General features: G+C 41.1%; 5 protein-coding genes across 6 annotated transcripts in view; all 5 read right to left on the bottom strand.

Annotated features, from left to right (window-relative positions):
* Positions 1 to 40,722: 40,722 nt before the first annotated feature.
* LOC145436328 (uncharacterized) lies at positions 40,723 to 57,590 on the bottom strand. Of its 2 annotated transcripts, none has more exons than XM_080313682.1 (3): positions 57,261 to 57,590; positions 45,889 to 54,107; positions 40,723 to 42,728 (listed from the first exon to the last, which is right to left on the bottom strand). In XM_080313682.1, exon 3 carries the CDS (start codon positions 42,700 to 42,702, stop codon positions 41,518 to 41,520), a length of 1,185 nt encoding a protein of 394 aa, XP_080169808.1. In that variant the 5' UTR covers positions 42,703 to 42,728; positions 45,889 to 54,107; positions 57,261 to 57,590; the 3' UTR covers positions 40,723 to 41,517. The 2 variants fall into 2 exon arrangements, with proteins under 2 accessions (XP_080169808.1, XP_080169807.1); XM_080313681.1 differs by having other exon boundaries at positions 40,723 to 42,760; positions 57,261 to 57,589.
* Positions 57,591 to 63,966: 6,376 nt separating this feature from the next.
* On the bottom strand, positions 63,967 to 68,372 carry LOC145435324 (uncharacterized). The gene is made up of 3 exons (XM_080312618.1): positions 68,182 to 68,372; positions 65,779 to 65,951; positions 63,967 to 64,579 (listed from the first exon to the last, which is right to left on the bottom strand). The coding sequence occupies exons 1-3, from the start codon at positions 68,290 to 68,292 to the stop codon at positions 64,165 to 64,167; spliced, it is 699 nt and encodes a 232-aa protein (XP_080168744.1). The 5' UTR covers positions 68,293 to 68,372; the 3' UTR covers positions 63,967 to 64,164.
* Positions 68,373 to 70,704: 2,332 nt separating this feature from the next.
* On the bottom strand, positions 70,705 to 84,599 carry LOC145435049 (uncharacterized). The gene is made up of 4 exons (XM_080312331.1): positions 84,527 to 84,599; positions 74,937 to 75,096; positions 72,534 to 72,706; positions 70,705 to 71,334 (listed from the first exon to the last, which is right to left on the bottom strand). Exons 1-4 carry the CDS (start codon positions 84,550 to 84,552, stop codon positions 70,920 to 70,922), a joined length of 774 nt encoding a protein of 257 aa, XP_080168457.1. The 5' UTR covers positions 84,553 to 84,599; the 3' UTR covers positions 70,705 to 70,919.
* Positions 84,600 to 119,517: 34,918 nt separating this feature from the next.
* On the bottom strand, positions 119,518 to 124,856 carry LOC145436327 (uncharacterized). Its single transcript, XM_080313680.1, has 3 exons — positions 123,392 to 124,856; positions 121,306 to 121,478; positions 119,518 to 120,418 (listed from the first exon to the last, which is right to left on the bottom strand). The coding sequence occupies exons 2-3, from the start codon at positions 121,341 to 121,343 to the stop codon at positions 120,004 to 120,006; spliced, it is 453 nt and encodes a 150-aa protein (XP_080169806.1). The 5' UTR covers positions 121,344 to 121,478; positions 123,392 to 124,856; the 3' UTR covers positions 119,518 to 120,003.
* A 19,172-nt stretch (positions 124,857 to 144,028) lies between these two features.
* Positions 144,029 to 144,179, bottom strand: part of LOC145436534 (uncharacterized) — a 992-nt gene continuing 841 nt past the window's right edge. Inside the window, exon 2 of the mRNA XM_080313897.1 lies at positions 144,029 to 144,179. This exon is cut by the window's right edge and continues 456 nt beyond it. Coding sequence (XP_080170023.1) covers positions 144,029 to 144,179 — 151 coding nt within the window.

Genomic DNA, 144,179 nt, shown 5'->3' with positions numbered 1-144,179 from the left:
ATGAAACCGAAATGATTGACGCATGTTGGTCGCAACTTTCGATATCGATATGTCCTTGCGCCGAAAAGCCAAGTCCTCGCAAACTCAGTCCAGCGATGTACAGCAGGACCACAATATAGTCAAGTGACAATACTATTTATTGACCTATCAACTTCAAAAAAATTTCGCGCTTCGCGCGGATAGTGGCCCGCACAAAAGTTCGTCAATCGAATGTGGCCCTTTCGTCGAAAAGGTTGGCCAGCCCTGATCTAGGACATCATTTTATGTGCGATCTTTTTTGACAAAAAAGTGCTGTCTTTTTTGCTTTCAACGGCATGAAAAAATTTACAGTGTACCGCCCAGAAGTAGCGGTGAAAACGTGAACCCGGCTGGGGGTCTGGGGGGCTTTGCCCCCCAGAAATTTAGTTTATCGCCCAACGGGGGTCCAAGACCAACGTTTCGGGGGGCCTTACGAAGTGCTGTTTCGGCCCTGGCGAAATGTGTGAGTCTGAATACTTTTAGAGAAATCTCTAATTTGTGATGCAGACAGGCTCAACACCACTTAATTATTCGATTCATCTTCTACTCAATATGTCAATATGGTTCGCGGATATGACAAGAGTATGAGACCATCCCAAATACGCTTCGCACAAGATTCGATCTCTCCTGACTTTCAATAGCATGGGAGTATTCAGGTCACTATCGACGACTCAAAACACGGCGCGCTCTCACCGGACAGCATTCATCCGATAAAAGTCGCACGAAAAAAGGGAAATCCTACCGTTTAGACAACCGAAGGCCGTATGTCTTTCGCGTCTGCGAGTAAGACGGCTACATTTCAGACATACCGGTTTGGGTCCGACCGATTAGGGATCTGAAGCCCGGAAAGTTTACAACGACCAATAATGGAATCGAAGTTCGTGTGCGGAGAGGTGGGACGCTTCCGCTCTACACAGAAGAATGGTTGAAAGCCGTGGATTTCAACGGGAACTTGGATTTGCAACCGAGTAAAAGCACAACCCATGAAAATTTGCGTGAAAATAAGATTCATCCCTTAGATCAGTGGTTCCCAAACTTTTTCGGAGTGAGGGCCAAATTTAGAATTTCAGAGTACGGTCGGGGCCGCACTAATACTGCGGCTATGAAACGGACCCAAACAGTCATCATGGCTATTTCGGAGTAGTTTTATTGCCCAGGCGAGATTTCAAAACTGTACACTGTTTACCGCTACTTATCTGCTGCATTAGGTGTCCGTTGAGTGAATCAGCTTTTCTCGCCCAAACGCGCGAGAAATTTCTGTATTTTCATGACTGAATCGGTCAATATGATCGGGAATTGCATGTAGGCTATTGCTATCAATTTTCATCATGTCTCTGTTCACGTAATTTGATTTACCGGTAGAGCTGAGTGAGGTGTGTCTGAAAAGGTACAGGCCTCCTCAATAGTAGCCTAATTAAACATCTCCGGGGGTATACGTTGGCACGGGGTACCCGTTGTCAGGAACGTAACAGCATTTCGTCAGGACCAAGGGCTCGCATAGGGTGATAAACTGACCCCGCATCACGTTGTTCGCTTTTGCCACGAAATTAAAGTTGTACTGTTTAGTGAGACAGCGCGACGCGCGAATATTTCGATAATTCATGATAAAATCGGTGAATAAGATCGGGAATTGCATGGTTGTCCTCTTTGCCCACGTAATCAGATTTACCGGTAGAGCTGAGTGAGAGGAGTCTTGGAGACAGCAGACCCCGTAAAATTAAACTTCTTCCGGCGGGCGGACCCCTAGGTATGACGTTTTTACATGATGCTATTTCGTGACCTCCTGTCTGCTATATCAAAGAATTGCCCAAACCTACTAAACTGAAAGATCACACGATTTCAGATTGGTATTTCTTCACTGGCATATAATTTTCTTTCCTGCGGGATGGTTTGTTTTGTTTGTTTTGTTTTATTACGTCATTGGCGCTTATCGCACATATGGTTATTTGCGCCCAGTACATGAATTGAATTAACACAATGTCTTTTTGCGGTCTTGCTTCGTCTTTTCTGGTCATAGGCTGCCATCTTTCCAGAGTTCGGCTCTCTCTTCTTCTGGGCTTTTCAAGGCGCTGTATAGTCAGCGAGATCGGCGATGAGGAGCCCAGATAAACCTCCGACACATAGAAACATGGCAGAGCCGTGACTCGAACCACCAACCATTGGTGTCGTGACAGCAGTGTTTAACCAACTGCGCCACTCGCTTCCCCTCCTGCGGGATGGTATTTGTCTTGTTAGGTTCAGATTGCCAAGACAAGAACATTTGGCGCCAGTGACTTAGGCGCCTATATGGACAATTAAACCTATATGTATTTTGTATATATAACGAAGTTTTTGGTCAGCATAAAAGTAGTCCTTTACGGCCAATGGCTTTCTCGCTGCCGATCGTTCTGACACACTTCTTGGAGTCACATGTTACATGGCATAAAACTTTATATGTCTTGGTGCGTTGTGGTGCGGTCATGGCCAACGCTGATATGCCCATTTCTATAAATCTTGCGTATTTTTTCTTTGGGAAGAGTACCCAATAATCAAGATATGTGGCAAATTGAAATCGCGCAGTGCACGAAAAATTTTTGAAAAAGTTGCATAAATTTTCAAAAAATACTCTATAATTTATGCTAATTCACGAAATAATTTTGGGCCCCCTTCGAGCTCGGCCCCCCTAAATTGGGGGGTTTGGGGTGCGGCAGTTTCGGCCCTGACTATAGGACTACCAAATATGCTGCTTTTAGCCGGCTAAGCAGTATGCATCTCGGCGTATTCAACCGTGAGTCACGTGTTGCACATCTAGTTAAAAAAGGGTTACCATACGTCCTCTTAAAGATGATTTGTCCTCTTTTTTTATTTTTTTTAAAGTGTCCTCGGAGGACGCCCAAATCTCTTCTCTTTAGAGATTTTGTTTTCTTTTTTTAGGATTTCAGTTACATAGAGGGCCAAATTCGACTGATATACATTAAGTCAGCACTGTAGGAACGCTAGGGCGGCTATTTCGGGAACTAGACCGGAAAGTTGACCTTTTTTTCAGTCAACCACCTGTTGATGTGAAAGAAAAACTGTATTTTCCGGGAGTTGAGCCTCATCTTTTTCTTTTTTAGTCAAGCGAACACGAAGTGGGAAAAATTTACCATTTTTTCAGGATTTTCCTCCGGTTTTGAAAGTTATCAATACCTATTTATATCTATAGCTACTGCTCGTTCAACTGGAAACTTCGGGCACATTGCACACATTGAAACAGCAGTGACGTAACGTTAACAGTCTATACTCACAACTTTCCTGCAATTCTATAATTAAAAACTACAGAGGCCAAGCCAAGCAATAGTATTTTATAAATATAAATTTTATTTTTTGTTATAAATCGATTTCTTTATATATTTTTGGGGCCGCAAGAAGGCTATCTGGGGGCCGCGCTTGGGAATCACTGCCTTAGATCATGACTTGCAAAACAGTCCCAACAGCGCGTCTCTTGCAAGCACACCAATCGCTGTCTACACACAGAACGTTTTTACGGTTAGTAACGCAACCGAAATGGTTCGAGGGAGGCCAGAGCAATCGGAGAACCGTAGTGTCGCAGACGAGTCACTACCCACGCAGGTTCTTCGAAGTGCCAAGTACAACAGCACGGAAAATAACAGCCGTGCCAGCTCGTCGCGTTCCAGTCGAATCCACGTTGCAGCGTACTGCGCCTCATGGGCGGTTAATCAGAGTTACGGCGGAGGGCGCAGGTTGAGCGCACGCAGTAATCGACAGTCCAGTGTTAATTCCGCCAAATGGGAGCGAAGAGTGAGGCCACAATCACTCTGTCACGACGAAGTAGATGGTACAGCTAACGTAAGTGGTTAATATCAGCTGGGTTTCAGTAGTATCCGCACTGTCATGACTTTATGTAATAATAATATCACCTCTAACCGCATAATCTTAAATCATATTCTGGGTTACACCACCTCGTCGGGCTGTCACCTGTCTATGATTCATTGTAAATCAGGCGTCTTCTTGAGTGGTGAGATAGCGTACTGATATGATCCACAGCTTATAGGTTGCGGATTCGAATCCGACCAAGGTCGACTCCAGAATCCCAGTTCAAGTGTTGAAAGTTTTTCTGGGCTCCTCCTCGCCACCTGATCCGCGTTAGCGGTGTCTGAAAAAAGGCTGGCGGTTAGCCGTGTCACAAGTCGGCAGATATGGAATCATATTGAACAATATCGGTATGATGAAAATTACCATTGTCATCTAAAAACACCACGAATACTACAAGCAACAACAACGCGTCTTCTTTATTGAAGTACGGATTTTTTGATGATACCGATTTCCAGCAATAAAGTAACTTACCAAATTCTTGATCTCTAATACGACCAAAAAGCCACGGTAAATGCACATATAAGCCAAATACAATCACACCCAAATTTAAACAATATGACCCTATCTATGATCCAGCAGTTCCCAACCTTTCTACTTTTCGAACCACACTTCTCATTTTCTTTGAGCCTTCATTTCCCATAACTTGAAATTCTTCTATCTAACCCTTAAAATTCCTCCCTTCAATAATATTTGGATAGACGTTGTCTAGTATCAGAATTTTCTATTGATGCAAGTTCAGACGCCCAGGATTTATAGGCACGACCCGTGTAAAGTAAACCAATGATTGTGGCCGTTTTATCAAACTTAAATAAGTTCATCAGGGTGATATGCCGGATATCACGAACATGCTATTGACTTATTTGATATCACCCAATATTCCTGGGACTTCTGATAGTAGACATGAACAATAGCCTTTTATTGCAACATAAAACTTCTTGTTTACCGATATCTAGCTCAATTCTGCGGAAGCTTTATTGCACGTAATTCTGCTCGTGCTAAATGTGTTTGTAACCCCAATATCAGTTGTCCAGAATTCAAAATGAGTTTTTGTGATCAACACACCATTAAATTAGAGACGCATACTGTCCATATCAGTGAACTGGTAATGCAATTGTGGTGTTATGCCTTCATATATAGGCAGGCCGTGTTATTTTTGGCATTTTTCAAATTTTTATTTTTGGCAGTTTTGGCATCCGGCTCCTGCTTGTTTTTGGCATTTTCAAATTTTTATTTTTGGCAGTTTTGGCATCCGGCTCCTGAAATGCCAAAAATAAGCAATTTTTGGCATATGCCAAAAATAAAACGGCCTGCCAAATAGTGTATTTCGTTCATGGTGTTGTGTTAACAGGACCGCGTTACAAGCGAGAAGAGCGTTTGTGAAAGGCAGGTTTCTTAATCTGGGTCCAGCCCACCCATTAGGGGTGAAAGCATGGTGTCATAAATGGTGTGGGCACAGCGAGATTGCACGGCTGACTGCATTTGGTTTACGTCATACTTTCCATTTGTCCAAAGGCAATTTTACGACCATTTTTGACCGGCTTGTCGTGCGCTAAATTTGATAAAAGGGATATCAATGAGAAGCTGCCGCAGTACAGATTATTATATTCTGCTCACGGAACTGGAACCCCCAACATCAACCACGATTTTTGCATTGTGATCGAGTTGAACATTGTGACGCAACAAACTGTCTGGCTATTTCTGAGCTGAATAGTCTCGTTTTGCCAGACAGACTTGTTGCGTCAATGTTCTTAAACAAGCTAACCTTCCCAGGACTCTTCCATGCGAGTTTGTAATATTAAAGCCACCTGAAGTGAATATATCAGTAGACTGAAGGAAAAATGATAGTCGGGCTACTAAATAGAATGTGTTGAGAGACAACACAGGAAACTCCTGGAAAAGGATCGGGAAGACAATTCTTTCCGCGACGAGATCGATTGCACTCGCGAAGTGATCTCTTTTCATGATGCATGGAAGCCGGTTCGGCCCTCCAAAGATTTTGAAGCTCTGAAAACCTTTTGCGGATGACTGGCAACATTCTCTCCCTCAACGGCTACTGTTGAAGCCGATATTTCCCAGATTCTCTGGGCGAGAAATGAATTTAGGAGAAACTTAGCTGACCTGAGTTTGGAAGCACTGTTACAGTGCAAACGATTTAAGTCAGTGGTTCTTAACCTTGCCTCCAGCGCCCCCCAAGGGGCGCTGGCGGTTTTGAAGGGGGGGCGGAAACGCTCAGGGGGCGCTGGGCTCAGGGGGGCGGTATGGGGGGCGCTCGAGAAAAATGGCTTCGCAGTAGATGATGATGTGGTAGGACATATCCGTAATGAGTATTCAGAGCAAATTGACGCAGAAAACTTCGTTATATATAGCCTACAAAAGACATATAGGTTTAATTGTCCATGGGCGCCTAAATGACTGGCACCGAATGTTCCTGTCTTGGCAATCTGAACCCCAGAAGACGAATTCCATCTGGCGCGGAAAAATTGTACGTCAGTTCAGAAATACCAATTTGAAATCGTGTGCGTCTTTTAGTTTAGCTAATGGGCGACAGGGATATCCAAAACTAGATATTCCTGTTGGGCGATTCTATATTTTTTGATATAGCAGACAGGGGGTCACGAAATAACATCATGCAGCGAAGTCATACCAACGGGTTCGCCCGCCCGAATATGTTTAATTATTAGTTACGGGCCCTACAGTTTCCAAGACACCTCACAATGTTCGCTCTACGTTTTGATGAGTCTACGCACACTCAACAACTCACTGCGCAGACCCTTGGACAACAGTGTGTAACGACTACAAAACAATGTCATAACTTCGGATTTGTTGTGCGCAACGTAGATTTTCTGTGCGCAGAGACCGTGTCAGCACTGCGCACGTGCGCAGCTTAGAGGGAACATCGCACATCAATCATCTGGTAACTCGCTCATCTGGTAACGTGAGCAGTGAGGACAAGAAATTGATAGCAATATATATGCAATTCCCGATCTTACTGACCGATTTTATCATGAATTATCGAAAGTTTTCGCGCTTCGCACTGGCTCGCTAAACAGCTTAGCTGATTTCGTGGCAAAAGCGAACAACGTGATGGGGGTGGTCGGTTTATCACCCTATGGGAGCCCAAGACCCGAGTTTTTTCGGGGGGCCTGACGAAGTGCCGTTTCGTTCCTGCCAACGGGTATACGGCCGAAGATGTATAATTATTATTGAGGGGTCCTACCTTTTCAATCACACATCACTCAGCTCTACCGGTACATTTGTTTACGTGAGCAGAGAGAGAGAGCATAATAATTGATATCAATATACAAGCAATTCCCGATCATATTGACCAATTCAATCATTAATTATTGAAACTTTTCGCGATTCGCGCGTCTAGATGAGAATAGCTGGTTCAGTTAATGAGCACCCAATGTAGATGACTAATATCAGCAAATAGCGGATAGCCGAAGGAGGGTCTGGGGGCGACGCCCCTGGAAGTTTGGATTATCACCCGATGGGGGGCCCAAGACCAACGTTTTTACTGGGGGGGCTGACAAAGTGCTCTTACGTCCCTGATAACGAATTAATTGTACCTACGGGCACGCCCGAATATGTTTAATTATTAATTACGTGCCCTTTATTTTCCCATACAACAGCTCACTCAGCGCTACTGGTAAATCTGATTTCGTGGGCTGAGAGGATAAAAAGTTTATAGCGACTTATATATGGAACTACCACCTATTCATTCATGCATTATAGAAAAATTTGGTACCTATGGCGACCAGGCCACACAAACTTTGCTGACCATCGAAATCACGCTACGGGGTTCTTGGGGGCGAAGCCCTCAGAAGTTGGGCTTATCACGCTATGGGTTCGCAAGGCAATCATTTGTAGGGGGTTGACGAAGTGCTGTTACGGTCATCCCTCTTACTCATTGTCCTGATTACATTCCTTACAATATGAGGTTGGGGGGCGCTGGAGCACGATAATTTTTGAAAGGGGGCGCTGAAGGAAAAAAGGTTAAGAACCACTGATTTCAGTCTATTCAACAGCTGTAACAATCAGCTGTTGAGCGTGTTTGTCAGGCTTTTCTTACTTTTTTTTTTGCTTATTGGCACAGATTCCGATGAATACTGCACATTTTTTGGTATCGTTTGATATTATTAACCTATGAAATCGTTAGGTTTTTTCTTCTTCCTATTGTTTGTTGGCACTGATTATAAGTGGATGTTGCACATTTTGTGGTGTCTTTTGACAAACTAGCCCAAATAAAGCGTTTTTGTGACTAATTCGAGGCTGAAACTATCTATTTAGAGGACGATGCCAAAACTGCCAAAAATAAAAATCGAAAAATGCCAAAAATAGGTTATTTTTGGCAGTTTTGGCATATGCCAAAAATAACACAGCCTGTATAAAGGCCCTATGTATATTAGAGATGTACGGATCATGTTTTTTAGGGATCCTGTTCCAATCCTGTTTTAGAATATCAAGATCCTGATCCTATCCTGATCCTGCTTCAATCGCATATTTCATTATCCGAGTCCAAAAAAAAATCCTGTTTACGAAAATTGCTTCATGATCCATGTTACTATGAGTAGCGGTAAATATTATATTACCATAGGCCTATGAGATATCTGAAAAAATAACATCAACAGAAGTTGAGGGCAGGATTAACTTCAAATTAATAGTTTACATGACTACAAACGATGAACAGTTGATAACTGAAATTGTACACAAGAACTGCAGCATGGTAATCGTTAAGATACATAGTACATACATACTGAACAAATCATGACACAATCCGCCTGATCTCACTTAAAAATATCCTCACCCGCACTTTTCAATACAACTAAAGCATCTAAACTATCAGCTGAGAGTAATGATCTTTTTTGTCAATAGTATTCCCACGCAAACTGAACGCCCTTTCACTGGATGCACCTGATGCAGGAATACTGATTACCCCAACAGCAACTCTACTGAGATTTGGATATCTGGCAATTGTGCTTGAATTTGTCCAATACTTCAGTATGCCGATGCCATCCCCAATCTTTGAGTCACTCAATGGACTCTTAATATAGTCTTCGAGCTCATCAGTTGAACTTGGAGATGATACTTCCTGCCAATGGAGAAATTCGTCATCAAAGCTGTGTAGTTTTTTCCTGAAAGATGGCTGTTCATACGCATGGTCTTCATCAACAGTATTCGATGAGCTGCCTGATGCACAAGCTTGATCATGATCATAATCGATAGCAGTGTTGGGATGACTCGAGTCATGACTTGACTCGAGTCAGACTCGAGTCACCTTTTTCGTATGACTTGACTTGACTCGAGTCACTTTGCTAAAATGACTTGACTTGACTTGACTCGGCGTATCAAAAATGTGGATTGACTCGTGACTCGGAGCAAAATTCACGAGTCAATTTCAAGTCATCAAGTAATCGATGTCGATAAAAGTCACTGTAGGCTATCTCACGTGTGTCGAATTGTTCACGAAACGCTGCTGTAACCCGCGAGAGCGACCAATCATTCAATGATCGTGCGTTTTACTGAGCCTCCATTGTTTTCTCACTCTCACAAATATATTGACTGCAAACGAAGTCGAAGCTTACAGCTTACTTTGTCGTAAACTAGTATAGTAAAGTAATTCGATAGAAAAATGTATATTTCACTTCTCTGTTCTTACCTTAACCTACCTCTTGTGTTATTGAAATTGAATTCGAATAAGGTTTACATATAGTCCCCACCAATTGGCGCAGGCTCGTAAATAGATAATTTATTGCATCCTATCAATTCCTTTCTCTATTCTCTATTTTGGAAGGTGACTATAAACTGAGGGTATGCAATTACTTACGTAGTTTAGTAGTTCTACGTAGCCTATATGTGAGCGATACAGCGCCTTCTTGCGTGTATATTTAACTGTATATTCGTTCATCGGTAAAAAAAACAATGACCACTCAACCTGTATTTCAGACAGCTAGCAAAATGCAATGACGTAATCATGCTTATATACTTGGAAAAGGCAACTTGACTTGAATTGTGACTTGACTCGTGACGTGACTTGACTTGACTTGACTTGACTTGACTCGACTTGACTCGAGTCACCTCCAAAAATCGAATGACTTGACTTGACTCGAGTCACCTTCGAAAATCGATTGACTTGACTTGACTCGAGTCAAAATGCGCAATGACTCGAAATGACTCGTGACTCGAAGGTAGTGACTTGATCCCAACACTGATCGATAGACGATTCTAGTTCCTTTAGGAAGCTCCGCGCCAAACTGTGTATCTGATCCTGCTTAGAAGCTGAAAAGGGTATCAGCGACTTGTAAATGGGATTAAGAAAGAGCAAATGTATATCACAGATCTCAAATTTTGCTTCAAGACATCGTAGCCCACGTTCTTTTAGAAACTTCAAAATTTGGCTGTCAGTGATTGAAGGAGCCATTGACACTTGAAGAGCATGGAAGCATTGGTATACTCGGTGTATGGTGGGGTTACAGTCACCCATCCAGACGCTTTGTCGCATCATAGAATGGTTGTAAACAGACAATTAGTGTCCCCAACAACACCCAATCAATTGACAACAGCTTGGATTCATAAGGTGAACCCTGCAGCACAGTGGTTAAATCATTCTGAGCACCACTGAATGATTGTAACATAGTGAATGTAGAATTCCATCTGGTTTCAACACTTTGTTTCAGGCTGCTAGGTAGACTGTTGTTCAACCCAGTACGCTTGATGTAACCAGTTATTGATTTTACTGATGATACTAGCTCTCGAATGCGATTTACATGACTCATTTCAGGACTCTCTGGTGTTACGACATCGACAGTCTTGCTCAAAGAATGCAATTGCAATGTGTGACTCAATACAGTTGCAAACATGTGGCTCCTGGCACCAGGGCTTTGGAGCCGGAGCCGGAGCTCGGAGCCGGAGCCCCGGAGCCGTCCATTTTCGCCGGAGCCGGAGCTCTACATAAAATTCTGCCGGAGCCGGAGCCGGAGCTGGAGCCCGTTATTTGAGGAGTAGCTCCGGCTCCGACCTATTTCATAAGATGCTATTATATATGCAACAACCACATCTGCTGATTTATCATAATTGAACAGCAGGCCTGAATTTTAATGCTGTGCACAGCAATGGCATAGAGTAAAGTGCGTTCTAGTGCAACTATAATGTTGTCGACGATTGACAAGTATTCAGTATGACGTCACAAGCCGGCAAGGCGGCACCTATATGTCTTCGTTGCTACATCGGATGTTATTGACGGCTGACAGACTCCAGATTACTATAGATAACTAACCTATGGGTAGATCAGTAATCTATATAGACCAGCAATGGCCAACCTTTTCGGCTAAAGGGGCATACATGCAATTGACGAACGAAAGCGCGGTCCACTAGCCACACCAAGCGGGTAAAATTTTCTAAGTAAACAAGGTCAATAATATTATTACTTGAGTATTGCGGGTCTATTGTATAGGCTACCTCCGGCTAGGCTCAGTTTGCAAGGACACGACTATTCGGCGTCTGGCAACATCGATATCGAAGGTCTCCGATAATATGCGACAATCATTTTGTGCCTTCATTTCACCGTCGACGATCTCTTTCGGCGAGCGCAAACGCGAAAAGACTTTCTCCCGTAATTGCGAATACAGTTAGACTCAATCGGGTAAATTAGGCGTTTTTTCGTTTTCAGTAGGGGGTAGGCTACCAAACAAGAAATCGTGTGACAATTAAACACGCGAAGAGTGAAGAATAATTTCGCTACTATTTTAGTTTATTGTAATGTACGACGATTTAGTGAAAATGTGACTGGACCCTGGATCTGCCAATGCGTCGGAACTGATATTTTAGTCATCAACATCCCAAGTGTCGCAGTCAGAATTTTAATTTTTGGTTGGCATTGCAAGTTCACAATCTGAGCAATTCATTTTCGATAATATAATAGGAAATTAGCTCGCGGGTCACGCAAAACCTTCTCGCTGACCACATTTGGCCCACGGGTTGGCCACCCCTGATATAGACAGGCCCATGCGATAATTTCAGAGCCGGAGCTGGAGCCGGAGCAGTGGTAATAGTGCGGCTCCGGAGCTGGAGCCGGAGCAGTTTCAATTTACGGCTGCTCCAAAGCCCTGCCTGGCACGCACACGGTATACGATTGAAATCAGCCAACGCAACCTTTATATTGCTGCCATTGTCCGACACGAAAAATATCTTTGAGATGACACTATGCAGTGGAAGAGACAACAGGTGGCATGTGTTAATTATGCTTCGCTTGATATTCTCACCACTCTTTTTGCATTCGAATTCATACTCTGTCAAAGTTCTACTTTTCAGTTTACCATCTGTCACATAATGGACCGTGAGAGACGCAAACTGACGGCATTTGATGTCAGTCCACATATCTGTAGTTATTCCAATAAAACCATTTCTGCAAATTGCATTCCTCACTTCTGACACCACTCGTTTCCTAACTTCGCCAGCCGTTTGAACTACTTTCCTCTTTAGAGTATTCCTATCAGGAATAACAGTTTTGGCATCAGCTCTACCGTGCTTTGCTCCCACTTCAATTAATGCATCTGTCAACATCATAAAACCTTTCCCCTCAACTGCTTTTAGAGGTCGGATGTCCATAGCAATAAATGCTACTGCCGCATCAGTGACCTTTTCTTTGACAGCTTTGGGGACATCAAGCTTTTTTAAATATCCTGTCAATTTTGTGCTAGCTCGCTTGGAATTTCCACTGCATGCCAGCAAATGGTTGCGGAGATGTGTCGTCCCAGTACCGGAGCTGTCTCCAAACATCACTTTTCGTTTTTGTGACGGTATTTTCGTCAGCTGCAACAACGTCATTGCTAGCTATCAATTCTAAAATCTCTGAGATTCTGAATTAGATAATAACCCCAAATGATATCAAGATCTGACATCTGACGAAAGAGCAACCCAAGACAATTCTGCCGTAACGACTTGAAATTTCCTAATCGGAAAATATATGATAATAATCGACTTTTACATGTAAGAAATATACTTTATAAACTCCGAGAATATAAGTTATACCTCTGAATCAAATATACTTGACATGATTCTGATCAGGTTTTCGTCAAAATAAAAATCCTGTCCTGATCCGGATCCGGCAAAACAGGGAAATTTGGAATCCGGATCCAGTCCTGTTGCCAAAAAATCACCCGGATTCCTGACCTGTTGGAATCCAAAATCCTGATCCTGTACATCTCTAATGTATATCCTGTAAGTATTTATTTTGCAAGTGCGTATGTTCCGGATCTCTATTTTGATTTCATAATATTCAATCTGCCCATCTCTAGTAGATATCGCCACTACATTGATCGACATATTTGATGCAATGTGTCTAGAATTGCTTGGATAGGCTACTGCCTGGGTCTAAATTAGGCAAGATAAGCTCAAACATGAGGCTTCGAGTAAGCTTGGCAATTGATTTACCGAGAAATTTGAATGAATAGGACTAAATGGACAAATTCAGAGTGCAATGATGAACACACCGACTAGTCTGTTGAACAAAACTTTCGCTTCAGTTCACAGCCGTAAAATGGTTTTTTAATTACATGTGTCAATTGCAATGCAGTCACCCTCGGATAATGGCGATGGTCAAAAAACCCGAAAAAAAGGTTTAATTGGTAGAATGTTGAGAATGTTCTGCTGCGGAAAATAAGGCTTAGTCACTGTTCAAGTGTTTTGCCGATTATATCTTCGCTTGACCGAAGTAGGCTTCTTCAGTTCGTTCAACGGCCTAGTCACTAACGTCAAGAAATAAGATACTTGGTACGATGGTTGTAATTGATTTGAACAAGATATCTCGCCATGCTAGATTTCTTATTCCTTATAATCCTTAGACAAACATTTGCACAGAGGCAAATCTTCATTTATATTTATTTGAAGAGCTTCTTGGAGGTACAGAACTTCACTATACAATTGATTAGTATATTCATATTGAAATGAACCCGAATATTTTCGACTGACACTCGTCAGGGGTAATCGTCAGCAACTAGTAGAGAATTGGAAAGAACATTGTATAACAACAATCGTATCACAAAATATGAGGTCACCAGCATGAAATTTCGAATGAGAGAGCGTTCAATGCACTATTCCCAGGTGGTACACGAACTCCTTCTGTTGATAGAGTTTCGGCTGGTTTATTTTGATAAAAGTCGACTCCAAGGCACACAAATGGAAGTGTGAACCTAATATTTTGTGATACGATTGTTGATGTTCAATGTTCTTTCCAATTCTCTCCTAGTTGCTGAAGATTACCCCTGACGAGTGTCAGCCGAAAATATTCGGGTTCATTCCAATATGAATATACTATTCAATTTATATTTATATATTCACGTGTAAGTTTGGACATTCCCGGACTTTTAGGCTTAATTCCAGTACGTGTCAGGGGGAATTTGAACGTATGGTAATGCCATTATGTACATATAAATCAGAGGTCGCCAACTCAAAACGGGTCGCGGGCCACTTTTCAATTTTCGTAGCAGCCGCGGGCCGCATGAATTCAAAATCGATATAAAATAAGCAACCACGTTTTAAAACTCTACGTCAGTGATACCGAGCATAGGCGCTGGGCATAGTGACAATAAAAGAAGTAATATTTTATTAAAGGAATACAAATACGATAAAAAATCATTATCATCAATTTCATTTTATTTCGAACTTTGAGCTGTGCACGATACCTAGAAACGCTTTTCAGCTACCAAGGGATCGATCTTAGGGCTAGCGAGATGCGTTACTAGCTGGAAGACCATCTCCTCGTAAAGATTTGATCTTGTTGGCAAGCCCGAAGCCAGTGGTTCTCAAACTCTTTTAGACACGCTTTCCGTTATCATACTGAAAAATTTCACGCCCCCTTATCGTCATATCACAAAATGCAACAAGAATGCTAGTAATCCCAACGGATAGTTTGACGGCATGAAAGGCTATGACTTTTGATGAGAGAATTCTATTATATGATATCCACTAACTACATGAATTTGGGGAAATCGTGCCAAGTGCAAAAAAAAATTCAGTTGACCGCAGCTCCATGCCCCTGTAAGACGCTTTCACGCCCCCAGAAGAGGGGCGCGGCCCAAATTCGAGAACCACTGCCGTAGGCCGATTTCTATGCGTCTCTGTCTTGGCCGTGTTTGTGCCATTGCGCATCAAGGCAATATGCCCATTGGCCATTCATATCAGTTGATCCTCCCTCGACAGAATACTGTTGCCATCGCCAAAGCCGTTTAAGCTAGTGGAGAATAGTGATGTTGAGCACAGGAGAACAGCTTATTTTGAAGCATCAACAACGATATGTGGAAACTGTAGTCAATTTCAGTATTTCAAACTGGTTTTCTTGGCTTTCTTTCGAAATCTCAAATGAAGTCGCAGGCCGCGAAATATGACCTCGCGGGCCGCGTGTTGGTGACCCCTGATATATATGTATATGTAGTGAATATGTACTTGTGCTAAATATACATAGGAGCTCCATAGACGCATTTCACGCTCCGGACGATATAAAGCAGTGGTTCCCAAACGGTGGGGAATTCCCCACTGGTGGGGAATTCAATGGTTTCTGGTGGGGAATAGACACATTTGTTCAAAATTATATAGAGGTCAGTCTACATATTCACAGAGACGCATGCGCAATTACCGTTACCAGTTAAATGCTCTGGAATACATGTATCGAAAATTATATTGCGTGTTGTTCACAAAACCTCATTTTTAACTCTGGATGGCCAATGATGGCGTCACAAACGCGTCCGGAACGACTAGTTTGACGTGCTTTCGCAAAATTTTGAGCGTTACTGGTATCGGTTAACAATACGTTTTATGTTGCAATTATTCGCGATTGCCTTGCGTGCTGGCATGGCTGTGTGTCTTGTGTAGTTAAACCAGCAAATAGCTGCTCTGTGATGACAAAAGTGCTGGGTAGTGGGGAACAGGACCGTAACTGCCGCACCCCAACCCCCCCCCCCCCCCGCGATTTGTTATTGCCGAATATCTGATTATTGGGTACATTTCCCCACGAAAATACGTATAATTTATAGAAATGGTGACTTTGCCGTCGGCCATTACTGCACCACGACGCACCAAGGCATATGAAGTTATACGCCATGTAACATGCAACTCCGAGAAGTGTGCCAAAACGATCAGCAGCGAGAAGACCGAGGCCGAGATGGAATGCCCTTGTGGTTACCCAAAACTTCGATGTATATGCAATATGCATATATGTTTTAATTGGCTAAATTGCTGACGCCGAATGTTCCTGTCCTGGCGATCTGAACCCCACACGACAAATGCCATCCCGCAGGGAAAAATTTACCAGTAAAGCGATACCAATTTGAAATCGTGTGTGCCTTTTAGTTTTGGCGATTTCCATATCTTTTGACATAGCATATATAGGAGATCACGAAATAGCACAATGTAACGAAGTCAATGTACCAAACCAACGGGTCTGCCAAAAGATATTCAATTGTTATTTAGGGTCCTACCTTTTCCAACACACCTCACTCAACTCTACCGGCAAATCTGATTACGTGAGCAGGGCGGGGATAAAAAAATTGAGAGCAAAATAAATGCAATTCCCGATCATATTGGCTGATTCAAACACGAATTATATAAATTTTTCGCGCTTCGCGCGTTCCGTCGAAATATGGTGACGCACTAAACAGTAGACCTCATGTAGCTGATAAGTTGCAGGAAAAAGCGTACAGGCTCAGCGGGACTGAGGTGGTTCTGGGGGCCCACGACGAACGTTTTTTTGGTGGGGATGACAAAGTGCTGTTACGGTCCTGGTGGGGAATGAAGGCTCGGAATAAATCTGAAGTGGGGAATGAAGACAAAAAGGTTGGGAACCACTGATATAAAGCGACCTATTTCGCGTAATCGCTACCGTGTCGTATTCTTCATAGAAAAGTGTTTGATTATTCCTAAGCAGTATTCATAGAATGTGCACTAGGCTATGCCAGAATCACGACTGCTTTTATTCCGTAGTTCTAAGCGAATCTGAGTTTGAGATATGGAGCTCCCTTGCTTATTCGAATCGATTTACGAATAAAATGATATCTCCGGCGATATTAAGGTGTATTACTGTATGTAGAATAGTTATGGAGAGTCTTTGTCGTAGGCGCGTGGGATCTGGATAGAAATTTGGCGTCACAAATCCAATGCCACGTAACAAACACAGCTGACAAAGTTGGCAAAGTTCCAGATCAGATAATGTTCGCTTGATATAACTTGTAAATCCATCCACTACTGGCCAGGTTTTTTTTTTGGTTCACCCATGTCAGACTGACGATTTCCCCTCATGAAGTTAATGAACGCATGCCCCCAAACTACTTTCTAACGTCAAAAAAAAATGAGAATTTGCCTAGAAAACTGTCAAATTGAAGTGAAAGTAACATCCCTATGGAGATATATCTCTCGCAGGGGTGAAGTCGACTATGTGTTCTTGTACTATTCTAAGGAGATTCGAAAGCGTTGTTCACGTAAACTGAACTCATGACATCCATGTGAAGTGTCTCCACGAGGACAAGGGTATTTGACTCCATTTCGCCTTTTGGAATGAGAGTGAAGGCAAAATTTGGTATCGGAGAGTGCTGATGGCCAGGTCTTCACCCGTTGTTTTTAAACCACTGCAACGCGTCATGCGGTTTGAACTACAGTGGCAGCTGCGTTGTTTTGAGCAGCAGTCAAGGGTGCGTCGTTGCAATATAGTCAGGCCGTGTTATTTTTGGCATATGCCAAAACTGCCAAAAATAACTTATTTTTGGCATTTTTCGATTTTTATTTTTGGCAGTTTTGGCATCGTCCTCTAGATAGATAGTTTCAGCCTCGAATTAGTCACAAAAACGCTTTATTTGGGCTAGTTTGTCAAAAGACACCACAAAATGTGCTGCATCCACGTATAATCAGTGCGAACAAACAATAAGAAGAAGAAAAAACCTAACGATTTCATAGGGTGATAATATCGAACGAAACCACAAAATGTGCAGTATCCATCGGACTCGGTGCCAATAAGCAAAAAAAAAAAAGAAAAACCTAACAAACACGCTCAACAGCTTATTGTTACAGGTGTTGAATAGACTTAAATCGTTCGCACTGTAACAGTGCTTCCAAACTCAGGTTAGCTAAGTTTCTCCTAAATTCATTTCTCGCCCAGCGAATCTTGGAAATATCGGCTTCAACAGTATAGCCATTGAAGGAAAGAATGTTGCCAGTCATCCACAAAAGGTTTTCAGAGCTTCAAAATCTTTGGAGGGCCGAACCGGCTTCCACGCATCATGAAAAGCGATCACTTCGCCAGTGCCATCGATCTCATCGCGAAAAGAATTTTTTTCCCGATCCTTTTCCAGGAGTTTCCTGTGTTGTCTCTCAACACTTTCTAATTAGTAGCCCGACTATCATTTCTCCTTCAGTCTACCGATATATTTTCGGAGGACTTTCGTCACTTCAGGTGGCTTTAATATTACCAACTCGCATGGAAGAGTCCTGGGAAGGTTAGCGTGTTTAAGAACATTGACGCAACAAGACTGTCAGGCAAAACGAGAGTATGCAGCTCAGAAATAGCCAGACAATTTGTTGCGTCACAATGTTCAACTCGATCACAATGCAAAAATCGTTGTTGATTTTGGGGGTTCCAGCTCCATGAGCAGAACATAATTTATATTTTAATAATCAGTACTGCGGCAGCTTCTCATTGATACCCGTTTTGTCAAATTTAGTGCTCGACAAGCCGGTCAAAAATGGTCGTAAAATTGCTTTTGGACAAATGGAAAGTATGACGTAAACCAAATGCAGTCAGCCGTTCAATCACGCTGTGCCCACACCATTTAGGACACCATGCTTTCACCCCTAATGGGTGGGCTGGACTCAGATTAAGAAACCTGCCTTTCACAAACGCTCTTCTCGCTTGTAACGCGGTCCAGTTAACACAACACCATAAACGAAATACACTATTTGGCAGGCCGTGTTATTTTTGGCATATGCCAAAAATTGCTTATTTTTGGCATTTTCAAATTTTTATTTTTGGCAGTTTTGGCATCTGGCTCCTGAAATGCCAAAAATAACACGGCCTGAATATAGTCCATGTGCCATCATAGTCGGATCCATTCTCACGTAAGCGCCGTTATTGAACTGTTGAACATTTTGAGGCATGATCGGCTGGTTATTCAAGCTCTGGGCGCATGTCGGCTGCAAATGGTACATCCCGGAGGACGGATACGGTGTATGTGTTCTGAGATTATTCGCGGGCGATGGTTCTGGTGGCTTTTGCGCCACTACAGCAGTGTGCGGCGTGTATAATTACGATAATCATTGACGCGAAATTGAGTAAAACTATAATGACATGTATTGCAATCAACCCGGACGAATAAAAGGTCAAGGTGGCCGCAAACCCAGATAGAACGCAGGGAGTGAGTGAGACGCATGCGGTGATAATGGCTAAAGCAGCGGTACCCAAAGTGGGCGCCCGGGGGCGTTAGCGAGCGTGAAGGGGGCGCTGGCCATGAACTGGGCGATAGGGGGCGCTGGTTATAAAATTCGGCTGTAGGGGGGGTGCTGAGTGCACATATTGGCGGTATATACGTTTAGAAGGCAACCACTGCGTAGATTTGAAACGATTGATAAATAAAGCAGCTGAATACGCAATAAAAATGCAAAATCGATCCAGTCAGGGCAATTTAGGGTCATCCGTCTATTTAATCAGCTGTACTGAAAAGTCCATTGGTACGTGACAATGTTAATCCTGTCATCAATGGACTAATTTAGCAGTCGGCGAAATTCCTAGAAAGCGTGGTTCATTGTGTGCAGTGAGAACTACGAAGTATTTGAGCAGTTATTTCTCACTGCAAGGTGTGATGGCTTTTTTCAGAGAAAATATCTTGCGTGATTTTAATCTCTGTTTCAAACGATCGTGGATTTTCCACAGTGCTGCGACCGTGGCATTCGAGACACGGCGTTCTGGTTGCGAGAAGTGATATCGCTTCTACTTGACTGGCATATTTTCCAAAATTTATGAGTAGAATATATCCGTTCTTAGTAATGATGAAACTTGATAAAGGTACAAATGGCACTCTCCGGATTCAATGATAAGCCTGTGATATTGTGATCCGTGGCTGTGGCACTTTATTCGTTGTCCAGGGACGAGGTGGATCAAAAAAGTTTGGGAAACACTGGGCTGAAGTCATATTCGCAATATACATACTTCTCGAGTGATACGCTTTCACAAATACAGCCAAATTACCCCAGGTTGAGAACCACTGTCGTAGATATGACGTATAGATACGACAGCGTTTTTTTCAACAGCACGCGGACTGTAGATCCGTCGGCTAAAAGAACACCCTGATACAGTTACCTTCCTGCTTTAACCTATTTAGGCATACGAGATTAGTAGGGAGATTTTTTGACATGTCAAAAAAAGTCAAAATTGTAGCGTTAAATCAAAAAATGTCAAAATTGTATATTTTTCACTGTATATTTTTCACTGTCGGTGAATTTATCATTTAACATTTCACAGCATGTAGCTCATTTTACAGGTCTACCGTTGTAAACGGCCCATTGTCTGCTCACTGTAAATCATAAACATTCAAATGAAACAAATAAGTTCACATAGTGCTATGCTCAACGTACCGCAATATCCCAACTGAAGAAAGACTGCGTGTGCATTGCATGGTTCTTATATCAAGAAGCACATATTGAAATATTGTGAAGTAGACACCATTGCCAAAAAGAATCAACACGGTTTGTCACCAGCAGTGTACGTACAACTTCAGTGTTGTCAGCCAACAATTGCTGCTGTTGAACGTTCGCTCTACATTTTTGGCAAGCTACTTAGTAAGGACAAACACTTTCTACCCGAGAATATAGGAAAGTATCTCACGTTGTACTACGAAAAATAATAATTATTTCTACCATAATGCGTAATGTAATTACTGGAATTCTTCAAAGGGCCAGATTTCGTTAAAATAAAGCTTCTTCATGTAAAAATTTGTCAGTTTTTCAGGCAAAATTTTTTTCCTGGTCAAACTACTTCGTAAGGACAGGCAGTTCCAACCAGAAATGAAGATAAGTAGTACAATTCTAAAATTATGTGGGAAAAGACCTAATTTGCTGACGCTAGGTCAAATTTGGTCAATATTCGGATTTTTTAGGTCAAAATTTCCCGTTTTTTATGTAAAAAAAATCGCCCTACTGATCAGTGATCCTATTAGCTGCTGACGCAAATGCGATATTATCCACTACCCATTACCTTGTATATTTATCAAAAGAGCAAAAAAATCGGATGATGTCACTGCAAATATATGTTAGAATATAATACATATGAGAGTGGATAATCTGTCGGTGCAATTAGTTATAAAATTGCATTTCAAGTGTAAGCAAATATAAAACATATCAGTGACTATGACAAAAATGCAGCTTACAATAAAAAAAAGATACCTACTAGGGTAGGCTACAGCACATCAAAATGTGACTAGTCTATACACTGAACTGCCAGCACCTAAATTTCAATATATCTTCAAAACGTGTACACGACCGTGGAAGCTGAGGTAAGCGGATGCACATTTGTTTAGGTGGGAGAGTCGCTGAAGTCTGGAAAGTGGAGTGATACTCAGCCTGGAAAGCTGGAGACCTAACAATATTTGTACAGAGAACAAAACATCCTTGTGTAAGTGGATGAACTGGAACAGACAGAAAAAAATTATTAGAATTGACAGTCTAACAAGAAGCATGATAACCAACAATACATTAAAATGAGAATCGAAAAACATATCTGAGTGGATAATATCAATGCCATGAGTTACAAAAATTCAGCTTTCGATGAAAAATTTTAAATGTTCGATACGGGGCATCAATATATTCCTATTAAATAGATGAAACAATACGCACTTGAATTTAATTGAATTGTGATATAAAGGAATTCAGAAGATAGAAGCTGATGCATGACTTCGTGGATTTAGTGACAGAAAGTTCCAAGTGTCCGTATACTGCCTCGGTGACTAGAGCACAATTTTTTAGGTTGTAGTGATACTCAGCCTGGAAAGTATATGACCTAGCAGTATTTGGTACAGAGGGAAAAACATTGTGAATGAGCAAGTGAAGCCTGCGACGGAATAATTATAAAAAGCATTAGAATCGACGGTCTTAATAAAAGCAGAATAACTATCATGAGGTGTTAGAGAACAGAAGCCCGGGAATTGAACATTAGAAAGGACTGCTTACAGGCCGAATAATCCATGACCACATACAAATGATCTTTTAATCGTCAATATTGATACCAGATGGCCCTTCACCTATTTTACCGCGAAATGTAGCAAATACAGCCCCGGCGCCACTCAGTGCAGCCCTAGAAAAGCGCTAACCTAACGCAAGATTAATTTTCCTGTCTACTTTACAGCGCTTTGCGGGTGGAAATAAGCATGAAAGCGAACGGACGCGACTCGTCACATTCTTGCTCTTTCTGCTCCATAGGCTACTTCTCTTCGTTTATCTTCTCTCTCGCATGTAGCGTCCGTTTGAGGAGATAAACGGTCGGGCGCGTTCATGGATCGTGTATTCCCTGCTTAATGGTGATTCTTCCTTCAATTGTCAGCACCCTGCAAATTGAGAATACTGTTGATGCAAAATGCATGACAGTCTGAAATTTACAGCATTGTAATTATTCCAGTTATGGCCCGTGAATCGTTAAAAGTGCGGTAAATATAAGAATGATTATATTTCAACTACAAATACAATATTTGGCAATACCTAGTATAAAATAATTTTACTACAATTTTTTACGTTGATCGATTCACAAGAGATCAATTATGACACAGAATTTGCCTGAAACTTTCGTGTAATTTGACAGATTGCGAAATCTTCTGAAAGTGCACCTTACTAAAAGTGTGTGTTTAACGTTACATGTAATAGTAAAGCTTGCATTGTTTGGATCACACGGGTAATGGATGATCATTAGCAATTCAACCAAATCCTTGAACACTCAGACTAATGCTTGGCTTATTCACGATACTATATTAATCTAGGAATCATCTAGTGCGAATGGATATCATGAAAATGGTTTAGTAGTCTACTTATTATCCTGCTGTGATATTGGTGCGGTATCTACATGGGTTTTCAAATACTTTTCGTAGCGACAGCTCAAAAAATAGATTTGATGATTCCAACATTTTATTATTCAAAGTTGGTTGACTTTATAAATATGAGCAAACAGTTTGAATTGCAATTGACATTTCTGTAGACAACGCTGTGAGACATGTCAGTACCCTAAAATGTTTATTTCTGGCCCGCACGTTGTCGTCAGACTATACAAATATTTTGGGCTTATGACTATCACGCGAAGCATGAAAACACAGTCTGCAAGTGGCAGCTTTTGGGGTGGACGAGGTAGGCGGTCGCCCGGGGCTTCCTGGTCGAAGGAACCCCCTCATTGGTCTTAGCGCTTTTTCAAGGGTTATAGTGAATAGACGTGGAAAGCAGTGTACTAATCAAGATGATTCCGTTCAGATGGGTCAATCATCAAATCTCTGCATTTCTTAGAAAAGTCCCATATCCCGATAATCATCAAGTCTCTGCATGCGGTAGGGGTACTTAGTTTTTGTGTAGTCCATCCTTGTGACCGTGCAATAATAGACGTGACCTAATCCAGCGCCTGGATCAAACCTTGAGGTAGTGTGCCGGCTTATTACTAATGTCTGCCGATAGCTTTCCAGTTTAGTGTGGTCTATTTAGCCTGGAGCAGTTGTATCGCAATTCTGTTTAGGCCTGCTTCAAAGCTGTGTTATAGTGTCCTATACACATCACGTAATACCGTCACATATGGCGCACTAATATGATGTTGTTATGCGAAAGGGTTGGTGTGGGGGGCAGAGCCCCTCTGGAAGGTGCAATTTCATACTTATAGGGAGCCCCCAGGAAGTCTAGCCCAGCCGCCTTCCAATCGTAGGACCATCACCGCTCAGGTCTCACAAAAATACTGGGAATCTACACCAGTGCGCTGTCAATTGGAGGTTTGAAAAGTTCATCACGACACAGATCCAAGATTCGGACCAGACACCATCCAAGCCAAGACTTCTGTGCGTAACCTAGGTATTCACTTTGACGGCATGCTTTCAATGGAAAAACATGTCAACTATACATCAAAGATCTGTTTCATGTATATCCACAAGATCAGTCGAATCAGGAACTACCTATCTGAGGATGCACGCAAAGACATAATACTGTCGCTGGTGATATCACGGCTTGACTATGGAAATGCTCTGCTTTACGGGGTAAACCAAAATTGCATCAACAAGCTACCAAAGATCCGAAACATCGCTGCTCGTTTGGTAACTCGGTCAAGGAAGCGTGATCACGTAACGCCGATTCTTAGATCACTTCATTGGTTACCCGTGAAATTTAGGTCTGAATTAGGGTTACCATATTTCTGTAATCCAAATTCCGAGCACTCTTTAGCGCCCACAACTGGATTTCAAAATGAGTTGTGACGTCACATTAGAAAAGCTTTACTCATAGACCAGAGGTGGTCACGATCCGGTTCAGGAGTATGTGGCTGTGTGTTGTGTAACCGGGATCAAAATGACTTTTTTCATCCCCTTCCGCTCAAATAAACAATTATTTTGAGCCCGGCATAGGGTAATCGACGCCACTTACGGGGGGATGGGGTTACTGTATGATTCTATATGCATCTGGTCGTTAAATTTTTTTGAATGAATTCTGTCAATAATATTGGTTGTTCCATATATTACTATATAGTAACTCCTCTCCGCCCAAATGATCAGAGTTAGCGGTAGAGCTGGTGGAGGATGATGAATTAGAAAATACGGGGAGCGTAATTGTACATCGTTAAGTCATGTTCATGTCCCACCGATAAGATTGTTTATCAGCTTTATGCCGGTGCACACCACGGAGCTTTATAAACACGCCACATCCAGTGGCTTCCAACCTTTTATGGTCGCGACTCCATCTCCAATTTGAAAATGTTCCGTGGCCCAGATCAAAATTTGACGAGCTGATTACTGAAAGAAGTCAGGACCTTTGCCCAGACTTACTCGCGGGCTATTTTGGAAGCTGATTACGTTCATCATGTTCGCGAACCCCAGAATATAGGCAAACGATCCTCACGTTTGGAATCACTATCTTTGAAAAAAGAATTTCCACGGCCTGCATGATATCTAGGAATATACCGTTCTCCTATAATTGCGATTAGTTATTCGAGTAAATAAATATTGTTTTTATTTATATTTTATTGCAGTTTTGGCGAAGGTGGTGGTCCCCATAAAAAAATTATTAAAGTGATAGTAAATCGCGCGCAGCGCGAAGAAAAATGTCATTCATCAGCATAAATATTCCCCAAAATAATGTTTTTATGTTGAAATGCGAAAAAATTATGAGGCTGCCGTACGTCAAAATTCCGGACATTTGGCATATTTTAGAAATTTCTCCAGGACGCTACTTTGAACATTGAAATTCCGGACATGTCCGGGAAATTCCGGACGTATGGCAACCCTAGTCTGAATACAAGGTTCTTCTGTACGTCTTCAAATGCATGGAAGGAAGTGCACCAGCGTATCTTCGTGAGCTAGTGATGTATAATCCCGGAAGAGCGCTACGTTCTCAGTCGCAAAAGCTCTTGTCAGTTCCAAGAGTCAGAACATCGACATACGGCGAGAGAACCTTTTCTTCCTCGGCCGCCATTCCATGGAACAATCTTCCATTTTCTATCAGACTATGTGACTCGCTATATGTTTTCAAACGCAAAATCAAGACCGTTTCATTCACACGAGCGTTCGAACTAGAGTAGTGTTTATTTCGCCCTACAACTATGCACTTCGTCTTTTATACATATCGTTTACTTTTATATTTTATTGCCTTTTATGTACAGCGCCCTGGTGTAGTAATTATACATTGTTATATTCGGCGCTCTATAAATTATTATATTATTATTATTATTATTATTATCACATGCTTACAATTACAGTAAATACAAACCATTTCACGACTTGATATGGATATTGGATTTACGACACAGATTCTTATGCATGAAGTTCAGGCGTGCGATAATGGTAAATCTGAATCACCCATGGAGAGGCCAACTTTTATTGTCCTCATGGGATGAATGCTGGCCAAAGCGAAAAACTTTAAGGAGTTTCAATCAAATATCAACATGGGATGGCTTCAAAGATATGAAATTGACGTTGTGCCAAGACCATCCTACCTACACCCACACCCATATCGGCATGGAATGTGAAGAAGGCGTCTGTCGACATGAACATTACAAAACTCTTGGTGAAAGGTCAACCCGGGCGGCAACAATTGTCTACGAGTATATCAATGGCACATATGATGAAGGATTCTTGAAAATATTCACAGATGGAGCAAAAAATCAAGCAGGTGCCGCCGGGGCGTTTTATCACAAAAAGTATATACGGAGCAAAATCGTCGTGAAAGAACTCGTCGTCATTTACCGCCCAGCTTGTTGGAATTCAACTGGCAATAGACTGGGCGAATGGAAATGCGCATCAGGACATTCTATTACTTGTTGATTGCTTAAGTGCCCTTCAAGCGATCCAGGAAATGGAATTGAAGTCTCCTCACCTTATCGGAAAGATTATGCAAGGCATCCACGCATTGAAAGGAAGAGGAATCGGTGTCGTGTTGGTATGGATTCCTGGACATAGCGGAATTCACGGGAACGAGAAAGCAGATCTCCTAACGAAAATGGAAGCCGACTCGCCTGTTCTACAAGACGACGAGCCAAGCCTGACTTCGAAGGAAATCATTAAAATCATACGAACACATGCATATGAAGAGTGGAACTCGAGATTTGCAGGGTCCGAAACTGCAGAACATTTCAAAAAGTTTGTACCCGTGCAAACCGTGCAAACCGTGCATTGTGGATTAAGAGCACATCTCAACAGAATAGGTTTGTCGGATTCTCCAAGTTGCGAATGATGTAATGAACTAGAAGACGTATCACACTACGTAATGTACTGTCGAAAGTACCGTCGCCTAAGGAAAGCGCTAATTAGCAAATGCTCGCACCTCAAAGTACCAATGAAATTGGAAGTACTACTGACAGACGCACGTCTCTTCGAGGATGTAATAGATTTCACTCTATCAACGAATGCAGTCATCTAATGCATGAACACTGATCAGTTATCACGAAAATGGCGAACAAAACCATTGAGTTAAAATCGCCAATCAAATCATACTCAACAACAACAACGACTTGATATGAAAAGTCTAACACGACTCAAATTTGGATCAAAGCCCACTATTTGAGAATCCCTGCAGTATAATATCATTATATCATTGTCATACAACCATGAATTTTCGAACGTCGGTCAATAAGGTATATGGAACATTCATCGATATTCAAAATATGGTCTGATAAGCTCGATATGATAATCAACATCGTATCGACTGAATTTAGCATAAAAAAGAGAATCATTCATCCAGCTAGACTAGGCTTACCATATTTTGGAAATGTAAAAAGAGGACACTTTTTCAGAAATTTCAGACATGCAAAACTGGAGAAGAATTCTCCAAAACCGGTAAATTTTTCGCTCAAAATAACGTTTTTCTCTCCACATTGCCAGGTGGATGGCTAACAAAAAAAAAAGGTCTTCTTTTCGCTCAGAGCTGAAATCACCGCTTTTCCCTCCGAACTACCCGCCGGAGCTTCACTTCTGCGCTAATTTGCGGCATATTACTCGCAATTTCCTCTAAATCTGACCTAAATTTTCAAAAAAGAGGACAAAATCTCAAAAAAGAGGACAGAAGGGCGTCCTCCGAGGACACTTTCAAAAAAGTCAAAAAAGAGGACAAATCCTCTTAAAAGAGGACGTATGGTAAGCCTAAGCTAGACTCACTTTTATTCGTGATATTCTGCTCAGAGTTTGAAAGATTTCACTATGATTCACCACATAATTTGTACTTGTATCTTCTGCCCTATCAATTCCTTTACCACATTAAGTGGAATCGTGAAATATCAGTTGAAAGTGGACTTTAAGATCATTATCAAAGTCGATCTGGTTAAACATTCAAGACGTACCGATGGTATACAATGAAATTTTGTAAATACTCTTTCACAATGTTCTTGTCTGACGTGACAGTCGGGTCTGCCAAGTGGCGAAGTTGCTTCTGTTTTTGATAAACTTTGAACTGCAATTTGTGAATAATATCGGGCTACCTAGGAGTCTTAGAAGTATTAGAAATATTTGACTATACCTGTCTCATCTGGTATGTGATCTTAATGTGAAGCAGAGTCTATTTGCTTTCCAGTCCGGGAGTCTCGCTTTTGCCGGCTCTCAATTCGGTTCTGCTCGCTCTTTGGCAGCCGTCAGTGCTGCTATTTCTGGAATCGGATGCAATACATTAGATGCAAGGCTGACATAAGTATGCAATTTTTTTCAACTTACGTGGATAACTGCAGACGATCAACAATTTCAGATACACTGCAACAGTATATCGGTAATGCATTCGCTTCCTTGCCGGGCATCGTATTCATAAACTATGTCATGTGATGTAAAATGGCTGTAGCTGATATCATGCAACAATACAAAGTTGTAAATACCTGAAAACACACTATTGTTATGTACACCGAAACAGATAAGGAGAAACAAAATATAAGTTATTCCGATACTGTTTCAAAGAAGTCAGTCAGCTGTCGGCGACGGGCGTCATATAACACATGCAATTACTTCGAAAAACCAATATCCCTCGCAAGCTATGAATAAGTAAATGCTGTTTAGTATTTGCCTACTGCCCCTGCCGGTCACAATTCTGCTCGAGTATTTACAATACACATATACACAATGTCATTGCATATACACGAATTGTCGCCAGTGCTACCTGCGAGAGTGACGCGTAATTTCAAATCTCGAGAATATGGAAGTTACGCATGGATAATCACGTGTGATTTACTAGTCATTTTCGGAATAAGACTAGAATAAATACTCAGTGTCCATACGAGACAGCAAATATATGTATAGTAAAGGCCGTAAATGAAAAAAAGTGTTCGACAGAACAATACAAATTTTCACTCGTACCAGCCGTATGCAATGAAACCAAAGCATATTAACGGGATCCAATGAACGTATCACGTGAGACCTAATATCACCGAATCGGGATTTATCGTGAATAAATATCACCCAAGATCATCCTTTTTTCGTATTTTAGATATACTCTTGAAACATTCAAATCGGAAGCTGATCGGCACGACTCCGCGTGGATCTTTTATGGTTCTGTGTTTGCTGGACTTATATCCGACTACAGCGGTAGCTGTTGCCCGTTGTGGACGCCCACGAATGGCTGCGTCGATGCCCGCGACATATTTGTCAGACAACGGAGATTCGGCGTCGCGTCAGTCGCATACTGATACCCAACGGCAGGAACGGTTTGCAGATTTGAGTCACGCCCATTCGCTGGTGGCAAAGCAGCCGATACAGCCGTGTTCCATGTCAGCAAAGCGTGAACTACGGCAACTGTCGCTGTGGCCGCATTCAACATGGATATTAAGATATGGACGGCATTTAGTCCTGATGAACCACTGAAAGACACACCGGCTGTCAAGCCAGCATTGACGCTCGAAGCGCTCGCGAGGATTGCGAGAAAACTAGCAAAAATCATGTTGGCTAGGTACATGCATTGAGACTGGTCGACTTTTGCGCGACATCCGAGAATTCCCGCGATCATAGTGAGCATGCCTCCCCAAAATCCCGGCGCGATAGCGGCGTACTCACGTTCCAGGAGATCAGTGATACTATTTTCAAATAAAGTAGAATTAGCAACGTCAATTCAACTCAACTGCACGTACAATTACCAGTTCAGATGACAATTCAAAACTATTTCGAGCGGATGAAAAAACAATGACAAATTGTAAAATTTGACGAGTAAGTATTTTCAAAAATATATTTGGTTGAACGGTCGCATACTTTAGGCAGTGAATCGAAGGGCAATTTTTCGCCACCACAAGATGACTAATAACTAGAGCTCGAACGATTATCAAGTTGATATAACACTTTGAAAGAGATGTCGGTGTCGGGAATAAGATGTATGTGAAAAATTCATGACGTCACAGCATGGCAGTAGGGAGACAGAGTAATATAGTATGGTAGCCTGACAAATAATATAGATATATTTCTTGTGACTTACAGATGTTCAGATGTAGCGTTTTTAGCGTAGCAAGCATAGCAATGGTTGAGAAGCTGTTTTAATAAATGCTTTTGGAAATGCCAATTAAGCTAGCTGCAACGACTTTTGAGTAACGGCTGAATATTACGGTCGATTTCATTCGAGCTCTTATACGAATGGCACTATTAATAGCCGAAATGTTCGAAAATATCTATTTACCGTAATACAGAGGTTATTTCATGTCGTTTTACGACATTTCACTGATAAACACAAACAAATCGCAAAACTACTTTCGACTTATAAAGAGCCAATGTATTACGCCAGTATAATTAAGCCTGAAATCTGCGTAAGTAAATGTAGAAGTAGACGAGATCATCACCAATTGAGTAAGTAGTCAAGTATAGTTGAAAAACATGCCCAAGTACTCTGCAAAACTAGGAGTATTTAATTACTGACCGCCTTTGGTATTGATGCAAATATAAAACGATGCAATACCTCTTGTTATATTGATACAATTGGGTCAACGGAATGATGGACAGAAAAAGTGACAATGCTCCTATCACCATTTCCGCGATGCCGATTCGAAATATCGCAATGTTGTGCTTCAGCCTTCGATGTGTATTTGTTCCACTTGCTCTACAGACTTGTTGTCCGAGGGATTGATTAGCGGGAGCATGATCCACATGGGACGCATTTGCAGATACCTGGTAAAACCTCAAATTCCGACTCATACCAGCCCGGCTACAGTACAATAAGCTATGCGCAATGGCGATACACGCCAACGCAAAATTAAACACAGCTAAAATCGTTTGCACCACACGCAATGACATATTCAAGGTCCAGCCGGCCCCCGCTCCTGATACGCAAACAATGATGATCGCAATTGCTGCCGTTGCAATGGTGAAGAACATCGTCGCAAAATGCACGATTCGTGAATAGCCGGCGTTCATGCAGACGCCTAGGATTCCAGTAACAATCGCGAGCACCCCGCTTAAGATTCCGGGCGCGACATAAATCAAGGCGGCGTAGTGGTCGTCATACTCCCAGTATTGCCCAGCTTGCTTTCTCCTGCTGTCTGCAACTACGGCCACCGGGAATATTTGCAACACTACTGACACAATCCCGATAATAATCTCAGCTCCTCCAAGGCGAGAAATCCATGCCTTCGACTTCCGCAATGAGACCAGATTCTTCGCCAAAGCACCTTCGCAACGAGTCACTACTTGCTGCTTGCGTTCGATTGGGACTTCTACCGGGATCGTTGCTGGATGTATTTCACTTTTCCCATTCTGTGAGTCTGGCACGGTTGCGTCTTTTACCTTCGTGTCATCGAAACTCATCATATCTTGACTACGTAAAGGATGAAGAAATACTCCTAATCCTAACATTGTGAATATAAACATACTTTGAAATTCGACTGTTTAAGACTGTTACCATTAAGCAATAATGCAATTCGACTGTTACTTGAGAAACAGCTATGCTGCCATTGGCTGCTCGATCCATCTTTTCAATACGATACAACAACTCTCCACACTGTAAATCACGGGTGATCAACCTTTTTGAAACCAAGAGCTACTTTTTGGGTATACTGATTTAATCCGAAGGTTCACGAGTTACTCCAGCCCTTTATCCGCAGTATGTTGGCATTCGCCAATTACACATTCTGAGCACTGGAAAGAGTTTCCGCTCCTTACCAAGGACAGATAATTCTCTCCGGAACTCACACCAGCGGTTCTGAGTTCAGTTGCGTTTCCGTTCTGCGCGCCGAAGCGCCAATCTCCGCGTCGATGCTCGGGAATAATAACTGGAGATTCCTCTTAAGCCTCCGCTAGGGTGAAGACGAGCAACCCGCCCTGATCAAAAACTTCGTTCGCATGTTCATTAGGGTCGGCTGATCCATGTTAAACTGCTGTTCATATGGAACCCTTCCCCACGTTAACCTTCAGAGTTCTCATTTGAATATTTGCTTCTGCGACCGCGGGCGACTCATTTGATCCGGGCGGGGGATCTGGCACACGCGGGCAACGCGTTGATGACCCTTGCGTAAATCATGGGCGTGAAAGTAGGTGTATTCATCAAATTTCCAAAGTAGTATGGGGTGTAAATCGGGGGAACGACACTTACCGGTACCGACATTTGCTTTCACTTCCATTCCAAAGGTTGGCAATGAGTCAAACCGAATTTAGCCCCCGCGCTGCGGTGGAAATATGACCGATACACATATTCCTACACCCATGGATTTACAGTGGACCTGACTACGATAATGTAGTGAGGTCACAGTCAATAAGAGTCAAAGTGTAGCTGCTTTTATTTCTGCCCTTACACGAGTCGTTCTCAACACTTATTGTATTGTTTCTGTCTCTGTGAATTTTGAAACTATTCGTCCCACTATTTTTAGGCCCATACTAAAATCATGAAGTAGTGTCTTATATTTAGAAACGCTCTAGAATTTTATCTAATATAATTTCCGTGCATATCATCCGGATTGTAGTAGAAATAATTATGGTCACAACACAAACTTTTTTCCATATTTCGAATTGGGTCAATAGCATTTATTGACATTAGCTCTTGATTAGAGTCAGTCGCAAAGCTTCGATTGGAATAAATTTGGCAATATTGACATATTGTTGGTTGCAATATTGAAGTTCAGTCCTTCAGAAAGCCCATTATGGTAAAGTTTCAAGACTCCTTACTCCTTTCGATTGGAAGGCGGCGGTCTATTTGAATTACTATTTAAGTCAACTTTTTGATAAACCTTATTCCTCCACAATGCTTACGACCTTACCATTTAGAAACCAAATATCAGATACTTATGGCAAAATAATATAGTTCCTATATCAGACAGCGCGAAATCATATCACATATCGATATATTCCATCACATATACCTAATACCAATGTTCCTTATAAGCTGCGCTTGTGCGCAATTGCGCAGTGCTGACACGGTCTCTGCGCACAGAAAATCTAGGTTGCGCACAACAAATCCGAAGTGATGTTATTTTTTAAGCCGTTATGCACTGTTGTCCAAGGGACCGCGCAGTGAGTTGGTGGGTGCGCGCTGACTCGTGAAACAGTGGAGGGAACATTGCTTTATACTTGCAGTTATACACATTTCCTAACTTATCGATGCATCATCTGGTACGACACTCCGTTCAAGCGATAAAACAACATGGTTAAATACGCCACCTGCGTTCCATGCATTCGACAGTTTTTTTAGATTAGCTCTGGCTGCTCTCACGAATTCGTTGACGAGAGGTCCCTCGAGGCTACATCACGTATGAATTAAAAGTACGATTGATTATCCTGCCAAGGTTCGGAACAACAACATCAAAATTAGGCTTTGTCGTCGCCAAAATCCCACACCCTGAAGCTAAAACTGTCATAAGGAGACTATTGTTTCTGGTGCATATTTTAAACGTGCGATTATGATATTTTAGTAATTATTGAAGGACGATATTTCAAGTCATACGTTGATGAATTGCCTATTGACTCACACCGCTGGAATTCTCAGTATGTTTGATAAATTTTACAAAGTCGGTTCCCTCGGTGTAGCGAACATGTTGCCTTGCTGACGATGTTTTCCGCAACGTTAATCCGTGATGACTGTACCTTCAGAGCGGTGTGCATCAGTTCATCCGGGAATGAACACTCTTAGCGAAAAGTGGATGCATTCACTCCCAAAGGGTTGTAAACGAAAACCCAACCCAATCAGAACTATATCTCAGCTATAAATCTTACGTGCCTATAGCGCAGACATTTCAACGTCCATACGTGCAAGCATTATTCGGATTAAAATGTCGTGTTTGATTTATACTATAGTGTAAGTCTGAGGTAGGTTATGGTTTCGTGTGCAAGGCTGCATATTCATACCTATATATCACGGGTGGTACACGGGTGTTAACACACATTTTTTCGCAAAGACTATAGGGCGGGATGAGCTGTCCGTCCCATACCTGCATGTTTTCTGGGATCGACTGAGCACGTAGAGGTCTAATTCTGCGCCGCAACATTTACCCAATGCATCATCGTATGCAATGCGAGTAATCATCACTGTATCGACCATAATTGACGATATGACTCACTTGAATATTGTGGTCATCGCGCCGGTATAGCGATTAGTATGCATTGCGATTACTTATTACTAGGGCTAGTTTTTGTTGCAGTCAAATCCGTGGAAAGTTGCATTCATTTTTCACAGAAAGTTTCAGTAAAAAGTTGCATTTATTTTTCGCAGATTTTGCACAAAGAAGTTGCATTTATGGACAAGTTCCCTGAAATTATTTGGGTATGAGATACTCGAATCATTCCGTATGCAAGGCACTGTAGCAAAACTTAGTTTTGGCGACTTCAACAAAATCAATGGCCTAAAAAAATTGTGCCCATTAGTGAAAATAAAATTTTTGGCGGTCTAGCCCGAATATGTACGTCAAATCAGAAAGGACCTCAAATTTAAACGGCAGTGAAATAATCGAGCGATCTATTTACATATAGTGCCAAATATTTGCAGTAGAAAGCTAGTTGCATGAAATATTGAAAAAACTTGCTAAAATTGCCTAAAAAATCTAAAAAAAAATCTAAAACACTTGCATAAAAACCGAAAAAGTTGCATGAAAAAAATTGAGAAAAGTTGCAAAAAGTTGCAACATAAGAATCCTTCAAACAGCTTAAAACACCATACTTCATAACTTATGAGTACTTAGGAAGCTTCCGGAAGCTGTAGAAAAAAGTTGCCGAAGTTGCAAATACTTACTGATTACTTTCTGCTTATGCAAGAATCTCAGTGACTACGTTGGCAAGTCATCACCCAATTCCCGTCACAATATCGGCGAACCTCTAATGTACTCGCAATGCAATCGCACGAGGATTGGTAATGGATATTGAAAGGTAGGTATTATTGCGTTGTATGTGATGATTGTCCATACCAAGCCGCAGTCAATGTAGTGGTTGGTGATACTCGCGTATAACGAATTTATAATGATTACCCTGGTCTAAAGACATAACCACTTAAGTAAGTAGGTCTAGTAGACATAATTACTCCAAAAAGTATAAGTTTTTTTTTATTGCTGACCACGTAACCACCTTTCCTTATACTTGAGTCGAGAATGCGGACTTGCCGTGTATGATTGGAGCTAACTCGTACAAACTACTGGATTTTCAAAAAGCGCTACTAGAACTAGAACTGGATGTATCAGATTTTCAGAATCCGCAACTAGAACTAGAACTATCCGATTTTCGAAATCCCCAACTAGAACTAGAACTAGAAATACCCAAAGGTGGTAAATATAGTAAAGAAAGCTACTCAAGTAAAAGTAGATGTAGCGATGGAAAAATCCACTCAAGTACGAGTATAAGTACTTCTTCCATAAGCAACCTAAAACTAATTGAAGTAGAAGTAGAATTGACTGACTTTAAATCTACTCAAGTAAGTAAGTAGTTGTAAAAAACGATCGTATTCGTTCACATGGATTGTCAAAAGCTGCAAATTGAGCTATGCCAAAGGTGCAGAGCTTGATTCATATTGATGCATACCAGGAGATATCCAATTTTCGACAGCATAACCGTTCGTCCGCATCATGGGATGAAAATGATATTATTCATATGGAAATGCGATACTAATCCTCTGTTTACTCGAACAGCGCGTTATAGAAAATATCATGGTATGGCACCCTCCCCCATATTATAAGGCCCGTAGTTCTGTCGAAGAGCAATACGGAGAAGTTGTATCGGATACGGTGTAAACACTTTGCACGAGCAGTAAACTTTAATAAAAAATATGGTTGATCGTAAAAATCCCATATTGTGTAGCTTTATTTCCAGAGCTTCTTGGAGGTACAGAACTTCAATATACAATTAAATAGTATATTCATATTGAAATGAACCCGAATATTTTCGGCTGACACTCGTCAGGGGTAATCGTCAGCAACTAGTAGAGAATTGTGACGTCATATTTTGTGATACGATTGTTGATATACAATGTTCTTTCCAATTCTCTACTAGTTGCTGACGATTACCCCTGACGAGTGTCAGCCGAAAATATTCGGGTTCATTTCAATATGAATATACTATTTAGCTTTATTTCCGGAAATTAAAGGCATTACTACACTTGCTTTTAGAGGTGGCGAGATAGCGTTTGGCGTAATCCACGGCTGCAACACCAATGGGTAGCGGGTTCGAGTCCGACCGAGGTCGACTCCAGAATTCCTACCCAAGTGTTAGATGTTAATCTAGGCCAAGGGTGGGCAAACTACGGCCCGCGGCCGCATGCGGCCCGCAACACCGTTCTGTGCGGCCCGCGAGAGTTTAAAGAAAGTAATTACCAATATTGATAAAATGCGTACCAAAAATCAAATTAATGCAGGGACTTGACTTAATTTTTTCTTAGTATATTTCACCATAATTCTAAGGCAGTGGTTCTCAAACTGGGGACGTGAAAGCATCTGGAGGGAGGCGTGAAGCTGATCTCAACTGAAAATTTTTTTGTGCTACCCGTGATTTATATCTAATTCATAATATTTGCTTTGTATTTAGTCTGAATTTCATATTTAAAACAGTCGTACCTTCCATGCCATCAAACTATCTGTTAAGCTTGCTAGTATCCTGGTTGCGTTTTGTGACATGACGATAAGCGGGGCGCGAAATCTTTTGCCATTATATGGTAAATACGTCCTATATTATTTTTTATGTTTAATTTCTGGCGCGACAGCCCGATCTCAAGGTCTACGCCGTTTGAACGGTTTCAACTGCTAAACATCACAGAAACGAGATTGACATAATTCGGATCACGAGTGTTATTTCAGATTGGCCACTACAGTTTAAATTATTTCAGGGATGTGCTTATAACAAAAAACAATTCGCGCGTGTCGTAGGTAGATTCGTTCTCTGTATGCGTAGAATTAGGGTATTTACATTTTATCTACGCATAGTAGAAGCGTGTTTGAAGCTAACATGGTTATGAGGCTGTCAGCATTGTCTGTCCTGTGAAATTAGTAAATCTATGAACAGATCGCTGCTCACAGATTTAAATTGAATCCTGTTTTAAGAATCAGGACAACCGACTTTCATCTCTATAGTTTTGGCCAATTGGTTATTGAGCCATTGAGGTCGACCAGCCTATGAAATCTCGCCACTGTTTCTGATGCGAGTACGATGTCATCAAAGCAATGTTCGTTTTGTTTTAAATAATAATATATAATATCTTCATGTCCTCACTTTATAATCAAATACCAATATTGCGTTTTGGTCTATAATCTCAATTTTATATAGTGCGGACCGCGAATAGATTCAGCTGCTGAATGCGGCCCGCGAGCTCAAAAGTTTGCCCACCCCTGATCTAGGCTAATCCTCGCTGTCTCATCCGTGCATGTGGTGCCTTATAAAAAGCCTAGAAGTGGGCCGTGCTTCAAGTCGGCAGTTACGGAATATAAATGAAGAATATCGACCTGGTGTAAATCACCATAGTAGTCGACAAACACCATGAATACCGCAAACAAACAAACCACACTTGCTTTTATACTTCAACAGGTATGTTCTCCACACAAAAGAACTGATACTCAATAAAACTCAAAGTATGATACTGAGGAATTGAAAGTGAAACATAAATACTACTTCTAAAAGCAGAAAATGCATTTCCTGTGTCCAGAAAGTTTCAAAGGTAGTATGCTAAGACAAGTCTAAAACTAAAAAAAAGTCATAGTCCACTTTATCAAATTAGGACACGATATGTTTAGTAAATGCTAGATTGCGAATCATCAGTTTCAAATCTTATGATGAGCCATATATACTGTGATAAAATATTTCATATGGACGACAATGCGGTGTTAACGGAACCACGCGACCCGCTACCTAAATTATATTCACCAATGCTTTCGTGATATCATATTGGTCACTCCATATCCACTGTGTGCGAAGCGCGACGAAAATTAAATGTTGATACCAGGGCTGTGGAGTCGGTAAATTTTAGCACCGACTCCAACTCCGACTCAACACATTTTCAATGGACCGACTCCGACTCCGACTCTTGAGTCTTCAAACGTACCGACTCCGACTCCGACTCTTGAGTCTTCAAACGTACCGACTCCGACTCCGACTCTTGAGTCTTCAAACGTACCGACTCCGACTCCGGCTCCGACTCCTGAGTTTTTAAAAGTTCCGACTCCGACTCCAACCCCGACTCCAACAGTATTACCAATTTACTTCGAAAATTATGTGCCACAATGACTGTTAAATGACAATCATACAACCATTAAACATATGCAAACATATGATTAACGATGGCATGCAAAATTGTTTCATCGTGGCACAGCTCGAATTAATCACTATGCATGAAAGATTGCCTTACTAAATTTTCTTCATTTTTTTCATATTTCATCAGTTTTCATAACATGGACTCTTAAATAACCTAATATGTAGGAATCATTCGAACACGACATACATCCCAAACTGTATAATTGAAATGTAGATAAAGCAATCGAAGTGTTGCTCTTGTGTATGAGTCAGCAAATGATACAGAGATGCATCTTACTAGTTTTCTCATTACACACTGTACTGATTACAATTACAACACTGTACTGATTACACACTCTCACTACTAAAGGGCACTGGTCATAACCGAAATTTAGGAAGTAGTCAAATAGCATCTGTCTAGTCTACATGCACTGAGACAAGTATTCAACGACTGGGACTTGCAGTCCTTCTTAATCATTTGTCCGACCCAAGCAGCTAAGCTACACCACAAATATTTTAATTTTGTCAAGTGGGAAGCATCGTTTGGTTATATTTACATCAATTTTACAACCAGACGATATATTTTCTTTGTCACAATATCATGGTATAATTCCAAAAATTGCATCAATTTGTGACTGCATCGCGGAGATGCATATCGCTTCGTTCTTCCTCTATCCAACTGAATTGTATTTTGCAAATCATGTTAAATTCTATCTATGTCAGGGGGGGCCAACCTTTTCGGCCAAAGGGTCGCATGAGATTTACGAACTATTGCGCGGGCAACTTGAATGTCGATAAACTTTTTTTTAGTCGCCAGATGGGAACGATCCGAATTCGGTAATATTGAAAACAAGACTTATATGACTATTACGGCTCTTCAAGATCTCAAACTCGAATTACGTAGCAAGGCTCCCGGTAGTCAACGAGTACTACAACCAAATCCACACGTGTATATCCTTCAATATATTCGTTGACTAAAGCCAAGGCGCATGAATCTTCTTATTGCAGTGAAAATACGGAAGTGATACGGTGAACTAAAAGTTACACAAAAACAGAATCAATACTAGCCTACGGCGTCCTATCTAACAATGCAAATCTCACCAATTTATTCCGGCAACAATCCTACACTAACATCATTGATCTTAATTACTAATTATGCCCGTAGAAAGGTAAACAATTACTAAATATGCCAATTAAATAAGAAACACAGCAGACCAAGAGCATGGCTTACATCAGGATCAGTGACATGGCTTGGTACTTCTAAACAACGATGGTACGCTATTGTTACAATGACCACGTTTTAAAATTGATAACAATTATGTCATGAAAACTCAGTGTGCAACTGTACAGTGTGCAGTCATGCCTTGGTCGCGCGAAGCACGAAATTTTTTTCAAAGGTAATCAATGAATTCGATCAATAAATATATTACTTTCACTGATGCACATATTGGGGGTCACCTCTGTATAGCAAGGGGCCATTTGGCTATGACAGGATTATTTGGCGTTTTAGATATAGCAGTATCGACGGTTTCTATAAACATGGCTCTGTCATTTTGCGCAAATGTTTCATCGCCGACGATCTCGCTTCGAGCGCACAAGCGAAGTCCCGTGTTGGACGACACGTTATCTCCTAATTGGACTCAATTCTATAAACTACGCGTATTTATAATTTCTAGGATGGTTTCCAATACTAAATGCAAGAAATGTGACAATAAATCATGCGAAGTTCTAAGAAAAATTTCAAGTCAAATAAATCTGCTACGGAATATTCTACTTTACGGTCATATATACGAAGATCTGCGCTTAATGTGGCTGGCCCCTGCTTACGCCAATGCGTCGAAACTGATGTTTTAGAGATCATCAAATTTCGCGGTCAGGCTAATCAAATTTTGGTTGGCCTTGAAATTTTATCCGATGATTATATCTAATTTCGATAATTGCCTCGCAGGCCACACAAAACCTTCTCACGGGCCACATTTAGCCTGCAGGGCACGGTCTGGCCGCCCCTGATATGTATCGTTACTAACGGTGATTGATATGCTATTATCAAAAATCCTATCATAGTTATTATTACTAATTTAAAAGATATCTTTGAAATGAAATTGTTTACATGATAAAAAAGTTGGTGTCGGAGTCGAAGTCGGGGTCATTTTCACTAACTCCGACTCCGACACCAGTCAGTATTTTTTCCACGACTCCGACTCCGACTCCGACTCCAGCCACCACAGGTTTCACGACTCCGACTCCAGCCGACTCCACAGCCCTGATAACAATACCTGAAAGTGATTGAGGTTTATCTAGTCGAGAGCTAAGGATCATCAAAAAAGAATATCTGGCTTACGTGTTAAATGGACACAGTTTCCGTAACACCATTAATACTGAAACAACAACAGGAACGTCATGCTATGGCGCAATGTTGCTTGGGTCTTGAATTGCGTATGCATGACGATTTATCAGTAGGGTTTGATCGTTAAAACAGACATTCTAAAAGGCGACTGCAATAATCCACTATCAATTTGAAAATCCAGTATATTTGAAAGCAATGTTTGAAACACAACATTGGAACATCAAGCCAAATAACAGTTGGTGAAATATCAAATAGGTAAAGTCTCATAGAGTAGGGTTACCATATTTTGAGATTAGAAAAGGATGACACTTTCCGCAGCCTTCAAAAGTTACTGAAGCGGGTTATAAAACCATATTTATAAAGCCGATTTCCTTGGGTTGACTGATAAAGGTCATTTTCCCGATTTGACGCCCGAAATACCTGCTTTCACCTTATATTATGAATCATTTTCAGATTTTATCCCCGCGTAACCCGTCGTCTGTATATTAGGCCAAAATTTAACGTCTTTCGTGGTCTTTTGGGACATTTTAGGCTAAAAATTGGGACAAATTGTCCCAAAAGAGGATATTTTGGCGAAGGGAGGACATTTCTTCAAATAGGAGGACAAATTCTACTAAAGAAGGACGTAGGGTGACCCTACCATAGAGTGAAGATTTACTTACTTTCCCAAGTACGGAAATGAAAATCTATAGCATCGTTTCCTTACTAAACAAAGTCTCACTAAAGTTCATTGGCGGGGCGTATTTTTAAGGTGTGAATTTTCGGTCTCGGAATATTTGGTTAATGCGTTCCTTTTCCACCCATTTACTTACAATGTGTGTTATGTAACGAAATCAAACAGGGTCAGAGTACAAATTTCGTGAAATAGGCACACGAACAATATTAAAATGGCGGATAACCGATCGTTTGTTAACGAGACATCGGAAGGCGAATCGCTACCAGCTGTTAAACCACTGCTACGCATCATGCGGTTTGAACTGCAGTGGCAGACGCGTTGTTTTGAGCAACCAGTGATGGATGGTCGTTGGCATATGGTCCCTGTGACATCAAAGTTGGTGCCATTCTCACGTGGGCGCCGTTATTGAACGCTTGAACATTTTGAGGCATGACCGGCAGGTCATTCATACTCTGGACGTATGTCGGCTGCGAATGGTATATCCCCGAGGACGGATGCGGCGTATGTGCGCTGACAAAATTCGCGGGCGGATGGTTCTGGTGGGTTGCGCCGCTACAGCAGCGTGCGGCGTGTATAATTACGATAATCATGGACGCGAAGTTGAGTAAAGATACAATGACGTGCACCGCAATCAACCCGGACGAGTAAAAGGACAATGCGGCCGCAAATCCCGATATAACGCAGGAAGTGAATACGACGCATGCGGTGATAATGGCCAAAGTCATATTCGCAATATACATACATCTTGAGTGATACGACTTCACAAATACAGCCAAAATGCCCGTAACAATAGAAAACATCCCGCCCCATATACCGGGCGATGCATAGGCAAAGCGATCGTGGGTCAAATAAAAAGTGTCCCAATCACTCTCGATATGATCATCGCTATATTGCAAAAAGTGTTCTATTGATTTACCAGTGATTGCTAGAGGGATTATGGTTAGGATAATCGACAGTCCGCCAATAGCTATCTCTGCGATGCCAATGCGAAATATCGTAGCCTTGTTTATCAGCAGCGGATGTTCACTCAGACCCGAGTACGGCGGTAGGTGTTGCCCGTTGTTGACGCCCACGTATGGCTGCGTCGATGTCTGCGACATATTCGCATGAGAACCGAGGTTCGGCGTCGCGTCAGTCGCATAATGATACCCAACGACAGGGACAGTGTGCAGATTAAATCCGTGCCCGCTCGCTGGTGGCGGAACAGCCGATGTAGCCTTGTTCCAAGTGAGCAAAGCGTGGACTACCGCAACCAGCGCTGCGGCCGCATTCAGCATGGATATCAAGATATGGACGGCATGTACTCCTGATAAACCACCGATAATCACACCGACTGTCAAGCCAGCAGTGATGCACGAAGCGCTCGCGGCCATTGCGAGAAAACTAGCAAAAATCATGTTGGCCAGGTACATGGATTGAGACTGGTCGCCCTTTGTGCCGTATCCGAGAATTCCCGCGATCATAGTGAGCATGCCTCCCCAAAATCCTGGTGCGATAACTGTGTACACACGTTCCAAGTCATCAGTGTTACTGTTTTCAAATAAAAGTAGAATCAGGGACGGTATTTCCAACACAATTACATGTAGGCCTACAATCAGCAGTTCCCATGACAGGTCAAAACTGCTTCGACTGGATGTAGAAATATTGAAAAAATTGAAAATTTAACGAGTGAGTAGTTTCACAAATTAATTTGCTTGAAGGGTCGCATACTTTATTAGGTAGTTAATCGGTGGGCATATATTCGCGAATGCAAGATGACTCTAATGACTAAAGCCGGAACGATTATCGGTTCGCCGATAATATCGAGTTGATGTCACCATAGTGTCCTATATGATGTGGACAAAAGCAAATCTCACAGCTCAATGAAAATGGTCTACGTCAGTGGTTCTCAGCCGTCAGTCCGCGACGATATTCCTGCCGGTCCGCCAGGTATATTACAATTTTAAACATTAATTTATATGTGCAATATGTTGAAGGCTTGACAATTGAAAAATGAAATAAAACATCAAGTTTAGGACCGGAAACATGTTGGATTTGACTTGAAGATCAGGACGTGTCATTTGACGACATGCCAGCGACAAGTACGAGGTGACTCGCTTAACCGCGCAGATTGCGCAATCATTCGTTTTCGATTCATTCATTTTGGGCAGGACCGGAACTGCGGCACCCAAACCCCCCAAATATTTCGTCAATGAACATAAATTATAGAGTTTTTTTAAAAAGCTTCATCCAACATTTAGTGTGACTACATGTCTTGATTATTGGGTGCCCTTCTCTGATAAATACACACGATTTATTTAAATATAGGCATTTCGTCGTCAGCAATTACAACACCAACAAATATTGAAGTTTAGGCTAACATGGGACTCGGGAAGTTGCGCTAAAATATTCGGCAGCGAGAAAACCTGGGCTGAAAAATACTTCTTTTTGTCGACCGAAAACATGGATATATATATATATGTCTAATAGTCCATAGGCGCGTATAAATGGCTGGCGTCGAATCTCGCCGTCCAGACAATCTGTAGGCTACTACACAGGACAAATGCCATCCCACAGGACAAATTGTTTGTTAGTGAGAAATTCCAATTTGTAATCATGCCCGTCTTTTAGTTTAGTGTACGCTTTCACTGCATAACAGACAGTAGGTCATCACGAAATGATGACATGCAACAAAGTAATTACTTCAACGAGCCCGCCCGAATATGTTTAATTAAATTTTCCAAGACGGCATCTCTCTCACTTCTACCAGAAAATCTGATATTGATGAGAGGATAAAAAATTAATAGCAATAATATATATGCAATTAGCTATATTAGTGACCGAATCAGCGAATTATAGAAAATTTTCGCGCCCGGCGCGATTCACATAAACTGCCTGCCTACATTAAGTACCATGAATGTGCCCATATCCATCCCACTGTGGGTTTGGCTTATCACCCTGTGAGGGCCAAAGACCAACGCTTTTGGTGGGTAGGCGAACGAAGTGCTTTTTCGGCTCTGGTTTTGCGGATGGCTGCGGAATAGCTGTTGTCACTTGTTTTCGTGCGGCGTCTTGTATTCGTCGTAGCGTATATGTCTGGTGGAGGCGGGTAATGGGAAAGGTAGCACGACAAGGTGCTTGGTTCGACTCCGAACCGCTTCTTCTCTCAATATTGTCGAAGAGAAGAATATTATTCAAGTTGACGTGCTCGCTAAAACCCACGGCCTTCGGTGCGAAAAACTGTAAGCGACTGTCGGCGGTAGCACGTTTATCTGGGCAAGGCAATTTTACCTAGACTCAGCCGACTCACTACCGTAACATCACATGGATGCCATCATGAACATAACTAATTATGATGGAACCGCTCTAAATATTACACTCTAGCACCATATACTTGCAAAAAAACGTTTCCATAGTTTACATTCAGGGTTGATTTTAAGTTTTGAAAGTCCATCGGTCCGCCAAATAATTTTTGAAATTTTACCGGTCCGCAGGGTGAAAAAGGTTGAGAACCACTGGTCTACGTCACACATTTTTCATTAATTTGACGATGATTTTTGACCGGCTTGCCGGGCTCGAAATTTGATGAAACGGGCGTCAATCGAAAGCTACCGCGGTACTGATTGCGAAAATATTAATTTTATTTTGCTCGTGGTCCTGGAACCCCGCAAAATCAGCCTCGAATGTTGCATTGTAATGGAGTTTGGTATTTGACGCAACCATACCGTCTGGGAGCAGGTGAGAAGCAGCGTAAATTGCAAGCGTATTGCCATTTCTGCGCAACCGATTGAGCATTCACCCTCTCACTCTCGTGCGCACTTGCTCCTGAGCTGCTCGGACTGCATGGTTGCGTCACAATACCAAACTCCGTTACAATGCAACATTCGAGGCTGATTTTAGGCGGTTCCAGGGCTGGGAGCAGAATGAAATTTGTATTTTTGCAATCAGTACTGCGGTAGCTTTCGATTGACACCCGTTTTATCAAATTTCGTGATCGGCAAGCCGGTCAAAAATTACCGTCAAATTGCCTGTAGCCAAATGGAAAGTATGACGTTGACCAATTTCACTGAGCCGTGAAATTTGCTTTTGTCCACACCGCATAGGACACTATGATATCACACTTTGAAAGAGATATCGCTATCGGGTATAAGAGGTATGTACAATATTCATAATGTCACAGCATGGTAATAAGGAGTCAGAGTAGTATAATCTGACATTGCCTGAATGAGAGTATTGATACATTTCCTGCGGTTTACAGGCAGGGCCATTGGAAATGCCCATCAATCTAGGGGCAATGACTGTTGAATAACGGCTGAATATTACGGTCCATTTCATTTGAGCTCTTATACGAATGGCAGTAAAAATAGCAGAGCTGTTCGAAAATAACTATTGACCGAAATATAGAGGTTATTCCATGTCGTTCTTATGACATTTCACTCATAAACGCAAACAAATTACAAAACTACTTTCAACTTAGTAGGATCCAATATATCACAAGCCGGTATAGTTCAGCCTGAAATCTGGGTATGTAAATGCAGAAGTTGTCTAGATTAGAGATCATCACCAATTGAGTAAGTAGTCAAGCATAGGGAAACATACCTAGGTACACTGCGAAACTAGAGGTACTTCATTATTGACCGCCTCTGGTATTGATGCAAATGTAAAACGATGCAATATACCTTGTGTATGGGTAAGCTCGATCCGAAGCTCTTTTATCCAAAAGGATTAACGGAATGATTGAAAGAGAGAGCGACAATCCTCCTATCACCATTTCCGCGATGCCGATTCGAAATATCGCAATGTTGCGCTTCATCCGTAGATCACACATTTGTTTCACGGGCTCCACAGACTTCTTGTACTGATGGCGGGGGCGCTGGTGAATGATTTATATTCGGTGGTAGCTGAGCAGCATTCCGACTAGTCTGGTCGTGTCCGCCATGCATATGCATAATGCTTCGGCTTGGTACAGTGAAATTTACTATTTCATAGACCTGGAACATTATGAGAAAATATTCAAATTGCAAACGGCAAGCATTGTAACTATAGGGTTGCATTTAAAACAAAAGGTTGTTTAAAACAATTTGTTTAAAACAGTGTTTTAAACAAAGGCCTTTAAAAAAACAATTTTTTCAAGTTGTATAATTATACCATACTTGCGTAAATACTTTCCAAGAACAAGTTGTATAAGCCTACGGACAATTACTACCCAATATAGACGACGCATTCGATGTGGGATGATTGGTAACCTCAAAATAGTTGGTTCAACAGCTATAGTACGTATAGATTTCATCAATGGAGCTATACCTACCCTCTATTTTCAATTGCGGATTTCAATTCACTATGGCGTCACAATTTAATATTCGTGACGTCACGATTAAATAAAATAATATTTAAAAATATGTTTTAAACAAGGGCCTTGTTTCTAAACATGTTTGTTTTAAATTGACTTTTGCTTTAAATGCTACCCTAATTGTAACATTGACTTTAACGTGCGTTCATATAGCAATATAATCTTGCAGTTTGGTATATCGAAACAATATATCATAAAACAGTTTAAACTGTAAACTTAAGTTCAAAAACATGTCGGAGTTGAGTGGAAAATTAATTAACCCCCACAACAAACTCTGAAACATATAAGGTTTCCTTGTATTTTAGGGTAACGGAGTTAATAGTATATCTTTATATTCAGCACATATACTTTACATTTACAGCTAATTAAAAAGAAAGAAATAGTTAGAGTCCCATTTTAAATTGATACGCCATGGGAAACCAAGCTGGCATAAGTCGGAGGTTGTGTGCTTTCCGTGGGCTGGTAGTTATACTCTACGGGAGTGCTGCTTATCACCTGGGGCGGCGGATAATTAGACATTAGTTGGGTTCTGCCTATCGGTTGAGGTATGTAATGACATGGCATAGGGTATCCATGTTGTCTCAGCTGCTGTTGCTGAGCATACACCGGAAATGTACGTCCAATCGGAGTTTGCATGCATTGAAGCGGATGCCACTGAAATATATTAGACACTACGGGGTATTGATCAGCGGGAGCATGATCCGCATTGGAGGCATTCGCCAGTACCTGGTAAGACTCCAAATTCTGACTCATACTAGCCCGGCTACAGTACAACATGCTATGCACAATCGCGATACACGCCAACGCAAAATTCAACACAGCTAAAATCATGTGCACCACACGCAATGACATATTCAAAGTCAAGCTGGCCGCCGTTCCTGATACGCAAACGGTGGGGAACGCTATTGCTGCGGTTGCAATGGTGAAGAACATCGACGCATAATGCATGCGTCGTGAATAGCCGGCCTTCATGCAGACACCCAGGATTCCCGTAACAATCGCGAGCACCCCGCTTAAGATACCGGGCGAGACATAAGTCAAGGCGGCGTAGCGGTCGTCATACTCCGAGTATTGCCAAGCTCGATCTCTCCTGCTTTCTGCAACTACGGCCACCGGGAATATTTGCAAGATTACTGACGAAACCCCAATAATAATCTCAGCTCCTCCAAGGCGAGAAATCCATGCCTTCGACTTCCGCAATGAGACGAGATTATCTGCCGATACACCTTCGCAACGAGTCAATACTTGCTGCCTGCGTGCGAGTGGAACTTCAACCTGGATCGTTGCTGGGTGACTTTCACTTTGCCCATTTTGTGAGTCTTGCACGGTCGCATCTTTCACCTCCGTATGATCGAAACCCACCATATCTTCACTACTTAAATGATGAAGAATGACCCCAATAGTCCTAACATAGTGAAAATAAACATACGTTGGAATTGGAAAATTTAGACTATTAGGATGATGCAACAGCTAATATTCGGCTAATACTTCAAGGAACAGAAACAGTCAGGGGCCACTTCATAATTTCAATAACATACCATTACTCTCCGCACTGTAAATCATGGACGGTAAAATAGGTGTATTCATCAGATTTTCACCTTAATATGAGGTGTAAATCGGGTGAACGGCACTTTCAGGTACCGAAATATGCTTTCACACCGCTTCCGAAGGTTCAAAATGAGTCAGACCTAATTTACACCCAGCGCTATCATGCAAATCTAACGGATACACATATTTTTACACCCATGGACTTATAGAGCACCATTCTACGAAACAAGTAGTGAGGTCACAGTCAATAATCATCAGATAGAGGGATTTCTATAGTATGCTGCATTCAGCTAAACTTTGGCGAGGTAATAAGTCAAAGTGTAGCAGTTATGTCTGTCCTTACATGTGTTACATTTTACCGAAAACAATTTCCGTATATTTTACCCGGATTGTAGTAGAAATAATTATAGTCATCCTTTAACTTATTTTCTATATTTCGATCGGATTAATCGCATTTTCTGACATTCGCTACTGTAATTAGAGTCAGTCACAAAACTTGATTGGAATAAATTTGGCAATATAAACACATTGTTTTACAATGATTAAGTTCTGGACTTCTGAAAGTCATTTACGGTAAAGCTCTAAGACTGCTTCCTTTTTTTCGATTACAAGGCGACGGTCTATTTGAATTACCATGTAAGTCAATTTTTTGTTAAATCTTTCCAAACAATGGTTACGATCCTGCCATTTAGCCACGAAATATCAGATAATTATAGCAAAATGATATAGTTCCTTTATCACACAGTGCGAAATCATATTACAAATCAAATCATTCCACCGCATATAGTCAATAGCCCACTCGCAGATATAAACATTTCATAACTTATCGATGCATCCTGTGAAACTTCGCTCCGTTCAAGCCATAACACAACAATGGTTAAATACGCTACCTCTGTTCTATGTTTTCGGCAGAAGTTTTTTAGATTAGCTCCGGATGCTCTCTGGAATGCGATGACGATAGATACCTCGAGGCTACATCGCGTATGAATTCAAAGTACGAGTGATTCCCCTGACAAGGTTCGGAACAATAACAACAAAAATGAGGCCTCAATCCCGTCAAAATCCCGCACCCTGAAGCTAAAACTGTCATATCGAGACTAAAGTTTCTGATGCATATCTCCAAAGTGCGATAATGATTGTTAAGTCAATATTGAAGGACGATGTTTCAAGTAATAGTTTGATGTATTGCGATTTGACTTATACCACCGGGAATCTCAATAAGTTTGAAAACCTTAAAAAGTCGATTCGCTCGGTGTAGCGGACATCACGCTATAAATCTTACGTGCCTATAGCGCATACATTTCAACGTCTCCACGTGCAGCATTGTTTTGATTAAAATGTCGTGTTTGATTTATACCATGCTGAGTTACAGGTTATGGAATCGTGTACATTGTACAAGCTTGCATATTCATACCTGTATATTACGGGTGGTATAGGGGTGTTAACACACATTTTTTCGCAAAGAGTATATGGCGGGATGAGCTGACCGTCACTTACCTGCTTGTTTTGTAGGATCGACTGAGCACGTCGATGTCCAATTCGGCGGCGCAACATTTAACCACAGAATTATCCTATGAAATGTGAGAAATCCTCACTGTATTGACCATAATTGAAGATACGACACACGTGAATATTGTGGTAATCGCACCGCTGTAGCGATTAGCATGCATTGTGAGTACTTTCTTCTTATGCAAGAATCTCAATGACTATGTTGGTAAGTCATTGCCCAATCCCTCTAATATACTCGCAATGCTATCTCACGAGAATTGGCAATGGTTATTGAAAGGTAGGTAGTATAGCATTGCACGTGATAATAATCCTTACCAAGCCGCAGCCAAAGTAGTGATTGGCGATACTCACGTATCACGAACTCATAATGAATTACCCTGGTCTAAGGACATTACCACTTCAGTAAGTGGGTCTAGTAGGCTTACATATTCCTAAAAGTAGATGTGTTTTATTACTGACCACGTAAACACCTTTCGTTATACCTATTGAATTGGAACTTGCCGTGTGTGATCGAAGCGTACATACCTATGCAAGCATACATACAGTTTATACCTTCAAAGAAGAAGTGAATTACTTCAATAGTCTTACTCTCCTCTGATAGTGTTACCATATTTTGGAATCGGGACAGGATGACACTTTTTCACTGGAGTAAAATCCGGAAAAATGGTAAATTCATCACGAAATTGTGGTTGGTTGACTAAAGAAACAAAGGTCAACTTCCCGGCTCAACTCCCGAAATACAGTTTTTCTTTTACATTTTCCGTTGGTTGGCTAAAAAAATTAAAATAAAAGACGTCGTCGTTTACGTTCCAACCACGAATTTCCTGTTTAGCGTCATTTATGCCCATTTTCACTCGAATCTATCCATCATCTCAGCTCTGAAAGCTGTAAATGAGAACGAATTGCCAAAAAGGTCGACATTTAGGTGTCCGCGGCACACTTGTACAAACTAAACATTTAGTTAGTTGACGGTCAACTAACTAACAATTTTTTGAGTAGTTCTAGTTCTAGTTGTAGTTGCGGATTTTGAAAATTGCGTAGTTCTAGTTCTAGTTGTAGTTGCGGATTTTGAAAATTCCGTAGTTCTAGTTCTAGTTTTAGTTGCGCATTTCAAAAAAATATTAGTTGCCGAACAACTAGAAAACACTCGTTTGTCCTGCGTGATGAGAACTCTCCTCGCGTCACAAGTGAGGTTACTGCGGGTGATCATGACAAAGGATCAAATGCTCATTGTTGGATCATAGTTAATGCATTGATTATGCCGAGTTCACTGATAACTCGGCAAATTTACAACAATCGACAGTCCGCAGCGACACGCGATCTCCCGCTGAGGTTGTTTACTAATTGGAATGTGAACTAGTGATCTACTGCTGTGCGCTGGCGAATATTATCATAGTGTTCTAAGGTATTACCTCGGAACTGAGCTGTCGCATCTGTTAAACTTACGAGATTTGATTCGTGATGATGATGATGCCGACCACGCCTGCCCAGGCGAGAAGACAATTTGGATTCGCCCAAGATCTTTACAAAGGAAATTGCATGAATTGCGTGGGTCGTCTCCTACTGGCTCTCCAACGCACAAGAAACCGAGAATCTCACACTCTTCAACTTTCTACCTCAAAGTCAGTGTCGTCCGCTTGAAGTTACATCAGGACCGTCTGAGGTGAAAAAGTATGCCAGGGAACAGCGACTACCCCTGGGTCAGAATGTGCTAAACTGTTGGCGGAATATGACCGACTTGCCAGAATTACGAAACTTGGCGAAAGATTTTCTTGGGATGACGGCGACATCTGCGCCCAGTGAAAGGGCTTTCTCGTATGCTGGGATTTTGTATTCCCCAAAGAGGGCAAAACTCAACGAAAAAACATTCTCGCGACTCATGTTGATTCGCTGCAATCAGCCACAGCTGCAGAAAATGGTTTGGTTTATCCTGTACTGATTACAGAATAGTTCTGTCTGTCTGATTTTTCAGTAATTTCGCTGTATCGACGCTCATGTGGAAGGCTGGAACGACGAATTCGAATAAAATAAAAATGAATGAGTTGATTGAGAATTAAATTTAGTTAGTTGTGTTTTAGTTAGTTAGTTGCCGATATTTAAATTTCGTTAGTTCTAGTTCTAGTTATAGTTGCGAGTTTTGAAAATTGAGTAGTTCTAGTTCTAGTTCTAGTTGCAGGATTTGAAAATTGGGTAGTTCTAGTTATAGTTATAGTTGCGAGTCTTAAAAATTGAGTAGTTTTAGTTCTAGTTCTAGTTGCGCTTTTTGAAAATTCAGTAGTTTGTACAAGTCTGCACAGTTGCCGTAACACCATTAATACTGAAACAACAACAGGAACGTCATGCTATGACGCAATGTTTCTTGGGTCTTGAATTGCGTATGCATGACGATTTATCAGTAGGGTTTGATCGTTGAATCAGACATTCTCAAAGGCGACTGCAATAATCCACTCTCAATTTGAAAATCCAGTATATTTGAAAGCAATGTTTGAAACACAACATTGGAACATCAAGCCAAAGAACAGTTGGCGAAATATCAAACAGGTCCAGTCTCATAGAGCAGGGTTACCATATTTTGAGATTAGTAAAGGATGACACTTTCCACAGCCTTCAAAAGTTACTGAAGCGTGTTATAAAACCATATTTATAAAGCCGATTTCATTGGGTTGACTGATAAAGGTCATTTTCCCGATTTGACTCCCGAAATACCTGCTTTCACCTTATATTATGAATCATTTTCAGATTCTATCCCCGCGTAACCCGTCGTCTGTATATTAGGCCAAAATTTTACGTCTTTCGTGGTCTTTTGGGACATTTTAGGCTAAAAATGGGGACAAATTGTCCAAAAAGAGGATATTTTGGCGAAGGGAGGACATTTCTTCAAATAGGAGGACAAATTCTCCTAAAGGAGGACGTAGGGTGACCCTACCATAGAGTGAAGATTTACTTACTTTCCCAAGTACGGAAATGAAAATCTATAGCATCGTTTCCTTACAAAACAAAGTCTCACTAAAGTTCATTGGCGGGGCGTATTTTTAAGGTGTGAATTTTCGGTCTCGGAATATTTGGTTAATGCATTCCTTTTCCACCCATTTACTTACAATGTGTGTTATGTAACAAAATCAAACAGGGTCAGAGTACAAATTTCGTGAAATAGGCACACGAACAATATTAAAATGGCGGATAACCGATCGTTTGTTAACGAGACATCGGAAGGCGAATCGCTACCAGCTGTTAAACCACTGCTACGCATCATGCGGTTTGAACTGCAGTGGCAGACGCGTAGTTTTGAGCAACCAGTGATGGATGGTCGTTGGCATATGGTCCCTGTGACATCAAAGTTGGTGCCATTCTCACGTGGGCGCCGTTATTGAACGCTTGAACATTTTGAGGCATGACCGGCAGGTCATTCATACTCTGGACGTATGTCGGCTGCGAATGGTATATCCCCGAAGACGGATGCGGCGTATGTGCGCTGACAAAATTCGCGGGCGGATGGTTCTGGTGGGTTGCGCCGCTACAGCAGCGTGCGGCGTGTATAATTACGATAATCATGGACGCGAAATTGAGTAAAGATATAATGACGTGCACCGCAATCAACCCGGACGAGTAAAAGGACAATGCGGCCGCAAATCCCGATATAACGCAGGAAGTGAATACGACGCATGCGGTGATAATGGCTAAAGTCATATTCGCAATATACATACATCTTGAGTGATACGACTTCACAAATACAGCCAAAATGCCCGTAACAATAGAAAATATCCCGCCCCAAATACCGGGCGATGCATAGGCAAAGCGATCGTGGGTCAAATAAAAAGTGTCCCAATCACTCTCGATATAATCATCGCTGTATTGCAAAAAGTGTTCTATTGATTTACCAGTGATTGCTAGAGGGATTATGGTTAGGATAATCGACAGTCCGCCAATAGCTATCTCTGCGATGCCAATGCGAAATATCGTAGCCTTGTTTATCAGCAGCGGATGTTCACTCAGACCCGAGTACGGCGGTAGGTGTTGCCCGTTGTTGACGCCCACGTATGGCTGCGTCGATGTCTGCGACATATTCGCATGAGAACCGAGGTTCGGCGTCGCGTCAGTCGCATAATGATACCCAACGGCAGGGACAGTGTGCAGATTAAATCCGTGCCCGCTCGCTGGTGGCGGAACAGCCGATCTAGCCTTGTTCCAAGTGAGCAAAGCGTGGACTACCGCAACCAGCGCTGCGGCCGCATTCAGCATGGATATCAAGATATGGACGGCATGTACTCCTGATAAACCACCGATAGTCACACCGACTGTCAAGCCAGCAGTGATGCACGAAGCGCTCGCGGCCATTGCGAGAAAACTAGCAAAAATCATGTTGGCCAGGTACATGGATTGAGACTGGTCGCCCTTTGTGCCGTATCCGAGAATTCCCGCGATCATAGTGAGCATGCCTCCCAAAATCCTGGTGCGATAACTGTGTACACACGTTCCAAGTCATCAGTGTTACTGTTTTCAAATAAAAGTAGAATCAGGGACGGTATTTCCAACACAATTACATGTAGGCCTACAATCAGCAGTTCCCATGACAGGTCAAAACTGCTTCGACTGGATGTAGAAATATTGAAAAAATTGAAAATTTAACGAGTGAGTAGTTTCACAAATTAATTTGCTTGAAGGGTCGCATACTTTATTAGGTAGTTAATCGGTGGGCATATATTCGCGAATGCAAGATGACTCTAATGACTAAAGCCGGAACGATTATCGGTTCGCCGATAATATCGAGTTGATGTCACCATAGTGTCCTATATGATGTGGACAAAAGCAAATCTCACAGCTCAGTGAAAATGGTCTACGTCAGTGGTTCTCAGCCGTCAGTCCGCGACGACATTCCTGCCGGTCCGCCAGGTATATTACAATTTTAAACATTAATTTATATGTGCAATATGTTGAAGGCTTGACAATTGAAAAATGAAATAAAACATCAAGTTTAGGACCGGAAACATGTTGGATTTGACTTGAAGATCAGGACGTGTCATTTGACGACATGCCAGCGACAAGTACGAGGTGACTCGCTTAACCGCGCAGATTGCGCAATCATTCGTTTTCGATTCATTCAATTTGTGCAGGACCGGAACTGCGGCACCCAAACCCCCCCAAATATTTAGTCAATGAACATAAATTATAGAGTTTTTTTAAAAAGCTTCATCCAACATTTAGTGTGACTACATGTCTTGATTATTGGGTGCCCTTCTCTGATAAATACACACGATTTATTTAAATATAGGCATTTCGTCGTCAGCAATTACAACACCAACAAATATTGAAGTTTAGGCTAACATGGGACTCGGGAAGTTGCGCTAAAATATTCGGCAGCGAGAAAACCTGGGCTGAAAAATACTTCTCTTTGTCGACCGAAAACATGGATATATATATAATTATATATATGTCTAATAGTCCATAGGCGCGTATAAATGACTGGCGTCGAATCTCGCCGTCCAGACAATCTGTAGGCTACTAAACAGGACAAATGCCATCCCACAGGACAAATTGTTTGTTAGTGATAAATTCCAATTTGGAATCATGCCCGTCTTTTAGTTTAGTGTACGCTTTCACTGCATAACAGACAGTAGGTCATCACGAAATGATGACATGCGACGAAGTAATTACTTCAACGAGCCCGCCCGAATATGTTTAATTAAATTTTCCAAGACGGCATCTCTCTCACTTCTACCAGAAAATCTGATATTGATGAGAGGATAAAAAATTAATAGCAATATTATATATGCAATTAGCTATTTTAGTGACCGAATCAACGAATTATAGAAAATTTTCGCGCCTGGCGCGATTCACATAAACTGCCTGCCTACATTAAGTACCATGAATGTGCCCATATCCATCCCACTGTGGGTTTGGCTTATCACCCTGTGAGGGCCAAAGACCAACGCTTTTGGCGGGTAGGCGAACGAAGTGCTTTTTCGGCCCTGGTTTTGTGGATGGCTGCGGTATAGCTGTTGTCACTTGTTTTCGTGCGGCGTCTTGTATTCGTCGTAGCGTATATGTCTGGTGGAGGCGGGTGATGGGAAAGGTAGCACGACAAGGTGCTTGGTTCGACTCCGAACCGCTTCTTCTCTCAAAATTGTCGAAGAGAAGAATATTATTCAAGTTGACGTGCTCGCTAAAACCCACGGCCTTCGGTGCGAAAAACTGTAAGCGACTGTCGGCGGTAGCACGTTTATCTGGGCAAGACAATTTTACCTAGACTCAGCCGACTCACTACCGTAACATCACATGGATGCCATCATGAACATAACTAATTACGATGGAACCGCTCTAAATGTTACACTCTAGCACCATATACTTGCAAAAAAAACGTTTCCAGACTTTACATTCAGGGTTGATTTTAATTTTTGAAAGTCCATCGGTCCGCCAAATAATTTTTGAAATTTTACCGGTCTGCAGGGTGAAAAAGGTTGAGAACCACTGGTCTACGTCACACATTTTTCATTTTTCATTAATTTGACGATGATTTTTGACCGGCTTGCCGGGCTCGAAATTTGATCAAACGGGCGTCAATCGAAAGCTACCGCGGTACTGATTGCGAAAATATTAATTTTATTCTGCTCGTGGTCCTGGAACCCCGCAAAATCAGCCTCGAATGTTGCATTGTAATGGAGTTTGGTATTTGACGCAACCATACCGTTTGGGAGCAGGTGAGAAGCAGCGTAAACCGCAAGCGTATTGGCCATTGTTGCGCAACCGGTTGAGCATTCACCCTCTCACTCTCGTGCGCACTTGCTCCTGAGCTGCTCGGACTGCATCGTTGCGTCACAATACCAAACTCCCTTACAATGCAACATTCGAGGCTGATTTTGGGCGGTTCTAGGGCCGGGAGCAGAATAAAATTTATATTATTGCAATCAGTACTGCGGTAGCTTTCGATTGACACCCGTTTTATCAAATTTCGTGCTCGGCAAGCCGGTCAAAAATTACCGTCAAATTGCCTGTAGCCAAATGGAAAGTATGACGTAGACCAATTTCACTGAGCCGTGAAATTTGCTTTTGTCCACACCGCATAGGACACTATGATATCACACTTTGAAAGAAATATCGGTATCGGGTATAAGAGGTATGTACAATATTCATAACGTCACAGCATGGTAGTAAGGAGTCAGAGTAGTATAATCTGACATTGCCTGAATGAGAGTATTGATACATTTCCTGTGGCTTACAGGCAGGGCCATTGGAAATGCCCATCAATCTAGGGGCAATGACTGTTGAGTGTTGAATAACGGCTGAATATTACGGTCCATTTCATTTGAGCTCATATACGAATGGCAGTAAAAATAGCAAAACTGTGCGAAAATAACTATTGACCGAAATATAGAGGTTATTCCATGTCGTTCTTATGACATTTCACTCATAAACGCAAACAAATTACAAAACTACTTTCAACTTAGTCGGAACCAATATATCACAGGCCGGTATAGTTCAGCCTGAAATCTGGGTATGTAAATGCAGAAGTTGTCTAGATTAGAGATCATCACCAATTGAGTAAGTAGTCAAGCACAGGGAAACATACCTAGGTACACTGCGAAACTAGAGGTACTTCATTATTGACCGCCTCTGGTATTGATGCAAATGTAAAGTGATGCAATATACCTTGTGTATGGGTAAGCTCGATCCGAAGCTCTTTTATCCAAAAGGATTAACGGAATGATTGAAAGAGAGAGCGACAATCCTCCTATCACCATTTCCGCGATGCCGATTCGAAATATCGCAATGTTGCGCTTCATCCGTAGATCACCATTTGTTTCACAGGCTCTACAGACCTCCTGTCCTGATGGCGGGGGCGCTGGTGAATGATTTATATTCGGTGGTAGCTGCGCAGCATTCCGACTAGTCTGGTCGTTTTCGCCATGCATATGCATAATGCTTCGGCTTAGTACAGTGAAATTTACTATTTCATAGACCTGGAACAGTATGAGAAAATATTCAAATTGCGAACGGCAAGCATTCTAACTAAGGTTGCATTTAAAACAAAAGGTTTTTTAAAACAGTTCGTTTCAAATATGTTTTAAACAGTGTTTTATACAACGGCCTTTAAAAAAAAACAATTTTTTTAAGTTGTATTATTATGCCATAATTGCATAAATACTTTCCAAGAACAAGTTGTATAAGTCTACGGACAACTATACTACCCTATATAGACGACGCATTCGATGTGGGATGATTGGGAACCTCAAAATAGTTGGTTCAACAGCTATAGTACGTATATATTTCATCAATGGAGCTATACCTACCCTCTATTTTCAATTGCGGATTTCAATCCACTATGGCGTCACAATTTAATATTCGTGACGTCACGATTAAATAAAATAATATTTAAAAATATATTTTAAACGAGGGCCTTGTTTCTAAACATGTTTGTTTAAAATTGATTTTTGCTTTAAATGCTACCCTAATTGTAACATTGACTTTAACGTGCGTTCATATAGCAATATAATCTTGCAGTTTGGTATATCGAAACAATATATCATAAAACAGAATAAACTGTAAACTTAAGTTCTGAAAGATGTCGGAGTTGAGTGGAAAATTAATTAACCCCCACAACATATAAGGTTTCCTTGTAGTTTAGGGTAACGGAGTTAATAGCATATCTTTAAATTCAGCCCATATACTTTACATTTTCAGCTAATTAAAAAGAAAGAAATAGTTAGAGTGGCATTTTAAATTGATACGCCATGGGAAACCAAGCTGGCATAAGTCGGAGGTTGTGTCCTTTCCGTGGGCTGGTAGTTATACTCTACTGGAGTGCTGCTTATCACCTGGGGCGGCGGATAATTAGACATTAGTTGGGTTCTGCCTATCGGTTGAGGTATGTGATGACATGGCATAGGGTATCCATGTTGTCTTAGCTGCTGTTGTTGAGCATACACCGGAAATGTATGTCCAATCGGAGTTTGCATGCATTGAAGCGAATGCCACTGAAATATATTAGACACTACGGGGTATTGATCGGCGGGAGCATGATCCGCATTGGAGGCATTAGCGAGTACCTGGTAAGACTCCAAATTCTGACTCATACTAGCCCGGCTACAGTACAACATGCTATGCACAATCGCGATACACGCCAACGCAAAATTCAACACAGCTAAAAATGCGTGAATCACAATCAATGACCTATTCAAGGTCAAGCCGGCTGACGTTCCTGATACGCAAACAGTGGGGAACGCTATTGCTGCGGTTGCAATTGTGAAGAACATCGACGCATAATGCATGCATCGTGAATAGCCGGCCTTCATGCAGACGCCCAGGATTCCCGTAACAATCGCGAGCACCCCGCTTAAGATCCCGGGCGAGACATAAGTCAAGGCGGCGTAGCGGTCGTCATACTCCGAGTATTGCCAAGCTCGATTTCTCCTGCTGTCAGCAACTACGGCCACCGGGAATATTTGCAAGATTACTGACGAAACCCCAATGATAATCTCAGCTCCTCCAAGGCGAGAAATCCAGGCCTTCGACTTCCGCAATGAGACGAGATCATCTGCCGATACACCTTCGCAGCGAGTCACTACTTGCTGCATGCATGCGAGTGGCACTTCTACCTGGATCGTTGCTGGGTGACCTTCACTTTGCCCATTCTGTGATTCTTGCACGGTCGCATCTTTTACCTCCGTATGATCGAAACCCATCATATCTTCACTACGTAAATGATGTAGAAAGACTTCAATAGTCCTAAAACAGCGAAAATAAACATGCGTTGAAATTGGAAAATTTAGACGATTAGCATGATGCAACAGCTAATATTCAGCTAATACTTTAAGTAAGAGAAACAATCAGGGGCCGCTCCATATTTTCAATAAAATACCATTACTCTCCGCACTGTAAATCATGGATGGTAGAATAGGTGCATTCACAGATTTTCACCTTAGTATGAGGTGTAAATCGGGCGAACGACACTTTCAAGTCCCGAAATATGCTTTCACACCGCTTCCGAAGGTTGAAAATGAGTAGGACCTAATTTACACCAGGCGCTATCATGCAAATCTAACGGATAGACCTATTTTTACACCAATGAACTTATAGAGCACCATTCTACGAAAGAAGTAGTGAGGTTACAGTCAATAATCATCAGATAGAGGGATCTCTACAGCATGCTGCATTCAGCTATACTTTGACGAGCTCATAAGTCAAAGAGTAGCTGTTATATCTGCCCTTATTGTTTTGGTCCTGTCTCTGCGCATTTTGAGACTATTATTCCCACAATTTTTGGTCCATACTAAAATCACAAAGTAATTTCTTATATTTTCGAAACCCCCTAGCTAGAACTTTATCTAAAATAATCTCCCTACAATTCCCACGGATGGTATTGGAAATCATTATGTTTACATCAAAAATTATTTCTATATTTCGAATTGGGTCAATTGCATTTTCTGACATTCGCTCATGATGAGAGTCAGTCGCAAAGCTTCGATCGGAATAAATTTGACAATATCAACATATTGTTTGCTGCAATATTAAGGTTCTGTGTTTCTGAAACCCCATTGTGATAAAGGTCTAAGACACCTTCAACTTCTCGATTGCAATGCGGCGGTCTATTTGAATTACTATATAAGTAAATTTTTTGTTAAACCTTTCCCAAAAATGCTTGAGACCTTACCCATTTAGAAACCAAATATCAAATACTTATAGCAAAATAATAATAACATCAGACAGCGCTGGGTTCTATTACAAATCTAGCCATCCTATCACATATACTCAATACTTGAAGTTATAAACATTTCGTAACTTGTCGATGCATCCTCTGAAACGACACTCCGTTCAAACCCTAACACAACATGGCTAAATACGCCAACTGTGTTCTATGGTTTCGGCAGAACTCTTTTAGATTAGCTATGGCTGCTCTCTAGAATGCGTTGACGAGAGATCCCTCGAGGCTACATCGCGTATGAATTCAAAGTACGAGTGATTCTCCCGACAAGGTTTGGAACAATAACAACAAACTTAGGCCTCATTCTCGCCAAAATCCCGCACCCTGAAGCTAAAACTGTCATATCGAGACTATAGTTTCTGCTGCATATCTCCAAAGTGCGATAATGATTGTTTAGTAATTATTGAAGGACGATGGTTAAAGTAATAGTTTGATGTATTGCCAATTGACTTATACCACCGGGAACCTCAATAAGTTTGAAAACTTTAAAAAGTCAATTCCCGCAGTGTAGCGATCATCTCGCTATAAATCTTACGTGCCGATGGCGCATACATTTCAATTTTCAATTATTTTGATTCAAATGTCGTGTTTGATTTATACCATGATGTAAGTCTGAGGTATAGGCTATGGTTTCGTGTACAATAGGGCTCTTCAAAAATGACTTTTTTTCTCAAATCGTACTGGCTAGTTGATAAAATTGTTAGGTTACCTAATTTAAGCCTCCACACAAAATTTGGTTCAATTCCAGCCAGTAACCGTTTTGCTACAGGAGAAGAGAGTATTTATCTATTATATAAAAATAAATAATAAAAAATTTGAAAATTTTCTGTTCACCCCATGAAAGTGTTAGGCTGTCTATAGCAACGATGTTCACCAAATTTGGTTCAATTCCAACCCGTGGAGTTATTGCCGTCGAAAAATTTTGATTTGAATAAAATAGGATTTACGGTGACCGATTCTTTGTTTATTTATTATAGTTGTGCTCACCGTAAATACTATTTTATTCAAATCAAAATTTTTCGACGGTAATAACTCCGCTGCCACTGGTTGGAATTGAACCAAATTTCGTGAGGATCGTTTCTATAGAAAGCCTATCACTTTCATGAGGTGAACAGAAAATTTTCAAATATTTTATGATTTATTTTTATATAATAAATACAGACTTTCTTCTCCTGTAGCAAAGCGGTTACTGACTGGAATTGAACCAAATTTTGTGTGTAGGCTTAAATTAGGTAACCAAACAATTTTATTAGGTAGCCAGTACGATTTGAGAAAAAAAGTCATTTTTGAAGAGCCCTAGTGTACAAGGCTGCATATTCATACCTGTACATTACTGGTGCTACACGGGTGTTAACACACATTTTTTTCGCAAAGAGTATATGGCGGGTTGAGCTGACCGTCACTTCCCTGCATGTTTTGTGGTATCGAGGTCCAATTCGGCCCGCAACATTTAACCATAGAATTATCGTATGCAATGCGAGTAATCCTTACTGTATTGACCATAACTGAAGATACGACACACGTGAATATCGTGGTAATCGCGCCGCTGTAGCGATTAGCATGAATTGTGATTACTTTCTTCTTATGCAAGTATTTCAGTGACTATGTTGGTAAGTCATTGCCCAATTCCTCTAATGTACTCGCAATGATATCTCACGAGAATTGGCAATGGTTATTGAAAGGTAGGCAGTATAGCCTTGTACGTGACAATAATCCTTACCAAGCCGCAGTCAAAGTAGTGATTGGCGATACTCACGTATCACGAATTCATAATGAATTACCCTGGTCTAAAGACATAACCAATTCAGTAAGTGGGTCTGGTAGGCTTACATATTCCAAAAAGTAGAAGTGTTTATTACTGACCACGTAAACACCTTTCGTTATATACATATGATAAACCTACCTATGAGCTACATGCAGAGTTGCGTCCCGAGCTCGGCTCATTGTTTTCGTCTGGGCCAGTGGTTCTTGACCTTATCTCCAGCGCCCCCAGGGGGCGATTTGGATTGTAAAAGAGGCGGAAACGCTCAGGGAGCCAAATGGGGGTGGGTGGGCTCAGGGGCGGTATGGAGGGCGCTGAAGAAAAGTTGCCTCGCAGTAGATGGTGTAGTAAGGGCGTATGATTATATAGTAGAACAATAGTTCTATATATCCCTGAGTTCTCATTGCAAACTAACATTGGACAAAATCTGTCTAATCACAACGTTTCTCGTAGCGCTCATTGCGAAATATCCACCGACGATGCTTCCATGAATGCAGTGGTTTCTTTTAATTCACGTAAAATGAATTTGGCGTACTTTTGGATTGCCGATTCGCTGTTAAAACACTCCCGTCACGCTAGCTACTCCAAGTCATTTCGACACCTTTTTATCTTTTATTGTATCGCAGTTATGTGGTGTTTTGGAATGATGACAATATTAATAAACTGATAGCTTGGGTTATTTTACACAAAATATTTTGAACTAGGTATTGTACCTTGCGGCGCGGAGCATGTCGAAATCGAAGAGTATACTGTACTAAACAACTTTTGAGAGTAATGCCCTTTGTACATAATATATGCTTTAAAGCTTTTGGACCAAAGTGATTACCTAAATATACTTGTATTTGAGAGCTACAAAATTAAATCGTCAGAATCTTCCTTCATCGTATCATAAAGGATGATACTGCTTAGTGTTATTACCCGCATCCACGTTAACGCCAAGAGCTTGGTGCCGTGCTAAATTTAATGTGAGCAAATATCTACCACATTTTCAGTTGATTTAGTAGCCACACAAAGCAATACTACAAAACCCAATACGATTAACATCCCCGTTTGGCCAATCGCCCGTAGGCCTTATCCGATGGTTGATATAACAACCTGGATTTGATCCCGAAAATAGCACCTACAATTATATCGTTAATTAGTCGAGTGGTCTACAGGTGAGTTCCCAACCCGAAACCGGACTTCAACCGCTGACACATTGTTTTTTATTACAGGCCTTTAAAAGGGGCGCTAGACCCAGGCTATTTTTGATAGGGGGCGCTGGAGAAAAAAAGGTTAAGAACCACTGGCATAAGCTTTATTAAGCACTGCGGTTGCAGAGAGATTGGCAACGAGCTATCGACACCTGTAGCATGCAAGGACCCAGCAATGACTATAAAAATAAACACTGCACTGTCTCTGATCATCAGATATAGATATCGCTATAAGGATGGTATTCTAGATATGTCAGTCATGCCTATATAACTCATGCTGTTACGATAAAACAAGAGATGGCCAATAGTCTATTTGCTTCCTAAAGTTCAATGGACATTTCTACGCAATATCGAATACGGACTGCGTTACAGATCCTAAACATAGCTCTAATGGATGAATGAACGATATTTATTGCCGAAAAAATCATGAAATACTTGAACTGTAATGCGAACAAAAAGTACAAAAGTGAACTTTGAAACAATTCATAAAAAGTAGTTATACTTTTCCTCGTTTCAGGGATAATGCGAAATGGGTCTTCCATAGGTCTATGCGATGTAAACATGTTTGCGCATTGCCAACAAAGTGATATATCCTGGACCAGTATGGCATGCGTCGAAAAAACATATTGTTTTTGCTTCCAGAATATCAAAGTTGCTGCATGTAATCTACAATGTACAGTGTCAAGAGACAAGGTTGGCTGGAACCCGTGGTATATTAGTGTAGAATGTGGATTTTCTTGGTGCTCGTGTGAGTTACCTGGTTGTCGCCGACATCTAAACGACAGTATTCTACCTTAGTAGCCCAGCGCGTAACACATTCCCTGGCTACCTTTGGCGGATTCACGAATTGGTACGGTGGTAAATGGATTCGGCATAAGTGCATAGGGTGTTTTAAACTTAACGGAGACACTGCTTCAACTCTTCGTGGTAGCAATCTACTTCAGGATAGCCGTGATACATGACATATACGCAATCGCAGTCCGCGGCGTCATGCGCTTCAGAATCGTGGCATTTCGACTCGCCGTCCATGCAATAATGCTTATGCGCGATCTCTATCATCCCGCCGTTGATGTAATAATCGCGCAGATCAGGTTCATCTAGCATGGCGTAGGCGACGACAGTGTTTTCGGGCGGGATTCCGCTGTGCTTATCGAATGCGATCAGGGATCCGGCTTTGATGAAGTATCTCCTTGCTATTCCCCGGTGACAGTACTTGGAGGCTTGGAGCGCGAAGTATATCAGTGAGAATCCAAGCGACGCAGATGCCGCCTTCATGGCATTAATTACATTTTCTTGCGTCCAATTATCTTCCCTGTTAAAAAGGACGGGATCACATCATCATTACGTAATGGTTTTGTTCGGTGATTCTCAAATCCCAACCGCAGCTGGGTAGCTTTTTTGCGACTCGGATTGACTTCTGAACATGCCACAAAAATATAATAGACAGTTTTTTTCTTTCTAGGAATAGTTATAGTAGGGTTACCATACGTCCTCGTAAAATTCGACTGAGATACAATAAATCAACACTGAAGTGACGCTCCGGCGGCGTTTTTGGAGCTGAGCCGGAAAGTTAACCTTTTTTTTCAATTTACTATAATTCCGGATTTTACTCCAGTATAGTAAGTCTGAACATTTTGAAAAAGTGTCCTCTTTTCAGATTTCCGGAATATGGTAACCCTAAGTTATAGTCAATTTCTATATATCAATGCTAAAATCGGAATATCAGTTATGTCTGAAGTCGCCCAAGGCCGCTTCTGAAAACGGGGAAAGAGAATTCTTGCAGACTATAGCGTCAAACGCATGGATGAATACCCGTCAGACAATGATATATCTTGAGTTCTGCTGGTCATATACCTTTATAGATCGTGTCCGTGAAGAGTAAATTTCGACACAATCTTACTGACATCAAAGTAACGGCTCATAGTCAAGTATAAATTGCAATATTACCAATATTACTAAGCGTATAATCCCCCACAAACTTGTGCATGAAGTGCTGGAATGTATGAAGAGCAATCACACATAACGATATCTATAGTATGCTGTAGTGATGATATGCGTTTGCAGTTTTTTCAATATATATCACTCACCAATCTGCCTATCAATGTCTATCAATGCTAAGATAACCGATATAGAATATATAGAAGTCTATATGCATAGTGCATGCTTTTGAATAAGCTGGATTGTGAGATCCGTAGGTAGGCTATATCTACCTTCACATTTTCGTTATATTTAGCCTACTCGAGTGCTTTCACGCGGCTCCATAAGCGCTCTGAAGTTAAAATTGCGGCTCCGACATCCAAATAAGTTGGGAACCAGTAGGCTATGTTCCACATCATCCATACTGTCGTGGCGTCATAGGGAATGATAATCGATTTGGAGCTTAATACTTTACTCAGAATCGAATCACTCAAGAACTCGATTTTGCTCAGTGATAACCAGAACTAGAAATCAAGCAAACTTTTCCTCTTTTATGCTGTATACATACATGTATAATACGCTATACTGACTTACCGCAACTGCATGATTGCACCTTTACGGTCGATTGACATCAATTTTGAAAGGTATACGACGTACTTCTCGCTGCGCTGGTAGACGCCGATGAGTCCGTATACGATCTCATCTTGTCCTGAAGCCGTGTGTTTCTTAACGCAGGCCAAACCGGCCCTTCCATTGCTGTATTCAGTCTGTCAATATCAGAGGCGGTCGGAGAAAAAAATATTATACTTTATCGAAGTACACACGCAGTGGTGGCTTTTAGGGTGGGCGAGGTGGGCGGTCGCCCCCCCCCCCTGGTCGAAGGGGCCCCCATATTTGGATTTTGCGCTTTTTTCAAGGAGAATGACGAATAAACATGGAAGTCCGTGCACCAAGCAAGAATATGATTCCGTACAGATGTGTCAATCATCATCGTCAAATCACTGCATTTGTTAGAAATGTCCCGTATCCCGATAATCATCACGTCGCTGCATGCGGTAGAATTACTTAGTTTTTATGTAGTCTATCCTTGCACACATGCAAAATAGACATGGCCGAATCCAGCACCTGGGCAAACGTTAGCGTTGGCGAAAGATAGATAATAATAACCGATGCGGAAGGGGGGTCTGGGGCCCCCCAGAAGTTACGGATAGATACTTATAGCCCCCCCCCGATAAGTCTTGCCCAGCCCCCCCCCCCACCCGTTCGTAGGGCCACCACTGTACACACGTATATTTTAACTACTTGATCCACCCAACCATGGGCGATATTTATTTATTGACTGTTTCCTATATTTTACACAATTTTTAGGTATAATTAACAAGTTTTCAAACTTGAATTTAATTTAGGGTTACGGCTGCATACCACCCGTCGAATACATCTTCTTTGTGAAACCTCTAATATATAGATAGACTATAGCAGAGTGGTTCTTATGCTTTTTCTTTTCGCTGACCACTTTGACTTCTGTAGCGAATTGTGCAGCTGCATTGCTTGTAATACGCGGCTGTATCGTGAAAATCCACACCATCGATTTGATATGAACGCGTGGAGAAAATCAATTTCAACAAAGATAGGTGGTGGCGAATGTAATAGTTACCCGTAACGCTTCAGATATGGGTACGAAATATATTGCCCAAATAATGAGAAACAGCACATATAATGTCCAGTTTAGGGTTATTTCCATGTAGCAGCTCATAGTGAAATTATTCCGGAATAGTGAGTATTTATATCACAGGATAAAATTGATGTTTTGCAAACAATTTTTTTTATACCCGAACAAATCATCTCTAAATTCAGCAATATGTCTGTATCAGCTGTCTATTAGCAATTGAAATGAGAGTGCTCAGTAGAATATTACATCTCAGACGGCCATTATATTTATACGAGGCCTGAAGATGGAGAAATTATGAAGCGAAGCAAACTCGTGATTTCGCTAATTGAAAAAATACATACAGATGAAGTTGCCCACCATTTTGCAAATTTTGAGATTTGCGAACTCCTGAAAATGCTTCGCGGACCCCCAGTCGAGAACCACTGCTATAGTACATTCCAAACCGTATATTTCCACTCCCGCTAGAAGTTGTTTTGAGATGTGTTAGCAATCGTTCCTTTGACATTCAATTGAGTAGGAATCTTACGGCTGTAATTCCACTACTACGTGAGTTACCAATTTCCACAACCTTAACTATCTCTCCATTCGTTAGTGATTGGCACGACGGTTGGAGTATACTCGAATGTGAATCGAGGATTAATTGTAATCATTCGATGCAATTTTTCGATCTGAAAGGCTTTCAAGCCCCATTGGTGGTAATTCAGCATGTGAACAAGTAGTACTCTGCTACGCATGTTTCTGAAATGACATATTTTTGTAGTCGCGGACAACACTCAGCATTGCGAGAAATTGCTATGAAATAGGTATGGTTGAAGGTAGCCAGATAGCGTAGTGGTGGATCCACAGCTGCAACACCAATAGGTTGAGGGTTCGCTTCCGACCGAGGTCGACTTCAGAATTACTTCCTAAGTGTTGGAGGTTTATCTGGGCTCCTCCTCGTCCCTCAATTCCCGTGCGCGGCGCCTTAAATAGGCCTAAAATGGAGCATATACAAAATCAAAATAACGAATATCGACATGATGCGAATGACCATTGTAGTAGAAAAACACCATGAATACCACAAACAACAAAAGCCATGGTAGAAAAATAATCATGGCAAATGAGATTTATAGTTGTAGTAGTATAAGTGATAGATATTTGAACCTTTCACATATGCCATACTGTTATGACGTAATAATGGTTGTTACTGATATAGTCAGCTCTACTCAAAGCATGTCGTTCATTTCAAAATCGAATCCCTCACATTCTCAATCATGCTAATCCCTACTGGGCGTACAGCATATTTAAGAGATAACTTGTCCGGTCAGACCACTTGGGGATATACTGACCTCGTAAACGTAATCGAAATAGGCTGATATGAATTTCCTGCGCTTTTCTGGGTCCGGATGAGACCGTCTGAAAGTTGCAGAATTTTGAAACGCTGCCGCGCACAACTGCATAAATTCTTTCCAATCATCTTCGTTTTCAGTGCATAGTAGCAACCGTTCGCTGCAACCGGAATAATGGCGATAAATCAAAATGTATCTCAAACTTTCCTTGCGTATAAACCAGAGAAAGAATATTCATTAAAAGTCGTCCGTAGTGTACAAGGCAGTGATGAATATGTTATGACGGGTAAATCTAGAGATGATCATCAACGTAGTAGCCATCTATCTGCTTATCTGCCTGTTCGGTTTTGTCACGAGCAAACTATATTTAATGGCATGATCTGTGATCGAGAGAGGGAGAGACAAGGAGATCCTCTTGCTGCGTGAACCGGAACATTAACAACAAACAAATTTAGTATGCAGAAGAATACCCAAAAACAAAAACACATACACAATAATATTAGTGTGTAACTAACTAAATAACGTTACAGACGGATGCCGGTGATATGATCCATTAGAGGAATTACCAATAGTGTCAATGTAATGCACTGGAAATGCTACCTATTTCCGAAATATTTTCCTCTATTTCACGAGTCTGAAGCGGTATACTATTTATGCTAACGAAGATGTGATAATGTATCGAATATGCATGAAATGCGTAATTGTAAAATGTTGCTGTAGTATCCAATCAGTAACATACGCAATGAGCATGGATCGCTGGTAATTCATTTTCATAATGCATACCTAACAATTTCATGGGGTTGACCGTAACATTTGAAATAAATATTATTTCTTTGAATAAATCTAAATATTTCAATTTGCTCTGCCGCGGCTTTGGCTGGTTGGAATTGAGCCAAATTTGGTGCGCAACTTTTACTTAGGCAGGCAAACAATTTAATCAGTAAATGCCCGGAGTCCGGAAAAAAAGTTATTTTTGACCAACCGTAATACGCAGCCAGTTGATAACGAAGTACTTCTAATTTTGAGCGCGCAAACATGGTTTGCTTCGTTTTACCATTTACTCAAAGGATGATGATCCTAGGCTACTAACTATTTACATTTTTCACTTTGAAATTGTAAAGTAGGAAATTGCTTCGAGCTATGCTTGCATATTGGGATTTCAAAGGTGGCCACCTCCTATTAATATGGGCTAAAAGTATATAACATATCGACCAGATCTATTTTTTTAAACTTCTTTCTTCAGTACTTTTCGCATCCCTGTTACCTACTTCTACTCTTTGAAATTTCTACTACAAATTAATTGGGTATGAATTTATGTCGTTACTTCTACTTCTACTAGAGTATAGCAACGCCGATCACCGTGATCACTCTTGCTGATCAGGTATTATATCCCACCAATATGCGAAACTGATTCTCAGAATTTACGTAGGCTATACTGTCAATCCGGAAATATAGGTGAGGCATGACACTTGAAATTGTCACGCAACCCACTCAAAATAGTCACGCCTTTCCACTTACCCTACAAAAACACATTGTACAGTCGTCGCGCTATCAAAATATCTGATAGCTAATGTGAACTAACATTTAGCGTCAGTTCATTCGGTGGTATTATTGATACCAGGTATACTTTACACGTGAAAGCAATTATTCCCACTATTTCGAGCGAAGGTGAAACTGAACACTTCTCACCGGCCTGTGGATATAAAGCTGTATCAGCTGTACCAGCTGTATCAGCTGTGTCACCCCGTGGATATAAAGCTGTATCAGCTGTATCACCCTGTGGATATAAAGCTGTATCAGCTGTATCACTGAGTGGAGATAAAGCCGTATCACCCTGTGGATATAAAGCTGTAACAGCTGTATCACCCTGTGGATATAAAGCTGTATCAGCTGTATCACAGCTGTATCAGCTGTATCACAGCTGTATCAACTGTATCCCGATCTTATAGGCCGATTTTATCATGAGTTATTGAAAATTTTTGCGCTTCACGCTGGCTCACTAAACATTACAACAAACAATAATTTCGTTGCAAAAGGCAAAAGCGAACGACGTGGTGGGGGACGGTTTATCACCCTATAAGAGCGCAAGATTCCAGGTTTTTCGAAAGCCTGACGAAGTTGTTTGTTCCTGCCAACGGGTATACCCACCCGGAGATGTTTAATTAATTATTATTCGAGGGGTCCTACCTTTTCAAACACACCTCACTCAGTTCTACCGGCCGGTAGCCGAAATTAGATTACGTGAGCAGAGAGACGTTATAAAAATCATGAAATACTTGAACTGTAATGCGAACAAAAAGTACAAAAGTGAACTTTGAAACAATTCATAAAAAGTAGTTATACTTTTCCTCGTTTCAGGGATAATGCGAAATGGGTCTTCCATAGGTCTATGCGATGTAAACATGTTTGCGCATTGCCAACAAAGTGATATATCCTGGACCAGTATGGCATGCGTCGAAAAAACATATTGTTTTTGCTTCCAGAATATCAAAGTTGCTGCATGTAATGTACAATGTACAGTGTCAAGAGACAAGGTTGGCTGGAACCCGTGGTATATTAGTGTAGAATGTGGATTTTCTTGGTGCTCGTGTGAGTTACCTGGTTGTCGCCGACATCTAAACGACAGTATTCTACCTTAGTAGCCCAGCGCGTAACACATTCCCTGGCTACCTTTGGCGGATTCACGAATTGGTACGGTGGTAAATGGATTCGGCATAAGTGCATAGGGTGTTTTAAACTTAACGGAGACACTGCTTCAACTCTTCGTGGTAGCAATCTACTTCAGGATAGCCGTGATACATGACATATACGCAATCGCAGTCCGCGGCGTCATGCGCTTCAGAATCGTGGCATTTCGACTCGCCGTCCATGCAATAATGCTTATGCGCGATCTCTATCATCCCGCCGTTGATGTAATAATCGCGCAGATCAGGTTCATCTAGCATGGCGTAGGCGACGACAGTGTTTTCGGGCGGGATTCCGCTGTGCTTATCGAATGCGATCAGGGATCCGGCTTTGATTAAGTATCTCCTTGCTATTCCCCGGTGACAGTACTTGGAGGCTTGGAGCGCGAAGTATATCAGTGAGAATCCAAGCGACGCAGATGCCGCCTTCATGGCATTAATTACATTTTCTTGCGTCCAATTATCTTCCCTGTTAAAAAGGACGGGATCACATCATCATTACGTAATGGTTTTGTTCGGTGATTCTCAAATCCCAACCGCAGCTGGGTAGCTTTTTTGCGACTCGGATTGGCTTCTGAACATGCCACAAAAATATAATAGACAGTTTTTTTCTTTCTAGGAATAGTTATAGTAGGGTTACCATACGTCCTCGTAAAATTCGACTGAGATACAATAAGTCAACACTGAAGTGACGCTCCGGCGGCGTTTTTGGAGCTGAGCCGGAAAGTTAACCTTTTTTTTCAATTTACTATAATTCCGGATTTTACTCCAGTATAGTAAGTCTGAACATTTTGAAAAAGTGTCCTCTTTTCAGATTTCCGGAATATGGTAACCCTAAGTTATAGTCAATTTCTATATATCAATGCTAAAATCGGAATATCAGTTATGTCTGAAGTCGCCCAAGGCCGCTTCTGAAAACGGGGAAAGAGAATTCTTGCAGACTATAGCGTCAAACGCATGGATGAATACCCGTCAGACAATGATATATCTTGAGTTCTGCTGGTCATATACCTTTATAGATCGTGTCCGTGAAGAGTAAATTTCGACACAATCTTACTGACATCAAAGTAACGGCTCATAGTCAAGTATAAATTGCAATATTACCAATATTACTAAGCGTATAATCCCCCACAAACTTGTGCATGAAGTGCTGGAATGTATGAAGAACAATCACACATAACGATATCTATAGTAAGCTGTAGTGATGATATGCGTTTGCAGTTTTTTCAATATATATCACTCACCAATCTGCCTATCAATGTCTATCAATGCTAAGATAACCGATATAGAATATATAGAAGTCTATATGCATAGTGCATGCTTTTGAATAAGCTGGATTGTGAGATCCGTAGGTAGGCTATATCTACCTTCACATTTTCGTTATATTTAGCCTACTCGAGTGCTTTCACGCGGCTCCATAAGCGCTCTGAAGTTAAAATTGCGGCTCCGACATCCAAATAAGTTGGGAACCAGTAGGCTATGTTCCACATCATCCATACTGTCGTGGCGTCATAGGGAATGATAATCGATTTGGAGCTTAATACTTTACTCAGAATCGAATCACTCAAGAACTCGATTTTGCTCAGTGATAACCAGAACTAGAAATCAAGCAAACTTTTCCTCTTTTATGCTGTATACATACATGTATAATACGCTATACTGACTTACCGCAACTGCATGATTGCACCTTTACGGTCGATTGACATCAATTTTGAAAGGTATACGACGTACTTCTCGCTGCGCTGGTAGACGCCGATGAGTCCGTATACGATCTCATCTTGTCCTGAAGCCGTGTGTTTCTTAACGCAGGCCAAACCGGCCCTTCCATTGCTGTATTCAGTCTGTCAATATCAGAGGCGGTCAGAGAAAAAAATATTATACTTTATCGAAGTACACACGCAGTGGTGGCTTTTAGGGTGGGCGAGGTGGGCGGTCGCCCCCCCCCCCCCCTGGTCGAAGGGGCCCCCATATTTGGATTTTGCGCTTTTTTCAAGGAGAATGACGAATAAACATGGAAGTCCGTGCACCAAGCAAGAATATGATTCCGTACAGATGTGTCAATCATCATCGTCAAATCACTGCATTTGTTAGAAATGTCCCGTATCCCGATAATCATCACGTCGCTGCATGCGGTAGAATTACTTAGTTTTTATGTAGTCTATCCTTGCACACATGCAAAATAGACATGGCCGAATCCAGCACCTGGGCAAACGTTAGCGTTGGCGAAAGATAGATAATAATAACCGATGCGGAAGGGGGGTCTGGGGCCCCCCAGAAGTTACGGATAGATACTTATAGCCCCCCCCGATAAGTCTTGCCCAGCCCCCCCCCACCCGTTCGTAGGGCCACCACTGTACACACGTATATTTTAACTACTTGATCCACCCAACCATGGGCGATATTTATTTATTGACTGTTTCCTATATTTTACACAATTTTTAGGTATAATTAACAAGTTTTCAAACTTGAATTTAATTTAGGGTTACGGCTGCATACCACCCGTCGAATACATCTTCTTTGTGAAACCTCTAATATATAGATAGACTATAGCAGAGTGGTTCTTATGCTTTTTCTTTTCGCTGACCACTTTGACTTCTGTAGCGAATTGTGCAGCTGCATTGCTTGTAATACGCGGCTGTATCGTGAAAATCCACACCATCGATTTGATATGAACGCGTGGAGAAAATCAATTTCAACAAAGATAGGTGGTGGCGAATGTAATAGTTACCCGTAACGCTTCAGATATGGGTACGAAATATATTGCCCAAATAATGAGAAACAGCACATATAATGTCCAGTTTAGGGTTATTTCCATGTAGCAGCTCATAGTGAAATTATTCCGGAATAGTGAGTATTTATATCACAGGATAAAATTGATGTTTTGCAAACAATTTTTTTTATACCCGAACAAATCATCTCTAAATTCAGCAATATGTCTGTATCAGCTGTCTATTAGCAATTGAAATGAGAGTGCTCAGTAGAATATTACATCTCAGACGGCCATTATATTTATACGAGGCCTGAAGATGGAGAAATTATGAAGCGAAGCAAACTCGTGATTTCGCTAATTGAAAAAATACATACAGATGAAGTTGCCCACCATTTTGCAAATTTTGAGATTTGCGAACTCCTGAAAATGCTTCGCGGACCCCCAGTCGAGAACCACTGCTATAGTACATTCCAAACCGTATATTTCCACTCCCGCTAGAAGTTGTTTTGAGATGTGTTAGCAATCGTTCCTTTGACATTCAATTGAGTAGGAATCTTACGGCTGTAATTCCACTACTACGTGAGTTACCAATTTCCACAACCTTAACTATCTCTCCATTCGTTAGTGATTGGCACGACGGTTGGAGTATACTCGAATGTGAATCGAGGATTAATTGTAATCATTCGATGCAATTTTTCGATCTGAAAGGCTTTCAAGCCCCATTGGTGGTAATTCAGCATGTGAACAAGTAGTACTCTGCTACGCATGTTTCTGAAATGACATATTTTTGTAGTCGCGGACAACACTCAGCATTGCGAGAAATTGCTATGAAATAGGTATGGTTGAAGGTAGCCAGATAGCGTAGTGGTGGATCCACAGCTGCAACACCAATAGGTTGAGGGTTCGCTTCCGACCGAGGTCGACTTCAGAATTACTTCCTAAGTGTTGGAGGTTTATCTGGGCTCCTCCTCGTCCCTCAATTCGCGTGCGCGGCGCCTTAAATAGGCCTAAAATGGAGCATATACAAAATCAAAATAACGAATATCGACATGATGCGAATGACCATTGTAGTAGAAAAACACCATGAATACCACAAACAACAAAAGCCATGGTAGAAAAATAATCATGGCAAATGAGATTTATAGTTGTAGTAGTATAAGTGATAGATATTTGAACCTTTCACATATGCCATACTGTTATGACGTAATAATGGTTGTTACTGATATAGTCAGCTCTACTCAAAGCATGTCGTTCATTTCAAAATCGAATCCCTCACATTCTCAATCATGCTAATCCCTACTGGGCGTACAGCATATTTAAGAGATAACTTGTCCGGTCAGACCACTTGGGGATATACTGACCTCGTAAACGTAATCGAAATAGGCTGATATGAATTTCCTGCGCTTTTCTGGGTCCGGATGAGACCGTCTGAAAGTTGCAGAATTTTGAAACGCTGCCGCGCACAACTGCATAAATTCTTTCCAATCATCTTCGTTTTCAGTGCATAGTAGCAACCGTTCGCTGCAACCGGAATAATGGCAATAAATCAAAATGTATCTCAAACTTTCCTTGCGTATAAACCAGAGAAAGAATATTCATTAAAAGTCGTCCGTAGTGTACAAGGCAGTGATGAATATGTTATGACGGGTAAATCTAGAGATGATCATCAACGTAGTAGCCATCTATCTGCTTATCTGCCTGTTCGGTTTTGTCACGAGCAAACTATATTTAATGGCATGATCTGTGATCGAGAGAGGGAGAGACAAGGAGATCCTCTTGCTGCGTGAACCGGAACATTAACAACAAACAAATTTAGTATGCAGAAGAATACCCAAAAACAAAAACACATACACAATAATATTAGTGTGTAACTAACTAAATAACGTTACAGACGGATGCCGGTGATATGATCCATTAGAGGAATTACCAATAGTGTCAATGTAATGCACTGGAAATGCTACCTATTTCCGAAATATTTTCCTCTATTTCACGAGTCTGAAGCGGTATACTATTTATGCTAACGAAGATGTGATAATGTATCGAATATGCATGAAATGCGTAATTGTAAAATGTTGCTGTAGTATCCAATCAGTAACATACGCAATGAGCATGGATCGCTGGTAATTCATTTTCATAATGCATACCTAACAATTTCATGGGGTTGACCGTAACATTTGAAATAAATATTATTTCTTTGAATAAATCTAAATATTTCAATTTGCTCTGCCGCGGCTTTGGCTGGTTGGAATTGAGCCAAATTTGGTGCGCAACTTTTACTTAGGCAGGCAAACAATTTAATCAGTAAATGCCCGGAGTCCGGAAAAAAAGTTATTTTTGACCAACCGTAATACGCAGCCAGTTGATAACGAAGTACTTCTAATTTTGAGCGCGCAAACATGGTTTGCTTCGTTTTACCATTTACTCAAAGGATGATGATCCTAGGCTACTAACTATTTACATTTTTCACTTTGAAATTGTAAAGTAGGAAATTGCTTCGAGCTATGCTTGCATATTGGGATTTCAAAGGTGGCCACCTCCTATTAATATGGGCTAAAAGTATATAACATATCGACCAGATCTATTTTTTTAAACTTCTTTCTTCAGTACTTTTCGCATCCCTGTTACCTACTTCTACTCTTTGAAATTTCTACTACAAATTAATTGGGTATGAATTCATGTCGTTACTTCTACTTCTACTAGAGTATAGCAACGCCGATCACCGTGATCACTCTTGCTGATCAGGTATTATATCCCACCAATATGCGAAACTGATTCTCAGAATTTACGTAGGCTATACTGTCAATCCGGAAATATAGGTGAGGCATGACACTTGAAATTGTCACGCAACCCACTCAAAATAGTCACGCCTTTCCACTTACCCTACAAAAACACATTGTACAGTCGTCGCGCTATCAAAATATCTGATAGCTAATGTGAACTAACATTAAGCGTCAGTTCATTCGGTGGTATTATTGATACCAGGTATACTTTACACGTGAAAGCAATTATTCCCACTATTTCGAGCGAAGGTGAAACTGAACACTTCTCACCGGCCCTGTGGATATAAAGCTGTATCAGCTGTACCAGCTGTATCAGCTGTGTCACCCCGTGGATATAAAGCTGTATCAGCTGTATCACCCTGTGGATATAAAGCTGTATCAGCTGTATCACTGAGTGGATATAAAGCCGTATCACCCTGTGGATATAAAGCTGTAACAGCTGTATCACCCTGTGGATATAAAGCTGTATCAGCTGTATCACAGCTGTATCAGCTGTATCACAGCTGTATCAACTGTATCCCGATCTTATAGGCCGATTTTATCATGAGTTATTGAAAATTTTTGCGCTTCACGCTGGCTCACTAAACATTACAACAAACAATAATTTCGTTGCAAAAGGCAAAAGCGAACGACGTGGTGGGGGACGGTTTATCACCCTATAAGAGCGCAAGATTCCAGGTTTTTCGAAAGCCTGACGAAGTTGTTCGTTCCTGCCAACGGGTATACCCACCCGGAGATGTTTAATTAATTATTATTCGAGGGGTCCTACCTTTTCAAACACACCTCACTCAGTTCTACCGGCCGGTAGCCGAAATTAGATTACGTGAGCAGAGAGACGTTATAAAAATCATGAAATACTTGAACTGTAATGCGAACAAAAAGTACAAAAGTGAACTTTGAAACAATTCATAAAAAGTAGTTATACTTTTCCTCGTTTCAGGGATAATGCGAAATGGGTCTTCCATAGGTCTATGCGATGTAAACATGTTTGCGCATTGCCAACAAAGTGATATATCCTGGACCAGTATGGCATGCGTCGAAAAAACATATTGTTTTTGCTTCCAGAATATCAAAGTTGCTGCATGTAATGTACAATGTACAGTGTCAAGAGACAAGGTTGGCTGGAACCCGTGGTATATTAGTGTAGAATGTGGATTTTCTTGGTGCTCGTGTGAGTTACCTGGTTGTCGCCGACATCTAAACGACAGTATTCTACCTTAGTAGCCCAGCGCGTAACACATTCCGTGGCTACCTTTGGCGGATTCACGAATTGGTACGGTGGTAAATGGATTCGGCATAAGTGCATAGGGTGTTTTAAACTTAACGGAGACACTGCTTCAACTCTTCGTGGTAGCAATCTACATCAGGATAGCCGTGATACATGACATATACGCAATCGCAGTCCGCGGCGTCATGCGCTTCAGAATCGTGGCATTTCGACTCGACGTCCATGCAATAATGCTTATGCGCGATCTCTATCATCCCGCCGTTGATGTAATAATCGCGCAGATCAGGTTCATCTATCATGGCGTAGGCGACGACAGTGTTTTCGGGCGGGATTCCGCTGTGCTTATCGAATGCGATCAGGGATCCGGCTTTGATGAAGTATCTCCTTGCTATTCCCCGGTGACAGTACTTGGAGGCTAGGAGCGCGAAGTATATCAGTGAGAATCCAAGCGACGCAGATGCCGCCTTCATGGCATTAATTACATTTTCTTGCGTCCAATTATCTTCCCTGTTAAAAAGGAGGGAATCACATCATCATTACGTAATGGTTTTGTTCGGTGATTCTCAAATCCCAACCGCAGCTGGGTAGCTTTTTTGCGACTCGGATTGGCTTCTGAACATGCCACAAAAATATAATAGACAGTTTTTTTCTTTCTAGGAATAGTTATAGTAGGGTTACCATACGTCCTCGTAAAATTCGACTGAGATACAATAAATCAACACTGAAGTGACGCTCCGGCGGCGTTTTTGAAGCTGAGCCGGAAAGTTAACCTTCTTTATCAATTTACTATAATTCCGGATTTTACTCCACTATAGTAAGTCTGAAAATTTTGAAAAAGTGTCCTCTTTTCAGATTTCCGGAATATGGTAACCCTAAGTTATAGTCAATTTCTATATATCAATGCTAAAATCGGAATATCAGTTATGTCTGAAGTCGCCCAAGGCCGCTTCTGAAAACGGGGAAAGAGAATTCTTGCAGACTATAGCGTCAAACGCATGGATGAATACCCGTCAGACAATGATATATCTTGAGTTCTGCTGGTCATATACCTTTATAGATCGTGTCCGTGAAGAGTAAATTTCGACACAATCTTACTGACATCAAAGTAACGGCTCATAGTCAAGTATAAATTGCAATATTACCAATATTACTAAGCGTATAATCCCCCACAAACTTGTGCATGAAGTGCTGGAATGTATGAAGAGCTCTCACACATAACGATATCTATAGTATGCTGTAGTGATGATATGCGTTTGCAGTTTTTTCAATATATATCACTCACCAATCTGCCTATCAATGTCTATCAATGCTAAGATAACCGATATAGAATATATAGAAGTCTATATGCGTAGTGCATGCTTTTGAATAAGCTGGATTGTGAGATCCTGAGGTAGGCTATCTACCTTCACAGTTTCGTTATATTTAGCCTACTCGAGTGCTTTCACGCGGCTCCATAAGCGCTCTGAAGTTAAAATTGCGGCTCCGACATCCAAATAAGTTGGGAACCAGTAGGCTATGTTCCACATCATCCATACTGTCGTGGCGTCATAGGGAATGATAATCGATTTGGAGCGTAATACTTTACTAAGAATCGAATCACTCAAGAACTCGATTTTGCTCAGTGATAACCAGAACAAGAAATCAAGCCAACTTTTCCTCTTTTATGCTGTATAGCCTACATACATGTATAATACGCTATACTCACTTACCGCAACTGCATGATTGCACCTTAACGGTCGATTGACATCAATTTTGAGAGGTCTACGACGTACTTCTCGCTGCGCTGGTAGACGCCGATGAGTCCGTATACGATCTCATCTTGTCCCGAAGCCGTGTGTTTCTTAACGCAGGCCAAACCGGCCCTTCCATTGCTGTATTCAGTCTGTCAATATCAGAGGCGGTCAGAGAAAAATATATTATACTTTATCGAAGTACACACGCAGTGGTGGCTTTTAGGGGGGGCGAGGTGGGCGGTCGCCCGCCCCCCCTGGTCGAAGGGGCCCCCCTATTTGGATTTTGCGCTTTTTCAAGGAGAATGACGAATAAACATGGAAATCCGAGCACCAAGCAAGAATATGATTCCGTACAGATGTGTCAATCATCATCGTCAAATCACTGCATTTGTTAGAAATGTCCCGTATCCCGATAATCATCACGTCGCTGCATGCGGTAGAATTACTTAGTTTTTATGTAGTCTATCCTTGCACACATGCAAAATAGACATGGCCGAATCCAGCACCTGGGCAAACCTTAGCGTTGGTGAAAGATAGATAATAATAACCGATGCGGAAGGGGGGTCTGGGGCCCCCAGAAGTTACGGATAGATACTTATAGCCTCCCCGATAAGTCTTGCCCAGCCCCCTCCCCACACCCGTTCGTAGGGCCACCACTGTACACACGTATATTTTAACCACTTGATCCACCCAACTATGGGCGATATTTATTTATTGACTGTTTCCTGTATTTTACACAATTTTTAGGTATAATTAACAAGTTTTCAAACTCGAATTTAATTTAGGGTTACGGCTGCATACCATCCGTCGAATACATTAGCTTTTTGAAACCTCTGATCTATGGATAGACTATAGTAGAGTGGTTCTTATCCTTTTTCTTTTCGCTGACCACTTTGGAACGTCATAACATCCTACTTATAGAAATTTGAAAGACATCTGTAGCGAATTGTGCAGCTGCATTGCTTGTAATACGCAGCTGTGTCGTGAAAATCGACGCCACCGATTTGAATGAACGGGTGGGGAAAATCAATTTCAACAAAGATAGGTGGTGGCGAATGTAATAGTTACCCGTAACGCTTCAGATATGGGTACGATATATATTGCCCTAATAATGAGAAACAGAACATATAATGTCCAATCTATGGTCATTTCCATGTAGCAGCTCATCGTAAAGTTATTCTGGAATAGTGAGTATTTATATCACAGGATAAAATTGATGTTTTGCAAACAATTTTTTATACCCGAACAAATCATCTCTAAATTCAGCAATATGACTGAAATCAGCAGTCTATTAACAATTGAAATGAGAGTACTCAGTAGAATATTACATCTCAGACGGCCATTATATTTATGTGAGGCCTGAAGATGGAGAGGTTATGAAGCGGAGCAGACTCGTGATTTCTCTAATTAAAAAAATACAAATGAAGTTGTCCACCATTTTGCAAATTTGGAGATTTGCGAACCCCTGAAAATGCTTCGGGGACCCCTGGTTTAGAACCACTGCTATAGTACATTCCAAACCGTATATTTCTACTCCCGCTAGAACAGAGGTCTCAAACTCAAATGTGCTCGCGGGCCATTTTTCCAGTTTTGACGACGCCGCGGGCCGCAGCATTTATAGGGGTATTCTATGTCTTTCCAAGTAGGCCTTATGTGGCGAGAATGAATTTTGCTATTGAAAGTGAGCCGATCCAGCAGACTGACATTAAACACACATCGTCAAAATGTGATCTACGTTTGTATAAATTTAGGCCTGGCACGAAAAGAATCATCACATTTGTAACTATTTGAATTGAATTGTTGTTGTACTTGCTATATATTAACTATAAGATATAGACACCATATGGGCGGACAGATGTATGATGCCATCATAAAAGCTATTAGGTTATAATTTTCAGCTACTATGAATATTTTGAATCCAACAGACTGCTAATAGAGACTTATCTGATACCAAAACAGTTTTAAGTTGAGCATTGTAATTCCAATCCAGGATTCGTTTATGCTTCTGATAAGTAGGCTATTAATCTCATGGTCAAATATCTTCCTATATAGGAGCAGAAAGAAATATCAATATAATATAAATATATTAATGAATGTGTCCAGGTGATTGAAATGTCGGAACGCCGAACGGCCCATTGCTGTTGCATCGTTGGAGGGTACCACTACGGTACTCGGTACCTTTAAGTGGCCTTAATAACATGGTTTAGCGACCAAAGATGTAACTAACAGATTGCCAATGGTTGCCATAACTATACTTGCTTAGCGAAATCCCAAGCTTCGACCTTCTGATCTATTACTATTCCCCTGATACGCTATTAGTTTGTTGCTTCCATGGTTGTAACAAATTTACGGCATTCCGAGTCACGTCAAGTCCACTCGAGTCATTTTCATTTTGCCATCGAGTTAGCCCGAGTCTGAGTAACTCTAAGAAAGGTCGCGTCCAAGTCCAACTCACAAATTTCAGTCTAGAATCGTCTAAGGGTCCTGTTTTGTCATCATGAATGGGAAATTAGCGGAATAGTGAATGTTCCACTGCATGGTAGCGTTTGCAATTGATGTGATGGTGAAGTTTGATGAATAGTTCAAGGCTTTCGGAGCAATTTAAGAGGGAATTTTCACTTTATAGCCTGAAAAGATATATGTGACCCATATATTTTTTCAAATTAACTTTAAAATGTCGTCGCGGGCCGCACAAAATGCTCTGGCGGGCCGCATGCGGCCCGCGGGCCGCGTGTTTGAGACCTCTGCGCTAGAAGTTGTTTTGAGATGTGCTAGCAATCGTTCCTTTGACAACTAATCGAGTAGGAATCTTACGGCGGTAATTCCACTACTATGAGTTACCAATTCCCACAACCTTGACTATCTCTGTACTCGTTAGGGATTGTCACGATGGTTGGAGTACTCGAATGTGAATCGAGTATTAATTCTAATCATTCGATACTATTTTCCGATCTGAAAGGCTTTCAACCCCCATTGGTGGCAATTCAGCATGTGAACATGTAGTGCACTGCTACGCATGTTTCTTAAATGACATATTTTTGTAGTCGCGGTCAACCCTCATCATTGCAAGAAATTGCAATGAAATAGCCATTGTTGAAGGTAGCCAGATAGCGTAGTGGTAAAATCCACAGCTGCAACACCAATAGGTTGTGGGTTCGATTCCGACCGAGGTCGACTCCAGGATCACTTCCTAAGTGTTGGAGGTTTATCTGGGCTCCTCCTCGTCACCCAATCCGCGCACGCGGCGCCTTAAAAAATCCTAAAATTGGGCCGTGCTACAAGTCGGCAAGTACTGAATCAAAATAAAGAATATCGGCATGGTGTGAATGACCATTGTAGTCGAAAAACACACCATGAATACCACAAACAACAGCAGCCATGGTTGAAAAATGATCATGTTAAATGAGATGTATAACTACCATTATATTTGTTGTTGTAGTATAAATGATACATATTTGAACATTTCACATCTCCCATACTGTTACGACGTAATAATGGTTGGTACTGATATAGTCAGCTCTACTCAAAGCATATCATTCATGTCAAAATTGAATCACTCACTTTCTCAATCATGCCCATCCCTACTGGTCTTACGGTAACTTGTCCTGTCAGGCCACTTGCGGATATACTGACCTCGTAAACGTAATCGAAATAGGCTGATATGAAGTTCCTGCGCTTTTCTGGGTCCGGATGAGACCGTCTGAAAGTTGCGGAATTTTGAAACGCTGACGCGCACAACAGCATAAATTCTTTCCAATCATCTTCGTTTTCAGTGCATAGTAGCAACCGTTCGCTGCAACCGGAATAATAGCGATAAATCAAAATATATCTCAAACTTTCTAAGCAAGGATTGTTTTGCCTTACATATAAACGAGAGAAAGAACAATCATTGAAAGTCGTCCGTAGTGTACAAGGCAGTGATCAATATGTTATTACGGGTAAAACTAGAGATGATCATTAACGCAGTAGCTATCTATCTGCCTATCTTCATCCCTGTTCGGTTCTGTTACGTGCAAACTATATTTAATGACATGATCTGTTATCGAGAGAGGAAGAGACAAGGAGATTTTATTGCTTCGTCAACCGGAACATTAGCAACAAACAAATTGAGTAGGCCTATCTAGAAAAATACCCAAAAACAAAAACACACCCACAATAATATTAGTGTGTAACTAACTTAATAACGTTACAGACGGGTGCCGGCGATATGATGGTGATAATGTATGGAATATGCATGAAATGCGTAATGGTAAAATGTTGCTGTAGTATCCAATCAGTAACATGCGCAATGAGCATAGATCGTGGGTAATTCATTTTCATAATGCATACTTAACAATTTCATGGGGTTGACAGAAAATTTAAAAAAAAATCATTTCTTTGAGTAAATCTGAAAATTTCTATTTACTCTACCGCGGCTTTAACTGGTTGGAATTGAGCCAAATTTGGTGCGCTGCCTTTATTTAGGCAGGCAAACAATTTAATCTGTGAATGCCCAGAGTTCGGAAAAAAGTTATTTTTGAACAACCCCAATACGCAGCCAGTTGATAACGAAGTACTTCTACTTTTGAGCACACAAACACGTTTGGCTTTGTTTTACCACTCACTCAAAGAATGATGATCCTAGGCTACTAACCATTTACATTTTTCACTTTGAAATTGTAAAGTATAGAAAATAACTTGGAGCTATGCTTGCATATTGGGATTTCAAAGGTGGCCACTTCCTATTATTATGGGCTAAAACTATGACACATATCGACCAAGTATATTTTCTTAACGTACTTACTTCGGTGCTTTTCACATCCTTGGTACCTGCTTCTACTCTTTCAAAGCATAAATTCATGTCGTTACTTCTACTTTTACTTGAGTAGCAACGCGGATTACCGTGATCACTTTTGCTGATCAGGTATTAGGTATATATCCCACCAATATGGGAAACTGATTTCAAGAATTTATGTGGGCTATACTGGTAATCCGAAATATAGGTGAGGCATGACCCTTGAAATTGTCACGCAACCAACTCCAAACCGTCACGCATTTTCACCCACTCTACAAAAACACATTGTACAGTCGTCGCGCTATCAAAATATGTGATAGCTAATGTGAAATAACATTTAGCGCCAGTTCATTCGGTGGTATTATTGATATCAGGTATAGTTTACACGTGAAAGCAATTATTTCCACTAGTGAAGGTGAGACTGTACATTTCTTACCTGCTGTTGGCCGAATCTTCTGGCATCGTGTACAGCTGATTATCCAAATATTTATATAACTGTAACTTAGCTACAAACTGCAATGTGATTAAACGAATACCAGCATGCGTAGAAGGAATAAGATTATTCTATTTTGTAGCATTTACAGAACAAGGTGTCTGATATTGCTCAATGATTGGGAGAATAAAATCTGGGATAGTTGTCAGTTGTTCGTAGTGATCTCGGTAAAGCACAGATTTTTAATACGATGATATGGTGAAAGTTACAAACTTCGCGGTTCACTTGAGGGGGCACACACAAAATGAGGTCATGTATGCTCTTGAAATCGAAAGTTACTGCACGTTAACTGATCGGTGACTGCACGAATTATCGAGTGCGCGGGATCACACAATCGACGCTCCTCGCCATCAAATCCGCGTAAGAGGTATGCAATAAAATCAAAATCGCATGAGGTCACAGTGCGGTCATGATCTAGCGGTGAATTACGAAATTATGTATGTTCCAAAGTGATCGTGATGAAAATATTAATTTTTGTGAGTTCCTATCCACCGTAATGAATTAGTACGGTGCGCATGTCCAAGTCATAGACTTCATATTGTCCTAAGTGCTAAACGAAGCCGATTTTGACAACATATGCAGAACTTCGATATTAGGTGAAACGTTTATCCTGCTTTGAGACAGGTCAACTGTCAATGACCATCTGTACAAGACTTTAGCAATCATTGCAATGGCAGTATTTATACAAGATTTGTGCTAATATTTATTCTTTATGAATAGCACTAACGTATTATACTTCGCATTCCGATTGTAATTTGCTACATTTACACACTTCTCGTGTATTATAATATATACTAAAAGTAAGGCGCTGCTATTCGCAATACATATGAACTATAGTTCCTCATTTGAGCCTTTCAGGGGCCATCCTACATTCCGAAAGACCCGTAGGCCTATAGCGAAGGAATGCTTCATAAATACTAAAGTTCAGTTTTACTAAATCACCTAACTTGCGAAACATCTGCATGGATTGATATCCATTGATATGTGATGCTACAGTTGTATTTACTCTAGGAAACTTTCAACTGTTGGATATACATACCAATAGTAACTGCTAGAATTTGTACTGCTTGCATTCCGGTATACATTGACGAAACCAGGGCTTTGGAGCCGGAGCCCGGAGCCGGAGCCCCAGAGCCCGGAGCCGGAGCCCCGGAGCCGTGCATTTTCACCGGAGCTGGAGCCGGAGCCGGATCTCTACATAAAATTCAGCCGGAGCCGAAGCCGGAGCTGGAGCCCGTCATTTGAGGAGTTGCTCCGGCTCCGACGTATTTCATACGATGCTATTATATATGCAACAACCACGTCTGCTGATTTATCATAATTGAACAGCAGGCCTGACTTTTAATGCTGTGCGCAGCAATAGCATATAGAGCAGTGATTCCTAACCTTTTTCGGTGGCAGGGCCAAATTTAGAATTTCAGAGTACGGTCGGGGCCGCACGAATACCAGGGCAATGAAAGGGACCCAAAATAGTCACCAAAATATGAAAATTCGCATTGTTCCGATCATTCGCTTGACGCCATTGGCCATTGTGTTGCCGCGCTTCCATTGTTCGGAACAATCAACCTTTGCTGGCTATTTCGGAGTAGTTTTATTGCCCTGGCGAGATTTCAATTCGTATTTTTGGAATCAGTGCGACACCTCCTTTCGATAATCACCGTTATATCAAATTATTCGGACGCTTGGGTCGCGAGCTATAGAACCACCAATTATGCTGTTTTTTACCGGCTAAGCAGTACGCATCTCGGCGTATTTATTCGTGAGTCACTTGTTGCACATCTATCCGTAAATTAGTTATCAATACTCAGGGTCGTAACAGCACTTCGTCAGCCCCCCCCCCCCCCACAAACGTTGCTCCTGGCCCCCATAAGGCTAGATAGCTGTTTAGTGTTTACCGCTATTTATCTTCTGAATTGGGTGTCCGTTTTAGGCAGCTTCTCTCTACTAATTTCTATAATTCATGACTGAATCGGTCCATATAATCGGGAATTGAAAATATATTGGTATCACTTTTTATCCTCTCTCTCCTCACGTAATCAGATTGACCGGTTGAGCCGAGTGACTTTTGTTTGAAAAGGTAGGACCACTCAATAATAATTAAACATCTTCGGTCGTATACCCATTGACAGGAACGAAACAGCACTTCGACAGGCCCCTCAAAACACTTGAGTATTGAGCTCCCATAGGGTGATAAACCGACCCCACCCGCGTCCCGTTGTTCGCTTCTGCCACGAAATCAGGATCACCGTTTAGTGAGCCAGCGTGGAGCGCGATAATTCGATAATTCAAAATAAAATAGGTCAATGAGATCGGGAATTGCATATATATTGCTATCAATTACTTGTCCCCTCTGCTCACGTAATTAGATTTACCGGTAGAGCTGAGTGAGGTTTCTTGGAAACTGTAGGGCCCGTAAATAATAATTAAACATATTCGGACGGGTGGACCCGTTGGTACGACTTCGTTACATGATGTTATTTCGTGACCTCCAGTCTGCTATATCAAAAATATAGAATCGTCCAAACGTACTAAACTAAAAGATGCACACGATTTCAAATTGGTAGTTCTTCACTGGCATATAATTCTTCCCTGCGGGATGGTAGCCTATTTGTCTCGTGAGGTTCAGATTGCCAAGACAGGAATATTCGGCGCCAGTCATTTAGTCGCCTATGGTCAATTATACCTATATGTATTTTTTCCGGTCAGCGTAAGGGCAGTCCTTTTCGGCCAAGGTTTTCTCGCTGTCGATCGTTCTGGCACACTTCTTGGAGTCGCATGTTATATGGCCTAAAACTTTATATGTATTCGTGCGTCGTGACGCGGTAATAGCCAACGCCGATATGCCCACTTCTATAAATATTGCGTATTTGATCTTGGTGGAAGAGTATCCATTAACGAAGGTACTTGGAAACGTGAAATCGCGCGCAGCGCGAAATAAAATTGAAAAAGTTGCATAAAATTTCATAAAATACCTGATGAAGGAGCGGCGCTCCGAAAGCTCGTGTAATAAATATTATTATTACTTTGCAAGTGGACGTTAAATAAGGTGTGAAAGCAACCAAGATCTTATTATAAAATACTCCATAATTCATGCCAATTCACTAAATAATTTTGGGCCCCCTTCGAGCTCGTTTCCCCCAATTGGGGGACTTGGGGTGCGGCAGTTACGGTCGTGTCAATACCTATATCTATACCTATATCTATAGGTACTGCTCGTTCAACTGAAAAGCTAGGGCACATTGCATTGAAACAGCAGTGACGTAATCTTAGCAATCTACTCACAACCTTCCCGCAATCCTAATTGAAAACTCCAGATTCCGAGCCAAGCAAGAGTATTTTATAAATATAATTTTTTTTCATAAATCGATTTCTCAATATTTTTGTGGGGACCGCAGGAAGGCTAGCTGGGGGCCGCATGCGGCCCTCGGGGCCGCGGTTGTGTATCACTGATATAGATTAAAGTGCGTTCTAGTGCAACTATGATGTTATCGACAATTGACAAGTATTCATAATGACGTCACAAGCCGACACGGCGGCATCTATGTCTTCGTTGCTACATCGGATGTTACTGACGGCTGACAGACTCTAGATTACTATATATAACTAACCAGATTAGGGTAGATTAGTAATCTATATAGACCAGGAAGGGCCAACCTTTTCGGCTAAAGGGGCACATGCAATTGACGGACGAGTGCGCGGTCCACTAGCCGCGCCAAGCGGGTAAAATTTACAAAGTTTATATATAAACTAGGTCTATAATATTATTACTTGAGTATATTGCGGGTCTACTGTATACCATCCGCTAGGCTCAGTTTGCAAGGACACGACTATTCGATATCGACATCGATATCGAAGGTCTCCGATAATATGCGACAATCATTTTGTGCCTACATTTCACCGTCGACGATCTTTATGCGAGCGCAAACGCGAAAAGACTTTCTCCCGTAATTTCGAATACAGTTAGACTCAATCGGCTAAATTAGGCGTTTTTTTCATTTTCAGTAGGGGGTAGGCTACCAAGCAAGAAATCGTGTGACAATTATACACGCGAAGCGTAAAGAAAAATTTCACTACTATTTTAGTTTATTGTATTGTACGACGATTTACTGAAAATGTGACTGGACCCTGGATCTGCCAATGCGTCGGAACTAATATTTTAGTCATCAACATCCCAAGCGTCGCAGCCAGACTTGTAATTTTTGGTTGGCATTGCAAGTTCAGAATCTGAGCAATTCATTTTTGAGAATACAATAAGAAATTACATCGCGGGCCACGCAAAACCCTCTCGCGGGCCACATTTGGCCCGCGGGTTGGCCACCCCTGATATAGACAGGCCCATTCCATAATTTCAGAGGCGGAGCCGGAGCTGGAGCCGGAGCAGTGGTAATAATGCGGCTCCGGAGCTGGAGCCGGAGCTAATGTATCATAAAAGAAAGCTCCGGAGCCGAAGCTGGAGCAGTTTAAATTTACGGCTGCTTCAAAGTCCTGGACGAAACTACACGGAAATTAACAAATTATATCGTTTGGTGACTTGTTCCCGCATATATCCAGTTAACTTACATCAATATATGTACCATTGTTTATTCAGCTGTAATTGCTGCCCCGTGGATAGAAGCATATGGGAATCCAGCCCAGGGAAAATGTTATTATAGTAATTGTAGATACATTTATCCGATATCTATATAAGCAAGTTACCATATAAAACCTTGTCGCAGTTGAAACAGTTGCTGGGAAATAGGAACTCGAATAGTGGTATCGCAGACATTCACGGCGTATTTTCAATGCATGTTCGTTTTGCGCACACTCAAAAGCAATTAGCAGGGACTTCAAAACTCGTAGGCTAGGACAGGTTGAACAAATATCGTGCATATTCGAGTGACTAAAATACAACTGTACTATTGTAAAATGGTACTTGCCACGTCAATAAAGTTTGGCCGTTTACCAATTTCAGCCTTTGCGTTCCTCTGTTATCTTGTAATACCGTTTGTATCGTTTGATATTGAGAAATTAAAAAAATGTGGTAAGTGGCTGGGCAATTAAATAAGCAACATGCTTTAGTAACTCAGGTGGAAAAGAATCCATACCACATGACTTAGCACTTTTAAGGTAGCTATAGTGCTCAGCATTACAGGTTCAGGGCAGGAGCTCATATATATAGATTGTTGTGAACACAGTAGAGTTTTGCAGCTTGATGTGGTAGTAGGAGAAAGATGTGGTGGAGCCTTTGCTAATTTGGACCCAATGGGCGAAAAGTAGACAATAAATTTGTAATGTCACCAAGGTCAGAGGTCATATCACCATTTCTAATCGTATTTTGGATGGGAAAGAATATTTGTATTTTTTCAAATTGATGAAACTGTTGACAGAATTCCACATTGACTTCATGGCTGCGACGCAGTCTTAAATCACCCGAATCATTGATGCCAAGGAGTAAAAACATTCTTATCTAATGTCCGGGTGAGTTGTAAGTTATTGGTCGATATAGAATCATCTGACGTAGAATTTAGAACTGTAATCATTGATGTCACAACAGTAAAAACATGTCTATCTCATTTTGAGGTGTCTTTTAATTTGTCGGACGACACAGAATCATCTGCCGCTAAAGTCCTGTTGCATGTAAGCATTTTCAACAGCAGGTTGCATGGATTTCATATTTCTAGCCGCATTGAGCTAAATGTACTTCTAGTCATTTATTCTAGCAAAGCCAATAGTGTGCAATCTAGCACCCCGAGAGGTTGAACTATAGATATTTAAACAACGGATAGATATAAGCAACTCCGTCATCGCGCTTGCTTGCCCACAGCGGTTTACTGCACAGCAGTGCAACAGAAATAATCAAGTACTAGAATTTCTGCTCCGTTACTACTGAGATCGTACCTCGCGCGCGAGTGCATTCCTGAAAATAACAACGCTAAATAGCAGCGGAGACCACCATGCAAACAAATCGTTTGCGGAATACGACCGTCAATTCCTCTTATGGAACGAAGGAAGTAGGCTTCGTTTTCGAGGCTCTGGGCAGCGTACGCATGACTCCATTCAACCCCAGGCTGTGGAAAAGTTCGCAGGACGTCGTGAAAAAAATATTTAGGGAGAAACTTTGAAATTGCATGGTGTCACGAAACTCGATCTGCGGCAAGTCCGTCGATAGCGTTCAAATTCTGGACGTAGTTGAGCGATGTGATTGGCATAGGCAAAGATTGATTTCGAATAATGTTGAACGATTTACAATTTTATTCAATTTACGGTCAGAACACGCTACACCAGTGGTTCTCAACCTTTTTGGCTTCGCGGACCCCTTTTGACAGTCACGGACCCTCGCGGACCCCCTCAAGTTTTAGTTCAATTTTAACTCTATTATGGTGCAGCCTTCGTCTGTCTTGTGTAAATATGAACTGTAGGCTTGTGATAAACAGCAAAATAATGATTTTTCTTGAAAATAACCTCATACCATTTATATAGAAATGGGTAGACTTTTATTATTTCAAAGCTAATTTTGCTGCTGTATTTTTTGAAGTACAAGGTCGTGTCTTGAAAATCCGCGTCTTCGCTTTGATATGAACGAGGAGTGCCAAAAATCATTTCCGCAAAGATAGAGGGAGGCTAATGCAATATTAACGCATAACGCTTCCGACGATACTTTTGGTGTGATCGCAACATTTATGGCACTAAAATAAAGAAACATATATTTTATGAGCATATCACGTCCAGCATCTAGCGCAGGGACGGGCAACATACGGATCGCGAACAACAGAGAGTTTCTACCGTGAAAGTGAAATCCTAATCTAAAAGTATAGACAAATTTTATGCGCCAAAGAATGGATCCAAGTTTTCCAACCTGAGAAAGACTGTCAGGAAACGACTTGTTATGTTCGGGTTTACATATAACGACCAAACATTTTCGACCATGAACAATTGAACATTAACAAGACAAGGCTGCATACCAATATAACTGGTGATATGATTTTCAGGGTTGAAGCGTAATGCTTTGATAGCAACGAAACACTCCTTGTTCATCAAAAAACCAGCCTTGTCGATAGGGAATCCGCAATAAGAATGCGCCAAATCTGATAGCCGAGCTTTAAGGGCAGGTATATCATTGTCTGATTTATGACGAGTGTCAGCCGAAAATACTCGGGTTCCTTTCAATATGAATATACTATCCAATTGTATATTGAAGTTCTGTACCTCCAAGAAGCTGTTTAAATAGTGGTAATGTATATCACAGGATACAATGGATTTCGTGGGGAGGTTCCAATCCCTGCATTGGGACAAATTATGGAAATACTTCAGAAATTTTTGTTTCAAACGACTGTTCACTAATGTTATGAGACTGAACACTTCGCATCGAAAAGGTTGAAAAATTGGCAATTAAAATGATTTTTTACACTACGATAGTTCATGTCAGACGATTATTATGATGATATGAGTCATGCAATTTTAGCAGTTGTGGTGCGAGACTGCCTCATGCTTTCTCAAATTAAAAAATAGAATAAAAATTAGGTTATCAACCAATATAATAATTTAGAGGTCTCGCGGACCCCCTGAAATTGCTTCGCGGACCCCCGGTTGAGAACCGCTGTGCTACACTGTTTAGGAATCTGAATTCAAGCAATATGACCTTTCCTCACTTGATGAAATCATATTCTGTGGCTATGACATAAAGCAGAACGTTTATGATATGGGCGATGGCATTGTGCATGAGTTATGATCAGAGGTCTACCTCTTTGTACGACAGTATATCATTTCGAATTTGCTGGATGGGCAACTTGCATTACATAAGGCAGAATGCGATGATATCGAATTAATCTTCGTAAAGTTGTTAAATTTATTCAATGTTAGGTATCACTTATCGGCACATGAATTTCACGTAGCTCTATCGGAATATCTGTTGACGAATTGTCAATATTGCATTTCTCTGAGTTTCGGTTACCAATGCTCAGGCCGTGTTATTTTTGGCATTTCAGGAGCCAGATGCCAAAACTGCCAAAAATAAAAATTTGAAAATGCCAAAAATAAGCAATTTTTGGCATATGCCAAAAATAACACGGCCTGCCAAATAGTGCATTTCGTTCATGGTGTTGTGTTGACAGGACCGCGTTACAAGCGAGAAGAGCGTTTGTGAAAGGCAGGTTTCTTAATCTGGGTCCAGCCCACCCATTACGTGTGAAAGCATGGTGTCCTAAATGGTGTGGGCACAGCGAGATTGAACGGCTGACTTCATTTGGTTTACGCCATACTTTCCATTTGTCCCAAGGCAATTTTACGACCATTTTTGACCGGCTCGTCGTTCGCTAAATTTGATAAAACAGGTATCAATGAGAAGCTGCCGCAGTACTGATTATTAAATTATAAATTATATTCTACTCATGGAACTGGAACCCCCAAAATCAACCACGATTTTTGCATTGTGATCGAGTTGAACATTGTGACGCAACAAACTGTCTGGCTATTTCTGAGCTGCATAGTCTCGTTTTGCCAGACAGTCTTGTTGCGTCAATGTTCTTAAACAAGCTAACCTTCCCAGGACTCTTCCATGCGAGTTGGTAATATTAAAGCCACCTGAAGTGACAAAAGTCCTCCGAAAATATATCGGTAGACTGAAGGAGAAATGATAGTCGGGCTAATAAATAGAATGTGCTGAGAGACAGCACAGGAAACTCCTGGAAAAGGATCGGGAAGAAAATTCTTTCCGCAATGAGATCGATGGCACTGGCGAAGTGATCTCTTTTCATGATGCATGAAAGCCGGTTCGGCCCTCCAAAGATTTTGAAGCTCTGAAAACCTTTTGTGGATGACTGGCAACATTCTTTCCCTCAACGGCTACTGTTGAAGCCGATATTTCCCAGATTCGCTGGGCGAGAAATGAATTTAGGAGAAACTTAGCTGACCTAAGTTTGGAAGCACTGTTACAGTGCAAACGATTGAAGGCTATTCAACAGCTGTAACAATCAGCTGTTGAGTGTGTTTGTTAGGCTTTTCTTTCTTTTTTCTGCTTATTGGCACCGATTCCGACGGATACTGCACATTTTGTGGTTTCGTTTGATATTATTAACCTATGAAATCGTTAGGTTTTTTCTTCTTCTTATTGTTTATTGGCACTGATTATACGTGGATGCTGCACATTTTGTGGTGTCATTTGACAAACTAGCCCGAATAAAGCGTTTTGTGACTAATTCGAGGCTGAAACTATCTATTTAGAGGACGATGCCAAAACTGCCAAAAATAAAAATCGAAAAATGCCAAAAATAAGTTATTTTTGGCTGTTTTGGCATATGCCAAAAATAACACGGCCTGCCAATGCTCTCGTCCCAAAGTGAGGTTGTTATTTTCGGTGATTTTATGTGGCTAAAACCTAAGGAAAACAATCATTGATCTTAATTTATAAGATTAATTGCTTCCATCCAGGGCATAGGACGGGCTAAGGTACCCCTGATATTGAAAAAAAGATCAATTTCCTATTTTTTGTTAAAATCCGTTGTAGTTGACTTCCTCTTTCATCTACCCAAATCTTCTAATGCATGGATAAGCCCAAATGTGACAATCCAACGCTCGCCTTTCTGTTCGTCTCACGAGCTATCTGTAGTATATTTACGGGCCGGTAAAATAATTTCAAGGCATCCACTTGAAGTTACGGAGCAGCATCAATCCGAGGCTGTTGCGTCAGTATACAGTGATGGAGAAAATCTTTACATTCAGGTGGCAAAAATCAACTTTACATATAAAATCCGCGTAAGCTAGTAGATTGTTGTTTCCTACCAAAGAATCGTGTCACCACAACTCTTATAGCATGTTTTAGGCTGTTGTCTGCTTACACTTTATAGCGATGTCGTAGCCGTACGTGTCTACTGCTGCTTCACGGATTCCTTAACAGTAAATTCACTGAAATCACAAAATGTAGCTCATTTTCCCAAATTATCGACGGCTTTCAAATTTCATTGAGAAATTTGAATGGTTCGAAAGAATGCGAAAGAAAAACATCATGTCCCGATTTTGTGAGAGAAGAGACGCTGTGTGATCTTTGAACACTGTATTTTGAGATATTGGGATATCCAACGTTTCAGACACAACTGCTCAGAAGATATTTTTCCGAGTTATATTTACTGAAAATCCAACTCCCATTCAGAACAATGATTCATTAAATACACGTGCAACTTTCAGTAAGGCACTGGTGGTCCCGTTGTGATGATAGCTAGCTACTGCGTAGTGACTTCAAAGTACCCACTTAAATGGTTTCTGATTGGTGACATTTTGTCAACAGATATGACGATTAAGGTGAAGCGCAGGTATGTTTTCGTGTGATCAATTTACCGTTTGACATACAGCAGTAACCTACTCAGACGCTCTTCATCGTCACTGACTATAGCTGAGCTAATACATAATGGACGAGCGCAATCTTTAACAGAAGATCGAATTTGACAAAATGTCAACGCATGTGCCGATAAGAGATGGCTTGACCGACGCGGCTCAATTGATGAAGTTGACAAATGCAAACGAACACGAGGTCTGCGATAAAAAAAAAACATTATTCACGTTGACCACGCAACCATCAGTCCTACGTGTCACCTAACACATCAAAACATGAATAAAACGGGAATTATTTCCCAACTACTATGATGCAAACATGTTACGTGAATCGCATATATTTGTGAGATTGATGTTACGGAGTGACGCCAACGATATAACCGTGACTGATGCGCTTTTATGAGAGTATTGAAGGTTGTTATATTCAGACATGGGGTAATCGCGATTAGTAATCGTAATCGATTACGAAGATTACAGCATTTTCAAGGAATCGTAATCGCAATCGATTACATTCGAAAAAATTCCGAAATAATCGTAATCGTAATCGACTACTTCCCATATCTAATCGATTTCTTTGTAAAAGAGCGATTACTTTTTATTTGTGCAAGGACTGTGACATAAACAGAACATTCGCGAACAAGGAAAAGATATTATACCAGGTTAATGATAGCACAAACGTCTGATTCACAAACACCACTGCTCATTATTACGTCAGAAATACTAGTTTCGCTCATGATTGCGTAAGAAGTATCCAGACATTGTATGTAAATAGATATTCGACGTGCATTGTCGTGTGATTGTAAGAACACCTGCCGCGCGATATATCATGTTATCGCAACACTCCAGACGCCACTACCTCGCAGCAGGATAATACTCACCATTCTGCCTAGTTGAAAATGGTAACTTATGTATTGATGTTTGGTTTAAGGTTATGCACAATTTGTCTGTTGGTGTTTGGAGAGCAGCAGGACCATGCAGTACGTACCAGGGATGATGTGAAAGTGAGGTTCACGTTCGCGTTGTGTGTGTTGAACCTCAGAAATTTAGAGGTTCACGCTCACAAACGAGCCTTGGCAGGTTGTGAACTGTAAACTTTTTTTCACATATTACAGTTTTCATTTCATTATAACAGCTTTGGTTGAAATGTATTGCATGGCGCTGGCAGCATAAAAATATAAACACTGAACGAGCATGCACCTTGAGAATCTCAAAAATTCTGCTCGAATTAACCAGCATTGCGTTTGTGAGTATTTAGTGACTCTCAGCTGTGAGCTTGACCAGCATTGACACAACATCAAGAGCGAGATGCACTACATGTAGCCAGAGAATTATGCTTATTCGACCAATCAAAGGAATTGATATCGTTGTCTAATGTAAAAAATCTAGCAGGTGTACGTGGTCAATCTTGACTTCATATGTTTATTGTATCATAAAAACAAAATCCGCGGGATTGGGGTGTTGGCTACTGCTGTATAATTTGTTAATGTGGTAATATCGGTAGCAAGTGTACAATCCCGTTTTACACTCTGCTCAATATTAACGCCACAATACTCAGACGCCGAATACATTGTCGGGCTGACCTGGACCGTTAAGGCGTAAGCTTATATTCCCTTGCAAGTCCTCGTCGAAAATGTTGACAAAGCGACGGAATTATGGGATTATTATACCATGTGATTGCCCCAGTTGAAACATTTGCCGACGTTTAAAACGTCAATTTATACTTTAGCATAGTGGCATTATGTTGCCCGAGTCATCGCTGTAGGTATCGTGTACATTAATATGGGCTATAACTTCACTAAAATGTAGGGTTGGAATTAGAAATACGACGTCACGTGACGTCATGAGGTTAACGTTCGTGTTCACACAGACCTTTCAAAAAGGTTCACGTTCACACGAACCTGAACCTTTCAGAGGTTCACACCATCCCTAGTACGTACGTACACCGAGCAAAGATTTGAAATTTTGTACTCGCCAAATAAAACATTTCAATTTCCACAACGAAGCATTAAAAATCAACAGCTGCTGATGTATATCATAACCGAACCTTTCTTTGTGGTTTCTCGGCAGCGTGCAGTGTCTGTATTAAGTAGAAGGCAGAATTTTATGGTCACTTTATCTTATTATAATATGACTCTATACTTTAAACGGGCGCCAATCGTTATTTTGCAATTCTTTACCTGCTGCCATAGCCAACCGCTTATATGCCATGATAGCGTGGGTTGTAGCTAGAATAAGGACCAAAACAGCAATTCATCCCGCATTCCGAACGTTGGTCTTAGGCCCCAATAAGGTGATCAATTTTGAAGTTGAAGACTGAATTATCGTCAATAATATTAGTAATTACATTATATTACTATTGATTTTTAAGCCAGCTCTCTCAGCCCCCGATAGTCAGATTTACCTGCGGAGCTGAAGGCACGTAATTCATAATTATAACATCTGGTATGTTGTTGTAATTACTTTATTGTATGTTGTTAATTCGTGACCTCCGGTCTGTTATGTATAATATCAAAAGATATTGAAGTCACGCAAACGTAGATGACGAAAAGAAAAACTTTCGTGAGACGCACGTATAAATAATTGCCCTGTCTTTATTCCTCTGTGGGTGGCCCGGGTGGCATTCAAATTCTAAGGATAGGATTATTAGTCACGCACAACCAGCGCGGCTATTGACAATGGACACACGCTCAAATTTTTGGCCAAGGTGTTTCTTTAGTAATACACTTCTTGAAGTCGCATGTTGGCCGAAACTGCATTTCTCTTTTGGTATGTCGTGGTTCGGTAATGACTGACACCGAAATGCTTATTCCTGTAAATTATATGCATACTTTTTCGATGAGAGTGAGAGGTATGCATTTCAAAATCAAGCTATCAAGAGACATTTAAATCGCGAAGCCCGAAAAAAAAAATTCAAGTTAATCACATCTCACGTAAATACTCTATAACTTATGTTTGTTTTACCAAATACTTTTGAGTCCCCTTCGAGCGCTCTCACCACCCTATTGGGGAGTTTGGGGTGCGGCAGTGACGGACCTGACAAGAATGCAAATTGTTGGATGCGATAAATCGTCCCTTATTAAGTTTGGCAATGGGTAAACTATGACGTAACAAGCAAATAGCGCATCATTTATTGAGAAAGTCGTTGTAATCTCATTAGGCCTTTTTGCCGCAAGCCTTATATTATCTTCTATATATCTTGTAAGATTATTTATAAGAAGCAAAATAAATGTAATCGTGTGTAATCGTGATCACTTTTCCAATGTAATCGTAATCGTAATCGACTACTTCCTGATTCTGCTGTAATCGTAATCGTAATCGCGTGGTTCAGAAGTAATCGTAATCGTAATCGATTACATTCATGAAGTAATCACCCCATGTCTGGTTATATTATTAAAAGTACATGGTAAGCAATAAGAGCGAAATGTGACAACACGACTGAAATTTTGTCTCATCTCAAAGACTAATCCAATTCCTTCCGGCACCTTGCTATCTTTCAATTTATCGCAGTCTTGTGATGTTTGAAATGATGCAATGTTACGAATAAAGTTGCACTCTTTTCATTGATGCCCCTATATTTTTTATGAAGCGATATGATTAATACTTCGATAATATTTTCCGGATCACCGATACTGTTAAAGGTACGACCCTGTCTTGTTGTTCTGAATTATTTACGGGAAATACCTAGTTTTGAAAGTACAATAAATATTGCACTGTAGTGGCAAAATCAACATTGCAGTATGTGCGAAGAGTCAACTTACGTGTTTTCTATTTCACAAGTGAAATACTTGATCATTGCTGAGTTTCGACCGACAAGATAGCGTAATGGTGAAGCGTCCGGCTTCTTGATCGGTAGGTCGTGGGTTCCATCCCCGGCCAGGTCTGACGAAATACCCTGATAGTAACACTGGTATCCATGTCTTCCGCGCTCGGCGTTGATGCATTACTGGGATAACATGGAGGGGTGGTACAAGACTTAGAAAGCCTTACAAGGCTCTATCCTCACCTTCCTTGTCCAGCGGCATATGCACATCGTGTACTCATGGTATGCATATGCGCAGATCGTGTGTATGTATATCATGAGTGGGTGTATATGCCGCGAAAAAAAACATCAAGGAGAAAATAAATTACGTTCTTCCTTTCGCAGAAAAATATTCATGCACGCCTCCCGGGAGAACCGCTGGTTCAGTAACACGGCTAAGTATATTTCAAATTATATTTACAGAGAAACATAGTTTATCATCAGCGATGGACTTCCGTGAATTTGTAGCCGAGAATATTACTCATTCAGCTGAAGCTGAAGCTAAAGCTAAAGTTGATGCGGCTGTAGCTGAAGCTGTAGCTGTAGCTGAAGCTGACGCTCGCAGACGTGGATGTTGTAATGATCTTGATACTGCTGCTAAGATTGCCACAATTGCTGGTGGTTTGGGTACAGTCGGTGAGATTTCAATTCCACACTTTCGTGATGTGTGAACATACTTTTCTTGCGAATAGAGCGTCGATAAGATTCGGTTTGAATGTGACAGACAAACTCCATTCAAACAAAATGCTTCTGCATTCTGTTAATTGCGATTTGATCGGGAAAGAGAATGAATCCACCATAATCTTTTACCCACCTTGTATCGATCCAGTAGCGTCAATTGGCTGATTGCCGGATTGATGGCCCCCCTCGCCATGTTAATTTCGTGTTTATCGCGACTAGATGACGAGGGCAGGCTTTTACGATCCGATCTGTACGAATATAGGTCAGATCATGTTGTACAGCACGCCAGGGTTCGTGCAACTCAGGACATGAGCGTCTGCACCGCAGTAGGAAACTTCTGCATTATAAAGTATATAATACCAAGAATAAGCTGCAGTGCAAATTCCATAAATCTGACGTATTTTCAATTTATCATTGTTTTTCAGGGGGCGAGTTGGGTCAGGCGTTCTCAAGGTAAGATATGTACATAAGTACACCCAGGTTGCTTCACATATCAGTACGCATGACAGTATGTTTTAGGGTAGTGCTTTTCAACCTGTGTCTGATGGTACCAGAGGTGGTCAGTAACGAAGTACTTCTACTTTTTCGAATTATTCAAGTAGTTTTCCTCTACTTCCTCAAGTAGATATTTTTTCGCTACTTCTACTTCTACTTCGTAATATTGTGTGAACTACTTACTTACTTTTTGCTATTTGCAGTTTTTCAAGTAGAAGTAGTTTAATCCCCCAATAAGAAAGATAGCTTAAGGAATTTCGGGGCTTTTTTCACGTAGTACCAACATTTAATTTTCATGAAAGAATTTCCGTTGCACTTCGCGCACAGTAGATCTGGAGTGACAAATATATTTTACCGAAAGTATCGCTAAATATAATTTAGATACCGGGTTGCGTGGTTCCGTTCACACCGCATTGTCGCCTATATCAAATATTACATCACAGTATGTCAGCCCCCCGTAACGTTTGAAACTACCGTTTCTCAATCTAGCAATTACCTATTATAACTAGCAGCCCATGACGTGTCCTAATCTGAAAATTTGAAATTTACATTTTTAACGTTAGACCTCTTTTAGCAGACCGCCGTTGAAATTTTCTGCTTTTTACAGTCCATGCAAACGAATTACGATCGTTTTCACAACTACTTACTTACTCGAGTAGATTTAAAGTCAGTCAATTCTACTTCTACTACAAGTAGTTTTAGGTTGTTTATGTAAGAAGTACTTCTACTTGTACTTGAGTAGATTTATTTATTCGCTATCTCTTCTTCTACTTGAGTAGCTTTCTTGACTACTTTGACTACCTATGGATGGTACGCACTTGTGCGAATGAAAATCCGGATGAGTTTGGATGGAAATTGAAAATAATATTTAATTTTTATGACGTGAATTAATTAAAATAAACCTGTTAGGAAATTCAAAGACAGTGTCTCCCTATCTTTTTGCAGTTGCGACGCAATAGTAAAAACTTGTTTGACTTATGACGCACCACTCATCGTAACTTTGACAATAACTTCGTTTCTCCAAGCCGTAGTGAATTATTACATTCGCACTATTATTATTATGTAATCATAAAAAGCCTGTTGTGAAAGCCGGTATAGTGGTAGACATGCTCATAAAATGACGTCAAATTGACTTTCTGCTTTCATTCGCTAAACCATCATCATCTTTTCGTAATAACTGTTCGATTAGCGCGAGGTACGAGGATAATAGTAAATACCATCATTACAGACTCAGATTTGCAAGTTAATGTAACGCAAATTTTCACTCCTTCAAGGTTTATTAAAGAATGGGCTGCGAAGGGTGTAATTTTGGGTCGACACGGTTCCAGAGCTATCTGTTAATGTGTTTGTGATATTTTCTGAATTTATTGCAAAAAATTCTGCTATAGTTTTTTACATATCCAAGGTCACTGTGTTGGATACTAGATCGTTGGGATGAACTAGTGTTGGGGTGTGCAACGCACGAGTTCAGGCCCATGAGCTTCAATTCGAGGTCAACCCCTTCTGCGTCGGGGCACGAGAAGATGTAAAGTTTTTACCAAAATACCGCTGAAAAAGTGGTGCCAGAAAAACTCATATTTTAGTCGTTCTCTAAAGAGCCGCTTTAGGTTATCGAACTGTTATGAACGTTCAAGTTAGATTGAGATAAAGAGCAAAACACACGATATCGTGACTTTCTTTGCTCTTTTCATTCACTCGCGAGACAGAGAGTAGGAAATCGAAAAACACAGAGCACAAGTAGGAGCATCGTATCCTAAGGTAACGAGTTCTAATGTGCCTACTCTCCCTGATCTTTTGAACCTTATTTCCAAGACATCAGGCAAAAGTCAAAACACAAACATATGGGTTTTCACCCTATCGACTAACTGAAGCCTTCGGACCTTTTTGTCATCTCTCAAAAAAGATTTCTTCCAGCAAGCATTTTTCACCCGTGGAATATACGATGAATTTTGGATAGGAGTGCAAAAACAATTTTTAAGACCTGGCCATCCGAGCACTAGTTCTTGTACAAAACTCAACAACTTCTTTGACCGATAAGGGTTTTAGTGAAATAGTTGAAACCAAGACGAGGGAAAATAGTCGCCTTTTTAATGAGACAATTGATGGCTTCAGCCAGGGGTTCTCAACTTCCCATGCATAACGGGCCGATTTTAACAGCAAAAGACGCTGCGGGTCACATAACATTATTACCATGTATTTACCGGCAACTATTAAACTCAGGCTAATGTAGCCTATTTACCTGTCGTATACGGTTGTTTGGTACATTTTTTAGGTATTCTAAAGCAATAATGGACAACGTTCGAAAGTTCGCAATTGCTGTTTTCTGTGATAATATGTGTCTTCCAACGGCGCAAGTAAATCCATTCATGGAGCGTGCGTTGCATTCATTGCCAAGTCGGTATATGCCCCTTCAAACCCTTTCACCAGAGAACGGAACTCTCTGTTTCAATTCGTGAGCGAAAAAGTATATAATAACTGTAACTGAGAGGCCAAAATCACTTTGAGCTCTCGGTGATATGAGAAGAAGTCTGGCATTTCGGGATCATTTCTGAGCACACCGGCCCAAACTTGGACAACTAGATAATTCTAGTTGTCTAATTTCACTAAATTAGAGAGAAATGCCAGTAATCCAATTCTAAACTAATTTGGATAAGCCTAACATTTTCTAGTTGTCCAAGTCTGCACCGACCAACCCTTCTTTCCTTCAATGGCTGGAGCCCTGCACCAATAGTTGCATAAGTCAGCTTTGTCAAGTTGGTGTTTTCGCTGGTCCCCTCCCCACGTTTTCCTTTTAAGAATTCGCTCTGCAAATATGTCCACTCTTATAAAACACACCAAGATAATTAGCTATAGGCAATATATGTGTCGTCCAATGCTAGGCGAAACTAGTCTACGCAGCAACGTGTTTCAGAACACGGTATAAAAGATCGACCAACATTGCTGCTACTCGCCTCGTCGCGGTTGAATCAGACAACTGTAGCTTCAAAATTTGTCAGATGAAGGTGCCAATGCTTCTAAGTTCCGTAAACAGCGAATAGTCGCGCAGTATGTCAACGTTTTCTTGAAATCACACCTTCTCTAGCAGATTTATTGGGTTTAGCGATATTCCAATGCGTCTGTAGCGTCGTCGGCAATTTCAACAAATGCCTCGAAATATACTATTGATGGCTGGGCTTGATACCTAGCTAGCAACGTTTTTTGGTAATATCTGGCGATAGCAGCCTATACGCATAACTCCAAAATAAACTTTCGTGGTAACACTTTAAGCTTCTGCGCTTCCTCACGACAATTGTTTTTCCACAAATATGAAACATCCGTCTTCCATTTACACCTGAGAAAGTAAATTTATTGCTCAACGCAGAGTTACAAACCCAGTTTTCGCCGTGTTATTTCCCGTTTCTAGTTCTTGTTTCTGTTCAAACCATTCGTGGTGAGTGAAAGACTGTTTAATATTGTACTACGCAGCGGTATCCTCTTAAACCAGAGTACTGACGAATACTGATTCAAAACAATACCAATGTAAACTCAGGCATATATCAAGAAACCAGAACACATCATCAAAGAATGAATATTCAAACGAAACAGAGACGGTGCGATAAAAGAGCTAAATAGCTAAATTAATATTTAACAATACTGTTCTGCCAGTAGTAATTGCGTTCATAATGAAAGATGTCACGGGCCGCAAAATAAACGTCTGCGGCCGCAGGTTGAGATCCCTGTTTAAGCTATAGTAGTCAATTTTTTGCACATCCGAACAAAATCTTGTTACGTATCTTCATCTTTATTTAAAACAATTTTCGGTTAGCTCGTGGGAATGAAATTTTTCTTTCAAAAGAGTGCGAATGGAGCTCAAAAAGGTTGTAAAGCACTGTTTTACGAGATTTATCGAACTTGAAAGTTCTATTTAAGATTCGTTGCTTTTAATTTTTTTACCATCCCATCCGGTTAATGATAACACAAATAACGTGAGCTACAGAAATTAGTCCATCCCTCTTCGAACTGTGGGATAAGGTGACCTGAATTTCCGCCGGTAATCGTGTATAGTACATTAATATATTACTTAACGGAAATGTGGTGTTGGATTTGCAATATGACGAAACGTATCGCCATACGTTCGTGTATGCGTTCACTGAAACCGGAATCTTTCATGGAGTCGCACCACGCGCATACAATACTACGAATGTACTGGTGGTTTTTGCTCTATTTACGTCATGGGAAGTGAATGATTGTCCCAAAGTAACGAGAGTCACTCGAGGTGTGATTTTGGGGAATGAATCCAGGAAATCATAAATAAGGTCCTAGTAGGACTGAAATTGTAAGTGGGAACCCAATAGAATAGAGACATCATTGCGATACGGCATATTTAGCTCAGCAAAAATGAAGCGATATGAATAGTCATTGTAGTACAAAGTAATTGAAGGCTCTCAATAAATAAAAATGGGGTTAAAGGCAATCGCGAAGTGATCAAAATATCAGAGAGTTCGTTGGCGTGATCTATTGGCAAACCTCTCCTTTCTGTTGCAGCAACGATGATCAAAAGGCACAAACACCAAAAGAAGCGGAAGAAGGAGAGAAGAAAAAATAACGACAGAGCGATTCGAATTTAAAAGTATCAATTTGGAATAATTCATTTCAAATATACATACCGGTACATCATGCGAGTCATCATTGCAATGGGTAGGGCGAAGAGATTCTTATAGGTTTTCGCAGAGAAAAAATTATGTGGAAGACAAATTTCTACGCGATCGTGTACGACGTTTTAGGAAATCATCGACGTAGAAGTATAGCGCGCTAACTAACTGACGGCTGAAGATTTTAAAAAATTTACCGTACTTACCCTACGGTAAGTTGCCATGAGGAACTGAATATAGGCCATAAACTCCACTACAAAAGTTGTTGGATCGAGCTCAATTTGTACTCATAGACGCATAATTTCACGCAGCATTCCCACAATAACAACATGTTAATTATCGAACTCAAATATCGCAATAAAGGATTTTCAAAGTTTTCATATTTTTATAACGGTATCAGACTGTACACTGTACATTAATTTTCGTATCGATCTCAAATTAGTGCTCAAGGACGCAAAATTATACACTGTGCTCACATATACCTAACATGTCGATTAGCGAGCTCAAATATCGTCAAACGGATAATTCAAATTTTAATTTTTTTTTTTCGTAACCACCCTAGGCTAATTTGCCATAAGAATCTGAATATGGGTCGCAAACTTCACGTTATAGTCGTCGAATTGAGCCTAATCCAGTAGTGACGGACGACGAGTTGTACGCCGCATTCCCATATACCCGACATGTCGATCCGCGAGCTCAAATAATGCCATACAAACACCACAAAACTGCGATACAATTGAAAGATAGGACTGCGCGGATGAGCCATAACATTGACGTTGCGAGAACTAAATACCCCCGTACCTGTTGCAGGTACTCATTTGGGCTTTTTATTCTTCTTCGGCCCATAATACAGAGCAGGCCAAGGTGTACCAACAATGAATCGAGTGACTTAAGCTTTTACTTGCTTCTCAACCTCACTGACTTGCTTGCGCTGAGCTGCATGAGTTGGATATAGCAGCAACGTATCGACATAGTACTAGGGATGGTGTGAACCTCCGAAAGGTTCAGGTTCGTGTGAAAGCGAACCTTTTGGAAAGGTTCTATGTAAACTCGAACGTGAACATCAACCTCACGACGTCACGTGACATCATATTGCTGATTCAAACTCTACATTTCTGTTAAGTGATAGCCTAAATTAATGTACACGATACCTAGGGACTACTCGGGTCACATAATTGAGCAATGCTGAAGTATTACCGTTTTAAATGTCGCCAAATGTATCAACTGTGGTAATCAAATGATATAATAATCCCATAAAATCAATATCTTCCGTGGCTTTACCATCCATTTCGACAAGGACTTGCCTAAGCTTATACCTTAATGGTATAAGCCAGTCTGAACAATGTATTCGGCGTCCGAGTATTGCTACGTTGATATTGAGCAGAGTGTAAAACGGGTTACTGTACTTTCTACCGATATTACCCCTTTAACAAGTTATACAGTAATAGCTGACACCGCAATCGCACGGATTTGGTTTTTATGATACAATAGAGATTTGAAATTAAGATTGACCCCGTATGCATGCTAGATTGTTTACATCAGACAACAATATCAATTTCATTGATCGGTCGAATGACTACCTATACGTGTAGTGTATTTCGCTCTTGATGTTGTGTGACTGCATATCAAGCTCACAGCAGAGAATCAGTAAATATATACAAACGGAAAACGGGACATTTCGAGCAAACTTTTGTACCGATGAAAGAATATTTTTTGAGATTATCAAGGTGCATGCTCATTTAGTATTTATTTTTTTATGCTGCCAGCGCCATGCATAGCGTGGATCGCAGTTGAAATGCAATAAATTTCAGCCAAAGATGTTATAGGAAAGCGAAAATTGTAATAAATTAAAAAGGTTCATAGTGAAGAACCTACCAAGGTTCGTTTGTGAACGAGAACCTTCAAATTTCCAAGGCTCACACACAGAACGCGAACGTGAACCTCACGCTCACACCATCCCTTCATAGTACGTATTTGTCTGCCACTGAGAAGCTGCCTCGGATATAATTCACTTAAAAAAGTCGTTCTCTTGTACAACGTGTGGAATTCCAGTATTGCGGATTTGGACGGCAAACTTTATTTGCGTAGTGCGCGTTTGAATGAGTTGGCCGTCTTTTCTGTGACGCCATTCGTAGATGGATGATACGGTGCACCAGAAAGGTGAATAATTCCTCTTTCTTTACACTATTTCTGAAATTCTTCGGGCTTGAACGTACTTGCATTACACTGGCTAACAAAAAATATTTCATCATTAAGGTGAGAACGATTTTAGGGTAAATCGGGGGTGGTGAGCTCGAAAATGGCATTAGTTTCAGCAGATTGTCTTCAGGTTTCAAGATATCACTGGATTTGGACGTTTTTTTTATTTTAATTTTAGTATTTAAATAGGTTCCATTTTATCCTAACAGCCTATATTAATTGTTTCAGTAGGTCCATATACACTGAAACCACGAGAATGGGAGGGATGTGAAATACAATTGGATCGATGGAAAGAAACTGTGTTGCATAAATCTATTCGGTTTCACATATCTAACACAAAAATGCCCCATTTATTCGTATTTTCATTTTTAATTTGTATTTGTATTTGTAATTTGTGAGAATAAGCATCCTGTACCGATAAATGTGCTGGACTGCGACCCAGTCTTACATCACCTAAATTATTGATGCCACACAGTCAAAACATTCCTAATTCCTATCTCATTTTGAGGTGCCTTGTGAGCAATGTTCCCTCTAGGCTGCGTACGTGCGCAAATGCGCAGTGCTGAAACGATCTCTGCGCACAGAAAATCTAGGCTGCGCACAAAAAATCCGAAGTGATGATTTTTTCTCAGTCGTTGCGCACTGTTGTCCAAGGGACCGCGCAGGCGCGCAGAAAAATTATAGGGAACATAGCCAGGGGGAAATAGTGCTATCGCTGAAGTCTGAAGCCGAGGTACAAGTGCTGCCCGCAAACGTATATTGCGCTCCGTGAAGAAATAAGAATATGCAATCACGTGCGCCTCACGAACGGGATTTTTCTTTTATTATGGTCTCGTACGCGTGAGCGATACTGATTTCATTTCAATGGCGCAATCCTTTCTAGGAATGGCGAAATAACATGGTTTAATAAGTTATAAATAACAATGGGCTATCTCAAAGTTAATCTGCGAGAAACTAACGAATAGTCTTTTCCGCGTGGCATGAACATTGCGTAAGATTTACTGTACAATTACATGCCGTGAATTTTCGAAGTCAACACCTCCATCAGGCAAATCTGATCACGTATGGTGAGATAGGATAATATGCAAGTTAAATTAACAAATTAGTGCGATTCGTTTAACATGAAATGGTTGTCGGAGCATGTGAAAACGGAAGAAAAAATTGTAAAATTAGTTGAGAATTTTTCTTTTTCGAGCGAGAATGGTCTGCTCTGCAAAATATGTCTAGAAGCAACAAAAAGAATAGCATACATTTTCTGAAGTAAGCCACCGCACTCGAACTGTAGCCAAATCACCCTCAAAATATGCACCAAAGCACACGTGCGATATCCATTATGTCGAGGTTCTTAACCCTTTGCGACACCACAGAGTCGCACGTGTGTTATGGTGCATATCCCGATAATATTTAAACGCGGTGGCTTTCTGAAAATAAATGCCCTCAATGGCTTAACTTCAGTCGAGACCACATCATGTTTAGAGCGTAGTTCCCCTTCTTCACTCATAATGTGATTATCTGGTGTCATGCAATAAAACTAAATGTAAATGCTGTACTTTTATTCTATCAATAAATGATGCGACTCGAATGGATACACGCACGTCTGGGTTACGCACAGGACCATAACTGCCGCACCCCAACCCCCCCAATGGGGGACCCGATCTCAAAGGGGAGCGAAAATTATTTCGTGAATAAACATGAATCATGGAGTATTTCTTTGAAAATTTATGCAACTTTTTCAAAGAAGAAATGACAATTTGAAACCATGTACGTCTTAGTTTAGTACGTTTGGGCGATTTCAATATCTTCGGACACAGCAGATAGGAGGACACGAAATAGCATCATGTGCCGAAGTCATTATAACAACGGGTACGCCTGAAGATGTTTGATTATTATTTAGAGGTCCTACCTTTTCGAACACACTTCACTCGATCAGCTCTACCGGTAAATCTGATTACCTGAGCAGAGAGAGGATAAATAATAATAGCAATATATATGCAATTCCCGATCATATTGACCGATTCAATCATGAATTATATAAAATTTTCGCGCGTCTAAGCTATACACCCACTAAAGGGGCACCCAAAGTAGATGATAAGTTGCGGCCAAAAACGTAGTTGCCGAGGGGAGTCTGGGGGGCGAAGGGCTTCGCCCCCCAGAAGTTCGGTTTATCACCATATGGGGGGCCTGGTTGCGCACTGTTGTTCATGGGCCTGCAGTAAGTTGACGTGTTTGCGCAGACTCGTGAAAAATTAGAGGGAACATTGCTTGTGAGTGTTCGGTCCACCCAGAATCATCTGACGTAGAATTTGTAATCGTAATCATTGATGCCAAACAGTCAAAACATTCTTATCTCAATTTGAGGTGCCTTGTGAGTGTTCGGTCAACCCAGAATCATCTGACGTAGAATTTGTAATCGTAATCATTGATGCCAAACAGTCAAAACATTCTTATCTCATTTTGAGGTGCCTTGTGAGTGTTCGGTCAACCCAGAATCATCTGACGTAGAATTTGTAATCGTAATCATTGATGCCAAACAGTCAAAACATTCTTATCTCATTTTGAGGTGCCTTGTGAGTGTTCGGTCAACCCAGAATCATCTGACGTAGAATTTGTAATCGTAATCATTGATGCCAAACAGTCAAAACATTCTTATCTCATTTTGAGGTGCCTTGTGAGTGTTCGGTCAACCCAGAATCATCTGACGTAGAATTTGTAATCGTAATCATTGATGCCAAACAGTCAAAACATTCTTATCTCATTTTGAGGTGCCTTGTGAGTGTTCGGTCAACCCAGAATCATCTGACGTAGAATTTGTAATCGTAATCATTGATGCCAAACAGTCAAAACATTCTTATCTCATTTTGAGGTGCCTTGTGAGTGTTCGGTCCAACCCAGAATCATCTGACGTAGAATTGGAAATCGTAATCGTTGATGCCAAACAGCCTTACATCATCAAACAACATTGGTAAATACTCCAATGATATTTTTATATCATTTTGGGATGAGTTGCGAGTTGTCGGTCGACCCAGAATCAACTGACGTAGAATTTAGAACCGTATTGATTGATTGATGCCAAACAGTCAAAACATTCCTGTCTCATTTTGAGGTGCTTTGAGAGTGTTCAGTCGACCCAGAATCATCTGACGTAGAATTGGAAATCGTAATCGTTGATGCCAAACAGCCTTACATCATCAAACAACATTGGTAAATACTCCAATGATATTTTTATATCATTTTGGGGTGAGTTGCGAGTTGTCGGTCGACCCAGAATCAACTGACGTAGAATTTAGAACCGTATTGATTGATTGATGCCAAACAGTCAAAACATTCCTGTCTCATTTTGAGGTGCCTTGAGAGTGTTCAGTCGACCCAGAATCATCTGACGTAGAATTTGGAACCCCAATCATTGCTGCGAAACAGACTAAGATCATCAAAAAACATTGGCAAATACTCCCATGACATTCTTATGTCATTTTGGGGTGACTTGTGAGTTGTCGGTGGACCCAGAATCATCTGACGTAGAATTTGAAACAGTAATCATGGCTGCGAACCAGTCTTAAATTGCCCGAATCATAGATGCCAAATAGTCAAACGGAACCAGTTTGTCGGGGATTATACGCTGAGTAATATTGGCAATATTGCAATTTATTCTTGACTAAGATCCGTTACCTTGATCTCATTAAAATTGTGTCGAAATTTACTCTTCACGGAGACGATCTATAAGGTCTATGACCAGCAGAACTCAAGATAAATCATTGTCTAACGGGTATTCATTCATCCATGCGTTTGACGCTACAGTCTGCAAGAATTCTCTGACCCCGTCTTCAGAAGCGGCCTTGGGCGGCTTCAGACATAACTAACATCCCCAATTTTAGCATTCATATACAGAAATCGGCTATAACTGTTCCGCGGTGGGGATTTGGGAATCACTGATCCAAACCCTTACGTGATGATGATGTGATGTCCTCTTTTCTAACATGGAAGATAACTGGACGCAAGAAAATGTAATCAATGCAATGACGGTGGCATCTGCGTCGCTTGGATTCTCACTGATATACTTCGCGCTCCAAGCCTCCAAATACTGTCACAGGGGAATAGCAAGGAGATACTTCATCAAAGCCGCACCCTTGATCGCATTCGACAAGCACAGTGGAATCACACCCGAATACACTGTCGTCGCCTACGTCGTTCTAGATGAGCCTGATCTGCGCGATTATTACATCAACGGCGGGATGATAGAGATCGCGAATAAGCATTTTGGCAGGGACGGCGATTCGAAATGTCACGTTTCTCAAGCGCATGAGGCCGCAGATTGCGATTGCGTCTATGTCATGTCTCACGGCTATCCTGAAGTAGATTGCTACCGCGAAAAGTTGACGCTGTGTCTCTGATAAGTTCCATACACCGTATGCGCTTATACAAAATCCATTTACCGCCGTACCAATTCGTGAATCCGTCATATCTAGCCCGATAATGTTTTAAGCGCCGGGTAAGTAAGGTAGCATACTGTCGTTTAGATGTCGGCGACAACTAGGTAACTCACACGAGCACCAATAAGATCTACATTCTTCACTAATGTAGGCCTACCACAGGTTCCAGCCAACCTTGTATCTTGGCACTGTACATTACAGCAACTATGATATTCTGGAAGCGAAAACAATAAGGTTTTTCGACGAATGCCATGCTGGTTCAAGATATCACTTTGTTGGCAATGCGGAAGCATGTTTACATCGCAGTTGATGATGTAGTAGTAGTAGTACATATCCCTAATGAGTATTCAGAGCAAATTAGTATTCCATAAAACATGTCGAATCCCGAAATATTTGGTCGCGATGCGCGACCATGTTTGAAACATATGTTTTCATGTATACAGTGGGTTATTATAATTCATGTATAATGAATCGCGCGTACTTTTAGATCGCCAATTTTCCGTTAAAACACTGCCGTCACGCTTGCTAGGGTTATTTTCAACAAAATATTGCGAACTAGGTATTATATCCTGCAACGCACAGCGAGTGGAAATCGAAGAAAGAGGCACTGTATATTAGGGCTCTTCAAAAATGACTTTTTTTCTCAAATCGTACTGGCTACTTGATAAAATTGTTAGGTTACCTAATTTAAGCCTACACACAAAATTTGGTTCAATTCCAGCCAGTAACCGCTTTGCTACAGGAGAAGAAAGTTTCTATTTATTATATAAAATTAAATAATAAAAAATTGCTGTCGAAAAATTTGGATTTTAACAAAATAGTATTTACGGTGAGCACAACTATAATAAATAAACAAAGAATCGGTCACCGTAAATACTATTTTATTCAAATCCAAATTTTTCGACGGCAATACCTCCGCTTCCATTGGTTGGAATTGAACCAAATTTGGTGAGCATCGTTTCTATAGACAGTCTAACACTTTCATGGGGTGAACAGAAAATTTTCAAATTTTTCATTATTTAATTTTATATAATAAATAGAAACTTTCTTCTCCTGTAGCAAAGCGGTTACTGGCTGGAATTGAACCAAATTTTGTGTGTAGGCTTAAATTAGGTAACCTAACAATTTTATCAAGTAGCCAGTACGATTTGAGAAAAAAAGTCATTTTTGAAGAGCCCTACAGTGTATATATCACTTTTGAGATTGAGAGCCCCTACATAAAATAGGTTTTGAAGCTTTGTGCACAAAATGAATAACCAACTATAGGCTACTTGTGTTTGAGAGCTTCTTTATGATACGATGAAGAAATATTCTGACTATTTAATTTTGTAGTTCTCAAATACAAGTATAGTTAGTTGATCACCGTGGTCAAAAAGCTTCAAAGAATATATTATGTACAAAGGGCATTTCTCTCAAAAGTTGTACAGTACAGTGCCTTTTCGATTTCGACATGCAGTGCGCTGCAAGATACTATACCTAGTTCAAAACATTTTGTGGAAAATAACCCAAGCTATCAGTATAATAATATTTTCATCATCCTAAACACCACATAACTGCGATACAATAAAAGATAGAAAGACGTCGAAACGACTTGGAGTAGCTAGCGTCATGCCGTGAGTCGTTTACCAGGAAATTGGCAATCCAAAAGTACGTATTATTCATTCTACATGAAATAAAATGAGCCACCGCATTCATGGAAACATCGTCGGTGGATTTTTCGCGATTAGTGCAACGAAAAACTTTGTGATTTGACAGATTTTGTCGAATGTTACTTTGCAATGAGTACTCAGGGATATATAGAACTATTGTTCTACTATATATCCATATGTCATTTCTACACCATCTACTGTGATGCAACTTTTCTTCAGCGCCCCCCATAACGACCCTTGATCCCAGCACCCCCATTTCGCGTTTCCGCCTCCTTCAAAATCTAAATCGCGCTCCGAAGGGCGCTGGAGACAAGGTTGAGAACCACTGGCCCAGACGAAAACAGTGAGCTGAGCTACAAGTCGGCCGCAGCGACCAAGATCGGGACGCAATTCTCGATGTAGCATAAGAAATTACTTTGTGATCTTAGTATGAACTCAAAGCAGTGGGATTAATAGTCTCAAAATGCGCAGATACAGGAACAAAACAGAAATTACAGCTTCTCTTTGACTTATGAGCTCGCCAAAGTATAGATGAATGCAGCATGCTATAGAAATCCCTCTATCTGATGATTATTGACGTTGACGTTGTGTGTGATAATAATCCATACCAGGCCGCAGCCAAAGTAGTGATTGTCGATACTCACGTATCACGAATTCATACTGAATTACCCTGGTCGAAAGAAATGACCACTTCAGTAAGTAGGTCTAGTCGGCTTACGTACTCCAAAAAGTAGAAGCGTTTTAATACTGACCACGTAAACACCTTTCCTCGTACCTGATTCGCGAATTGGGACTTGCTGTGTGAGATCGATGCGTACATACCTATGCCAGCATACATACAGTTTATACCTTCAAAGAAGAAATGACGTAGTTCAATAGTCCTACTCTCCTATGATAGGGTTACCATATTTTGGAATCGGGAAAGGATGACACTATTTCACTGGAGTAAAATCCGGGAAAAATGGTAAAGTTACCATGAAATTGTGGTCCCAAAAAGCAGTCTTTCATTTACATTTTTGGATGGTTGGCTGAAAAAAATAAAACGTAAATGGTCGTCGTTTAAGTTCGAACCACGAATTTCCTGTTATGCGCAATTTATGCCCATTTTCACTCGAATCCATTCATCATCTCAGCTCTGAAAGCCGTAAATTAGGACGAACTGCAAAAAAGGACGACATTTAGGCGTCCTCGGAGAACATTTTCAAAAACCTGAAAACTAAGGACAAATCCTGCTAAAGGAGGAGATATGGTAACCATATATGACCTACATCCAGAATTGCGTCCCGATCTTGGTCGTTGCCACCGATTTCTTGCTCGGGTCACTGTTTCCGTCTGGGACATTGGTTCTTAACCTTGTCTCCAGCGCCCCCAAGGAGCGATTGGGATTTTGTAGCGGGCGGGAACGCTCAGTGGGCGGTATTGGGGGCGCTCGAAGAAAATTTGCCCCGCAGTTCTATTTATCCCTGAGTTCTCATTGTAAACTAACATTCGACAAAATCTGTCAAATCACAACGTTTTTCGTTGCGCTCATCGCTAAATGTACACCGACGATGTTTCCATGAGTGCAGTGGTTTATTTTAATTCATGTAAAATGAATTTCGCCTACTTTTGGACTGCCAATCCGCTTTTAAAACACTCCCGTCACGACAGCTACTCCAAGTCGTTTCGACACCTTCCTATCTTTTATTGTATCGCAGTTTTGTGGTGTTTTGGAATGAAGAAAATAATAATAAACTGATAGCTAGTATGATAGCTTGGGTTATTTTCCGCGAAATGTTTGGAACTAGGTATTGTATCTTGCAGCGCATTGCATGTACAATAGGGCTGTTCAAAAATAACTTTTTTTTCCCGATTCAAGCCGGTCACCTCTTAAATCGTCAGGTTGCAGTAGAAAATCTTGCTCACCAAATTTCACTCGATTCCAACAAGTAGAGGCCTCCGCAGATCCAATTAAAATTTTTAATTTATTATGGAAAATTAAAAAAAAAAATTTCCAAATTTTTCTGCCAACCCCGCGAAATTGTTGAGCTGTCTTCAAAGACGTTGCAAAACAAATTTGAGTCAATTCCGACCAGTAGAAGCGGAGTTATTGGAGTTTTTCGTTGGAATTTCTCGGATTATCCTTGATTGGTGGATAATCCGCGATTTATCAACGAAAAACTCACATAACTCCGCTTCTACTGGTCGGAATTGACTCAAATTTGTTTTGCAACGTCTTTGAAGACAGCTCAACAATTTCATGGGGTTGGCAGGAAAATTGGGAAATTTTTTTTTTTAATTTTCCATAATAAATTAAAAATTTTAATTGGATCTGCGGAGTCCTATACTTGTTAGAATCGAACCAAATTTGGTGTGCAGCGTTTTTTAGGGTAACCTGACAATTTAATCAGTGAATGGCTGGAATCCGAAGAAAAAAGTTATTTTTGAACAGCCCTAATGTACAACTTTTGAGAGTGATGCTCTTTGTACATAATATATGCTTTGAAGCTTTTTGACCATAGTATACTTGTATTTGGAACAGGGCTTTGGAGCAGCCGTAAATTTAAACTACTCCAGCTCCGGCTCCGGAGCTCTCTTCTATCATACATTAGCTCCGGCTCCAGCTCCGGAGCCGCATTATTACCACTGCTCCGGCTCCAGCTCCGGCTCCGGCTCTGAAATTATCGAATGGTCCTGTCTATATCAGGGGTGGCCAACCCGCGGGCCAAATGTGGCCCGCGAGAGGGTTTTGCGTGGCCCGCGAGGTAATTTCCTATTATATTGTCGAAGATAAATTGCTCAGATTGTGAACTTGCAACGACAACCAAAAATTACAATTCTGGCTGCGACACTTGGGATGTTGATGACTAAAATATCAGTTCCGATGCATTGGCAGATCCAGCGTCCAGTCACATTTTCAGTAAATTACAATAAACTAAAATAGTAGCGAAATTTTTCTTCACGCTTCGCGTCTTTAATTGTCACACGGTTTCTTGGTTGGTAGCCTACCCCCTACTGAAAATGAAAAAACGCCTAATTTACCCGATTGAGTCTAACTGTATTCGCAATTACGGGAGAAAGTCTTTTCGCGTTTGCGCTCGCATAAAAATCGTCGACGGTGAAATGTAGGCACAAAATGATTGTCGCATATTATCGGAGACCTTCGATTAGAGGTCGACCGATTATCGACATGGCCGATTATCGAGGCCGATATTATAAGCTTTCCCGATTATCGGTATCGGCCAATGAAGGCCGATATAGCGGCCGATATTTTATATTTAAAAAACATTCAAAAATTTCGGAAATTCAATGCTCCGTGTTTTCAATCTCAAGAAATCGACGACGCAAAGGGCAATATATGACAGATTTACCCTTGCAGGACGAGTTTAGCTGGGTGAGCATGCAGAGAAACTATGCTTCCTGCATTACAATCTATCTTTTCTGAACTGATCTGCAATTCTGTATCATATTTTGCTTTTTTGGTTATCCCAAATTTCATCGAATGTGCACAATTAAGGAATAATTCTTTTCAATTTCAGTTTTCTCGTTTGTTGTTCAGCTTTCTGTGGCATGAACAAGTGCCATCTTGCCTAATATATAATATTTTTGGTGAAATTGTTCTCTGCTTAGTCCATATTAATATCGGCCTATGATATCGGTATCGGCCTTGTGAGTGGCCGATATATCGGTATCGGTATCGGCCTGTAAAAATCAATATCGGTCGACCTCTACCTTCGATATCGATGTGTCCAGACGCCGAATAGTCGTGTCCGTGCAAACTGATCCTAGTGGGTGGTATACAATAGACCCGCAATACTCAACTAGTTTATTTATAAACTTAGAAAATCATACTTGCTTGGCGCGGTTATAGTGGACCGCGCACTCGGTCGTCAATTGCATGTGCCCCTTTAGCCGAAGAGGTTGGCCATTCTTGGTCTATATAGATTACTAATCTACCCATAGGTTAGTTATCTATGGTAATCTAGAGTCTCTCAGCCGTCAGTAACATCCGATGTAGCAACGAAGACATATAGGTGCCGCCGTGCCGGCTTGTGACTTAATACTGAATAGCCTACTTGTCAATTGTCGACAACATCATAGTTGCAGTAGAACGCATTTTACTATATGCATTGCTGTGTACAGCATTAAAATTCAGGCCTGCTGTTCAATTATGATAAATTAGCAGATGTGGTTGTTGCATATATAATAGCATCTTATGAAATAGGTCGGAGCCGGAGCTACTCCTCAAACAACGAGCTCCAGCTCCGGCTCCGGCTGAATTTTGTGTAGAGCTCCGGCTCCGGCTCCAGCTCCGGTGAAAATGCACGGCTCCGGGGCTCCGGCTCCGGGCTCCGGCTCCGGCTCCAAAGCCCTGATTTGGAAGCTACAAAATTAAATCGTCAGAATCTTTCTTCATCGTATCATAAAGGATGATACTGCTTAGTGTTGTTACCCCCATTCACGTTAACGCCAACAGCTTGGTGCAGTGCTACATTTGATGTGAGCAATTCTCTACCACATCCTCAGTTGATTTAGTAGTCACACAAAGCAATAAAGCGACACCCAATACGATTAACATCCCCGTACGACCAATCGCCCGTAGGCCTTACCCGATGGTTGTTATAATAGGGTGGAGTGAAAATGACTTTTTTTTTAATCAAAAAAAGGCGTTCTTAAATCCCGACAAATGACCTAAAATTTCGATAAAAATTGGTTTTATGGGATCACCCGTCTTAAGAAGAAAGTATTCTCTATTGTGAACACAAAACGAGTTACAGCTAAACAACACTAAAATTTGGAAGCGGGTAAATGGCGGGAACAATTATGTTACATGTAGTGTGATTTACACAAGAACAGTTAAATAAAATGAATTTCATCATGTAAAAGCTCACTGGTAAGGGCTGTTACTCCATCTATTTTATAACAGGCCTGCGGGCGATTCATCTGGTCCTTGTGGGCCACCTGGGAACCGTGGGCACTGCATCTGTGCCCCCTGATCTAGAATATGGCTGTGGATTGCGGAAGGAAACCCTGAGTAGTCGTCGAGCCTCTTGAGTAGGGTGGAAGGACACAGTTGTGCTTTGAATGCTGCCTTAGTAGCAAATATATGTGAGGCTCTGGCATTCCAGCCCCTGGGTCTTGAATGTTCTTTGAAATATGAAGCGTACAAGGTTCCTTTCAAAATATGCTTGGCGTAAGACATACCGAGGTGTGAGGGCGGTGATGTGCGCAAAATCGGTAAAATAGCAAAATAAAACCCATGCTCTTCCTAAATGCATGGCGAGTAGCCTTCGGGGACCGGGGAGTGCCGCTGACGAACCGATCGATTGAATACCGTTGCGGAATACCCAAGCGGGCGACGTCTCCGTGAGGAAAAAGAAGAGGCAAGTCAATCTTAGACCGTGGGATCAGTAGCAAATATAACGTGTCAGAAATGGTCACCCAGCCTCGTTTGAGGATGGGCTACTTTCTGGTAACAACAGAATGAGGTCTAAAGAAAAATCCGAGAGGAGAAACAAGCGGGCCCAGCCTGGAAGATCCATTATGGCGTCATGTTGTCGGCTCGGCAGGCATTTGAGGGTATCGGAGTGTGTGTGCGGGCGGATGCCTATTGAGCCACCAACGATCTTATCAAACTTTCAAGCCCTGGATATAAACCAGTATGGCCCACAGGGGTCTGGACTTGCGTTACGACTGTGTCCTGCCACCCTACTCAGGGGGTTCGACGACAATGAAGAGTCTCCTTCCACAGCAATATTCTAAGATCACGGGTCACCGATGTGTAGCCCACTGGCCCTAGGCCGCCCGCAAGGACCAGATGAATCGCCCGGGGGAATGTTATAAAAAGAAATGAAGTAAAAGCCCTTACCAGTGAGCTTTTACATAATGAGATTTATTTATTTACCTGTTCTTGTGCAAATCACACTAGCATGTAACATAGTTACTCCCGCCATTTACTCGCTTCCAATTTTAGTGTTTTTTGCCTGTAAATCGTTTTGTGTTCACAATAGAGAAAACATTCTTCGTTAGACGGATAGAAACATCATATTTTTGCAGCCTTTGCTTTATATATCATGACCCTGCGACCAGTGGTTGTCGAGATGGGCAATTTTACCCCTCACTGGCAGAAATTGGTGGGTTGCCGGCTTTAAAATGGGGGCAATCCCCTAAACACAATTTTTATCGAAGTTTTAGTTCATTTGTCGGGATTCAATAACCCCCTTTTTCGATTAAAAAAAATCATTTTCACTCCACTCTATTGTCATAACAACATGGATTTGATCCCGAAAATAGCGCATACAATTATACCGTTGATTAGTCGGGTGGTCTAATGGTGAAGTCCCAACCCGAAACCTGACCTCAACTGCTTACCCATTGTTTTTTAATACCGGCCTCTAAATGGGGTGCACCATACCCAGGCAATTTTTGAAAGTAGCGCTGGAGAAAAAAAGGTTAAGAACCACAGGCCTAGGCTTTTCGAAGCGCTGCGGTTGCTGTGAGTTTGGCAACGGGCTATCGACACTTATAGTATGCAAGGACCCAGCAATGACTATAAAAATATACACTACCCTGTCTCTGATCATCAGATATAGATATCGATATAAGGATGGTATTCGACATATGTCATCCATGCCTATATAAATCATGCTGTTACGATGAAACAAGAGCTGGCCAATTGTCTATTTGCTTCCTAAAGTTCAATGGACATTTCTATGCAATGTCGAATACGCACTGCGTTACAGAGCCTATAAACATAGCACTAATGGATGAATGAACGAAATATTTATTGCCCGAAAAATCATAAAATACTTGAACTGTAATGCGAACAAAGAGTACAAAAGTGAACTTTGAAACAATTCGTAAAAAGTAGATATATTCTTCCTCGTTTCAGGGATAATGCGAAGCGGGTCTCCGATAGGTCTATGCAATGTAAACATGCTTGCGCATTGCCAACAAAGTGATATCTTGGACCAGCATGGCATGCATCAAAAAACTTCGCTTCCAGAATATCATAGTTGCTGTAATGTACAGTACCAAGAGATAAGGTTTACTGGAACACGTGGTACATTAGTGTAGAATGTAGATCTTGTTGGTGCTCGTGTGAGTTACCTAGTTGTCGCCGACATCTAAACGCTAGTATTCTACCTTATTAGCCTAGCGCCTAAAACATTCTCGGGCTACCTCGGGCGGATTCACGAATTGGTACGCTGGCAAATGCATTTTGCGAAAGTGCATAGATGCATACGTTGTTTTGAACTTATCGGAGACACTGCTTCAACTCTTCGCGGTAGCAATCTACTTCAGGATAGCCGTGATACATGACATATACGCAATCGCAATCCGCGGCGTCATGCGCTTGAGAATCGTGGCATTTCGACTCGCCGTCCATGCCAAAATGCTTATGCGCGATCTCTATCATCCCGCCGTTGATGTAATAATCGCGCAGATCAGGCTCATCTAGCACGGCGTAGGCGACGACAGTGCTTTCGGGTGTCATTCCGCAGTGCTTGTCGAATGCGATCAAGTGTGCGGTTTTGATGAAGTATCTCCTTGCCATTCCCCTGTGACAGTACTTGGAGGCTTGGAGCGCGAAATATATCAGTGAGAATCCAAGCGACGCAGATGCCGCCTTCATTGAATTGATTACATTTTCTTGCGTCCAGTTATCTTCCCTGTTAAAAAGGAGGAGATCACATCATTAATTAATGGTTTTGATCAGTGATTCTCAAATCCCAACATGCGGCTTCAAGGTGGCCTTTTTGCGGCTCTGATTGACTTCTGAACATACCACAAAAATATAATAGACAGTTGTTTGTTTCAATAAATAGGTAGCCAATTTCTGCAAATGAATGCTAAAATTGGGGATATTAGTTATGACTGAAGCCGCCCAAGGCCGCTTCTGAAAACGGGGACAGAGAATTCTTGCGGACGATAGCGTCAAATGCATGGATGAATTCCGGTCATAAAATGATATATCTTGAGTTCTGCTGGTCATATCCTTCATAGATCGTCTCCGTGAAGAGTAAATGTCGACAGAATTTTACTGACATCATAATAACGACTCATCGTATAGTATAAATTGCAATATTGCCGATATTACTAAGCGTATAATCCCCCACAAACTTGTGCATTAAGTGCTGGAATATATGAAGATGTATCACATAACGACATATATAGTATGTTGTAGTAATCATATGCCTTTGCAGTTTATTTGAATGTATTGCACTCACCTCATGCTTTTGAATTAGCTGGATGGTGAGATCCTGATGTAGGTTAGCTACCTAAATTTACGTTATACGTAGCCTACTCGAGTGTTTTCATGCGGCTCCTACTCTGAAGTTAAAAATGTGGCTCCGACATCCAAATAGGTTAAGAACCACTGTTCCACATCATCCATACTGTAGTGACGTCATAAGGAATGATAGTCGAATCGATTCGATGCCTAATACTTCACTCAGAATCGAATCACTCAAGAACTCGATTTACCTCAGAACCCGGAATTTGGCCGACTTTTCCCCTTTGAAGTTATACACATGCATAATACTCTACACTCACTCACCGCAACTGCATAATTGCCCCCTTACGGTCGATTGACATCAGTTTTGAGAGGTCTCCGATGTACTTCTCGCTGTGCTGGTATACGCCGATGAGTCCGTATACGATCTCATCTTTTCCTGAAGCCGTGTGTTTCTTAACGCAGGCCAAACCAGCTCTTCCGTTTTAGTAATCAGTCTGTCAATATCAGAGGCGATCAGAGAAAGAAATATTATACTTTATCGAAGTACACACGTACATTTTGACCACTTGATCTACTCATCCAAGGGGCGATATTTATAGACTGTTACCCATATTCTACAAAGTTTTTAGGATAACTAACAACTTTTCAAACTTTCGCATTTGAAAACTAGAATTTAATTTAGGGTTACGTCCGCATGCCACCCTTCGAAGACATCAGCTTTTTAAAACATCTTAATCTATGTATCGACTATAGTACAGTCGTTCTCATCCTTCTTTCTTCGTGGACCCCTCTGAACCGTCACGGACGCCCGTGGACCACCATGTTTTGGTTCAAATTTACCTTAATTATCGTGCAACCGTCATCTATCTTGGGCCAATATTAACTGTGGGCGAGTGATTAAGAGCAACAAAATGACTTTTCTTGAAAATAACATCATCTTATTTACAGAAATTTGGAAGACTTCTGTAGCGAATTCTGCAGCTGCATTTTTTAAAATATGCGGTCGTATCGTGAAAATCCACGTCATTGATTTGATATGAACGGGTGAGGAAAATCAATTTCCACAAATATAGGTGGAGGCGAATGCAGTAGTTACCCGTAATGCTTCAGATATGGGTACGATATATATTGTATAAATAATGAGAAACAGAACATATAATGTCCAGCCTATGGTGATTTTCATGTAGCAGCTCATCGTGAAGTTATTCTGGAATAGTGATTATTTATATCACAGGTGAAAATTGTTGTTTTGCAAATTACAAATTTTTTCAAACCCGAGCGCATCATCTCCGAACATCAATATGTTTGTATCAGTAGACTATTGGCAATTGGAATGAGAGTGCTCAGTAGAATATTCCCTCTCAGACGGTTTGAGCAGATACGAATCAAAACAGCCTCGTGATTTCTCTAATTAAAAAAATACAAATGAAGTTGTCCACCATTTTGCAAATTTGGAGATTTGTGAACCCCTGAAAATGCTTCGCGGACCCGCGGTCGCGAACCACTGGTATAGTACATTCAAAACCGTATATTTGTACTCCCGCTTGAAGTTGTTTTGAGATGTGTTAGCAATCGTTCCTTTCACATTCAATTGAGTAGGAATCTTACGGCGGTAATTCCACTACTACATGAGTTACCAGTTCCCACAACCTTGACTATCTCTCCATTCGTTAGTGATTGGCACGAATGGTTAGAGTACTCGAATGTGAATCGAGGATTAATTGTAATCATTCGATGCAATTTTCCGATCCTAAAGGCTTTCAAGACCCGTTTGTGGTAATTCACCATGTGAACTAGTAGTACTCTGCTACGCATGTTTCTGAAATGGCATATTTTTGTAGTCGCGGTCAACCCTCAGCATTGCGAGAAATTACAATGAAATAGGTATGGTTGAAGCTATAGCCAGATAGCGTAGTGGTAGATCCACAGCTGCAACACCAATAGGTTGTGGGTTCGGTTCCGACCGAGGTCGACTCCAGAATCACTTCCTAAGTGTTGGAGGTTTATCTGGGCTCGTCCTCGTCATCCAATCTGCGTACGCGGCGCCTCGGCAAATACGGAATCAAAATAAAGAATATCTGCATGATGTGAATGACCATTGTAGTCGAAAAACACCATGAATACCACAAACAGCAAAAGCCATGATTGAAAAATAATCATGGTAAATGAGATTTATAACTACCATTATATTCGTTGTTGTAGTATAAATGATATAAATTTGAACATTTCACATCTGCCATACTGTTATGACGTAATGATGGTTGTTACTGATATAGTCAGCTCTACTCAAAGCATATCGTTCATTTCAAAATCGAATCACTCACTTTCTCAATCATGCCCATCCCTACTGGTCTTACAGTATATTTATGATAACTTTACCTGTCAGGCCACTTGTGCATATACTGACCTCGTAAACGTAATCGAAATAGGCTGATATGAATTTCCTGCGCTTTTCTGGGTCCGGATGAGACCGTCTGAAAGTTGCGGAATTTTGAAACGCTGACGCGCACAGCTGCATAAATTCTTTCCAATCGTCTTCGTTTTCAGTGCATAGTAGCAACCGTTCGCTGCAACCGGTATAATAGCGATAAATCAAAATATATCTCAAACTTCCTAAGCAAGGATTGTTTTGCCTTGCGTATAAACGAGAGAATGAATAATCACTGAAAGTCGTCCGTAGTGTACAAGGCAGGGATCAATATGTTATGACGGGTAAAACTTGAGATGATCATCAGCGAAGTAGCTATCTATCTGCATACCTACATCCCTGTTCGGTTCTGTTACGTGCATACTATATTTAATGACATGATCTGTGATCGAGAGAGCGAGAGGCAAGGAGATACAATAATATTAGACTGTTACTAACTAAATAATGTTACAGACGGGTGCAGGTGATATGATCCTTAAGAGGAATTGCGAATAGTGTCAATGTGATGCATTGTAAATGTTACCTATTTCCGAAATATTTTATCTATTTCACGAGTCTGAAGCGGTATACTATTTATGCTAACGATGATGTCATAATGTATCGATTATGCATGAAATGCGTAGCGGTAAAATGTTGCTGTAGTATTCAATCAGTAACATACGCAATAAGCATAGATCGTGGGTGATTCATTTTCATAATGCATATTTGAAAATTTCACAGGGTTGACATTAAAATTCAAAAAAATATATCATTTCTTTAATTAAATCTAAAAAGGTCAATTTGCTCTGCGGCGGCTTAGGCCAAATTTGGTGCGCAGCCTTTATTTACGCCGGCAAACAATTTAATTAGTGAATGCCCGGATTCCGGCAAAAACCCTAATACACAGTGATCAGCCGGTTTATAACGAAGTACTTCTACTTTTAAGCACGCAAACATGATTTGCTTTGTTTTACCAGTTACTCAAAGGATGTTGATCCTATAGGCTACTAACTATTGACATTTTACACTTTGAATTTGTAAAGTAGAGAATTGCTTCGGGCTGCGCTTGCATCATGGGATTTCAAAGGTGGCCACCTCCTATTATTATGCGCTAAAAGTATGACACATATCGACCAAATCTATTTTCTGAAACTTCTTTCTTCAGTGCTTTTCACATCCCTGTTACCTACTTCTAACCTTTGAAATTTCTACTACAAATTAATTGGGTATGAATTCATGTCGTTACTTCTACTTTTACTAGAGTATAGCAACGCCGATCACCGTGATCACTCTTGCTGATCAGGTATTATATCCCACCAATATGCGTAACTGATTCTCAGAATTTACGTAGGCTATACTGTCAATCCGGAAATATAGGTGAGGCATGACACTTGAAATTGTCACGCAACCCACTCAAAATAGTCACGCCTTTCCACTTACCCTACAAAAACACATTGTACAGTCGTCGCGCTATCAAAATATCTGATAGCTAATGTGAAATAATATTTAGCGTCAGTTCATTCGGCGGTATTATTGATACCAGGTATAGTTTACACGTGAAAGCAATTATTCCCACTATTTCGAGCGAAGGTGAAACTGAACACTTCTCACCGGCCTGTGGATATAAAGCTGTATCAGCTGTACCAGCTGTATCAGCTGTGTCACCCCGTGGATATAAAGCTGTATCAGCTGTATCACCCTGTGGATATAAAGCTGTATCAGCTGTATCACTGAGTGGAGATAAAGCCGTATCACCCTGTGGATATAAAGCTGTAACAGCTGTATCACCCTGTGGATATAAAGCTGTATCAGCTGTATCACAGCTGTATCAGCTGTATCACAGCTGTATCAACTGTATCCCGATCTTATAGGCCTGCTGTTGGCTGCATCTTCTGGCATCGTGTATAGCTGATTATCCAAGTATTCACATAACTGTAACTTAACTACGAAATGCAATGTGTGAAAATAATACCCGCATGCGTAGAAGGAATGAGATTCTTCTATTTTGTAGTATTTACAGAACATGGTGTCTTATATTGTTTAATGATTGGGAGAATAAAATCAGTCGATATTTGTCTGTTGTTCGTATTGATCTCGGTAAAGCTCAGATATTTAATAGGATGAGCTGGGGAAAGTTACAGACTTCGCGGTTGATTTGAGGGGGCACACAAAAAATGAGGTCATGCATGCTGTTGAAATCGAAAGCTACTGCACGTTAGCTGATCGGTGACTGCACGAATTATTGAGTGTGCAGGATCACACAATCGACGCTTCGCGCCATCCAATCCGTGTGAGCGGTGTCCTACAAAACAAAAATCGCACGTAGGCCGTGCTCAAATATGGCAGCCCAGGAATTACGTAAAATAGTATCTGCCTGATGTAAAATGGTTAATATAGTTTAATCTAAACACCATGAATACCAAAGCATCAGTGTTCGACAACGGAGGCCGTTACTAGGGCTGGGCATAATGCTTCGAGTACTCAAATCTGAGTCGAGTAATAATTTCAATGATTCGAGTCAAGTAGTAAAAGACGATTTTTCGAGTACTGAAATTATACGCTCACTGCCACTGAAAGTTATTTATTGAGGAGAATTATAGTTTCGGTACTATTTTCCACTGTACAAGCCTTGAAACCCTAATAGGCTGTATCGCAACATAAGAGACATATAGTACAAAGCTATACTAAAGTTACTGAAAATAAAACAGACCAAAGTCCTGACCATTCCACAACATTGTCACAAAGTGCAATGGAATCGGTATGGTCGAAAAAATACCAAGGTATCTTTAATGTGATGGATAACAGGCATTATATTCTCTCGGTGGCATGAAAGGTACATATTTGAACTTTGACATCCTACATTCTGTTATGACGTAATAGTGAGTGATACTCGAATACTCGACTCGACTCGAAGCATGATACGTGATTCAGAACCGAATTACTCAGATTATAGAAATTAAACATGGAACGGCAACGACAAATTTTGCAGCTTCGTACCGCTTCACCGGGGCTGGAGTGGAGAAGTGTTTTGCATAAACGACTGTAGGATTTCTGGCCATCCAAAAGCTATCTTGCCGAGCGCAGAAATTATTGAATCTGGTCTTGATCAAAAGCTACTGTTGCACCGATTCCGGAAATATAAATTAAAATAATTATCAGGCACTGATCCACCTGGAATCCGTCCTCCAAGTCTGAAATAGTAGTATATAAAGACAATGGGTAAGAGGGAGGGCCGTAACAGCACTTCGTCAGACCCGCTAAAAAACGATTGTCTTGCGCGCCCACAGCGTGATAAACCAAATTTCTGGGGGCTTAACCCCGTCGCGTGATTTCGATGGTCAGCAAAGTTTGTGTGACCTGGTCGACCTAGGCGCCCAAATTTTCTATAATGAATGGGTGGTAATTGCATATATATGTCGCTATAAACTTTTTATCCTCTCAGCCCACGTAATCAGATTTTCCAGTAGCGCTAAGTGAGCTGTTGTCTTGGAAAATGAAGGCCACGTAATAAATAATTAAACATATTCGTGCGTGCCCGTTGGTGGAATTACTTCGTTACATGTTGTTATTTTGTTACCTCTTGTCCGCTTATATAGTAAAAAGATATTGAAACGCATAAAAGTATCAAACTAAAGTAAGCACACGATTCAAAATTGGTATTTCTTCACTGGCAAATAATTTTTCTCTGATGGATGTTATTTGTTTATTTGATTATGACAACATGGGTTTAGGTAGCAGCAGTTTCGGTTCTGGTAAGAGGTCAAAGTCCATTCGGTCTGTTCGAAATGGAAAGGACATGGTTCATTTTTGTCCTTGATGTATATACACCTACTCACGATATATACACACACGATCGGGACTTTAGTATCGGAAATATTTCGCGCATTAATCGCGCTCGTGGACCACTCGTCTATCATAAACCATATAATAATTGTATGTAGAATATTCAGGGTCAAATCAAGGTTGTTATAACAACAATCGGGAACGGTCTCATCTCATACCCTGCGGTTCGAACCATCCCGAATTCAGATCTGCGATTTGCAATACGGGGAAATTAATGGTATTGGTTTTTGTTTCAGTGCTTTCTGTGACTAAGTATGTCCAACTGAGAATGGGATTCATATATCTGCTCACATTGAATGCAGTATACTGTACCCAGTTAATAATTTTAGCATGAATGTATTCCAAACAAACTCATAGTATATAACATTCATGTGAGGTTGTGGACCACAACAGTAGATAGTATCATTTTTTATGATACGATGAAGAAATATTCTGACTGTATAATTTTGTAGCTCTCAAATACAAGTCATGTTTTTCTTTTCGAGCACAAAACTTCAAAACATATTTATGTACAAGGGGCTCTCACTCTCAGAAGTGATATACAGTGCCTCCTTCTTCGATTCCCATACGCTGTGCGCTGCATGATATAATTGCTAGTTCGAAACGTTTTCTTGAAAATAGCCCTAGCAAGCGCGAGGTTAGTGTTTTAACGTGAAATTGGCGATCTAAAAGTACTCGCAATTCAATTTACGTGAATTATATTAACCCACTACATTTACGAACACATATGTATAGCAAACATCGCCGCGTAGCGCGACCAAAAATGTCGAGATTTGACATGTTTTGTGGAATGTTAATTTGCTCTGAATACTCATTAGGGATATGTTTTACTACTACATCATCTACTGCGAAGCCATTTTTCTTCAGCGCCCCCCATATCGCCCCCTGAGCCCAGCGCGCGCCCGCCATATCGCCCCATGAAGGTTTCCGCCCTCTTCAAAATCGCCAGCGCCCCTTCGGTGGCGCTGGAGGCAAGGTTCATAATCGCTGGTTTAAAATGTCCGCCCTGGAAATCATTGTACGTAATGCAGGAATCTCATGAATTGATTGTATCATTCGATTGAATAACCACACATCGCAACTTCAGTTGGTTTGGTACAAGACATACATTGTGCATTGTACTGCATGTATATTAAATAAATATTTCTCCACTTCTCTGTAGTACCCCATTCACCAATGAATAGTTTGAAGCTGACCCGGAATGATTATATTATTCCCCACAATAGTGGAACTAAAAACCCAATCACACAGCGGATGCGTGGGTTTGATCATTGTGTTTCGCCACGCGAATGGAGCAACGGACGATCATAATATACACAGAGTTTTAGCCTATGATCTACCAGGGCCTTGACTGCTCCCGGAGCTCGAAGGGGCCCAAGATTATTTCGTTTGTAGTTTGTTGGAAGATATTTATTCGACATCGTCGCGCTTCGCGCGATTTCATGGGCCGAGAATTGAATATACTGAATTTAAATATCATCAGTAAATTAGGGGGAAAATGCGCATATTTTAGAGGAATAGGCATATCGGCGCCGTCGATTACCACGCATTGAACAGGATTATTACTCCAAGATAAGAGGTGGGCCACAGCACATTTTCAAACCGGAAAATTGGCCACGGTCAAGAAAGGGCTGAGAACCCCTGATCTAGACTCCCTTTTATTCGTGATATTCTGCTCAGAGTTTGGAAGATTTCAGTATGATTCATCACATAATTTGTACTTGTATCTTCTGCCCAATTAATTCCTTTACCAGATGCAGTGGAATCATGAAATATCAATTGAAAGTAGACGTTAAGATCATTATCAAAGTCGATCGGGTTAAGCATTCAAGACATACCGATGGGATACAATGAAATTTTGTAAATAATCTTTCACAATGTTCTTGTCTGACGTGATAGTCGGGTCTGCCAATTGGCGAAGTTGCTTCTGTTTTTGATAAACTTTGAACTGCAATTTGTGAATAATATCTTGCTACCTAGGAGTCTTAGAAGTATTAGAAATATTTGACTATACCTGTTTCGTCTGGTATGTGATCTTCATGTGAAGCAGAGTCTATTTGCTTTCCAGTCAGGAAGTCTCGCTTTTGCCGGCTCTCAATTCGGCTCTACTCGCTCTTTGGCAGCCGCCAGTGCTGCTGTTTCTGGAATCGGATGCAATACATTAGACACAAGGCTGACATAAGTATGCAATTTTTTTCAACTTACGTGGATAAATGCAGACGATCAACAAATTCAGACACACTGCAACAGTATATCGGTAATGCATTCGCTTCCTTGCCGGGCATCGTATTCATAAACTATGTCATGTGATGTAAAATGGCTGTAGCTGATATCATGCAACAAAACAAAGTTGTAAATACCTGAAAACACACTATTGTTATGTACACCGAAACAGATCAGGAGAAACAAAATATAAGTTATTCCGATACTGTTTCAAAGAAGGCAGTCAGCTGTCGGCGACGGGCGTCATATAACACATGCAATTACTTCGAAAAACCAATATCCCTCGCAAGCTATAAATAAGTAAATGCTGTTTAGTATTTGCCTACTGCCCCTGTCGGTCACAATTCTGCTCGAGTATTTACAATACACATATACACAATGCCAATGCATATACACGAATTGTCGCCAGTGCTACCTGCGAGAGTGACGCGTAATTTCAAATCTCGAGAATAATATGGAAGTTACGCATGGATAATCACGTGTGATTTACTAGTCATTTTCTGGATAAGACTAGAATAAATACTCAGTGTCCATACGAGACAGCAAATATATGTATAATAAAGGCCGTAAATGAAAAAAAGTGTTCGACAGAACAATACAAATTTTCACTCGTACCAGCCGTATGCAATGAAACCAAAGCATATTAGCGGGATCCAATGAACGTATCACGCGAGACCTAATATCACCGAATCGGAATTTATCGTGAATAAATATCACCCAAGATCATCCTTTTTTCGTATTTTAGATATACCCTTGAAACATTCAAATCGGAAGCTGATCGGCACGACTCCGCGTGGATCTTTTATGGTTCTGTGTTTGCTGGACTTATACCCGACTACAGCGGTAGCTGTTGCCCGTTGTTGACGCCCACGAATGGCTGCGTCGATGTCTGCGACATATTTGCCGGACAACAGAGATTCGGCGTCGCGTCTGTCGCATACTGATACCCAACTGCAGGAACAGTTTGCAGATTTGAGTCATGATGCCCATTTGCTGGTGGCAGCGCAGCCGATACAGCCCTGTTCCATGTGAGCAAAGCGTGAACTACGGCAACTGTCGCTGTGGCCGCATTCAACATGGATATTAAGATATGGACGGCATTTAGTCCTGATGAACCACCGAAAGACACACCGGCTGTCAAGCCAGCAGTGACGCTTGAAGTGCTCGCGAGGATTGCGAGAAAACTAGCAAAAATCATGTTGGCAAGGTGCATGCATTGAGACTGGTCGACCTTTGCGCGACATCCGAGAATTCCCGCGATCATAGTAGGCATGCCTCCCCAAAATCCCGGCGCAATAGCGGCGTACTCACGTTCCAGGAGATCAGTGATACTATTTTCAAATAAAGTAGAATTAGCGACGTCAATTCAACTCAATTACACGTACAATTAGCAGTTCAGATGACAATTCAAAACTATTTCGAGCGGATGAAGAAATAATGACAAATTATAAAATTTGACGAGTAAGTATTTTCAAAAATAGATTTGGTTGAAGGGTCGCATACTTTAGGCAGTGAATCGAAGGGTAATTATTCGCCACCACAAGATGACTAATGACTAGAGCTCGAACGATTATCAAGTTGATATAACACTTTGGAAGAGATGTCGGCTGTCGGGAATGAGAGGTATGTGCAAAATCCATGACGTCACGGCATGGTAGTAGGGAGACAGAGTAATATAGTCTGATAGCCTGACAGATAATATAGATATATTTCTTGTGACTTACAGATGTTCAGATGTAGCCTTTTTAGCGTAGCAAGCATAGCAATGGTTGTGAAGCTGTTTTAATAAATGCTTTTGGAAATGCCAATTAAGCTAGCTGCAACGACTTTTGAGTAACGGCTGAATATTAGCCTACGGTCGATTTCATTCGAGCTCTTATACGAATGGCACTATTAATAGCCGAAATGTTCGAAAATATCTATTTACCGTAATACAGAGGTTATTTCATGTCGTTTTACGACATTTCACTCATAAACACAAACAAATCGCAAAACTACTTTCGACTTATAAAGAGCCAATGTATTACGCCAGTATAATTAAGCCTGAAATCTGCGTAAGTAAGTGTAGAAGTAGACGAGATCATCACCAATTGAGTAAGTAGTCAAGTATAGTTGAAAAACATGCCTCAGTACTCTGCAAAACTAGGAGTATTTAATTACTGACCGCCTTTGTTATTGATGCAAATATAAAACGATGCAATACCTCTTGTTATATTGATACAATTGGGTCAACGGAATGATGGACAGAAAAACTGACAATGCTCCTATCACCATTTCCGCGATGCCGATTCGAAATATCGCAATGTTGTGCTTCAGCCTTCGATGTGTATTTGTTCCACTTGCTTCATAGACTTGTGGTCTGAGGGCTTGATTAGCGGGAGCATGATTCACATAGGAGGCATTTGCAGATACCTGGTAAAACCTGAAATTCCGACTCATACCAGCCCGGCTACAGTACAATAAGCTATGCGCAATGGCGATACACGCCAACGCAAAATTAAACACAGCTAAAATCGTTTGCACCACACGCAATGACATATTCAAGGTCCAGCCGGCCGCCGTTCCTGATACGCAAACGGTGAGGATCGCTATTGCTGCCGTTGCAATGGTGAAGAACATCGTCGCAAAATGCACGATTCGTGAATAGCCGGCGTTCATGCAGACGCCTAGGATTCCAGTAACAATCGCGAGCACCCCGCTTAAGATTCCGGGCGCGACATAAATCAAGGCGGCGTAGTGGTCGTCATACTCCGAGTATTGCCAAGCTTGCTTTCTCCTGCTGTCTGCAACTACGGCCACCGGGAATATTTGCAAGACTACTGACACAATCCCGATTATAATCTCAGCTCCTCCAAGGCGAGAAATCCATGCCTTCGACTTCCGCAATGAGACCAGATTCTTCGCCAAAGCACCTTCGCAACGAGTCACTACTTGCTGCTTGTGTTCGATTGGGACTTCTACCGGGATCGTTGCTGGATGTATTCTGTGAGTCTGGCACGGTTGCATCTTTTACCTTCGTGTCATCGAAACTCATCATATCTGGACTACGTAAAGGATGAAGAAATACTCCTTATCCTAACATTGTGAATATAAACATACTTTGAAATTCGACAGTTTAAGACTGTTACCATTAAGCAACAATGCAATTCTACTGTTACTTGAGAAACAGCTATGCTGCCATTGGCTGCTCGATCCATCTTTTCAATACGATACAACAACTCTCCACAATGTAAATCACGGGTGATCAACCTTTTTGAAACCAAGAGCTACTTTTTCGGTACTGATTTAATCCGAAGGTTCACGAGTTACTCCAGCCCTTTATCCGCAGTATGTTGGCATTCGCCAATTACACATTCTGAGCACTGGAAAGAGTTTCCGCTCCTTACCAAGGACAGATAACTCTCTCCGGAACTCACACCAGCGGTTCTGAGTTCAGTTGCGTTTCCGTTCTGCGCGCCGAAGCGCCAATCTCCGCGTCGATGCTCGGGAATATTAACTGGAGATTCCTCTTAAGCAGGGCTGGCCAACCTTTTCAGCCAAAGGGCCACATTCGATTGACGAACTGTTGCGCGGGCCACTAGCCGCGCGAAGCGCGAATTTTTTTTGAAGTTCACAGGTCAATAATATTGTCACCTGACTATATTGCGGGTCTGCTGTATATCGCTGGGCTTAGTTTGCAAGGACTGGGCTATTGGCGTCTGGACATATCGATATCGAAAGTTTCGACCAACATGCGTCGATCATTTGGTGCCTAGGTTTCATAGTCGACGGTCTTTCTGCGAGTGCAAACGCAAAGTCGCATATGTTGAACGAAACTATGTCTCGTAATCGCGAATATAGTTAGATTCAATCTGATACATTAGGCGTTCTTTCATTTTCACAAAGGGGCAACAACATTAAAAGCAAGAAATCGAGTGTGTAGAAGCGTGTAGAAAATTTTTACTTTTGATAAATCTATCGCAAATTATTCTGCTTTATTGTAGTGTACGAACATCTACCAATATGTGACTGGCTCATGGATCTGCCAATGCGTCGGAACTGATCTTTTAGTCATCACATCTCAAGTGTTGCGGCCAGACTAATCAAATTCTGGGTTTGCCTCACAAGTTCACAATCTGTGCAATCCATTTTGATAACATTAGAAATTTCGGAAATTACCTCGCGGGCCACTCAAAACCTTCTCGCGGGCCACATGTGGCCCGCGGGCCCCGGGTTGGCCGGCCCTGCTCTTAAGCCTCCGCTAGGGTGAAGACGAGCAACCCGCCCCGATCAAAAACTTCGTTCGCATGTTCATTAGGGTCGGCTGATCCATGTTAAACTGCTGTTCATATGGAACCCTTCCCCACGGTAACCTTCAGAGTTCTCATTTGAATATTTGCTTCTGCGACCGCGGGCGACTCATTTGATCCGGGCGGGTGACCTGGCACACGCGGGCAACGCGTTGATGACCGTTGCGTAAATCATGGACGTGAAAGTAGGTGTATTCATCAAATTTCCAAAGTAGTATGGGGTGTAAATCGGGGGAACGACACTTCCAGGTACCGACATTTGCTTTCACGTCCATTCCAAAGGTTGGCAATGAGTCAAACCTAATTTACCCCCCGCGCTGCGGTGAAAATATGACCGATACACACATTCCTACACCCATGGATTTACAGTGCACCTGACTACGATAATGTAGTGAGGCCACAGTCAATTAGAGTCAAAGTGTAGCTGCTTTTATTTCTGCCCTTACACGAGTCGTTCTCAACATTTATTGTATTATTTCTGTCTCTGTGAATTTCGAAACTATTCATCCCACGATTTTTAGGCCCATACTAAAATCTTGAGGTGGTGTCTTATATTTAGAAACGCTCTAGAATTTTATCTAAAATAATTTCCGTACCATCCGGATTGTTATGGTCACAACACAAACTTCTTTCTATATTTCGAATAGGGTCAATAGCATTTATTGACATTCGCTCCTTATGAGAGTCACACGCAAAGCTTCGATTGGAATAAATTTGGCAATATTGACATATTGTTGGTTGCAATATTGAAGTACAGTCCTTCTGAGAGCCCATTATGGTAAAGTTTCAAGACTCCTTACTCCTTTCGATTGGAAGGCGGCGGTCTGTTTGAATTACTATTTGAGTCAACTTTTTGATAAACCTTCCTCCACAATGCTTACAACCTTACCATTTAGAAACCAAATATCAGATACTTATAGCAAAATCATATAGTTCCTATATGAGACATCGCGAAAGCATATCACAAATCGATATATTCCACCACATATACTTAATACCAATGTTTTCTATAAGCTGCGCTTGTGCGCAATTGCGCAGTGCTGACACGGTCTCTGCGCACAGAAAATCTAGGTTGCGCACAACAAATCCGAAGTGATGACCTTTTTTAAGCCGTTACGCACTGTTGTCCAAGGGACCGCGCAGTCTCGTGAAACAGTAGAGGGAACATTGCTTTATACTAGTGGCGAGATAGCGCAGTGGTATTATCCGCGGCTGCAACACCAATGGGTGCGGGTTCGAGTCCGACCGAGGTCGACTTCCGAATTCCGATACCTAAGTGTTGGAGGTTTACCTAGGCTCCTCCTCGCCACCACATCCGCGCCAGCGGTGTCTTACAAAAGCCTAGAGGTGGGCCGTGCTATAAGTCGGCAGTTACGGAAAATAAAAAGAATATCGGCCTGGTGTAAATGACCATAGTAGTCGACAAACACCATGAATACCACAAACCAACCAATTGCTTTATACTTGCAGTTATACACATTTCCTAACTTATCGATGCATCATCTGGTACGACACTCCGTTCAAGCGATAAAACAACATGGTTGAATACGCCACCTGCGTTCCATGCATTCGACAGTTTTTTTAGATTAGCTCTGGCTGCTCTCACGAATTCGTTGACGAGAGGTCCCTCGAGGCTACATCACGTATGAATTAAAAGTACGATTGATTATCCTGCCAAGGTTCGAAACTACAACATCAAAATTAGGTTTGTCGTCGCCAAAATCCCACACCTGAAGCTAAAACTGTCACATCGAGACTACTGTCTCTGCTGCATATTTTAAACGTGCGATTATGATATTTTAGTAATTATTGAAGGACGATATTTCAAGTCATACGTTGATGTATTGCCTATTGACTTACACCGCAGGAATTCCCAAGTATGTTTGATAAACTTAAAAAAGTCGATTCCCCCCGGTGTAGCGAACATGTTGTCTTACTGACGATGTTTTCCGCAACGTTAATCCGTGGTGACTGTCCTTTCAGAGCGGTGTGCATCAGTTCGTCCGGGAATGTACACTCTTAGCGAAAAGTAGATGCATTCACTCCCAAAGGGTTGTAAACGAAAACCAAACCCAATCACAACTATATCTCAGCTATAAATCTTACGTGCCTATAGCGCAGACATTTCAACGTCCACACGTGCAAGCATTGTTCGGATTAACATGTCGTGTTTGATTTATACTATAGTCATAGTGTAAGTCTGAGGTAGGTTATGGTTTCGTGTGCAAGGCCGCATATTCATACCTATATATCACGGGTGGTACACGGGTGTTAACACACATTTTTTCGCAAAGACTATAGGGCGGGATGAGCTGTCCGTCCCATACCTGCATGTTTTCTGGGATCGACTGAGCACGTAGAGGCCCAATTCTGCGCTACATTTACCCATTGCATTATCGTATGCAAGGCGAGTAATCATCACTGTATCGACCATAATTAAAGTTATGACTCACTTGAATATTGTGGTAATCGCGCCGGTATAGCGATTAGTATGCATTGTGATTACTTATCACTAGAGCAAGTTTTTGTTGCAGTCAAATCCGTGGAAAGCTGCATTCATTTTTCACAGAAAGTTTCAGTAAAAAGTTGCATTTATTTTTCGCAGAATTTGCACTAAAAAGTTTCATTTATGGACAAGTTCCTTGAAATTATTTGGGTATGAGATACTCGAATCATTCCGTATGCAAGGCACTGTAGCAAAACTTAGTGTTGGCGACTTCAACAAAATCAATAGCCTAAAAATATTGACCCATTAGTGAAAATAAAATTTTTGGCGGTCTAGCCCGAATATGCACGTCAAATCAGAAAGGACCTCAAATTTAAACGGCAGTGAAATAATCGAGCGATCTATTTACATATAGTGCCAAATATTTGCAGTAGAAAGCTAGTTGCATGAAATATCGAAAAAACTTGCTAAAATTGCCTAAAAAATCTAACAAAAATCTAAAAAACTTGCATAAAAACCGAAAAAGTTGCATGGAAGAAATTGAGAAAAGCTGCAAAAAGTTGCAACATAAGAATCCTCCAAACAGCTTAAAACACCAAACTTCATAACTTAAGAGTACTTAGGAAGCTTCCGGAAGCTGTAAAAAAAAGTTGCAAAAGTTGCAAAGACTTGTGCTACTGATTACTTTCCGCTTATGCAGGAATCTCAGTGACTACCTTGGCAAGTCATCAGTGATGACTCATCACCCAATTCCCGTCATAATATCGGCGAACCTCTAATGTACTCGCAATGCAATCGCACGAGGATTGGTAGTGGATATTGAAAGGTAGGTATTATTGCGTTGTATGTGATAATAGTCCATACCAAGCCGCAGTCAATGAAGTGGTTGGTGATACTCGCGTATAACGAATTTATAATGATTACCCTGGTCTAAAGACATAACCACTTAAGTAAGTAGGTCTAGTAGACATAATTACTCCAAAAAGTATAAGTTTTTTTTTATTGCTGACCACGTAACCACCTTTCCTTATACCTGAGTCGAGAATGCGGACTTGCCGTGTATGATTGGAGCAGACTCGTACAAACTACTGGATTTTCAAAAAGCGCTACTAGAACTAGAACTGGAAGTATCAGATTTTCAGAATCCGCAACTAGAACTAGAACTAGAACTATCCGATTTTCGAAATCCACAACTAGAACTAGAACTATCCGATTTTCGAAATCCGCATCTAGAACTAGAACTAGAACCAACCGATTTTCGAAATCCGCAACTAGAACTAGAACTAGAAATAGATGAGTAAGTGAAACTTGCAAAGAGAGATAGTATTTTAGCGTGGTCACCATAGTTCAGTGGTGTCCAACCTTTTTCATCTCGTGGCCCCCTTGGCCGAAATTTGAGCCAAAAGTCCCCCATTAGGATAAATATGCCCGATGATTAAAAAACGTCATTTTTACCGCGCAAACACCTGTTGACTGAAGAATGAGACGGGCGGTACCGAGTGTTCGTTTCTAGTAGGGCTGTAACAACACTTAGTAGATCTAAAAAAACAATGGTTTTGGTTCAATCAAACAAATTCTGGAAGGCTTGACAACACAACAACACACCCCCATACATTCATTTATACATACAATTCACTGCCACATAAACACACACACGCACACACACATCCTTCCCGCAGCGAACTCAGTCCGGTATCACGTGATTCGCAGATGTGGCAATTAGGGATGGTGTGAACCTCTGAAAGGTTCAGGTTCGTGTGAACGCGAACTTTTTTGAAAGGTTCTTTGTGAACACGAACGTGAACCTCATGACGTCACGTGACGTCATATTGCAAATTCCAACCCTACATTTCAGTGAAGTGATAGCCTATATTAATGTACAATGCACACGATACCTAACGATGACACGGGCCACAATGCTAAAGTACATATCTAAGTTTAGACGACGCCAAATGTATCAAATTGGGGCAATCAGATGATAAAATGATACCATAAAATCAATATCTTCCGTCGTTTTGCCAACGATTTTGACGATCACTTGCAAGGCAACGGTCTAGGCCCGACCGGACAATGTATTCGGCTTCCGAGCATTGCTACGTTGATATCGAGCAGAGTATAAAACGGGTTTCTATACCCTACTTGTTACTGATATTACCTCATCAACAAGTTATACAGCAGTAGCCATCACCTCAATCGCACGGATTTGGTTTTTATGATACAATAAACATATGAAGTCAAGATTGCCCCGTACGCCTGCTAGGTTTTTTACATCAGACAACGATGTCATTGATTGGTTGAATAAGCATCTTTCGCTCACAACCTCCGTCCTACATGTAGTGTATTTCGCTGTTGATGTTGTGTGATTGCGGTCAAGCTCGCAGCAGAATAAATATTCACGAACGGAAAGCTGAATATTTCGAGCAAACATTTGTAACAAAGCAATTTTTGAGATTGTCAAGGTGCAAACTCGTTTAGTCTTGAATTTTTATATGCTGCCAGCGCCATGCATAGAGTTGTCCGCAGTTGAAATGCAATAAATTTCAACCAAAGTTGTCATAATGAAGTGAAAATTGTAATATATGAAAAAGGTTCACAGTGCAGAACCTACCAAGGTTCGTTTGTGAACGTGAACCTCTAAATTTCCGAGGTTCACACACAGAACGCGAACGTGAACCTCACGTTCACACCATCCCTAGTGGCCATGTTAGTTAACGGCGAACGCAAAACTTATCCATCAGTGTTTTCGGCTTACAAGTGCAGCAATCGCTAATATTACTGCTGTGAAAAATCAGTATGCATAGATTTATTGGTCTCACGATTTTTTCTCAAGTTTGCATATGCATTTGGTGAATAATATTGGTACTTTCATATATAGCAGGGTTGACCAGACTCGAGTCCGACTCTAGTCACCATTTTTTGATTACTCAACTTGACTAGAGTCATTTTCTCAAAATACGTAAGTATTGACTCGACTTGGACTCGAGTCATTATGCATGACTCGAACCAAGCCATGTGACTCGAGACTAAGACGGCCAATACCGACATTTCATTGTAATTACGAAGAACAGTAAAGTGACCACCCTATTGGAATTTCGTCTATTGGTCCTGGTACTTGAAATGCGACAAAAAACTGCTCAAAGTGGGAAATCCAAACCATTCAATATATCCAAAAAGAGTTATAAAAAGAGGGTTCAAAAAGACTTGAACTGGAACTTGAACTTGAACTAGGTGCCCTGGGTAGCTGTTGTTAAAATCTGGCGAACTGCACTTCCTAACAGAGATTGGCAACATACGTCCCGCGACGGGATTTTGTCCGGCCCGCGGACGGCTTCCCGTCTTACATGATAATGGGGCCCATGGCCCCAGTCTGCCGAAATTACCCACTACTTGGGTAAACGTCCAATTTTAGTGACTGTATGTTATTATTATTCGTGTGTGCGCAGCATGTGGGAGTGAGCTTACGCGCCAGTTCGTCGGAATGAAAAGACTGGTATTATCGGCTTTTATCATATATTAATCCTAATGAATTGATATCTTGGTAAATTTGGAGTACCGGGCTTATAGAACGCCTTGGAATCAGGGATTGTACCGTGTTTTGATCAGAGAGAAGCAGACATGTTGGCGCCTGTATGACAATGCTGTTCTCAAATCAACATTGTCTTCGTCATTATCGGCGAGATATGGCTTTGAAGTGACATTGCTGACGCTAAAATACATTCATTAAATACGATTTATTCCTTGTATATGTGGATAAATAGGCGAATGATGTATCGATTTAGCAATCCGGCCCGCCGAGTACCTAATTTTCCTATATCCGACCCGCCGAATGGAGAAACTGCCCGTCCCTGGCCTAAAACGATATAGGTTGCCAGGTTTCGCCCTCAATTAGGCTACCCTAAATCAACACAAATTAATTCAATTCCCAAACTGATCAAATTTAACATGGCAGTACAGAATGCCGTCGTGCTCTCTGCAGTCACTACCAGCATTAAGATTAGTCTCAGTGCAACCTACCTTGAAATAAATTGATGTCCTGTTCAATATTTTTCCGTATTTTCAAAGAAGTTTCGGGGAAATTTGTTAGAAATGTAAAAGACTTTACAACTGGAATGCGGATTCAAACTTGGCATGAGATATATCCTATGTATACTATGCTACTGTACTACTATACTATGTGCTCTTTCTGAGTGATGTGTGTGTGGGGGGGGTAGGGGGTCAGTGGGCGCAATTGTTTTGACCATCTCCAAGGGGGCGCATGTCAAAAAAGGTTGAGAACCGCTGGTATACGCTGTGCAAACCTTGATTATAATTCGTGCGCTCGCGTTCGCAAGAGAACCTTTGTGGATTCACACCGGTAAGCGTGTGTTAGAAGTATCAGTTTAGTAGTATATTTATATTAAAATAGAGATAGGGATGTTGGGCACATGCCAATAGCTATTTAGAAACAACAACAATATTTTGAAACTGAAATCAATTTCAGCATTTCAAAACGCTTTGCTGGGCGTTCATCCGAAATCAGATCGGAACACAAAATAAGACCTCGCGGGCCGCGTGTTGGTGACCCCTGATCAAAAGTCTATTTCTCGTTGATAAACAAACTCCCAGTGCCAAGATTGTTATTTAAAGTAATCGACTCTTACTATTTGACAATAGAACCACTGCAATCTATACTCAACTCGATTTGAGACCTCGAAACGTTTCACAACCAATACAAAGAAGTAGTTCTTAATATTTCATCCACGAATTAACGCCGTTCTAACTGTACAAATAGCAGGTATTTCTTTATTTGCCGAAACAGCACTTCGTCAGACCCTCCCAAAACGTTGGTATTGGGCCCCTAAAGGGTGATAAACCCTCCCATCAACCTATACGTTTTACCGCTACTAATAAGAGAGATTTGTTTGAGGTCACTTGGAAAATGTAGAGCTTTTAAATATTGTATAATGACTTCGGTTTATGATGTTATTTCGCGAATTCCTGTCTGCTATGTCAAAAGATATTGAAATCGCGCAAACGTACTAAACTAAAAGACGCACACGATTTCAAATTGGTATTTCTGCGCTGGCAAATAATTTTTCTCTGTGGGACAGCATTTGACTTGTGAGGTTCCGATTGTCCGGACAGGAACATTCTGCGGCAGCCATTTAGTCGCCTATGGACAATTAAACATATATGTGTATATATAGAGCAGGGGTTCTCAACCCGCGGCCCGCAGACGTCCATTTTGCGGCCCGCGACATCTTTCACCATAACGCAATTATTACTGGCACAGTATTGTTACATATTAATTACATATTAATTCTGCTACTTGTCTCTCTTATCGCACCGTCTCTGTTTGGTCTGATTACTCATTCTCTGATGTGTTCTGGTTTCTTGGTCTCGAGTTAGATTGTTATTGTTTTAAATCGGTATCCGGCTCACCGGCTGGATTCTGGTTCAAGAGTATCTCGCTGCGTAGTACACTTTAAAAGAGTTTTCCAATCACCGCGAATGGTTTGAACAAATACAAGAACAGGGAACGTAAAATTAAACGGCCAAAACTGGGTTTGTAACTCTGCGTGGAACAATGAATTTGCTTTCTCAGATCTAAATAGTGATCCGATGTGTCATAGTTGTCGAAGAACAGTTGTCGTAACGAAGCGCAGAAGATTAAAATGATACCGCACCAGTTTCTTCGGGAATCACAGGCTACATATCGCCTGAACTCAGAAGACGTTGCTAGTTAGGTGTCAAGCTCTGGAATCCATATTTCCAGGCATTGTCAAAATTGCCGACGACGTTACAGACGCATCGTTCAAAATTGTTTGGAATATTGCTAAATCAAAGAAATCTGCTAAAGAACGTGTGATTTCAATAAAACTTTAACATACTGTGCGAAGATTCGCTGTTTCTGAAACTTAGCAGCAAGGACAACATCACCTGACATATTTCAAAGCCTCAGTTGCCTGATTCAACCAGACTTGGACAACTAGAAAATTTTCAGCATTTACAAATTAGATTAGAATTAGATTACTGGCATTTCGATTTAATTTAGTGAAATTAGACAACTAGAATTATCTAGCTGTCCAAGTCTGGATTCAGCCGTGACCAGAAGAGTAACAGCAATGTCAGTTGATCTTTTATCGCATGTTCTGAATTACGTTGCCGCGTAGACTACTTTAGCCGCCTAGCATTGGACGAATCCACTGACTTCACACTCCACAGACATTACATAGCTAATTATCTGGATGCATTCTATCAGAGTGGACATATTTGCAGAGGAAATGCTGGCAGGGCAAATGTGAGGGGGGACCAGCGAAAGAAAACATCAACTTGACAAAGCCGACTTTTGTAACTATATTGGTGCACGGCTCCAGCGATGGAAGGAAAGAAGAAGGTTGATTGGTTTGCTCAGAAATGAGCCCGAACGCCAAACTTGTTCCCATATCACTGAGAGCTCAAAGCGATAATTGCCTATGTAATGTCAAAATTATCATAATTTTATGCTTGCTCGCTCACGCATTGAAACAAAGAGGTCGGTTCTCTGGTGGAAAGGTTTGAAGGTGCATATACCGGCGACGAATGCAATTCAAGCTACATGAAGGGTCTCACTTGCGCCGCTGGGAGACACATATTCTCACAAAATACAGCAACTGCAAACTTACGAGCGGTGTCCATTAATGCTTTATAATACATAAAAATGCACTAAATGCCCATATACGACTGGTAAATAGGCTAAGGTAGCCTAAATTTAATAGTAGCCCACTAATAAATGATAAAAATGTTCTGCGGCCCGCGGCGTCTTTTGTTGTTAAAATGCGGCCCGCTATACAAGGGAAGTTGAGAACCCCTGATATAGAGTTTTCGGTCAGCACAAGGACAGTCCTTTTCGGCCAAGGTTTTCTCGCTGCCGATCATTCTGTCCCACTCCTCGGAGCCGCATGTTACATGGTCTAAAACAGGGGCGAGCGACTTCTCCAGTCGGCGGGCCGGATATGAGAAAATAAAGTAATTCACTAGCCGGAATCCTTAATTGGGTATTTATCCATCTACATAAAAAATGAATCGTATTTAATGTTAATTTTAGGCGTAAAGCATAGAGATCAAAAACAGTAGTTGATGAATATATTAAAGCAATGTACTTCAATAGCAGTTGAAGCAAGGCTGTGGAGTCGTAGTCGTAGTCGGAGTTTGGCTAATTTTCGCTTGATGGAGTCGGAGTCGTGTAAACTATAATGGCTGGAGTCGGAGTCGTGGGAAAAATACTGACTGGAGTCGGATTCGGAGTTTGTGATAATAAAACTGACTTCGATTCCGACTCCGACTCCAACTTCTCTATCAATAAAACAATTGCTTTCAAAGGATTTTCAATATAATTTTCATGTACCACCAGTTCCTGTTACTAATAACCATACAGATCAGGTGCAGCCAACCCGTGGCACGGAGGCGAAATGAACTTGAGTAAACTATTTCAAAAAGCAGGTATAATAGGGAAGTCACGTACGTTTAAAAGTTAATCGGAGGTACATATGTCTATTTCCGAAATTCCAGGTTGTATCTTAGAATCTGGTGCAAAATTACAAACTTATAGCTAGATGTATGCGTTATATTCGACAATATATACAGTTACATAGATGCAGAGCTATTACACCCGAGCGTCATGGTATTTCACTGGTAAAAGTGATGCTAATTTTTAATTAGGGAATCCAGAAGTTTACAAAGTAAGTAGTTGGAGTAATATAGAAACATACCGACTTGAGTAAATTAGTGTATGTAGGCAGGAAGTAATTGAGCACCCCAAAAACTTGGTAGTGCTTCGTTACTGATCTGCCGAGGATATTTTAACCTTATCCGGTTCTAACCAGTTGGTGCATCATGCGATTTTGCTTCCAATCCGGCTGTATTCACATTCGAATTGTTATAAGATGGTGGTTGCATCATTTGCGGTGGCGGATTGTACACTTGCTTTGGCGGCGGACTGCTCACTTGCTGTGGCGGCGGACTGCTC

This window comes from Botryllus schlosseri, chromosome 3 (assembly GCF_051294905.1).
Source record: "Botryllus schlosseri isolate E-star chromosome 3, Bs_hap1, whole genome shotgun sequence".
Lineage (NCBI taxonomy): Eukaryota > Metazoa > Chordata > Ascidiacea > Stolidobranchia > Styelidae > Botryllus > Botryllus schlosseri.
This window is presented reverse-complemented; position numbering and strand designations above follow the sequence as displayed.

What these genes read in the sequence shown, in the direction of transcription:
- LOC145436328 (XM_080313681.1), bottom strand. Translation starts at nt 46,037, where the DNA reads ATGTGTGATCTACGGATGAAGCGCAACATTGCGATATTTCGAATCGGC. An exon ending in CGAGCTTACCCATACACAAG is followed by an intron (nt 42,761 to 45,888) that starts GTATATTGCATC and finishes ATTTGAAAACAG; the next exon opens with TAACACTGATGACTTGGAAC.
- LOC145435324 (XM_080312618.1), bottom strand. Translation starts at nt 68,292, where the DNA reads ATGCAGTTGTGCGCGGCAGCGTTTCAAAATTCTGCAACTTTCAGACGG. An exon ending in ATTTCGATTACGTTTACGAG is followed by an intron (nt 65,952 to 68,181) that starts GTCAGTATATCC and finishes TGATATTGACAG; the next exon opens with ACTGAATACAGCAATGGAAG. An exon ending in GGTGCAATCATGCAGTTGCG is followed by an intron (nt 64,580 to 65,778) that starts GTAAGTCAGTAT and finishes CCTTTTTAACAG; the next exon opens with GGAAGATAATTGGACGCAAG.
- LOC145435049 (XM_080312331.1), bottom strand. Translation starts at nt 84,552, where the DNA reads ATGCCAGAAGATTCGGCCAACAGCAG. An exon ending in ATTTCGATTACGTTTACGAG is followed by an intron (nt 72,707 to 74,936) that starts GTCAGTATATCC and finishes TGATATTGACAG; the next exon opens with ACTGAATACAGCAATGGAAG. An exon ending in GGTGCAATCATGCAGTTGCG is followed by an intron (nt 71,335 to 72,533) that starts GTAAGTCAGTAT and finishes CCTTTTTAACAG; the next exon opens with GGAAGATAATTGGACGCAAG.
- LOC145436327 (XM_080313680.1), bottom strand. Translation starts at nt 121,343, where the DNA reads ATGTCAATCGACCGTAAGGGGGCAATTATGCAGTTGCG. An exon ending in GGGGCAATTATGCAGTTGCG is followed by an intron (nt 120,419 to 121,305) that starts GTGAGTGAGTGT and finishes CCTTTTTAACAG; the next exon opens with GGAAGATAACTGGACGCAAG.